We start from the raw sequence: 117,645 nt of genomic DNA, 5'->3' as shown, positions 1-117,645 counted from the left end.
ATGGATTCCCAAATCTATTATTTTAGCCCTATGTTGTTAGATTTCTTGAGATTTGATGAATGAGAATACATGATAATATGTTTATTGTGTGTTAATGATGTTATATGATTTATTCATGGTTGTCTAGAAGTGTTTTGTTGAGGTCTGAGATGTGAAAATGGAGATGGAGTCATCTGGTGCATCTCAGAGGAGCTCTCTGCCAGAGACTCCAATTTGGCCGTATGGCCCTAGCCAGCGGATCCAAGAGAGATCCGCTGGCCTGATCCGTGAACCAACGGACCAGAGTGACGGATCACTCCAGTCCTGTAACATCCCATTTTTCTAAAATCTAAAACCCGATATAATCAAGCTTACTTAAGATAAATAAGCATAACTTAGATAACTAAATAACCAACCATACGATAACTAAAAGGGTGTCGCCACAGTCACCACTCACGTTAACTGCACAGTCTACAAAACATCTAACAACACTAGAGTCAAAAACTCTACAAAACAGTAATATAGGGGACACAACCCCGGTGTCTATGCACCAACAAAAGGTAGTTTACTACAACCAGTTAAAAATACTACTAAACAAAAAGGGTATTGGTCTAGTAACTTCTACAACTAGAACTACACACTAACTAACACGTGCGCTCTCAAGAGCTGGGTCCACCTGAAAGGGGTTATAAAACAAGTGGGAATTAGGTTTTACTTAGAGCCTTCAATGTATTTAATCTTTAAAACATGCTAAAAATGCCCATTTACTGTAAGTTGGAAATACAGTGCTTCATGCCAATAAATTCAATAACTTAGCAAATCTTCTCAACAAGAGTTAACAGAGTATTAAGCATAACTACTCAACTATTCATATACTCAAATGCTAAAATTCCCTTCACAGACTCATGTTCACAGCTAAACAACACAGAGCATCATCTTTCATTTCTCTTATCTGCTAACATGCTTTTTAATCTAAAATCAAAAGAGAACAACTCAATCTAGCGCCCGAGTGTCCGAGCCTCAAGGGCCCACGAATCCCGATCCAAAACAACACATGGCTAAGCCACAGAGGGCCCGGCCTTCTCAACATTGGCCTGGCGGAGCTTGGTGATGGGGCTTGAGAAGCCCCGCCACTTGGCTTCGCCAACCAGCGGCCTTGGGTGACGGATCTTGCTATGATCCGTCCCCTTGGTCTGTTGCACCACGGTTCTAGCCAGGGGATCTTCCCTAAATCCGTTGGCTAGGGCCGTAAGGTATGTCTGGTGCACCAGAGGTTTCTTCTCCAAAACTTCAACACAGAGCTTCAAAAATATGCTTCCAGACCACAATAAATCAATCATAGAACATCAGCAACACACAAACAACTCATCAACAAGTATTTTCTAACATTTCTAAACATCTAATCTCAAGATTCTAGCATTTATCAGACCAAAAATCTTAGTTTTGGGAATCCATGGTTTATACCTTGAGCTTGGTCTTCTCTTGTGTGGATCCCCTTCCTTTCTTTCTCAGAGGTTACCACCTTCACCACCTATTTTCCTCAAGCAAACATAAACACACACAAAGCTTAAAGCAGTACTCAGAGATTGGGAGGCAAAGATGGATAGTCTAAGAGATGAGATGAATGAATAGAGAAGATGAAGGCAGATGCCACTTACTATAACTTCTTCTTTCTCTTAGCAGATTCCTAAGGTTTGGAGTGAAGAGGCAAATGGAGGGGATCAGGAGAAATGCAATGGAATAGTGTTGTATTTATAGGGGTCCAAAACCCTAGGTGGAAAAATCATTGGTAAGGAGGGCAAAAATGGTAAAATGGCTTGTTCAAAATATCAGACATTCTTTTTGGCTTTGTAGAAATCATCAGGCTTCATCTAAGGCTTTAAAAATAATTTTTACACAATTTTGGGGTCAAAATAGATTTTCTATAAGATAGTTTCTAATTAAAACATTTGCTTCAAGTTTCACAGGTTTCACTCAGATTGACTTTTTGGGTCAAAACTTGGTACATAAATATACCCGAAACTTAGGGGCCCGTTTACTAACAGAAAATTATTCTCCGTTTTCTATTTTCTGTTTTCAATTCTCTGTTTTCAATTTTCTGTTTTCAATTCTCCGTTTTTGATTAATTGCAATAATTCTCGGAGTTAGCTTTTTATTCTTCCCTAGCTTGATTTCTTTGGTACCTTATCACTGGGTTACCATCGTCGATAAGCTCGCGGTGAAGCAGAGACACCAGTGACTTAGAAACAACACAAGCCTTCAAAACATATGTATACGTAAACCTATCAGATGTGATGCCAACCTTAATCATCCGTCTATATAAGCCCAAGACCTCATCACCATGACCAGCGAAAGATAACACATGGAAGAGAACATTCTAGACATATCGTTCTGTTGCAAATTTTATCAAACACATGGCGTACGTCATTGATGCAGTCCAAACCTGAGTACATATTTATGAGTTTAGTCGCCAAAAAGGGCTCCTTCGAGAGTAGATGAAGGGCTTGTTTCAGTTGGCCTTTCTTGCATAGAGATTGTATCAAGGAGTTGTGGGCTTGTGGCTGTTAGCGCCGACGGCGGGGCTAGTGACGGCGGTGGTGGTGCGGTGTGAGTGAGAAGATGAGCGAATTGGATTGGTGAAGAGGAGAGGATGGAGACGTGAGGGTGGGTTTTCCGGCGTGGTAGCGAGAGGATGGCAGTGATCGTTTCTCCGGTAGAAGCAGGTGGGTAGCGATGTTGAGGAGGCAGCACCTCTCGTTGATGAAAAGCAGGTCGGCAGCGATGTTGAGGAGGAAGTAGCATATCAGAAAGAAAGAAGAAATAAGAAAAAAACGTCGCAAGCAGAGATCGAAAAGAAAGAAGAAATAAGAAAAAAAAGGGCTGGTGGAATCAATGGGTAGACCTACTTCACGCGTGTATTCTCAAATTTGGAAACAACTTTTTATTGTGTTCCAAATTTCTTTTAAAAAGGAAGAATAGTTTTCAATTTTGGAAATGGGAATAAAACATGGTAAACACCTAAACTGTTTTCAATTTTCAATTTCCGGAAATTCTTGAAAATTTCCTGTTAGTAAACGCCCCCTAGGATTTTCGAAATAGGCTACTTCTTGGTGTTGAATTGATTTAAAATCTCGATTTAAAATATTTAATTCATACACCGTTTTTAGAAAAATTTTTGAAAGAGTAAAAATAATTATTTTAGAATTTTATAAAATAGAATTTAGGAAAATAATTTTTTTGCTTGTCACAAGTCCGCTGCTTGGCGGAGCCAAGTGGCGGGCTCCGCCAGATCAAGTCGAGGAGAGGCTCGACCCCTTGAGGTTCAACTAGTGTGAATTGTATTTGTATGATTTTTGAGTAGAAGCATGATTAACATACAAGTATGAAATTGGTCTTTGAGTATTTGTTTGGCTTTTGAGTTAAGTCTGTGAAGTAATATGTTGGCATCTGTTTACAAGGTTATTTGAGTAGTTGTGCTAATTGCATTCCTTAGCTCTTGAGTATAAGGATTGATGAGACTATTGAGATTTCTTGCATAAGTCACTGCTCTCCAAATTTTGCATTGAAAAGGTTAATTCCACATTTAGGGTCCGTTTGGAAAGCAGGAAAATGACTTCTGGAAAATATTTTTTGGAAAATGAGTCATTTTCCGAAAAACATTTTCCTTTCCAGTGTTTGGTTGCATTTTGGAAAACTGTTTTTGTGTGTTTGGTTCATTTTCTGGAAAATGAGTAGAATTGTATAATTAAACATTTTAATTATTTTATTTCGAATATTACAACATGTATAATAATATAATAATAATTTTAAATATAATAAAAAATTAATAATATATCAAAAATATTATGGTGGTGGTGGTGGTGTAGTGGTAGTTGTGTTATTTGTTATATAATAATAATAGTAATAATAATAATAATAATAATAATAATAATAATAATAATAATAATAATAATAATAATAATAATAATAACAATAATAATAATAATAATAACAACTGGTGGTGGTATGACGGCAGTGGCAGTGGTGGTGTGGTGGCGGCGACGGTGGTTGCGGTGGTATGGTGATGGTGGTGGTGGTGGCGGCGACGGTGGTTGCGGTGGTATGGTGGTGGCGGCTACGGTGGTATGGTCGTGGTGGTGGTGGCGGCGGCGGCGGCGGCAGTGTGATGGTGGTGGTGTAGTGGTAGCGGTGGTATGGTGGTGGTGGCGGTGGTATGGTGGTGGTGGTGGCGGCGATGGTATGGTGGTGGTGGCAGCGGTGGTGGTGGTAGTGGTGGTGTGATGGTGGTGGTGGTGGCGGCGACAGTGGTTGTGATTGTATAGTGGTGGTGGTGGCGGCGATGGTGGTGGTAGTGGTGGTGGCGGTGGTGGTATGATGGTGGTGGTGGCGGCGACAATGGTTGCGGTGGTATGGTGGTGGTTGCGGTGGTGGTATGGTGTTGATGGTGTTGGTAGTGGTAGTGGTTGCGGTGGTATGGTGTTGATGATGTTGGTGGTGGTGTGATGTTGGTGTAAAAGTTGCAAAATGACTTCCCCTCAAAAAAAGGGGAAGTCATTTTCCTCCAAAATGAGCCTATTTTCCAAAGTCAACGGAAAATGATTTCCATTGACTTGATTTTCCAGGCACATCCAAACAATGGAAACTTGGAAAATGATTTCCAGAACTCATTTTCCAGGTTTCCAAACACACCCTTAAAGATTAAGTACAGTATAAGGTTCAAAGTGAAACCTTAGGCTATTTTCAAACCCTATATCTATTTTGAAAAATCTATATCTATATGCATAGAGAAGCTTGCATGATAATTTGATTTTCAAAATGAGAAAAGGGAAGTACACGAGATTGATAAATGCATTGAGAAGCTTGCATCCAGACTATTAGCATGAGAAAGAAAAGTTGCATGTGATATAATTGGGAGAAAAGGGTCAAATAGGCCCCTGAACTTTCTTCAAAAGGGCAATTAGGCCCTTGAACTTCAAAAATGTGCAATTAAACCCTTAAACTTATCATTTTAGTGCATCCAAACCCAACAACCGATAATTTTACCTGAAATTGCCGGTCATCAAATTTTCGGCGAAAATTCCAACGAAATTTCGGCGATCCTTTGAATGAAAAAAAAAATTCGGCGAAGGTCGTCGAACTCCGGCCGTCTTCCACTGGAGAAGACGATCGGACGGCCGCCTTCGATATTGGAGAAGACGACCGATCTGGTCGTCTTCTCCAGTGGAGAAGGCGGCCGTCTGATCGTCTTCTCCAGTGGAAGACGGGGACGGCCGGAATCTGACGACCTTCGCCGATTTTTTTTTTTTTTTTTTTTTTTTTTTTAATTCAAAGGATCGCCAAAATTTCGTCGAAATTGTCACCGAAAAATTTGATGACCGGCTATTTTAGTAAAATTACCGAGTGTTGGGTTTAAATTCACTAAAATGATAAATTTAATAATTTAATTGCACCTTTTTAAGTTTAAAGGCCTAATTGCCCTTTTGAAAAAAATTCAGGGACTTATTTGATCCTTTTCTCTCAAATTGGTGGGTTGAAGTAGATAAGTTTCTAATAAAAAAGTTGAAAAAATTTCAAATAAAAATGGAGAGAGGTGAATTAAGAGAATAAATTGAAAAAATTAATTACAGAAATCCTCCAGTGCCCATGTCCTGCTAGGAAAGTCTATAATCACGTCTCTCCAAACAAAAAGTGTAAAATAAACTCTCACAAATCCCTTCTGATAACCTCTCTCTCTCTCTCTATATTTCTCTCTCTAGAGCTACTCTCTGTCTCTCTCTAGAAAAAATTTTCCGAGATTTTCAATTTCGTCGAACCTGGACCGGGTAAATCCGCTCACCTCTGCTCCGATTACCGATCGTTATCCTTAACTCCGGCGTAGGTTAGGAATCCCGGCAACACTCAAATTCGTCAAAAAACCAAGCGGAAACGACACCGTTTTGTCCCCCCAACCCGCACACCCCTATCTTCCCGCCGCCGGCCGATCCTGTTACCGGATACGTTAGTCTCCTAGGTGCGCGCGATTGTTAGCCTGCGCACTCCTCTAGTCTCAGCCTATCTGTCTAGCCTGATATAGATTTGTGCCCATCTTCTTTCGTATACGCGAAGGTGAGGCTTTTGAAATGTGCTTGCCTCATCTGGCTCTCTGTTTGTCTAGTTTGGTCCATTTAACTGCGGCCTCCCACCGGGATTAGGGTTTTTTTCGCTCTAAATTGTCCGTCCCGACGTGTTTTAGGGTTCAGGAAATGGATTTGTGAAGTTATTCACATGATTTTGCTCGATGTTGAGTGTGGGGTGACCGATCCATTGGTTCCACTGTAGAATCTGTTTATTTGCATCATTTTGCTTGAACTTGGTTTGCTTTTATCTGGGTCCGATGAATTTTAATCAATCTTAGTGTTTGAAATCCGGTTCTGGAGAATAGAGGTTTATGTGATGCCCTGTTTCCATAGCAGTCATTTGGACTATATGAATGGGCTTCGCAGTTTATCAATTTGAAGTCCGGGGTCTTTTTCTTTGAATGAAATGAATTTAGGGTTGCAATACTTTTCAATTATCCACAATTTTTGAATATTTAGTAGCTCAGAAATGCTAATTTACTGATCACATTTAAATATGTTTTGCTTCAGGGGTTTTGGAGGGAAGATAACAGGCATTAATAAGCTGCTGTTCTATTTACATCCACTTACCATTCAAAGCATTTACCTCATTTAGTAAGAGTACCTCATTTAGTAAGAGCAGGGCAAGCAAAGTTTCCATGTAATAGAGGATATGGCCTTTTACAGGAATTATTCAAATGAAACAGTTGAATTTGAGGAGAAAAGGCAGGGACAAGGCCACAGAGATCCTGGAATTGCTGGAAATGAGGAGGTGGAGGCTACTTCAAGCGACAATGATGATGCCAGTAGGCTGCAGGATGGTGCTTCTGAAGATGCTCAGAGGATAAGGGACGAACAGCAATCTACAAGAATAGTGGGTGTGGCTGGAAAATGGGGCTCAAGCTGTTGGAAGGACTCTCAACCTATGCACAACAATGGCAGGTCTGAGTCAAGAGAGGAGTCAAAGAGTGGTTCAGATTATAAAAATGAGGAAGAATCTGAAGATGTGTCATCTGATGGTAGTAGGGAGGATAGATTAGAGTCTGAAGATGATGGTCAACAGAAAGAAGCAGGCAAGGGTGGGAGTGTTCCAGCTGACGAGATGCTGTCTGATGAGTATTATGAACAGGATGGTGATGATCAGAGTGACTCCTTACATCACCGTGCTGCCAACCGTAGTAGTGGCTATACTACCAAATTGCCGGCCAGGCCAGTTGTTGCCAGCAGTTATACATCAAGAAAGCCAAAACCTTCCAAAGCTTGCCAGTATGATGATGATGCTGATTATGGTGATGAAGAAGAAGATGGTAATTGCAGACTTCACCTATTATCAGAATCTGCATTTGAATAGTATACTGTATTACCTAACTGCTTAATTTTAATTGTATTTCCCATTATGTGCTAACTATTTTTTCTTAACCTATTATGCCAGTGCACATAATCTGGTTTCTTTAGTTGTGCAATTATACAGTATATTTAACATTTGTTGCTTATTTCTTATTGCCTACAGAAGATGATCCAGATGATGCGGATTTTGATCCTGATTTTGGTACTACAAGTGATCGCAGGGGAACTAAGGTGTTTTTGTATGATAATAATTAATGCTTTCATAAACTCTTCCCGTTGTAGTTATTGGTGTTGTTGAAAATCTTGTCTCTTTTATTTATGTTGTTTAGGGATGCCATTTGATCCTCCATAAAACAACTGCATCCATAATTCCATATTTCTTCTTATATACCTTCCTCAGGAATCTTCTCTTTATATTACAAAGTTTGCATCTAAAAATTTGGACTAATTGAAACCTGACCAAATTGAAAAGTCTTGAAAAAAGAGATTAGGAAAATTTCAATTTTTTTTCAATAAATAATATGATTTCAAGTTTTTTACAAAGCATTTGGCTTTTCCACGATTCTTGTTGTTGGAATGCAATGCAATAGGAAATTAGAGATGTGACCATACAACATCAATCAATTTGGTAAAACAATAGGTATTTATTTGAAGTCAAATGGAAACCTGCTGGTTATTTGACCAAGGACGGAGAAATTGGTCTCAGGATAGAGCATCCTTTATTTCCATTAGTAGCAGTAATATGTATGAGGAGGCAGCAATTCTTTCTTTTGGGTGCAAGTTAGTATCTGGTGGTGTATGAGTAAATAGGTAATATGAGTGGCTGCAAAACTAGGGATATGAAGTAGTTCCCTAAAATTTTGGAGCTTCAATTGCTGCTGTCTTATTGGTTTGGATTGAAGTATTGAACTTTCTTTGGGTAATACATTAATATTTTGCTTGCATATGCAGGAGAAGGATGAAGACTGGGAGGGTGAAGATTCTGATGAAGAGAATAATAGTGAAGATGATGATGATCTGGATATCTTAGATGAAGCTGATGACTATTATAAAAAACCAAGGGGCAAGCAACAAACTAGGGGTGGTCGTAATGTGAAATCTACCAGAGAACTTAAGAATGTTGCACCTTCTGCTCGACGTAAAAGAGGCAGAGCATCTTTTGAAGATGAAGAATCTTCTGAACAGGATTCTGAAGGTGATAGTGATGAAGATTTTCAGAGTATGTCTAGAAGAGGTGGGAATTTGCGCAGGAAGAATAGTGGTCGATCTATGACTGCTAGTGTTTCTGGTAGGGTCAGTGAACAGCGAACATCAGGTCGTCGATCAGTTCGAAAAGTATCATATGCTGAGAGTGAAGAAAGTGAAGAGCTTGATGAATGCAAGAAAAAGAAGAACCAAAAGGTGTGTCGTCTTGCTAATTGCTATATATGTGTCTAATGTATCTTTCTTGCTCTTTAATCTTGTTGCAAGCTTAAAAACAATTGTGCAGTGGTTCTTAAGATGCTATCACTGATTAGATATGACAGGCTTCTCACTCTATAGTATCTTTCAGATCATGTACTGGAAAGCGAACATGGTAGCAATTGGAAAGTGCTAGTTCCACTGTTACTATTGTTGTTATTATTCTTACTCTCTTGGGCTATGTATTTATTGCATAGTCCTGAGCCCTTTTCCCCCATTTGCTAACATAACCTATTTGTAATTGGATATCTAAAGCAATGTTGAAAGTTTCATTGTGGCCATCCATTTTCTGATTTTTTTTTTTTTAAATTTAAAAATTCAAATAGGAGGAGCTGGAAGAGGAAGATGCCGATTCAATTGAAAAGGTATTATGGCATCAACCAAAGGGCATGGCAGAAGAAGCCATGAGGAGTAATAAATCAACACATCCTATGTTGTTAAGTCACTTATTTGACTCTGAACCCGACTGGAATGAAATGGAATATCTGATAAAGTGGAAAGGCCAGTCGCATTTGCATTGTCAGTGGAAGCCATATTCTGAGCTACAGAATGTGAGCATTTTAATTTTTGTGATTACAACCAGTTCTATTTTGGTGTTAAATGTTTATGGTATTTGCAAGAAATACAGTTTCATTCTTTGTTGTCAATATCGTTTGTTTATCTATGCTTTTGCAGCTTAGTGGGTTTAAAAAGGTTCTGAATTACATTAAAAAAGTGACAGAGGATGTGCGGTATCGAAAGACAGTATCTCGCGAGGAGGTAAGAGTTTACTTATTTAGTCAGTAATGATATTACAGTTTTTGTATGTGGATGTTTCAGTAGCTTTTTTGGCATCTTTATCTGTTTATTTTTAATAACATGAATCTGCTAAAAATCAATTCAAAATAATGAGAGCATGCAGTACTGAGAAAGAAGTAGTAGGACATTTGTTTAGATTAGAAGGTAGAATAAGTTTACAAGTCTTGAGAATCCTGAAAGAAGTAATTGTCTATTTAGTGTTTACAGTTGCTAGTAATGATTTTTGCTAACAAAGACAAAGCAGTACTATCTTTACTATTTTGCTAAAGACAAGCTTTTCTCATTCCCATAAAGATGCTTTTTTTTTTTTTTTTTTTTTTTAAAGATTCTAGGATGAATAAACCAGTTTCTAAGATATGCATTACCTGCCGAACACATTGAATCGTGTTGTAATGTAATGGAGAGAAGTTATGTGACTAAAATAACAATTATAAGTGTTATGTTGAACATCAATGAGTTCCGCCTATTTTCCTCTGACCTATTTTTTTGGAGTGTGGGGTATGCATATGAAGTTGGATTTTTTCTATTCTATTTTTTTCAGTAAGAATAGTCCAATATACTTTAGATCCATTTTGTTGGGGGACCAAATACTTCAATTAACATAGTTGTATGAAAGTCTTTGACTGTGATGTGATTGTGGGTGCACAGTGTGTTGGTGGATATTTTCATAAAGATAATTGTATGTTTGTATAAAAAAGTCTTGTGTGGTAATAAACACATTCTTCTTTGCATCCATTGTGAATAAAGGAATGACTGTTGTTAGAGCTCCATGAATAGAAATTTCTTCTTCTTTGTTATTGTAGCTTAAATAATACTTCATACTAATGTTCTATTCTGTTGGTTTACTAATAGTGCAGCATTGAGATAATTCGTTGGTGTTTCATGTCCTTAATTGTGTATGATGTGTTGATAGATCAAGTTCTGCCATAGAGATAATAGTATGTAAAGGTCTTTGATAGTGAACCATTTGCCTATTTGTGTACATTGTGGATGAAGGAAATCTGAACTGTTAAGAGGTCCATTTGACCTAACTGAACAGTTTCTTTTTTTTTTGCCAAAATAGCTCTTAGAAGTATAGCATATGCCTTTTTAAACTGCTGTATATATGGCAATCAACTATGTTTTAGATATTATGAAAAAGCAATTCCTTCCCTCCTTTGATTATATGGAAACAAGAATAAAACCTAGCTTGTTTTCTCCATTAAGTTACATATATATGATGAATATGCTTGGGCATACTTTGGATAGACCTAGGAGTTCTTCAAAAGCATTTTTATGTTCATTTGGCACATACTGTTTCATGGAGCTTATCATAATAAGCTGAAAACAACTTTTTCATGGCTAGTTAAATAAGCCCTTATTAGATGTTTTGAGCTTATTTAAAGTGCTTATATTAAAAGCACTTAGTTTATGCTGTTTATTCAAACTGGGTTTTAATAATAATCATAATAGTGAAGCTGCCTATAGTTTGTTTTCATGTATCAGTGGTTTGTCCTCTAATCTCTATGACATTCTGTTTTTTCTGTTAGATTGAGGTTAATGATGTGAGCAAGGAAATGGACTTGGACATAATTAAACAAAATAGTCAGGTTTGATTTTTGTAAATTGTTTTACAGATCATCTTTTGTCAACACCTTCTCCATTCATATTTAAACACTTCGTGTAATCATGATTGGCATGTACTCAGGTTGAGAGGGTCATTGCAGACCGAATTGGAAAAGACAGCTTAGATAATGTGGTGCCAGAGTATTTAATCAAATGGCAAGGACTTTCTTATGCAGAAGCGACATGGTATATCATGTGGTTTCTTTAGATTTACTGGCTAAGTGTGTCTATAAGAAAATTGTTTCTTGGATATTGCATAGGAATGATAGGATTCATTATGTTCATACATGTCTTGGTTTGTATATACCCACAATTGAGGTTTGAATGCCTTTTCTAATTCTAATCTCAGGGAGAAGGATACTGATATTGCTTTTGCTCAAGATGCCATTGATGAATACAAGGTAGTTCCTCTATCTTATACTTTTGTGTCACACGGCATTTGTGTGTGATGTAATCATGTGCATGTATGTGAAAGTAAATACATACATTTTGTTTATGTACATTTGCATTGTATAAGTTTTCATGTATATTTGGAGTCTGCATGTTCATTGGCATACATTCCCATACTGGGTGCAACAAATTTGCTTTTTGCCAACAATTTTTAATTAGAGATAACAGTAGAAACTAGAATAAAAAAAATTGCATCTCGCAAATGCAAAAAAGGTGAAGAGAACTCAGTTTAATTCAAATCTTCAGGTGGACTGGTTTTGCTACATGCCTTAAAAATTAAGAGTTTGATTGAAGCTGCAATGTATGCATTTCCGGATTGTTGTAAACCCTTTGCTTCTTATGTGAAGATCATTTGGGGAAAGGGTGTTGTTGATCTTCTGAACCAATAGGGAAGATGTAGTAAAATGGTTTTTTTTTGGGGGCATTATATATCATTCGTTGTCTTGTTGTCTAAATGCTCAAGACATTCGAATTTCTGTGAGAAGTTGCCCCTGCATTAAGGTTCTGCTGCATGATATTAACAATAATTTATGCCAAAATTAGTACTTGAATAGGTAAAAAAACCTGTTAATATTAATGGAATGAATACACTGTTTTTTTCCCTCTCCCCACTGGTATACGGTATGCTATACGCATAATTTTAGTGTAATGGGCATATTCTAGATATTTCATTTGTCAAAACAGTTATTCGGTGTTTGAGGATCGAATTATTTGCAGGATTATTTGTATTCTTTTGGTAAGTAAAAGCTGATCTTGAGGTGTAAGGGAGAATTAAAGCATGTTTGACCAGAATGAAACTTCTCTAATTACATCCATTTTTATAAGAGCTTATAAAATGAAGTTGCAAAAGTCCTCTTAGATTAGAAAATTCCTTTTTGTTATGTCTTTTTGATCCGAGGGATTAAAGGAATTGAAAACATATTTGGCTCAGGAATGTGAATGCTATGGCATTGAATCTTAATATTGTTAAAACATTTTTATCTCGTTTTGCATGCTTTCTGAAGTGCTATGTCTTTTTGAAGAAATAGATAACAACTCAATGTGTGCTCTATTTAATCTGTGTCTTAGCTTTTGTTTACATATCTTTCTAAAATTAATGAGTAAAATAGGGCTTTTGGTTTTGATCCATACACTTTATGCAGGCTCGTGAGGCTGCAATGATGATTCAAGGGAAAACAGTAGATTTCCAGCGGAAAAAGAGCAAAGGTTTTTTGGGATAATATAAATCCCTCTCATTATCAAAGCTTCTTTCCATGCATTCTACATCGTTTCACCTACTAAAATCCTCTTTTCCTTAAATGTTCTAGTACTATGGAATGACATTTCCTCTTGATGAAATTACTTTCTAGGTAGTTTAAGAAGACTTGATGAACAACCTGAGTGGTTGAAGGGGGGAAAGCTTCGAGATTATCAGCTTGAAGGTTTGAATTTTCTTGTTAACAGGTATGAAAAGAGCTCTGATTAGTGTGATTTTTGTGGGAAGTTTCTTCTCTGTACTACTTTTTTCTTCTGATCACTGTCATTTTTGTCGTTTAGTTGGAGAAATGATACAAATGTTATATTAGCTGATGAAATGGGTCTTGGTAAAACTGTTCAGTCAGTTTCAATGCTAGGTTTTCTTCAGGTATTGAGTCATGTATCTTTTTTTGATTGTCTATTGCGTGTTTTTGTTGTGTCATATTTAGTATATGTGATGTGGTTATTATCCTTTCTGCAGAATGCACAACACATTCATGGTCCATTTCTTGTTGTTGTACCATTATCGACTTTGTCCAATTGGGCAAAAGAATTCAAGAAATGGCTACCTAATATGAATGTTATTATATATGTTGGGACTCGTGCAAGCCGTGAGGTAAGTATTGATGTGTGCGGCATGCCTTTGATTTTGAATTGAATGTTGTATATTATGGGCTTCATTTGGAGTCATCTTTTGTGTGTGGGGTGGCTTGAGTTATATATTTTCTGTTTGTTAAATGTGTTCTAATTCTGTTGGAATTTGATTCTATTTGGCACTGGTATTTCTTATGCTGATCTAGGATCAATCTCATCACTCTTGCCTATTCTTGGTCCCTCAAAAGTCAAAATGATTTATCCCTACAATATGTAATTTTATAGACCAATTAAAGTTTCAATTATGTTGGATTTTTTTGATCTCCATGCTAAATTTGTTTTTGCGTGCTATGTTATTATAGATGTCAATCTGGCTATCCCACTTGGTTTTGGGCTAGCTCACATGGGCCATTAGGCTTATTAGGTAAATTTTTTTTGGCCATAACCCTAAAACCTCGGGCCATTGAGCTTTTCAGTCGGACTCAATTAAAACTTTTCACATTTTAAACTTTCAATTTTGACAAACTAGCTCATTTACATTAATAAAGATTAACTTAAACATCATTTAATCAATCTAACTTGCCTATTTAAAATTCCAACTAAAAAACATAATATAACAGTTATGAACATTTGTATAAAGTGTATAAATAATTTTTTTTTTTTTATATTAATGAATTTGTTTTTATTTAAAAAAATTAACTAATGAAAAAATTAATTTATTTACATTTACAATATAAATAATTATAATAAGTTGTTAGGGAAAATTGCACTTTTTGTTCCTAAGTTATAGGGTAATTGTAGGATTTGTCTCTACTTGTTGGTCATGCTCACTTCTTGTCCCTAAGCTATAATTGACGTTGCAAATTTCGTCCTTTTTCTAACAAACACTAGGGATGGAATATGCAATGTTAGTTATAGCTTAGGGATGGGAAGTAAGCGTGACCTATTAGAAAAAGGACAAAATTTGCAATGTCAGTTATAACTTAGGGACAAGAAGTGAGCACGACCAACAAGTAGGGACGAATTTTACACGAAAAGTGCAAATTTCTCAAGTTTTTATTTTTTATTATTTATTTTTATAAGCAATAATTTATTTTGTAATAGATTTTATTAATATATTAAATATATATATTTATATATTTATTTATTTATTAAATTTTTGTTTAAAAGCTTAATAATAATAAAAACCACGACAACAGAGAAGCCTACATACTGATTCCCCTATATATTTTGTTCTGCATCACTTGTAAAACTCAGCTTTGAGTGGCTTGGCCCAGCCCATTAAGTTGTGTTATTCTACGGGGTCATTGGGTTTGTTGATTTTGGTTTATCGGGCTGGTGTTCTTATTGGGTTAAGTATACTTTTTTGGCCCTATCTCATTAATTTTTCAGCCTTTTTAGGCCCGCCTATCAGTTTTGGGTTAAGATTGACATCCCTGCTCCTTACTTTTTATACCGTTTTCAAAAATGTATTCAAGCTCATGTTGATATAGGACATGGTTAATCAAGTGCAGAGGGATTTACTATTGTTATTATTACAACAATTTTCTGATTTGTTTCTAATTCTTATTCTGCTACAGGTCTGCCAACAATATGAGTTCTACAATGACAAGAAGGCTGGTAGTAGCACAAGATTTGATGCTCTTTTAACTACCTATGAGGTGTTGTTAAAGGACAAGGCAGTTCTGTCCAAAATAAGGTGGAACTACCTTATGGTTGATGAAGCCCATAGGCTAAAAAACAGTGAGGCTTCTCTGTATACGACACTATTGGTATGGTGATGATTTTGACTTTCTTTTGGGCAGTGTTATAAAGGTGGTTTTGGGGCACATTTTGAAATGATCAAAGGGATAATGCCTTGGGACAGTGAAATATGAATCAAACTTTTTTGCTCAAACTCCTTAGCCTGGAAGAATTAAGTGGATGCCTTGGGGTTCAAAGCATTCCTTTTTGCACGTTAATTTTATCTGAAACAAGTAAATCATGATGAATATTTAGGTTAAAGATGGATTCGCAATGTTCAGTTGCAATATATCCTTTTTCCAAAATAAGACCTTTTCATGAATTCATCTGTCTTGTCATATTTACACCCATGCAGTTGGAAGTAAGAAAGGAGAGCCTAGAAAAGAAACAATAACCTTCTTTCTATTGTTTTAACATATAACAAACATATAAAGCAGTAATAAGCACGTTGTATGAAAGAGGAAGACTCACTGTGGATGTAAAATAATGAAGGAGAACAAATTAAATTGTCAGAGGCTGATTTAGATTTTTCATGCACTGTTATAAAGCTCTCTCTTCCACTTTAGAATTGAAGCTGCGATTGATGCATGAAAGTACATGATGATAAAGAATTCACTGGCCAATTCTGTTTAAAATGATCTGTTTGGCTTGGTTATTGCCACCCTTATGCCCTATGCCTTGGGGCTTATGCCTAAACCTTTGGGAAGTAAAACACATTACTTCATTTCGCCACCTTTTAAAACACTGCCTTTTGTCTCGGATATTATGCTGTTTCACTTCTAAGATGCTAGTTATTTGCTATGACTGCAGGAATTTAGCACCAAAAACAAGTTGCTCATCACTGGTACTCCTTTGCAAAATAGCGTTGAAGAGCTATGGTATTATTTCATACTTCCATTTATTTCTCATTTTTTATTTTTGATTTTGTAATTAGTTCTAGTATGTGATTCTGATTCTAATTAAGATTTGAACTCCATCTTAGATGCATGTTTGTATCATTTTCAATGCCTTCATAAAAAAATTTCAATAGTATGCTTGCTTACTTTCACCCTAATTTGTAAGCTCTTGTCAAAGGTATTTTGTTTTGAATATCTTTGGTGACATAGCAATCCCATCCTTTAGGGGTAGTTTTCAATCCATTTGATTAGTAGTGTCTGACAACTGGGTGACTGACTAACCAATCTGAATTTTCAATCCATTTGATTTGTGTGTATAATTGACCTGAAATTGGTATTTGTTCTGAACTGCTTCCTGTGAGAAAATTTGGAATGCTTATTTTCTAACAATGGTTGAATTTAGTAGGTCCATTTCATATTTGTTATATGAACAGTATATAATATGCATATTCACTATGACCTCAACAGGGCTTTGCTTCACTTTCTTGATCATGATAAGTTTAAGAGCAAGGATGACTTCATTCAGAACTACAAGAATCTTAGTTCGTTCAATGAAAATGAGGTACAAGTCACAATATTATTCTTTTTTCCTTCCATTGGTTTTTCTATCAAGCACCTTTCCTCTACATCTTTCATTTTTGTGGCATATGATATTGGAGTTATTAGATTTTGTCTAATTTTTACTTGGGTGTTATATTATTCTTCTAGCTTGCTAATCTTCACAAGGAATTGAGGCCTCATATTCTCCGAAGGGTCATCAAGGACGTTGAGAAGTCTTTGCCTCCTAAGATTGAGCGAATTCTTAGGGTTGAGATGTCACCACTGCAGAAACAGTAATTATTTTAATGATCTATTCTGTTTTTATGTGATACCTCTTTTTAACTAATGGTGGTTTTATATTTTTGTTTCCTCATGTTAGAATTCCCCTTTCACTGTTGGCAGGTACTATAAGTGGATCTTGGAGCGCAACTTCCACGACTTGAATAAAGGAGTGCGTGGCAATCAGGTTAGTTGGATAGTTTACTGTGTATACAAGTCTTGTATGGATTATGTTGCCTTTAGTGCTTTTCTAGATGCTGTTTGTTTCCATATGGTGAAGCTCTTCCCAAGTTTGTTTGAAATTGAAGATTATTGTTTGGCTTGCCACAAGGAAATGAAGGAAAAATGTTGTTGCAGTCGGTTACTTTAATTGTTGCTTGCAGCTTTTGGCTAGAAAAATACATATACCAAAAGTGCCCGTGGAGAGGCATTGTTTTCTTAGTTTCTTTATATCATTGGTAGATAAACTGGGAGTGTAATATGAACCATTTATTCTTGGAAATTCTTTGAGCTTGATTAGTTATTGGAGAATTTTCCTGTTTCATGGAAATATGGAAAATAGAGTTTTCTGTTCACAATCAACTGTTTTCCAAAAACAAAAACAAAAAAAAAAAATACTGGAGATTCCTTTAATTTTCGAACTGAACAGAGTAATATGAAAAACAATAAAAGTTTTCCAAATTCTCCAAATACAAAAACATCGATAATTTCCCTGATCATCACCATATCTATTACTTATATGATATGAAGTTGAGAATGCAAGCCTTATGCCACATTTTGATTTTGTTTAATATGAGGAACTCTCAATGCATCTGACCTTGAAAACTGTGTAGGTGTCGCTTCTGAACATTGTTGTGGAATTGAAAAAGTGCTGCAATCATCCATTTCTGTTTGAAAGTGCTGACCATGGTTATGGTGGGGATGCCAACTTTTTTGGTAGCACTAAACTGGAAAGAGTAATCCTGAGCAGTGGGAAACTAGTTATACTTGACAAACTGCTTGACAGATTACATGAAACAAAGCACCGTGTATTAATATTTTCTCAGGTTTGTAATATCACTACTAGCGAAAGCTCCAATGATATTGAGAAATTTTAGTTGCAGATTCTCTTGAATTGTGTCTGTAAAACGCAATAGAAAGTATTGTTTCGATTAAAAAAAATATTCTTATGCTCTAAACTAGTTTGGGCAGTGAAAGGATAGTGTGGCAAAATTTTCCACTTTCTTTTAACTCCATTTTTCCATTCCCTTTCCAACTTATTCTTTAAATGGTGAACTACGAGTAGGAATGTTGGAAAAATAAACTTTTTTACATGTGGTAAAGCTGTTCTATGCTTATTGTCTTAGGATAAACTTCTATTGTTGTATTGTGAGTTCAAATTTGTTTCTATAAGTCATCATGCCTTTGAACTTTCATTTCCATGTGTGTGCCATGGACTGCATTGATATGTTTTCCAAGAACCTGGAATAGTAAAGCAGTTATCTTCTTAGATTTTAAAGCATTCTTGGCTTTTCATCTGTTCTCTTAAAAAGTTGGTTTCTGATTCTTGTTTCAGATGGTTAGGATGTTGGATATATTGGCAGAGTATCTGTCACTCAAGGGTTTCCAATTTCAGAGACTTGATGGTAGTACAAAGGCTGAGTTGCGTCAGCAAGCAATGGACCATTTTAATGCTCTGGGTAGTGAAGATTTTTGTTTTCTTCTTTCGACTCGTGCGGGTGGCTTGGGTATAAATCTTGCGACAGCGGACACAGTTATTATATTTGATTCTGACTGGAATCCTCAAAATGATTTACAGGTACACTGAATTTTTACTCTTGACAATTTTAGTATTGGCATCTGGGCTAATGAAATTCTAAAGATGATTTATTGTCATATTTTTTTAAAGAATAACTTCTATAATTATTAAATATGGTCTTTTGTTTATATGCCATTTTATTCATCAGGCTATGAGTAGAGCTCATAGGATAGGACAACAAGAAGTTGTCAACATTTACCGGTTTGTTACAAGCAAAAGTGTAGAGGAAGATATCTTGGAGCGTGCCAAAAAGAAGATGGTATGACATTTATATCCATCATTTTACAATTGGTGCTCTTTATTTGATGCTGTAAGATAACCACAATATGTTTTTCTGTATGTGCTCAACTGTTTCTTATATACTTGTACTTTCCTGCTGATTCTGAGCATTGATGACATAATATTGCATGTCTTATGAATTTTCAGTTTTGTTTATTATTTGTTAGGTTCTTGACCATCTAGTGATACAAAAGCTGAATGCTGAAGGCAGATTAGAGAAAAAGGAATCCAAGAAAGGAGGTCTCTTTGATAAAGTAAGGATGGAAGCAGCTGAATAACTTGCTTCATTATGTTTAAAGTTCAATTGATTGATATTGCTCTTGTAACCCTCTGGTTCTCTTGGCTCTGACTCTTTGCCTTCTATGACACAGAATGAGCTCTCTGCAATCTTACGGTTTGGAGCTGAAGAACTATTTAAGGAGGATAAAAATGATGAAGAGAGCAAGAAGAGGCTTCTTAGTATGGATATCGATGAGATTCTTGAACGAGCAGAGAAAGTTGAAGAGAAGGGTGCTGATGAAGAGCAAGGAAACGAGTTGCTCGGTGCTTTTAAGGCAAGGAAACGAGTTGCTCCGTTTTATCCATGAGATGATTTGATTAAAACTTTTTAATCTTTTTCTCAGTTGCTTTTCTGTTTTGAATATTCAAACTAGAGTTGAGGTTCATTTTTTTTTTGCTCCCTCATTTCTTCATTTGTTATCCTGCTAGGTGTTGAAGGAATGGTTTTAATTAGGTTTAATATATTGTCTTAATATATTCCGTGTAATTTATGTCTTTTTCCTTCTCTCTATAGGTTGCTAATTTCTGTGGTGCTGAAGATGATGCTACATTTTGGAGTAGGTGGATAAAACCTGAAGCCATTGCAGAAGCTGAAGTATGTAAAATTCAGATTTACTGATAGGCAACTCTTCAATAGTGCTGGACTGATAGTTTTCTTTTTCCTTGTGTCTCAGGAAGCCTTGGCTCCTCGAGCTGCTCGAAATATTAAGAGTTATGCAGAAACTAACCCTCTGGTTGAAACTAATAAAAGAAAGAAAAGGGGCACTGAGGCCCAGGAAAGATTCCCAAAACGTCGCAAGGCAGATACTGGTTACTCAGCTCCAGCAATTGAGGGTGCTGCTGCTCAAGTAAGAGGATGGTCTTATGGGAACTTGTCAAAGAGAGATGCCACACGTTTTTCTCGTGTGGTATGGCCAACCTATGATGCTTTTCATGCACTTAAACAATTTGTTGGTTTAATCTCTTATTTTGTGTGTTGACTAAACTATTCTTTTGACTTATGCTTTACTTCAATTAGGTCAAGAAGTTTGGTAATGATAGCCAAATTACCTTAATAGCTGCAGAAGTTGGTGGGGCTGTTGAAGCGGCTCCAACTGAAGCCCAGATTGAACTTTTTGATTCTTTGATTGATGGCAGTAGAGAAGCAGTAAAGGGAGAAATTATGGATCCAAAGGTCTGGTTGTTACTTTTGATTATTTTAGGAGGAAAATAAGAATTGCTTGTTCTGTGTGACTAACACTTGATGCACCTTTTACCTTTAGGGGCCTCTGTTAGATTTTTTTGGTATCCCTGTAAAAGCTGATGAACTACTAAGCCGTGTCGAAGAGCTTCAGCTTCTAGCAAAGCGCATTAGTAGGTATGATGACCCCATCTCACAATTTCGAGCACTTGCTTATCTGAAACCTGCTACCTGGTCTAAAGGTTGTGGCTGGAACCAGAGTAAGTACTGTTCTGTGCTGGTTTAGTTTTTGTTTTTTTTTTTGTTTTCCTCTAGTTTGGTGAATACTTGATTCACAACTGGGTGTTAAAACTTATCCCTCTTTCTAGAGGATGATGCAAGATTGCTTTTGGGAATTCATTATCATGGATTTGGAAACTGGGAGAAGATACGGTTGGATGAGAAGCTTGGTCTTACAAAGAAGATTGCTCCTGCTGAACTTCAACATCATGAGACTTTCTTACCTCGAGCTCCCCAGCTGAAGGAACGAGCTTCTCAACTCTTAGAGATGGTAAAATTTTCATTTTTGAATAAAGAAAATTAATTGGATTCTACTTATTCCTGCAGTCCAAACCTCGGATTCTTCATTATGCCTGCTGTCAGAACTTGAAAATGATAATGCTTAGCCAACTATTTCCAAAATCTTGTACCATGAAATCTGTCATCGTTACTATTTTGAAGATGCATCATTTGTTCTTGTTAACAGAATTCTGTTGCAAAATTCTACATTTCTACTAAACTAAAAAAGAGTTTCGATTATCATAAATATTGAAGATTTCATTTGGAATGTTTTTGATTGGTGGTGGTATGCATGAATTTCTGCTGTGATTTGGCAATTATTACTCCGTATATGTTTCTGTCATGCTTTAAAGGTGTAACAGATCACTGAACTCCCTATTATTTTTAATTTCATCTTAGAGAATGAAGATTGCATTGCAAAGTTACTAGGACCTAGGTCTGCACTGCTGCCCAGGGTATAGCTGACTAGGTTGTTTGACATGCCTTTGGTTTAATGTGGATAATATGTTAGTTACAACAATCCCAAAATCATAATTATTATCTTTGGACACATTTGTTGTATTCAGTCCATTGTTTTCACATTACAGTCCAGTCCTTTCTGTAATTCCTTGATTACTAAGTTTGAGATCTTACTCGCCCCCTTCTATGTGTTTGGAGATGGATGTGAAATGCCTGCTTATGTTTTTTTAAATTACTATCTCGACACCAGGAAGTTGCTGCTGTTGGTGGCAAGAATCCTAATGTCAAAGCGGGCCGCAAGGGTAACAAGAAGCAGAAGGACAGTCTTCCCAACATCACAGCACCTCACTCAAAAGCTAAACATGGGAAACCCAGTAACAGAGGTTTGGCTCAAAAGCCCCAGAAGACTGAGCAGTTGGTTAAAGAGGAGGGTGAAATGTCAGACAATGAAGAAGTGTACAAACAATTTAAGGAAGGAAAATGGATGGAATGGTGTGAAGATGTGATGATTGAGGAGGAGAAGACACTCAAGCGTCTTCAGAAACTGCAGACCACCAGTGCAGATCTTCCAAAGGAGAAGGTAAACATTAATTGGTATTGCTATCCATGTTTTCTTATAATTTTGCATTTTAGTTTGTGAGCTGAACTGCTCTTAACATATATCTCACATCAGGTGCTATCCAAAATTCGGAATTACCTTCAGCTTCTTGGCCGGAGGATTGATCAAATAGTTTTTGAATATGCACAGGAATCATATAAACAAGAAAGTAAGGCCTTCTCATCTGTCTAGCATTTGTTTAACTTGTACATTTAATGACCACCGGTTTGCATATTGAAGTTTTTATCTTTTTGCTTTTACACATGATTTCTCTGTCCTGTTTACAATATTTTGATGGACAATTTATTTTATAGGGATGACCACGCGATTATGGAATTATGTGTCAACATTTTCAAATTTATCCGGCGAGAGACTTCAGCAGATTTATTCTAAACTCAAACAGGAGCAACAAGTATCAGGAGTTGGACCTTCACAAATGAATGGTTCTGCATCTGGGTTCATAAATAAGGGTTTTGACACAGAGAAATTTGAGGCATGGAAAAGAAGGAAAAGGGCAGAAAGTGATGCCCATTCCCAATTTCAGCCACATTATCAAAGGCCTACTAACGGTGTTAGAGTACCTGAACCAAACTCATCTTCTGGGATTTTGGGTGCTGCGCCTAACAATGGAAGGCCTTTCAGGATGCATCAATCTGGCTTTTCACAAAGACAAGGTTTTTCATCTGGTATCAAATAACCCTTTTTACTGGACATGGGAGCATTCATGAATGATCCATCTTAAGGAAACATGCAGCCTTGTTTGTGGTGCTAGTTGCTTTGTACTTCAATGATCTTTGGAGTTATGTTGGCTTATGGAACACATTTTTTTTGCCGATTCCTTGGCCAAGATTTCCTCTATTTTAAAGCTGATCAAACTAAGGGGGCTGTTTCATTTTCAAGGTGGAAGCAGGAATTTGAAAGCCCTTCAACATCTGCAGAGATAGTGAATGAAATAGATGGAACTTGGAGCTTCGTTGACATAAAGGCTTTTTTTTTTGTTTTAATCATCATAGATAAATGCAAAATCACAATTTTTTTTTGACGTATATAGTCACTAGGCTAAGGATTTCCCTAGTTCATTTAATAGACCTATTGGGAAAGATAATGCATGTACTATGCTTTGCACGAACAGGCAAGAAACTGTATATCATGCAATTTTGTTTATTAAATGTTGACATTATTCTTTCCCATTCAATAGTCCTAAATAATGCTGAGTTTTCTCAAATTTTCTTGTGCTTTCATTCCTTTCAGAGATGCTGATCATATGTATCTAGTCATTTGGGCTGTCTAAATATCTAAATTATTATTGAATGTGATTTCTACGTCTGGTTTTGTATATGCACTGAGCAGTGTACTTAGTTGAAAGTAAGGTCGTTGGCTCAGATGTCCAGCTCCATGGTTTGTATATTTATTGACATTTGCAGTAAGACTATCAGATAGGTAGATGATTATTTTTGCTGATTGGTTTACTGTCCTTTCATGTGTTATTGGTAAGCAGTTCTACTTCTACAGTGTAACGCGGAGGATGATTGTTCCACACAGATTGTAATCAATCCAATGCAAATTTTTAGTGTTCTACATCCAGAAAGCCTCCTCAAATCAGGTACGTTTATAAGATCTTTCTGACATAAAATGTGATAATTGCTATGATAGGTTGCTTATCACTATATTTATTCCCAAGAAATCCTTGCATGCTATTGGACCAAATGAGTGGCATTCAGATTGAAGTGCTCAAATGCATGCAAGAATTTTCCCCAGTTCTCTTGTTCTCAAATCCTAGTCTGTTTACACTGCTGCTAAATTTTGAAATTGGTCCTTTATTTGGTCTTAATCTGAGCATGTCTATTTTATTGGTAGAGATAAATCCTAGATTTATAAGTACTATCATTCCGCTTTTAGTCTTTTTTCAGAACATCCCCGTTGATCTTAGTATTATTGTGGCATGACCATTTTTGGTCTTCCGTTGACGTTAAATACAAGAGTATTTCGGTCAATTGTAAATCTATGATTGAAATGGAATTAAGTAGCTCCTTATGATATTAGGAGTTTGGTATGTACTTTTGTGGCCTGCAGTTTATTTGATTCAAAAGCCACAAGTTGGTCCAAATAGAGCCTTTTGTGAAGTTCTTTTTATTAAAATAGATTAGAGTCTCCTTTTTGTAAAATTCATTAGAAACACTTCTCTTTTCTCCTTTTATTTATTTATTTATTTTTGGGAAAGAAGAGGGCGATTGATGTGGAATTTCCCATTCACATTTTAAAATAGTTTACTTATTAAAATAAGATTGTTTTCCTTTTGTTGTATACTCTAATTTTACCTGTTTGATTTACTATTTATTTGTTAAATTAACTCTTGTTTGTTTATTTTCTTTAATGTTTTCTTATAATATTTAAATTCAATTTTTTGGGTGCTTTTAATGTACTCCATAGTTATTAAATATTTAAATTTTATATACTAATACTAAATTAAATGATACATAAAATTGAATTGTGAATAAGTAAAAAGACATACATACAGTGGGTGAGGAGTATTTTGAATCTTTGATTCCTTCCTTCATACGAATCATATTCCCTTCCATATGGGGAGGGGAATATATGTGTATAATAATTTACATAAGTTTTAGTTTGTTAATTACTCCGTATTACACAAAATTGTGGATTCTCTCCGGCTTGTTTTTATACCTTTAAATTATTTTATAATTTTGGAGAGATGATGATTCCAATATTGATGCCATATCGATAAGCTTTTCTGCTACTGAATCATTTGCAGGCATGGGTATGGGTTCAAGTAATCAAACCATGTACCTAATTTTCAAGAGCTTCATATATCTGCATCCAACATGCGATTCTTCACTACCGTGAAACTAATTTTATTTGACTCGAATCTGTTTGTGAAATATGGTCATCTTTAAATTAAATATTTGTATGTAATTCTATTGATATTAATTATACTTTTAAGTATAGTTATATTTTCATATTCAGTATTTAGTCTTTAATTTAGTCATATTTAATTAATCTTTCATTTCATTTCATTTTGTTGTTATAAGAACCTAAGTGTCACCATACTATAACCACGAAGGCTGTTTTGAATTTGGTGAGGAATTGATAAATTAGATCTTCCCCCTTTGATTGGAAAGAAATCTGTGGGCAAATTTTGACATTTAATTATAATCAAGACTAAATTGGAGAATTAACTTTTAAAAAGTCAATGCTATATATAATGTTGTCACCTCATTGAGTGTAAACATGAATAATATTATTCTTTGGGGTTCAGTCTTCTGGAATAATGAATAATATTATTCTCATTATTTTCTTAGTAACGAAACATACTTTAATTGATTCAAAGAAAAATAAAGCATGTTTCGATTGATCCAAAGAAAAAAAAAAGGCTTGGATTTGGGTGGCAGTCAGCGAGAAGAGAGGAAGAAGCAGTCCGCGCAACATATTACTATAATACGGACGGAGTAATAAATAAAAACTAATTTGAATATTAGGGATGGGATCCATTCCCATCCACTCGAATATTTATTCTATTTTTTTTTTTAATGTTATTGCCTCTATTAGTATTTCATTGGACATTTTTTTTTCTGAATACTATTGACTCTATTACATTATAGTATCTGTTCAAACATACTTTCTCAACTTAATAAAGCACACAAAAAAGCTTCCACCGAGGCACCTCTCACTTGAAAGAGACCATTACATGTCATCTAAGCACATTGTGTGAAAACTTTCTGCTAACAGCTCACTGTTCCTCACACCTAAAAAAAAAAATTCCAAATCCAGTTCCTCCACGACCGCGTGCGCAACTTGACTTCAACTTTTCTTAACTTAACTCCCCCCGGCCCGCCGCCTTCTAGAAAACGAAAACGAAAACCACCATTCAATTCCGATGCCAGACCGCTACTATAAAGTATTAACATTCATCTTCCACCGATATGAAAATGTGGGATCCGACTGGTGATTCGCCGTTTGATAGGTTGCCTGACGACGTCGTGTTGCAAATCTTCGAAACATTGCGCGATGCCAAATCCCTGTCGGTGTGCACCGCCATTTGCAAGCGTTTCCATTCTCTTGCCCCTCAAACGCATTCCCTTCTCCTGTCCATTCCTCCCGCTTCTGCTTCCCATTCCGGCAGGGCCAGGCAGACGCAGGCTAATTCGCTTCTTGCGTTTGCTACTAAATTCCTCATTCGTCCGTTTCGTTCTCTTATATCCAAGTCCCCTTTCTCTTCCGCCACCCGATGTACCTGTAGGGAAACCCTACTCACCGCTTACGATTACTATTCGCCGGCTTATATTCTGCGGAATTTCAGTGAAATTCGGGGACTGGAGCTCAGGCTACCGAGACATGAATCCTGCGTCAGAGACGGATCCGCGCTCAAATGGACAGCACAGTTCGGGAGTGAATTGCAGAGCTGCGTCATCGTAGGAGGGACGTCGATTTCTCCTATTCCCAGGAATTGCACTAGTGTAGCCTTAGAAGAAGAAGAAGAAGAAGAAGAAGAATTGCGAGTTCCTGAGAACGAAGACCTGAAACTGAGGATTTTCTGGACGATCTCGTGCCTGATCGCTGCCACTGCGCGGCACAGCTTGTTACTGGAGGCGGTGAACGATCACCGGACCGTTCGGAGTGTGACGGTTACGGACGAGTTGGGCCAGGGGAGACTCACCATGAACGCGAAGCAAATCGAAGAACTGAGGAGGTATAAGGAGAAGACAAAGGACGAGGTGATGGCGGATGATCGGAGGAGAGTGCCGGCGCTGAAGATAAAGATGTGGATTGCGGCGGAGATGGAGGTGGCGGAGGCAGGGTGCGTGATGAAAGGGGCTACGCTGGTGGTGATACGTCCGGCGGAGCAGGAGGACAGTGGCCAAGTTACTCAACTGGTGAGGAAGGCGGAACAAGAACTAGGACTAGAAGTAGATGGAAGAAGGCGGCTATTTGCGGAAGCTGCAAACAAATTGGTGAAATTGAAAAGGAGTTACACGCTTGAGATGAACTCGTTTTAGATTTCAAATTCTGACTGCTCCATCAAATAAAACATTTTCATTTCTGTAAATAGACTACAGTAACAAAATTTATTTTTAATGTAATTACTACAAGTAATATTCATTACTCACTCCTCCCAAATGTTGCTTTTCTATCTTTTATTACAACAAGTTGTGGAGTCACCCAATTCTAGTTGACACTTTGGACATGTTTGGTTCATGAAAAATGTTTTTTAATGGAAAATATTTTCCTTTGTTTGGTGCATGGAAAATATTTTTCATGGTCTCCCTTGGGTATTTTGTTTTGAATGAAAAATATTTTCTTTAAAAATAAGTAGGACAATTATGCCTTCACTAACTTTTCGTAATTATTATTATTGTTGTTATTACTCCGTATTATGTAGGGATATAATTGTCTTTATACCTATTATTTCTTACAATTTTAAACTCAACCAAAAATCGATATTTCTAGTAATTTATTTTCTACCAACCAAACAATGTAATTAATCTTCTCGATAATTTCTTTTCCATGTAATTTCAATTCCATTTCCCCTCAAATATTTTCCGCGAACTAAACAGGGCCTCAATGATATAAATTAGAGAAAAATATTCTCAATGAATGGTGATGAATACCGAGTATAGGAACCGGGTCAAACCGCCTAAAACCCCTCATAACCCCCAAAATAAATACCCTATTAAGCTACCTTTATTACACACAAAACTCAAATTAGCTAATCCATTAGCGAGATAACCTATCATCACTTGTCACCTCATTGAGTAAAAATGAGAGAGTAAGATAGAAAGTTCATAGAGTAGAACATGATGGTTGTGAGAAGTGGATCTGAGTACCTGACATGTCGCGACTCCATTAGCGAGGTTAGTTGCACAACTGTCCTTTTTACAACATTAGTCCTAAGGGAATCTCCAGCCATGAATTTAAGAGGAGGAGAAAGAATGAGAAAGGGAGAACCTGATTGGAGGGGAAGAGAGCATTAGAATTGTAAGACAATGCGCACGGTTGGTTTTATGACCACTAGAGCAATCAGTCCGCGGTCCAACACTACCGGAAAAGTTAATTGTTTTGCCGGAAAACTACTTTCGCTCAACTCCCTCGTGTATATTCAGATTATCAACCCCCTTTTCTAAGCTTTCATAGGCTTTTATACATGTAAAAGAAGAGTGTAACGCCCATCCTATCATAGATATCATAAATGAGGCGATAAATGCCTTAATCATGAGAGTACTCCGTCTGTTTCCCGCTTTTCATGCGTCAAACCGTCTTCTCCAACGACTGGCCTCCTCATTTTTATTAACTCCTCATTGACTGCTCTCATTACTCCACCCACTGCCGAGTGTTGGAGTTATTCTCGTCCTCTGAGTGTTGGAGTTATTCTCGTCCTCCGACTTCTCTAACTAACTGCCTCATTTTACTAGTCGATTCACCTTCCTCTTGGGCAGACTGGATGCCTCAAACATCCGACTGCTCTTAATCGACCTAGTTTCCACAGTCGGTCAACTTTCCTACACAATGACTGGCACTCTCCGCCATCTGGTTCTTCGGCTCCTCAACCGACTCTCTCAGCCATCCGGCTCTTCTCGTAAAAGCCGAGTGCACACCCATTCATCCTTTACTAGATCGACTACTCTAGTCAGGCCGCCTTTTTTGTCCGCCCGTCTTCTCCAATATGCTAGCTTCCTCTATCTGACTGATTCTTTCATTCGTCTGAACTCGTTCGCCCAAGATGACTCCTTCTGGTAGTCCGCTCCGTCTTAGTTTGATTCACTCTGTCACTCCTCTTGCCGTCTTCGGCCCGACTGTCGTTTCGTTTTTCCCTCGTCTGGTCTTGTTACTCGCTCTTCGTTAAACACCGACTTACCTCTTTATCTGTCCTTCCTTAGCTGTGTTATCTGCCATGCCCACTCTTCCAGGTCCATATCCTTATCTCCATCGTCTAGTCCCTCACTTTTCTATAGCTCGCAAAACACAATGCGGAAAAGTATATATCGATTATTTCACTTTAATCAACATTTTAGACCCTCGATTTTGACACATTTTGCCGCCTCCTTTTACCAGGAGGCACTATTGGCCAAGTGCCGACTGCAAATCCCTATCCCTCGATCTTTTCTGATTGATCACCTTTCTGTTGGTCCAACTTCATTATTGAGCCATTCATTGCTTTCTCATACCTCTTCTTCGGCCCTTCATCCTTTTGCCTCTTCTTGATCATGTTTAGATTACACTAACCATCCTTCTCCTTGGTCTTCATTCCTTACTGTAGCTTTAGCTCAACCACTTAATTTAGGTTCCCTACTGAGCGCCGACTCCTTTTACAAGGAGACGATGTTGACCAACGTCGACTCCTTTTACAAACCTCTAATGAAATTATTAAATTTATAGGCGTAGGGTCTTAAAATTACACTACAAATTGAGAAATTATAAACTGAAAATACAATAATTAGATGTGCGCAAGGAAATTCGTATCGGAGCTGGCTTAGAAAATGTGTTATTTACGAAAATACCAATTTTACTCTCAACTCTTACTCTCACTCAAAATTTTGGTGTTAGACATTATTTTTTGAAACTTGTAGGATGAAGATAACTTATCATCACTTACCACCTTATTGTGTAAAAATGAGAGAGTAAAGATAGAAAGTTCATTGAGTAGAACATGATGGTTGTGAGAAGTGGGTATGAGTACCTGATATGTTGCGACTCCATTAGCGAGGTTAGCTGCACAATTGTCCTTTTCGACAACATTAGTCCTAAAGGAATCTCCAGCAACGAATTTAAGAGGAGGAGAAAGAATGAGAAATGGAGAACATGATTGAAGGGGGAGGAAAGCATAGAATTGTCTCTTCGGAAATAATGCGCATAGTAAGTTTTATGACCACCGGAGCAATCAGTCAGCAGTCCAACATTACCGGAAAAGTTAATTGTTTTGTCGAAAAACTACTTTCTCTCAACTCTCGTGTATATTCAGATTTTCAACCCCTTTTTTCTAAGCATTCATAGGGTTTTTATACATGTACAAGAAGAGTGAAATGCTTAGCCTACTATAAATATCATAAATGAGGCGATAAATCCCTTAATCATGAGAGTACTCCGCCTTTTTCCCGCTTTTCCTGCGCCAAACCGTCTTCTCCAACAGCTGGTCTTACCACTTGGCGATGCCCCATTTCGATTTGTCCTCGGCACTTATAAAAATTAAAGTAAGTATTGGTTGTTTGTCAACTCGATTTCAAATATCTATAGAATCGATTCGATTGTTACTAGGCTTTTGAGATGCGTAGTTTAATATGTGTAGATATTGAATTCAATTGAATTGATTGATCATTGCATATTGATCATTACATAGAATTCAATTAAGATATTGTATAAAAGTATGATTTTTGCGATTCTCCTTGAGAATTTTTTATTATGGGGGTTCAAACAAAAAGAGCAAAAAGAGGAAGAAGTAGTTTTTGCCTACCGTACTTACTCCCCCTTTCCTTATATCAATAAATTAATCAAAAGGCAAATCTCTCCAAGAACAAAAAATGTATGTTATGCTTAAGATCTTTAGTTTGATCTGTCTTAATCCTGCCCTTTATTCGAGTAGTCTTTTCTTCGGCAAATTGCCCGAAGCCTATGATTTTTTGAATCCAATCGTAGATTTTATGCCAGTCATACTTGTGCTCTTTTTTCTCTTAGCTTTTGTTTGGCAGACTGCTGTAAGTTTTCGATGAGATCCTTAATAATATCAATATCTTAGAAAATTCATGATTTTACCAATAAAAATTCTAATTATAAAAAAAATTCATCATTGCTATTAACTCCTCATTGATTGCTCTCATTACTCCACTCACTGCTGAGTATTGGAGTTATTCTCGTCATCTGACTTCTCCAACTAAATGCCTCCTTTTACCAGTCGATTCCCCCTCCTCTTGGGCAGAATGGATGCCTCAATCATCCAACTGCTCTTAATTGGGCTAATTTCCATAGTCGGTCAGCTATCCTACTCAATGACTGGCTCTCTCCGCCATCCAACTCTCCGGATCCTCAACCAACTCTCTCAGCCATCCGGCTCTTCTCGTAAAAACTGAGTGCACACCCATTCATCCTTTACTAGATCGACTACTCTAGTCATGCCGCCTTTTTTGTTCGACTGTCTTCCTCAATATACTAGATTCCTCTATCCGACAGATTCCTTCACTTGTCTGGACAGGTTCGCCCGAGATGACTCCTTCTAGTAGTGTGTTCCTTTAGAGTTCGATTCACTCCGTCACTCCTCTTGCCGCCATCGGCCCGACTGTCGTTTCATTCTTCCCTCGTCTAGTCTTGTTACTCGCTCTTCACTAAACGCCGACTCACCTCTTTATTCGTCCTTCCTTAGCTGTGTTGTCTGCCATGCCCACTCTTCTAGGTCCATGTCCTTATCCCCATCATCTAGTCCCTCACTTTTCCGTAGCTCGCAAAGCACAGTTTAGAAAAGTATATATCGATTATTTCACTTAAATCAACATTTTAGGCCCTTGATTTTGATTTTGCCAACTCCTTTTACCAGGAGGAATGGTTGGCGAAGCGCCGACTGCAAATCCCCTATTCCTCGACATTTTTTGATTGGTCACCTTTCCAACACGGACTTGGTCCAACTTCATTATTGTGCCATTCATTGCTTTCTCCTACCTCTTCTCCGATCCTTCATCCTTTTGCCTCTTCCTGATCGTGTTTAGATTACACTAACCATCCTTCACCTTGGTCTTTCTTCCTTACTGTAGCTTTAGCTCAACCACTAAATTTAGGTTTCCTACTAAAAGCCGACTCCTTTTACAAGCCTCTAATAAAATTATTAAATTTATAGGCGTAGGGTCTTAGAATCACACCACAAATTGAGAAATTATAAAATGCAAATACAATAATTAGATGCGCGCAAGGCGTTTCATACCGGAGCTAGCTTAGAGAAGGTGTTACTTACTGAAATACCAGTTTTACTCTCAACGCTTACTCTCTCACTCAAAATTTTGGTGTTAGACATTATTTTTTAGAACTTGTAGGATGAAGATAAGTTGTTGGTCCCGGTTGGGTTGGCGAATAGTCTAGAGGGGGGGTGAATAGACTTTTCAAACTTTTTAAACTTTTACAAACAAAATAACAGTTTGGTAATTTCAACTCCAAGTAACAAGGAAATAACAAGATATTCAACTTGGAGTGCACGCGGAATAAATAAACGGCAAAGTGTTTGTACAGTGCTCGTGATGAATTTAACACATGCAATACATTAAAAAGACTTGCTATAGCTCAAATATGATGTACACAAAGTTTGGTTCGCATTCAAACGTGGGAACTAACAAACCTAGACAATTAAAGATAAGCGATGAATAGTAATTGGGTTAGTTCACAGTTAATAAGCATGCACAAAAAAAAAATTGAGCAGTAAGTATAGTAGAGAGAGAGAGAGAGAGCGATTTATAGTGGTTTGGAGGTGGTGTAATCCTCCTACTCCACACTTCTCCTTCAATGAGGAAATTCACTATCTTCGATCACCCATATACAATAGTGAACCAGTGTCAACCGACACTTCCCACGTGCTACGCACAAAGCTACACTCCACAAGGTTTTTCACAAGCTTCCCTTGTTACTCTGCTTTCACTCGAGTACTTCGCACAAAGCTGTACTCCTAAACCACGAGTGCTACGTACAAAACTACACTCTATCAGGGTTTTCACAAGCTCCTCTTGTTACTATGCCCTTATAAGTACAAAGAAATAAAATTACTCTCTCATACTTGAATTCTAACATGTATAGCTCAATATTGCACTTTCTAGATATTTCTTGATATGCTTCGTATATTCATTGTCGTGCTTCCGTGCTTGTTTTCAAGTTTGCTTGGACAATTTATAGGTCATAAAAGCTATTTGCCCGTTGATCAACTTTCAATCTCAATCGTCTATCTCGTATGTAGTTGATCTGATAAGTGTGTCAACTTGATCTGCAACTCTAGATAATAGCCTTTTGTGCTGTTGTCAGATAATTTTGAATATTTCGTCCATTGCTCCCTTTATTCAGACAACTTTAGTCTTAGAGAACTTTCCTTGATCTGTCATTATTTTCCATTAGAAAATGTAGTCTCCAAAATTTGAGTAATATCTCCATGTAAAAGTTTGACTATCCATGTTGCATTAAATGTACAGATGAATCAAGTTGACCTTCCAAATATCATGTCTGTTGATTCTTGCTTGAACATAAAATAAATTTTCTCCAATCTGTTAATTCTTGCTTGAGCTCAAACAATGTATCGGGAATCAACCTTTATCCGTGTATCTCCAATTCCATCGTGTTCATGTAGTCCATAAATATCAAATTATTTAGCATCCTCTCTTTCTCTGTATAAAGATCAATCCATCGAGTATAACCGTATGTGATTGTGAATCTGTGTATGGTAGATTGAAAATAGGAATATAAATACAAAATACTATCCCTAACTATTAGGCTAATAGACTAATCTAATTATACTAATTGACTAGGCTATTTAATGATTACCTAATATAACAAATTGTACCAAGAATACAAATATATCTTAATACACCCCCTCAAGCTAAAGGTTGGAGGGCTACAACATTAAGCTTGTCACGAAGAGCCGCAAAATGTGGAGCTGGGAGCGGCTTGGTGAATATGTCGGCGAGCTGGTCTTTTGTGGACACAAAGTTGACTAGAAAATCCCCTGCAGCAACTTTGTCCCGAACAAAGTGAAAATCAATTTCCACGTGCTTCGTCCTGGCGTGGAAAACAGGATTAGCGCAAAGATAAGTAGCACCGAGATTGTCACACCAAAGTGTTGGTGGAGTGACTGGATGCAACTGTAGTTCACGAAGAAGAGAGACAATCCAGGTAACTTCACTGCGACATCAGCAAGCCCTTTATACTCGGCCTCAGTGGATGAGCGAGCAACGGTGCGTTGCTTGCGGGAGACCCAGGAAACTAGATTATCACCGAGAAAGACGGCATAGCCACTAGTGGACTTGCGATCAATAGGACACCCCGCCCAGTCTGAGTCTGAGTAGGCATGAATGGCAGAAGAGGACGAATGTGAAAAACGCAGTCCATAATGTAAGGTGCCTTTAACGTAGCGTAATACACGTTTCAAAAGTCCCCAATGTTCGAGTGTAGGAGCATGCATGAACTGACACAGTTTGTTGCCCGCATAGGAAAGATCAGGGCGTGTAATAGTGAGATATCGCAAAGCACCCGCCAAACGCCGATATTGGGTAGGATTGTCATATACCTCATCAGATGGAGTAACAGGCTTGGTCGTAAAAGCCGGAGTGGAAAGAGGCTTACAATCAGCCATACCTGCACGATTAAGGAGATCACTCATGTACCGGCGTTGAGAAAGTAATAGAGTCCCGTCCACAAATAGAGTCTCAATGCCAAGAAAGAAAGTCGGTTGGCCCAGATCCCGGATTTTGAATACAGCTGCAAGGCGGTGGAGAATAGAGTCAATTAGAGCAGGATCATTCCCCATCATAAGGATGTCGTCGACATAGACAAGAAGAAAGACCATGGCCGTGCCAGCAGAGTAGTAAAAGAGCGATACATCAGTCCGTGATGCTGAGAATCCTGCACTAAGCAAAAAATCATGAAGACGCTTGAACCAGGCACGTGGTGCCTGTTTCAATCCTTATAAAGAACGGCGGAGGTGACAGACATGATCAGGTTGAGCAGGCTCTTCATACCCAGGTGGCTGCCGCATGTAGACAGTTTCAGCCAAGTGCCCATTCAAGAAGGCATTGTGGACATCTAATTGGCGCACAGTCCAGTCACGGGATACCGCATAAGAAAATAGAAGGCGAACAGTTGTCGGCTTCACAACGGGACTGAAGGTATCAAAAAAATCTTCACCTGGCACCTGATTGAAGCCTTTAGCAACTAGACGGGCTTTATAGCGGTCAATGGACCCATCAGCCTTTCGCTTGGTGCGGTATACCCACTTACAGCCAATAACATTCATGCCGGGCTTAGCAGGAACAAGATCCCAAGTTTTGTTGTGGAGCAAAGCATTGAACTCTTGGTCCATAGCATCCCGCCACTGAGGATGAACCACAACTTGAGTATAACAGGTAGGATCAGTAGTGGTAAGCGTGTGGAGAGCATGGAATTGCTCATCAGTCCCGCGCGTCATACGGCGTAGACGCATGACATGACCTTGGGTCGTGGAAGTTATCACCCTGCGCCGTTTATGTGCCGAAGCACGTGGAATAGGTTGTGGCGCAACAATAGGGACGGATGGCAAAGAAGGGACATGCTCAATTTGTGGCACTATTGGACCGGACCCCCATGGTTTGTCCAATATAGAATCTTGCACGTGCGTCTGCGAACCTGATTCTGTAGAAAAAGGAAAAACAGTTTCGTCAAACCGCACATGGCGACAGATAAAAGTCTTTCCAGTAGAAAGGTTTAAACAACGATACCCCCTGAAAGACGCAGGATAACCTAAGAATACACAAGGAGCAGACCGGTACTCAATTTTGTGGCGATTATATGGACGAAGGTAAGGAAAACATAGACACCCAAAAATTCGAAGAAACGTGTATGTGGGCGGCTTTTTGTAGACCATGGAATAGGGAGTGTAAAATTGAATGGCGGATGAAGGGAGACGATTTATAAGGTAAGTGGCCGTTTCAAAAGCGGAATCCCAGTGCTTTAAGGGAACGGACCCTTTGGCTAATAGTGCAAGGCCAGTCTCGACAATGTGTCGATGACGACGCTCCACACGACCATTTTGCTTGTGGGTATAAGCACAGGATTGCATGTGGACAATCCCGAGAGTGTCAAATAAAGTATGCAACCGACGATACTCGCCCCCTAAGTCAGACTGAATGGCCTTGATAGAACGGGAAAACAACCGCTCTACCATGGCCCGAAAAACATCAAACACTATATATATCAGTTTTTACACGAAGAGGATAAAACCAACAGAAACGACTATAATCATCTACGAACAATACGAAATAGCAAAAACCATCAGCAGAAATAACGGGGGCAGGACCCCAAATGTCTGAGTACACTAGATCTAAAACAGCATGACTAGTGTAATTTATTCGAGCCAAAGGAAGGCGACTGGATTTGCCCAACTGACACGCCGAACAAAGACTTGGTGGACCAGATTTGTGGGATGAAACCGGACATGACTTGAGCACATGTTGGAGGACACGAGCATGCGGGTGGCCTAGACGACAATGCCAAATAGTAGACGTGGTCCGGGCTGACAGAAACGCCAAGTGAGACCGCGGCACAGATAGGGAATACAGACCACCCACACTGGGACCCTTAAGCAACACCTCCTTGGTTATGCAGTCCTTCACAACAAAGTAAGTTGGATGAAACTCAAAAAAGATATTATTGTTAGTGGCAAACCGATTAACAGACAATAAAGGAACCGATAAACTAGGCACATGCAATACATTTGACATTTTTAGAGATTTAGAAACTGATGGAATCGTTGCACAACCCACACTAGAAATACTTAAACCTGTACCGTTACCAACACGGAGGACATCATTGCCGGAGTAATCCTCGGAGTGTGACATCATGGTGGGATCGGGAGTTGCATGGGAACTCGCGCCAGTGTCGGGAAACCAAGAGGCAGCGTCCGGCGGTGGAGCGGCGTCCTGGCTCACGGCCAGATTGGCCTGCGGCGGTGGGGGTTGATCAGTGTAACGCCGGAAGCAAAAAAATGGCGGTATGCCCGTGCGAACGACAAATCTGACAGCGAGGGGAGCCACCACGTCCGCGACCATTTCCACCACGGCCACGACCCTGCCACTGTCCTCCACGGTTGCCGCCACGAGTCTGCCGGCCCCCACTTTGCCGATTTGCGACCATCGCCGTCGGATGTCCAGCAGCCATACTCGGCGAGAAATCATCCGAATGGATGAAGGCTTGCGCTTGAAGATAATCAGAAAGTTGAGGCAGAGTTACGGGATTACCGGAAACCGCCAAGGTGGATGCCATCGCCCGGAATTCCTGCCGGAGGCCCCGAAACACGTACAAGTTCTGTTCATCAAGCGACATAGGCCGGCCGGCTTGTGCAAGATCCTCAACAAGCAACTGGGCACGGCCAAGATATTCGGCCGGAGTTTGATCACCTTGCCTAAGTGACTGGAATTGAGCGAGGATATTTAGACAGCGCACGCGGGTTGCCGAGCCAAGCGCCGTTTCAATGGAACACCAAACTTCCCTTGCGGTGGAGCGACCAACGGCTAGGTACATGACCTCCTCGGAGAGAGAGGAGATCAAAAGGGATAAGATCGACTGATCTTGTTGAACCCAGGCAGAGAAGGCGGGGTTGACTGCCATGGATGCTGTTTCGTCGGAGGAACCGGCAGCGGCGGCAGGCACGACGGCAAGCATTGCCGGTGGACATGGCGTTCCTCCATCGACGTAGCTAAGCAATCCTTGACCCCGGAGGAATGGAACGAGCTGCGTTCGCCAAAAGAGATAGTTCCGCGTTGTCAACTTTATTGACACAAAATGATGTGCGGAGGTGAGATGGTTGGGCGTGGTGGTGGTAGGCGAAGCAGTGGTAGCAGCACTCATGGTGTGCTCAGATGAGTTCGTAGCCATGGATGAACTGGAAGAAACGAATGAGAAGAGAAAGCGCAAATGATTGATCGTAATTCCCTAACGCGTTACTGATACCATGTGATTGTGAATCTGTGTATGGTAGATTGATAATAGGAATATAAATACAAAATACTATCCCTAACTATTAGGCTAATAGACTAATCTAATTATACTAATTGACTAGGCTATTTAATGATTACCTAATATAACAAATTGTACCAAGAATACAAATATATCTTAATACCGTAGTAGAGCTGTTGATGCTTTGGACTTAATTTTGGAACCTCTGTAGTATAACTATGTCTAGCATCATGTCTCGTCTCTGTGCCTAGCATCATGTCTCGTCTAGTGCTTGTGTCTAGCATCGTGTCTGGTAACGCATCTAGTTCTTCGTCTAGTGTCTGCGTCTAGTCCTTCGTCTAGTGTCTGCGTCTAACCATGGCGGAACTCCAAAAAATGTTCCAAGAAAAATTCAAACCATGGATTATTTAGCTTATGTGTTAACAAGTTTTCATCTAACTCTGCTAACTTAACCTTTGGTATAACTTGTGCTCCAAATTAATTTAAACTCACTTCCCTCTTTCTTATTGAGCAAATTAATTCCCATAATTCCTCTCTTCTTTACTGTACTTTAATTCTTCACCTTTACCTTTAGCCATGTAATAAAAATTAATTACTGGGTTCAAACAAAGGACCTCATGTAAGGTGTCACTATGCCTTATCCGTTGCTCCATTCATATCTTTTAGTAACATAGCTGCAAATAATTACTAAGTAGCAATATTCTGAAGTGTTCTACTTTCTTTAGAATTTCAGAAGATTTTTGGCTCAATACTATTTTGAAGATGGTAAACTAGACTCAAAATAAAATATAGAAATTCTAAAAATACAATTTTGACTCATCAAAACTATATTACAATTATTCCTAACATAACTTATCATCACTTGCCACCTCAATGAGTAAAAATAAGAGAGTAAAGATAGAAAGTTCATAGAGTAGAACATGATGGTTGTGAGAAGTGGGTCTGAGTACCTAACATGTCGCAACTCCATTAGCGAGGTTAGTTTGCACAACTGTCCTTTTGGACAACATTAGTCCTAAGGGAATCTCCAGCCATGAATTTAAGAGGAGGAGAAAGAATGAGAAAGGGAGAACATGATTGGAGGGAAGGAGAGCATTAGAATTGTCCATTTTGAGATATTGCGCACTGTTGGTTTTATGACCACCGAAGCAATCAGTCGACGGTCAACACTACAAGAAAAGTTAATTATTTCACCGGAAAACTACTTTCTCTCAACTCTCGTGTATATTCAGATTATCAACCCATTTTTCTAATCCTTCACAGGCTTTTTATACATGTACAAGACGAGTGAAACGCTAATCCTATCATAAATATCATAAATGAGGCGATAAATGCGTTAATCATGAGAGTACTCTACCTTTTTCTCACTTTTCCTGCGTCGAACGGTTGGTCTCCTCATTGTTATAAACTACTCATTGATTGCTCTCATTACTCCACCCACTACCGAGTATTGGAGTTATTCTCGTCCTCTAACTTCTCCAATTGACTACCTCCTTTTACCAGTCGATTCTCCCTCCTCTTGGGCAGACTGGATGCCTCAATCATCCGACTGCTCTTAATCAGACTAGTTTCCATAGTCGGTCAGTTTTCCTGTTGAATGACTGGCTCTCTCTGCCATCCAGCTCTCCAGCTCCTCAATCGACTCTCTCAGCAATCCGGTATTCTCGTAAAAATTGGTAGGCACACCCATTCATCCTTTACTAGATCGACTACTCTAGTTAGACTGCCTTTTTTGTTTGCCCGTCTTCCCCAATATACTAGCTTCCTCTATCTGACAAATTCCTTCACTCATCTGAACTGGTTCGCCTAAGATGACTCTTTCTAGTAGTCTACTCCTTCTTAGTTTGATTCACTCCGTCGCTCCTCTTGCCGTCCTTGGCCCGATTGTCGTTTCGTTTTTCCCTCGTCTGGTCTTGTTACTCGCTCTTCATTAAACGGCGACTCACCTCTTTATCAGTCCTTCTTTAGCTGTGCTGTCTTCCATGCCCACTCTTCCAGGTCCATATCCTTATCTCCATCATCTAGTCCCTCACTTTTCCCTAGCTCGCAAAACACTGTGCGAAAAAGTATATATCGATTGTTTCACTTTAATCAACATTTTAGGCCCTCGATTTTGACACATTTTGCTGTCTCCTTTTACCAGGAGACACGGTTGGCCAAACACCGACTGCAAATCTCTATCCCTCAATCTCTGATTGATCACCTTTCCAACACAAACTTGGTCCAACTTCATTATTGAGTCATTCATTGCTTTCTCCTGCTTCTTCTCCGACCCTTCATCCTATTGCCTCTTCCTGATCGTGTTTAGATTATACTAACCATCATTCACCTTGGTCTTCCTTCCTTATTGTAGCTTTAGCTCAACCACAAATTTTAGGTTGCCTACTGAGCGCTGACTCCTTTTACAAGGAGGTGTTGTTGACCGAGAGCCGACTCCTTTTACAAGGAGGCGCTGTTGACCGAGCGCCGACTCCTTTTACAAGCCTGTAATGAAATTATTAAATTTATAGGCGTAGGGTCTTAGAATTACACTACAAATTGAGAAATTATAAAATGAAAATACAATAATTAGATGTGTGCAAGGCGATTCGTAGCGGAGCTGGCTTAGAGAAGTTGTTATTTACGGAAATACCACTTTTACTCTCAACTCTTACTCTCTCACTCAAAATTTTGGTGTTAGACATTATTTTTTGGAACTTGTAAGATGAAGATAACTTTTCATCACTTGCCACCTCATTAAGTAAAAATGAGAGAGTAAAGATAGAAAGTTCATAGACTAGAACATGATGGTTGTGAGAAGTGGGTCTGAGTACTTGACATGCCACGACTCCATTAGCGAGGTTAGTTTGCACAACTGTCCTTTTAGACAACATTAGTCTTAAGGAAATCTCCAACTATGAATTTAAGAGGAGTGGAAAGAATGAGAAATGGAAAACATGATTGAAGGGGAGGAGAGCATTAGAATTGTCTCTTCGGAGATAATGCGCACTGTTAGTTTTATGACCATCGGAGTTAATAGAAACCAACTGATCAACTAATTTAACAAAACAAACAATTTTTGGTTAGCTAAATATAATCAAAATTTCTTTGTTTTTAAGGGCTAAATTTATTTATTTTTATTTGACTATAATGCTAAACAATTAAATTGTTGAAGGAAATATACAATATCTTAATATTTACTGTCCATTAAATTATTGTCCTCAAGTACAGTAATAGTTTAGTAAAACTGTAAAACGTAAACAAACAATCCACACTTTATATGGTTCACAAATGCAATGCCGTCCAATAATCCATTAAAATTAATGTGATGATTTGAGGTTTGAGTTGAATTAAACTTTATAATTTTTTCGGTTGACTTTTAGTTCTCTTAAAAAACTGATAACCAACCAAAAAAATTAAAATGATCGAAATTTTTAACTGAGTCCTTAGATAACCAAAACCAAATCAAAAGCCAAAATATTTGAACGGTTGAATTTTCAGTAGTCAGTTTTTCAATCCGTCCGATACTCCGATTTGTTTGCACACCCTAAAATGGACCACTATAATGCCCCTCTTTCCAATTTTTTTTTTTTCCAATGCCTATTCTTCTCTCGTTTTCTGACTGGTTTTAATTGGAAAAATAACTAATAAACAATATCTACGTGCCCACATCAATTAACATGCATTCATGCTTCGAATATGATCTTATAAAAAAAAAAAAAAAAAAAAATAGATATACAAATTTTTTTTTAAAAAAAAAATGCCAAACTTTAAAATCAGACTCCTCTACCTTACAAAATACAGAGAGAGAATTAGAGAATATGCTCTACTTAACATGAAGAATGGATCACCAAAGTGGCAAACCATAAAAGGCTCTTTGTCATTAACGAATCTACCTTACAAACTCTTGCTGCTGCTATGGACAACGGTTTTACCCTAACTGTACAGAGTCAATGAGCCTTTGATCCATAAACAAAACCAATAATTAAAGTGGCAGGCACTGTACAAATTTAAAGGATATACACTGCCTCGGGAGCCATTGAAGCATCATTCCTCCTCTCACCTGCCAGTCTCTCATTCCTCGGAGGAACTAGTCTCGGTAGTCACATCATCTTCACTAAAACTAGATGGCATCTCTGCAGCAGACCTGAAGTGATTGTACGTAGAGTGTAAGCCCAACAGAGAACTGATGCCATTCTTTTCTCAAAACTTACAATTTTTTTCAATAGCAAACGGGAATACCGTTATCAAGTGGAAATGTGATAGCTGTGCAAGAACAGCATCAGACACATGGAGATACAAATGCACCATATTATACTAGAAACTGTAATTATAAATCTAATATAGTCAATTTCTGTGGTAAAATGTTTCCTAGTTTCCTACATCTGACTATTTGCACACTTTTCCCAAACTGCGTATTGAAAAGAACATTTGCCTGCATAAATGTGATGAATCTACCGACTCCTATGGCGTGCCCAAAGAGTAGTGAAATGCAAAAATACAAAATTCGTCTCCAATGCATGACACACCATGTAATTATCTAAATCTTCAATCACATTTGACATGCCATTGTTATTTTTATGTGACATAGGCACACAGTTAGGTCAGAGAGAGACAAACTTAAGCACAAAATAAAAGTTCCAACTCAAACCTTATTCCTTGATTTGTTTGTAATGGCATTCCAGTCAGTGATGCATTCCTTGCAAACTCTCGACTGTTAGACATGTGGTTGCTTGTCCTCTTACCATCCTGAATTTCAGAGTAACATCATTAAGAAGCATATCCAAGGTTATCAAGGCGGACTTTCTAGGCGAGATGCCACCGACTGCCTAGTCGACTAGTCGACTAGGCGACCGCCTAGGCGATGACTAGGCGATGAGTATTAAATAAATAAAAAGTATATATATATTGAAAATATCTTGTCTTGGGCAGCCTTTTAGCTGGCATATTTACTTCAAGTAGATGAATAGTTTTTCCTAGAATAGTGAAAAGTCTTAGTATTTATTGTATATTGAAAATATCTTGTCTTGGGCAGCCTTTTCACAACCCTATTTACTTAAAGTTGTCTTGAGAAGATGAATAGTTTTTCCTAAGGTGGTGAGAAGTCTAGTATATATTGATAACATGCCAGAGTGAGGGAGTAGGTTTTGCTCGGAACAGGAGGACGACGCCGGAGCTTGAACCGCGCCGCCATCAGAGCCACCACGCGCCGCCGCTGTGCCGCTGCTCCGACACCACGCGCCGGCGCGTGAGGCAGATTCCGGCGACCTCTCCGGCTGAAAATTACACCGGTCAACTCACCTTAGTGTGTAGGTTCTGCCCATGTATGTTTTGTGGAGTTTTGGGTTGTATTCTATACTTAGGCGAGGCGAGCACATTAGGCGTTCGGTCTTGACCGACCGGACGCCTAGGCGTCGACTAGGCGTCGCCTAGGCGACGCCTAGATAACCCTGAGCATATCTAAAGCAAAAGATTACTAAACAATCGCTAACAGCCATACCGTAGTTTCATATTTCCTAGGAATCTTCAGTTGACCTTGATTACAGCTTTCATCAAGTATTGCTCCATCTCCACAGAATAAATCATCCTACAAATAATTTGCAAGGCAACATGTATTATTAGAAAGTTGGACTGAACAAGGAATAATCGCATACACAAGGATAGGACTATACCTTTTTAAGACTTTTAGAGATGCCTTTCTCCCTGACATCATGATAGATGCCGACCCTATTACGTATAGTTGAAGGCTTGCATTCAAAATGCTCCACCTGTGAAACCTTAAGGTTTGCTTCATAGTTTCTTTTCAACCGTGGCTCGGCTTGCTCATTAGTCATCCTTCCACTATTGGGGCTTAGAAGACCTTGGTTAGCTACAGAGTCCATCCTCATTTCTCCACCATATTTGGCCATAAGCTGATGATTGTCTCTACTGTTAAATAACATTTCTCTTGCTGGAACCTCATCCTTATCTCCTGGTGAGTTCCGTACAGAAGCAGAATATTCAGGAACTGGCAGAAAACTCTTCTGCCTAAGCTTTTGGTTAAAACATTTTTCTGAGTGATCAGTTCCATGTGGCCTTTTAAGTTTTTCAGAGAGCATATCAAGGTTATGAGAGCTTATCTTTGAATAGTATCCATATCCCTGTTGGGGGAATGTAAAAGATGAATCAGCAGAATATATATATTTTTTCTTTTCATAGCAATGAATCAGCAAAATTTTACATTTTCATGTATTTGAGAATTGACAAGCAAGAGATTAAAAGATAACCATGGATGCAGTGTCAACATTACATTACTAGGTATACTGACAACTAATCTAGCCTTGACTCCCACCTACCCAAGGAGAGGGGAGGAGGGAGGAGAAGTAAATAGGCTTTGGCTCAGGCTACTTGTGAGTTGGTTTGATAAAGAGAGAGAAAAAATAAAAATAAAATAAAAAAATAAAAAATAAAAACACATTTGACCTATATAGACTGGTTATTTGGTAACCAAATCTACTATCAGCATGCTTATAATCCTAAGCTCTGAAAGAATAAACATATCTAGATCATGAGATATCTATTCCTGACTTTGGCATGTCAAGCAGGATGAGTGATCAGAAGGAGAGAGAGAGAGAGAGAGAGAGAGAGAGAGAGAGAGCAGCTAGATGGCCCTTGATCAACCAAAAAATTAAAAAAATAAAAAATAAAAAATAAAAAAAATAAGTGTTCTTGATACCGTATACATTGAAATGTTGTAAGAGAAAGCTTCTTAATTGTGTTGGAACTTACACGTAAAACCTATTCATCGATGCAAATCCATCCACAACCTTTTGAGGATTGATGATGCAAATGGAATTATTTACGTGATAAAGAAATTGATGCCTCAACTCCAAAATAAATGAGAGATAAGATATGAAAAAAAAAAGTGGAATCTGCAAAGCTGACACAGCAAGCAGTTGCCATTAATCCATTATAGTCCCAAATTCAATTCACTGGACACAATGCAACTATGATGACAGAAATTGCCAAGGAGGAAGTAGTTAAACAGATTGCTTTCTCAGACTGAAAACTTACTATGGTTTAATTCATGAGAGCCTGATCAAATGACTAAGGTTGATAGGCAAATGTTAACAAATATCTACAGGGTATGAAAGTTCAGGGTCCAAATTTCAGCAATTACCATCATTGGAATCCAAGTTCAAATATCAGTAATTATCATCACCACGGAAATGAAGTAATCTCATCTTACAGAATATGTTGATTATTAAGATTATCAAATCATAAAGTTTGCTGCACAAGAGGCTTACTAACCGTGCTAGAATTAGATTGCTTATGAGCTTTCGGAAAATCCTCTGAGCGAGCAACATCACGTTCTCCAGCACGGTAAGAATCTGCACCCATTATGAAATTAATGATGTCAGCACCTAATTGTCTGATAATAGAAATAGAAGTTTCAGGATCAAAATAGATAAGCAAAATGAAACAAGCCACTTATGTAAGAAAAAACGAGCATTTTAAGCACAACCAAACTCAATGATATCTTTTAAACACTAACATGGGACTTCGCTGAATCAAAGTTAAAGAATCCTCAAGTTCTTCTCATATCAAAATGACATTCAAGTAGCATTTGATATTTAAATCAAAAAAGGCAAGCCAAAATCAAAGACATCTTTGAAATAAACCAGAGTACCAAGATCTTATTACCAATTAAAATAAGAAAAACAACTATATAAGCGTATACATAAGCCAAAGTAAAGTCATCAGTGTTAGAAGATGTTGAGGGAGGTTGAGCGAATAGCTCTCAACTACTCATTTTGAATTTGAAATGAGTGGTTGAGAGCTTGGCTAATCCTACTACTAGCTAGTATAAATAGTATACTTGTATAGTTCCTTTTCGTCAGTTAAATACAGACAGTCACATTCTGATTCTACATGGTATCAGAGCAGAGTGAAGGAGTGTGAGGCTGTGGACATCAATCGGAACAAGACAATGCTGACGGCGAAGTCACAGCACTGCTGGAGTTCCCACACGTCATCGCTGTTCCGCTGCTCCGACAACACGCGCCAGCGTGTGAGACGTTTGGAAGGTGCGCGAACTGAAGAAATCTCTTTATGGTTTGAAAGAGTCACCACGTGCATGGTTTGGGAGATTTAGCAGTGCAGTCATCAAGTTTGGGATGCAGAGAAGTGCGTGAGATCATACTATTTTTTATAAACGTAGTAACTATGGATGTGTTTTGTTGATAGTGCATGTGGATGACATAGTAATCACAGGTGATGATGCGAGTAGAATTGATGCCCTTAAATCCTTCCTTGGAACCGAAGGTTTCATACTAAACATCTAGGAGTTCTAAAATATTTCCTAGGCATTAAGGTTGCTCGCTCCAATAGAGGCATATTTCTTTCACAAAGGAAATATGTGTTAGACCCACTTGAGGACACTGGGTTGCTGGGATCGAAGCTGTGTGAGACTCCCATGGATCAAGGGGTCAAACTTGTGGCTGGGGATGGGGACGCCTTCGAAATCCATAGAGGTATACGAGGTTGGTAGGAAAGCTTAATTACCTCGCGATTACCCGTTCGGATATTACATTTCCCATGAGCGTGGTGAGTCAGTTTATGAAGCACCTAAGCATACTCATCGGGAAGCGGCTATTCGGATCATGAAGTATCTAAAGAGTGCTCCTGGAAAAGGAATTGTATACTGATCATGGACACACAGACGTTGAGGCGTTTTCTAATGCTGACTGGGCTGGATCACCTAGTGACAAGAGGTCTATGACGAGGTATTGTGTGTTTGTAGGAAGCAATCTCATTTCATGGAAAGCAATAAGTAGAATATTGTGGCACAATCTAGTGCAGAGTCAAAGTACAGGGCTATAACTCATGTGACGAGTGAAATAGTCTGGGTGCACAATATCCTTAGAGAAGTTGGCATGGAGATGAAGTTGCCAGTGAAGTTGTGGTGTGATAACCGTGCTGCAATACACATTATGAATAACCATGTCTTCCACAAATGGACTAAGCATATTGAAGTTTATTGTCACTTTATATATATGGGAGAAGGTGCAACAAGGGTTGATATCTGTCGTACATGTTCGTAGTGGTGATCAGCTGGTTGACCTATTTACGAAGGGGCTTGGTAGGAGTCTGGTTATTTATCTATGTAACAAGCTGAGCATGGTTGATATATATGCTTCAGCTTGAGGGGAAGTGTTAGAAGATGTTGAGGGTGGTTGAGAGAATAGCTCTCAACCACTCATTTTGAATTTAAAATGAGTGGCTGAGAATTTGGCTAATCCTACTACTAGCTTGAATAAATAGTATACTTGTACATTTCCTTTTCATCAGTTAAATACACACAATTCACATTCTACAATCAGTTAAACTAGTTTAAAGCAACTTCAAAATGGTAATTCCTTAAGATCACCTACCAGCTTTTGTATTAAAAAAATCAGCTCAAGCCAATCAAATGCTTGTTTTACTTCCAATAGGAAAAGAAAATTTGTATCATGGAAAATGTGGAGGCCATGATTTTGGACATTAGTACACTTCTAACTCAGAGAAAAACCATCCTCTCTAAAACAGATGATGAAGACAAGTGGTTCAAGTATTACTTCTGAAAGCATTTTGTTCGAGGAGAATGTGTATGGGTCTTTTCAAAAGCAACCATGCTAACATTGATTATCTTTGATGACATACACCACAACTTTAAGAAAATGATGCAAAGTTCGGGTTTATTGAGACAGACCAACTATATTAAAATGAAGTGACTGCACAATCATGCCAAAAAGACAGCATTTAAATGCAATGAGAAAAGCTTCTTGCAATCACAATATAGAAAAGAGGCCACAAGAAACATAGAAAAGAAGATATAGGTTAACAGCTACACTTACTGTTAGTGTGATTCTGCATTGGGGATTCAAAAGCACCAGGGGGGAGTGGTTCAAATTCAACACCAAGTGGAGGGCCATCTTCATGGTACTGCCTCCCCAACTGCCTCTTAACAGCAGTAATGGCAGAATTTTCAACATGCCCCTTGACTTTTAAATATCCTGATGGACCAGTCCTAGGTTTTACAGTTTTCTGATCTGTTGGACAACTATTTGTTAGATATCTTGAAGTACCCTCATCAAAAGAGTCTGCATTATGGGGGAAATATGTATTCCGCAAAGAAGAGGTACTTCCCAGAGATGTATCATCCATGCAATTATAATTTCTAGTAGAGTGACCACCAAACTCATGAGTGAGGTCTGGAGTGGAGAACTCCACACCAGTTAACCTTCTACTTTCAACTTCTCTGGGATCTGAAGTCCTGTCATCACCTTGTTTAGTGCTGCCGCAAGAATCCTGTCTGAGTCCACTGCCACGATCCTGAATAACACCACTTGAACGATCTTGTTTTCCATTCAAATATACTTCCCCATTAAACAATCTCTTATCCTTTAACCGGCGATGGCAAAACCATCCAGAAATTTGCTTTTCTGTCAATCCTAGTGACTCTGCTAGTTGTGATTTCATTAACTCTGTAGGATATTTGTGTTCTGAAAAAGTAGAACATTTTTGTTTATATTTATTTGTAAAGCAATGAGCATAGCATAGTAAAATACTCATAATACATAGCATGATTAGTAAGAACAATTTACCATCATAAAATTTTTCCAGAGCTTCAACTTGAGCACGTGTCTTGATTGTTCTTTTCTTGTTTTTATCAGAAAGAGTATTGTCATCTCCAGAATTCATTTCCCCAGAATCTAAAGCAAAGACAAATATGTTAAGGATGACCATGACAGGTAGAGGAAAACATGCAAGTAAGCGGGGGTGAATAAATAATTTAAACTCGAGAACTTCTATACAGATAAGGAATTTTTATCCTTTAATTTTCTCTCCTTGATCAAAGTCATGGAAATATATAAATATATATATATATATATATATATATATATATATATATATATATATATTTGCGTAAGAGTTAAAGATTTCTGTATGTTGAATGGGCAAGAGATGGTTTTGATGATTTATTCCTTCCAGATTGTCTAAAGCCAACTTATTAGTTGTACAGTTCTTCATAAGACCTTATCAAGATAGATATTGCATTTCTCCTAACATTTTTCCATAGAGACAAATAGCAATTGTCACTATACTGTTGAAAAATAATAACTTTGGAACAGCTCACTACATACAAAGCACCAAACACAGCAGGGCTCCCACATAAAGCAGGATTTATGAAGGATGTTGTTCAGGGTCACTAACCAAGCCCAATCTCCACCAACTTGGCTATACTAATTAAACAAAAACATGCAATGCAAATGTTACCAAAAGCATACACATGCTAAAATGGTGTCATTGAATCCCCCAGAAAACATACTACCCCAAGGAGACTTAAAGCTGGCTTTAGAATGCATCTTGCAAGTTCGTTTTCTCCTATTCAACCACAAATGCTACCCATTTTACTTGCTATTAATAATGATCATATAGTCAACCACACATGGTAGAATCAACCCACTTCTGTTTAGCCAAGACACATATTTTCCTTTTATTTTTATTTTTCTCAATTTCCTGGTTCACCAACAACATTCCCCATAGACTAACCCACCAGTGTCACTATGATTTGATTCTTCCCATTTCCAATTACACAAATGAACAGTCTGGACAATGGATTCAGCAATGCTAGCACATTAAAATTCATGTTTCCAAAAGCTGCGAGAAACAAATAGAATACCCCCATTTGCACATAAACCCTCAACCTCCCTAAAAGCTCTGACAAATTGCACAGCATCAAATATTAAAACCCAGCATATTATCGAACAAAACACATTAGTCGATCCCAACTCCAAAAAATTATGTAAATAGCCAATAAATTATAAGAAATCCACAAAACCAGAGTGTGGAATCAAGAAAAGAATAAAAACCTCTCTAGAAAATGAACAGTTCATATCTGCAATCACAGTGGACAACGATCCCCAAAACACATAATTATAATAAATAAATAAATAAATAAAAAGATGGAAAACCAAAAAAAAAAGGGAAAAGTAGAACAGGAAGAAACCTTCCATGAATTCAACACCGGTGTCGTCGAATCGAGTCCAACTAGACAGCAGCGGAGAAAACGAGAAACGGAAGCACAGAACACTTGGTGAAATTTGTGCAGAGACACGCAGATTTTGCTTTATTTATGCAATATATGTCTTTTGTCCTTGGGTAAAATACACGTGAGAAGAAGGATTTAGCTATTTCTTAAGTATCATTAATTGAATTTTAATTACTCTTTAAACGTTTAGAGAGAAGATGAAGCAAATGGCCAATGAGGGAGAATGGCTTCCTTGGCAATTTCAACCCATTTTCTAAGCCCTTAGGTTCCGTTTGGCAGCACGTTTTCTTACGTGTATTGGCTCGGTGGCTCCAACAATGATAGCTCAACTATATACTAAGGGATACATTAGCATATTGAGTTTTTCGCACTTTTAAGGGTGTTTGGTTGGCATGAATTGCATTGGAATTGAATTGCAATTCAATGAAATGATAAACTACATTGTTCTTGAATGTTATTCAATGAATTGCAATTCAATGAATTCCCCTACAGGTCCCCCTATGAATTGCAATTCAATGAATTCATCTAAAGGGAAAGGGTAGGAAATGACATATTTGTCCTTGAATGTTATTATTAATAATACCAGTAATTTACCCGTACGCTGCATGGTATATAAATTGAAAAGTATTAAGTTTATGGATGTTATATTATAAATTGTGTGCAATAATGAGGTTATAATTTATAATATATAAATTAATTGTGTTTGGAAATTGAACCAAAAAAAAATATGTAAATGGTGTATTATAAATAGTTGAAATTAATGTTATGGTATTAAATAAAAAAAAATTACAAAATTACAAATTATTGAAAATTTCATGATATACAACGTTAGTGGTTGATGTAGTAGTTGTACTTGAGTCTTTTACTATTAATATTTTCAGACCATCTGGATTGTTAACCCGGGATGCAGTCACGTACAACTGGTCATGTACAAAAATCGATTTCTTTAGTATTAATCTGACATGAGACAATGTTTGTTCTTAATTTTTGTTTATGGCCATTGCATACCATTAATGTATACTATTGTTAAGCACCATATACCATAAAGTTTTAACACTTTAATATTCTAATTATTAACAATTAACAATAACAATAATACTAATAATATAATACTATAATAATATAATATCTAATATCTATCTAATATAATAATAATAATAATAATAATAATAATAATAATAATAATAATAATAATAATAATAATAATAATAATAATAATAATATTAGTAAAACCAAATTTCATTTTGTTTCCATGTCCGGTCACTCTCATTTCATCAGTTCTCTCTCTCTCTCTTTCTAAAAATGGCCGACTCTCCATCAGCTTCTCATTTCATAAGTTCTCTGTCTCTATCCTATGGTTCACGATGAAGATGATCTTTTTTCTCTCTAAAAATCGCCGATCGTTATAGACAATCTTCGTGTTAAATTCATATTTCCTTCGCTGGAAGACAGCCGGAAGAGAGATCGGAGCTTAACTGCGATTATACAGGTCAGGTGAAGTGCATGTTCAATTTGTGCGAATCTACACGGTTGCTTACAGATTAGTTGACAATTTCCACCTCATTCGATGAGGATTTCTAACCCTAACACCTTTACTGTTTCAGATCTAAGTATGCTATATTTAGGATTATCTATCTATGTTGTTTAACTGATACGGTTAACCCTAACTGTTAAGGATTTGTTTAACTACTAAGTCCAATTAAAGTGTAGATCTGATTTACTCATTCATTGGAAATCACATGCATTTGGATTTTGAAAAAAAAAATTGTATTCTAATGTTAGTATCTGCATTAGCTTGGTAGATTCGTATTTTCGAAGTTTCTTTTTCTTTTTCTTTTTTTTTTTTAAAAAAAAATTCTTTCATTTGTTATTTGCATATTTCTTTTAGAAGCAGACTTTCTATTTAATAACCACGTATAATATTGTGTTAATATTTGTCAGGACTATGTTGGGATCCAGAAAAAGTGATTCGATTTGCTACAGAGATAAGTTTTTCCATTCTTATTTCTCTGATTTCTGGAAAATATTGAAATTGTTCTAAATCTAGACTGTTTTTTCATGCTAATATGGCTATATATCTAAGACTGATTTCAAGCATCATTGGTGTAATAAACAGATTAGTAGATAGATTTACCTTTGTTTTGGCTGAGATGCTTCCTCTTAGACCCAATAGTGATTGAAGATGTAATTTTCCCCATGCTGTCTTCAGAAAATGCTTATAGTAACTATATGTGTGGATAGCTGGTGCTGAAAATGTTTTCTTAACATCTATGTAGTCCTTTTTATAGATGTTAAATAATAATTTCAGATTGAAAGATAAAGGTCTATCATTTCTTGAAAACTGGTCATTATTATGCATATTGGAATACTATGAGTTTTATGTGTGCTATTTAATGCAAAATTTGGGAAAAAGCTTATTTTGTGTTCACATTATCATAATTCCTGATTCCTTCCAATTTGATTTTACATAATTATAAGCATTAGGCTAAAATAAGATATATATTTTTATGTTTTTTTCCCAATTTCTGATTCCTTCCAATTTGATTTACATAACATACATTTTGATGGATTCCTATTACTATGCATGTCACTATCTGATGTAAGAATATAAGAGAGTTGAAATATTATGAACTTAGCATTGCAATAGAGGAATTCTCCTTGGGTTATGAGATAAGCACATCCCTGTACACCAAAGTGTTGTTTCTATCATTTTTAAACTAAGTGAAAATTACATATGAGCTTTAGTTACTAACGCTCAAACTTGTGAAAAACGGTCGCTTTTGCGCTTAAAGCGCAAAAGCGACGCGTGCGAGCCCTTGTCGCCTCGCGTTGGTGAGGCGTGGCTTCGTGAGAATGCGCGCGCCTAACTGCGCTTTTTTGCGGAGCGATGAAGCGCACAAAAGGCGAGGCTTTTTCATGAAAAGCGGTAGTCAACGGTCCAAGTTAAAAAAAAAAAAATTAAAATAAGCTAAGCTAATAACGAGTGGAGGAGAAGATTCGCATTTCGCACTTCGTAGAGAATAGAAAACCCTCGTCGCCGCTAAGCTGCTCTACGGCTCTATGCCGCTTCTCTTCTCGCCGAGTCGCAGACTGCCGCTTCCTGAGTCCCTGCTCGCCGCCGACCGGTCGCCGTCCTCCTCCACTCCTCCTCGCCCGCTCGCCGTTCACAGTTCACACCGGTGAGTGGTGACTGTACTGCAGTTTACTCTTTTTTTTCTATCTCTTCTACCGTAAAGATGGAAGATAATATATATACATTTATATATGAGTTGAAGGCTTGAAGCTTTAATTTATTGTTGATTGTTGAACTGTTGAAGGCAATGGCAGTCCGTAGGCAGTAGCATACTAGCATTGAACCATTGACTAGCATATTAGCTCATTTAATAATTTATTTTGATTAAATGAATAAATGATAATAACTAATAAGAATATAAGATTAAGATTTAAGAGTTAATAAACTTATAAAAGTTTAATAATTTTTTAAAATTACAATTTACATTCTTGAATCTTGAATACTTTATAATTTTGTAGGTGAATATTATCATTTATAATAATGTCTAATCCAAGAAATCAAGATCCGGGATGGGAGTATGGCACACCGGTTTTGGATAAAGACACTACACATGTGAGGAAATAGAAATGTGGTCACATGTGTAGTGCCTTTATCCAAAACCGGTGTGCCATGCTCCCATCCCGGATCTTGATTTCTTGGATTAGACATTATTATAAATGATAATATTCACCTACAAAATTATAAAGTATTCAAGATTCAAGAATGTAAATTGTAATTTTCAAAAATTATTAAACTTTTATAAGTTTATTAACTCTTAAATCTTAATCTTATATTCTTATTAGTTATTATCATTTATTCATTTAATCAAAATAAATTATTAAATGAGCTAATATGCTAGTCAATGGCTCAATGCTAGTATGATACTGCCTATGGACTGCCACTGCCTTCAACAATCAACAATAAATTAAAGCTTCAAGCCTTCAACTCATATATATATATATATATATATATATATATATATATATATATATATATATTATCTTCCATCTTTACGGAAGAAGAGATAGAAAAAAAAAAGAGTATACTGCAGTACAGTCACAACTCACCAGTGTGAACTGTGAACGGCGAGGAGGAGTGGAGGAGGACGGCGACCATTCGGCAGCGAGCAGGGACTCAGGAAGCGGCAGTCGACGACTCGGGGAGAAGAGAAGCGGCGTAGAGCAGCTTAGCGGCGACGAGGGTTTTCTATTCTCTGCGAAATGCGAATCTTCTCCTCCACTCGTTATTAGCTTAGTTTTTTTTTTAACTTGGACCATTGACCAGCGCTTTTCATGAAAAAACATCGCCTTTTGTGCGCTTCATTGCTCCGCAAAAAAGCGCAGTTAGGCTCGCACATTCTCACGAAGCCGCGCCTCACCAACGCGAGGCGACAAGGGCTCGTACGCGTCGCTTTTGCGCTTTAAGCACAAAAGCGACCGCTTTTCACAAATTTGGTTTCCAGTGATTAACATTTTTATGAGAGAACACACTGATTTGTAATCTATTAATTGTCAGCTATTATTGTTAATTTATTGATTAATTCCTTCCTTATGATTTGATTGGTCACAGAAATGACTTCGTTAAATTCCCAGAAATCTTTTGCCCACCAGTCCATTTGCAACAATTTTATTTTATCTGATGGGAATGAGATTATTATTTGATTGATTGGTCACAAAAATGACTTTGTTAAATTCCAAGAAATCATTTACCTCCCAGTCCAGTACTTACAGTCTGAGTAGTTGTGTTTGGAATGTGATTTGTAGTTGTGTTGCCTACTGATATTGTTGTTTTATTGCCTACTGATATTGTTGTTTTATTGTAGATGATTACTAATTTAAAATTGGTCAGAGAATATATGCCTGGAACAGTGAGATGCTAAACACCAATCTGATCATTATTTCTGGGCCTTATCTTGTGTACATCATCAGTATACTTTGTTTATCACTTTGTTTCATATAATGTAAACTTAATACATCCGTATTCTGGTCCTCTTTATTTAGCAGTCACATTGTTTTGGGTGCAGTTTAAGTACAATGGCAGAAGATAGTGTAAGACTGAATGTACCACTTGAAATCTAAGAGATTCTGAAGAGTACAATTCTTGTAGCAAAGGTATTACTTAACTATGTCTTCCTATTACATTTTCCACATTTAAGTTGGGAGGTATTTGACATGGCCTATTACACAATCACTACAAATTGTAGTAGACAATCTTCTAGTCATCCCTTTAGAACTTCATCTTCTGTGTTTGCCATAGGAATCTGCTCCACTACCTAAAAAAAGAAGAAAACAGTATATGCAAAACAGGGTATGGATGTAAAGCATGTTGTAATGAGTTAGTTAAAGCTCTAGGGTCCTATATAGAAATAATGCAATATGCCCATTATCATTGACGCATGAATGGCATTAATGATGTTGTCCGTAATATTTTTCATTGTCTTTCACCATTAAAAACCTATTTTAAAATGTTTTACAGCCTTCATTGTTTCAAAATAGAAATACCCAGGCCACCAAAAAAAAGGACAATTAAACAATAATAAGTCCAATAGTCCAATTCTTCACTCATTCACTCATTACACATCTGCTTCTTTCTCAATCTTGACCACCGTTCCTTACTTTTTTTTCGAACTCTGGGTACTTGAAAATTCATTTATTAGAGACATCTTTACTGTTCCGTTGTCCCCTCTGTGCAATGCAACAACTTGCAGAGGACTTTCTTCATTTGTTTGGTCATTGTCCTAAAAAAAACCATAGTTAGGTACAAGTCATTAAATATATTAAATATATGATATAACAACATTTTGAGAATACTGCTTCTTCTTGCCTCCTATCATTTTTGATTCAATTAATTTCCTCACTATGTTCCATGTGAGTATTTTAATTTCTTCAAATTTGAACACATATTGTTCAGAAAATGAAAAGTAGTTAATATGGATGGCTGCTCTTTATATTTTTAAAGACTACACTTTGGACATAAAAACTTATACTAACTTTTTTATAATTAATTCATCCTCACTATGTTCCATGTGAGTATTTTAATTTCTTCAAATTTGAACACATATTGTTCAGAAAATGAAAAGTAGTTAATATGGATGGCTGCTCTTTATATTTTTAAAGACTACACTTTGGACATAAAAACTTATACTAACTTTTTTATAATTAATTCATTTTCATGAAATAGGGTTTAAAAGGTTTTAAAAAACAAAAGAATGAATAATCACCTCTTGTTTCTTGATCTTTATCTTTGCATCCAATGTAAATGTTGTATATCTTCACTTCAGTTGTAAACGTGGTATTTCTCCTTGCATCAAATGTAAATCTGTGTTTCATTACAGAACATCTATATTGTGAGTATTCCAGCCTGCCAGCCTGCATCTTGCACAAAATCTTCACAAAATCTTCAGTAGTAGCAAAGAAAGTAAAATCTAACAAAACAATAAAACTTACCTGACCAAGATATTCTTAACCCCATAAACTCTCCTTTCTGTAAAAGGGTTGAAGAACTTTTCAACATGTTCTTTAAGGACATGAGCGTGAAGGAATGTTCCCTACAAATGTTGGATTTAAATACTGATTAGAAGTATTATACTCTGATTATATGCACTATTTTGAAATCGTATTGAACTGCATACCTTCTTATCATGAAAGACTAACTCTTTGGTTTTGATTGATGAAGAACCTTTTTGTTCAGTAGCATCTGAGTCAGGCAAGATTTCACGTACAATGATGTATATTGGATACATTGTCTGACTTTGTATATGAACAGGAGAGAACAGAGTTTTTCATATGAACTGTAACCCTGGGTAGTGTTTGAATTGAAGACAAACTTATGTATTTATAAGCGTTTAGATGAGATTTGAAATCACACGGTAGTGAACGAAAAGGCAGCAACCCATTCGTTGCAATCAATTACTTTGGGAATTAAATCCGGTTATTTAATTATTAATTACTCCGTATAAATTAGTAATAATAATCAGTTGTTTGCTTGTGAATGAACACTCACGTGCTGGCTGCAACTGGAGCCAAATTTGTGATTCTGCTTTATTATAGTAGAAGAGAAGATTACACAAAGGATATTTTAGTCTTTATATCACTTCTCCCATTTTCATTATTCCTCCCTATCAAACAATGTAATTGTAATTCCTACTTTATTCCCACCTTATTCTTTTCCCACCGAATTACAATTCCTTTCCCCCTTAATTCCTTCCTTCCAACCAAACGCCTTGTTAGTCCCACGGGTATTGTGGTACTAATAGTATTGTTCCATGACTTTCAGATTTTACAAAATTGGTCCACCACTATCACCTCCAAATGGTCCTTTCGGCTCAACTTCTGTCCATTTTGTGACCGAGAAAACAAAATTCCCCTTTATAGCAGGGTTGAGTTGTGGACGAAGATTTAGCCGGAAGAACCATTTGTGTTATAAAAAAATGATAGTCGTGGATCAAGTTTGCAAGGTTTGAAAGTCGTGGAGCAATTATGTTAGTGACACAATACTCGTGGGACCAAAAGCGCAAAAAACTCTTACTATATTTAAACAAGACTTTTAAGGATTTAAAAAATTTGGTGATATTCGATTTTGTTGTAAAGTGGGATGCCCATTGGCCCGTTAGCTCCTAATCGGTGATTTGAGTATAGTATTCAAAGTATAAGCTAAAACAAGAAATAGCAACATCAAGAGTAGAGAGATAGGGAGAAGAGTCAAGTTTTCATTCAACTAGCATCATCTTTACATCTTACAAGAGGTTATATATAGAGTTAAATACCGAAATTACCGATTTGGTCCTCGACTACTATCCTTATCAAATTAAGTCCTCAACTTTGAAAAAGTTACTCGATTTCGTCCTCCGTCTAATTCAACCGTGAAGTCGAAGGGTAAAATCGGTACTTCAGTAAGGTCCCGCCATTCCCACCTGCCTATATAGAACAGAACCCTAATTAGCTTATTAGTTTTCCTCCATCCGCCATTTTTATAAGCTTCACTCTTGTGCCTTTTATCTTCAAGCTTGAAGACTTCACTCCGCCATCCAATGTATACAAGCAGTGAGGGGAGTTGTAACACCCCGTGTTACGGCCTCCAAACCCGGATTAATTATGGAATTAGTTCCGTTAATATATAATTAAAAAGAATTTAATTGGGCTAGAATTCTCTTAATTAATTAGTATGGTCCACAATGGACCATGGACCCTTATCCCTAGCAAAGCCTTTAATCCCGTTGGGAATATGGAAAGTGGGCCCTTACTATTCAGATTCTAGTTAGGATTTCTGAATCTATATATAAGGGATTAGAAAGAATTTAGAAACCCTACCACGAATAGCTCTGCCACCTGAAATATTCTCTCAGGTAATCTAGCAAAAGAATTCCCTCTACCGAGCCTAGGGAGAATCAATTGGACGGAGATCTTAGAGAAGAACCTTAGTAGCCAAGGGAATTTGATTAAGGGCTAAGAGGTAACCCATGTCTTACAAAACCTATTTTCCTTGCTATCTTTTATTGATTGGCTCCGATTGAATGATTGGTTGTGTGATTTTGTATGTATATTTTGTTAGAGCTTGTTTTTAGGTCTATGCGATGAATTCTTGTTATTCTTGATGTTGTCCCTAAGGTTTATATCGTGAATCTCGTGTTGTGATGTTCTTGGTGTTCTTGGATGGGTTTATGCATGCTCGGGTGTTGATTCTAGTTTAGGACTTGTCTTTAGGGCTTTGCATATAGATTTCTTGATGTTCTTGAGGTTCTGGATGCTCCTGAACCGTTATGTGATTGATATAGAGTCTTGGCATGTTTAGGAATCGTGTTAGAATGTAATTGGAATGATTCTTGGTTCAATCTTTGTTAATTGAATCCGTGTTGTTGTTGATACATGTTGGAATGTGTTGGGTTCCACGAACGAACACCGAACCAAATATTACTTTCGTACCAGTGGGGGATAGGTGGGGGGAGTGAACCCCCGCCACCTACCCGCGGCCTGACTGCTCGATTCCAGTGGGCAGTCGACTGCCAGCCGGGCACCCGCTGGAATGTGACCTGTAACACCCCAAAATTTTGAAAATTTTAAAACATATATAATAAAGGTAAACTCTCATTAAATCCCAAAACGGAGTATCACTAAACATAAGAGTGCGGGGTGCTATGCCACATCTGAGCTGGAGAACTCAGATGCACAGGCTAAACTAACTAAATATCCTCAATACATCATCATGGCACGCAGGCCGAAAGAAAAAACTATCTAACAAATCCAAGTTCTTCTAGCGCGCTCTGGAAGCTAATCCTCTGTGCCTGAAAGCCAAATATATCTGTTCAGCGAATGATGCTGGTAACCCACTCCAACGCGTTGAAATACAATATAGGTAAAGATATATATAGATATATGAAAACCATTTTGAAGCAGGAAGATATATACTTAGGAAACTCTAGCTTTAAAACTGGGAATAGACTCGACAGGTAGGGATAAGCACATTAAACAATGATAATCAGTTATATAGAGACAATATCATAAAGAACACATATCTAAGGTCACAGTTCACTTTCAAATTATTCACATCAATATTCAATCAACATTCATGTCACACAAGCACATTTTGGTGGCGCCACGGGACCAATCGCATGCCCCGAACATGAGGGTTAGTACATATAGAACTAACATGGTCCCGCAGCACCCTACCTCATACCGCAGCATGAAGGGGTTGATCGCAACCAACCGTATAGACCGTCGACGATTTCAACGGCGGATCATAGTCCTACACACCGCTGATGCGCTCAGTCGGTGGACTGTGATCCTTTTTAGGGGACTGCGACCCTACACACCGCTTGACGAACTCAGTCGGTGGGTTGTAGTAGATCAAAGCCCTACACACCGCCTGAGGGACTCATTCGGTGGGCGATGATCTTCGGAGACTACAACCCTACGCACCGCTGGCCCATACACTTGGTGGATCACAGCCGACCATAGCCCTACGCACCGCCTGATCACTCATTCGGTGGGCTATGGCCTTCCTCGGGCTAGTGGCCCTACACACCGCCTGACGCGTCCAGTCGGTGGACCATAGCACACGAGGCCCATGTAGACCGCAACCCAAGAAGTGAATCACTGACCGCAGCCAGGAGAGTGAACCGTAGCTCATAAGTAACCAATTTGACCGCAGCCAACTTCTGAACCGCAGCTCAGGAATACCCAATTTGATCGCAACCAAATTGGGGTATCATGCATCACATAACACATAGTAGCACGTATTAGCACATTGGGAAGGGGGAGACGTATAAATAAACTTATGTGTGATCATTCACATACTAAAAATAGTCCTAAGGTGTTCATGCATCCTCCACCTAGGCCAATGGGTTACCGATTCAACTAGCATGCAATACCTAAGACTCTTCTATCCTATGAATGGCACCCGAAACATCAAACTAGATTCATGCACGACAAAAGGGGTCCGTTGGGACACCACGGGGATTGGGAAACATCAAACGGGGTGGCCAAAGTCCCGAAGTGGGCAATGTCCAGCGGGTAGCCGGTGGGTGGAGGGTCACCCGCCGGCGACAGAGTTCCGGGCAGCGGGTGCCCGGCGGGCAGTCGCCTGCCCGCTGCCGGCGGTACTTCTTTGGGCAGCGGGTAGGTGGCGGGTCCCCCTACCCCCACCTACCCCCCACTGACTCTTTATCAAAATAAACGTCCCGGGATCCTTCGTGGAACCCGAAACCATGCTTAGACACCTTTAAACGCAAATAACGACACCACGTAGACAATTAATGGATCAAAAACAAGGATCACATAGGACATATCCTATCATGACTTCTAAACATAATCAACACCCGAACATGTGAATTTCCACTCAAATATACCAAGAAAATCCCAATACGAAATTCATGAATCAACCTAGGGCTCTAATCATATTTAAATCAACAAGATCATACTTCATCTTCAATATCAAGAAACGTAAAGACTTATCAAGAATATCACATAATCATCAAGATCCTCTTATCATCATCAAGATTATCAAGATCACACATACAATCATCTCATCAATCATCAAGATTATATCACAATTATCATATCAAGACACAAGCATATAGAGGAAGCCAAAGAAGAAGATTATAGCAAAGAAAATAGGTTTTGTTGAGACATGGGTTACCTCTTAGCCTTAATTAATCATCCCTTGGCTATTAAAGTTCTTCCCTAAAATTTCCATCCGATTGATCCCCCTAAGCTTGGTGGTGGGGAACCCCTTGGGAATACTTTTGTGTAATATAACTATGATGGTAAGGGTTCTAATGCTTTTTAATCCCCTATTTATAGCATCAGGAATCCTAATCATGATCTGAAGAGTAAAGGCCTACTTTCTTTATTTCTAATAGATAATTAGGTCTAAGACTCCTAATTAGAATCTGATTAGTAAAAAGGTTTACTCTCTTTATTCCTAATAGGCTTAAGACTCTAGTTTAGGCAAGGGTCCACGATCCATGGTGGACCACATTAATTAATTAGAGGGAATCCTAGCCAAATTAAATCCTTTTTAGTTATTATTAACGGAATTAATTAAATAATTAATCCGGGATTGAAGGCCGTAACACGAGGTGTTACATGACCGCCCACAGGCGGGTAGCCAGTGGGTGGTCCTCCACCCGCCGCCCACCCGCTGGAACGGGGTTGTAACACCCCGTGTTACGACATTCAATCCTGGATTAATTATTTAATTAATTCCGTTAATAATAATTAAAAAGGGATTTAATTTGGCTAGGATTCCCTTTAATTAATTAATGTGGTCCACCATGGATCGTGGACCCTTGCCTAGACTAGAGTCTTAAGCCTATTAGGAATAAAGAGAGTAAACCTTTTTACTAATCAGATTCTAATTAGGAGTCTTAGACCTAATTATCTATTAGAAATAAAGAAAGTAGGTCTTTACTCTTCAGATCATGATTAGGATTCCCTTTAATTAATTAATATGGTCAACCATGGACCCTAATTAGGACTCCTATATATATATATATATATATATACATATATATATATATATATATATATATATATATATATATATATATATATAAGGACATATGAGGCACCTAGAAGTCACACCACAATAATCTCTCACCACACAAGAAGTTCCAAGAACTCCCCTAGGAGAAATTAAGAAAGGAGGAATCTTAAAGAAAGACCCTTCATAGCCAAGGAAAATAATTAAGGCTAAGAGGTAACCCATGTCTCAACAAAACCTATTTTCTTCGCTATAATCTCCTTCATTGGCCTCCTTCTATATGCTTGTGTCTTGGTTAATTCCTCTATGCTATTTGTGATATGTTCTTGATGATTGATAAGATGATTTATGTGTATTCTTAATAATCTTGATGATCTTGATATTTAAAAGAGGTCCTTGATATTGATATGATGATTCTTGACAAATCTTGATATTTCTTGATGTTAAAGATAAATTGTGATTTTGAGGATTTGAGAAGGATTAGACCCCTAGGGTGGATTGGGAATTTGCGTTGTAATGTTTTTGATATATATTTGGGTGGGAATTCGCATGTTCGGGTGTTGTTTATGTTTAGAAGTCATGATGGGATGAGTTATACGTGATTCTTGCTTTTGACCCGTTAATTGACTACGTGGTGTCGTTAATTGCGTTTAAAAGTGTCTAAGCATGGTTTCGGGTTCTACAAAGGATCCCGGGACGAATTTGTGATGAACGAGTCAGTGGGGGGTAGGTGGGGGTAGGGGTACCCGCCACCTACCCGCTGCCCGAAGATCACCGCCGGGCAGCGGGCAGGCGTTCGCCTGCCGGCGGGTGATCCCTCACCCACCGGCTACCCGCTGGACCGTTACCCACCCCGGGTCCCCGGCTTCCCCGTTTGATGTTCCCCCGTTCCCCGTGGTGTCCCAACGGACCCCGTTTGTTGTGCCTGAGTCTAGTTTGATATTTCGGGTACCGTTCGTAGGATAAGAGAATCTTAGGAATTGCATGCTAGCTGACTCGGGAACCCGTTGACCTAGGTGGAAGTCGTATGAACCCCTTAGGACGATTCCTAGTATGTGAATGATCACACGTAAGATTAATTAAATGCCTTCCCCTCCCCAATGTGCTATTATGTGTCATTATGTGCTATTATGTGTTATGTGATGCATGATCCCCCAAATTGGTTAAGATCAAGTGGGCTATACGGGCAGTTGAATGGGCTGAGAACCATCCCAACTGTTAACCAGGCCGGTTAAGATCGGTCAGGTATATAAATATTATATAGGACTGAGGTCCACTATACGGGCAGTTGAATGGGTTGAGAACCATCCCAACTGTTAACCAGGCTGGTAGAGACCGATCAGGTATATAAAGATTATATAGGACTAAAGGTCCACATGGGCCTCGGTGATATGACCCACCGACCTGGACGCGCCAGGCGGTGTGTAGGGCCAACAAGCCGAGGAAGGCTGTAGTCCACCGACCTGAGTAATCAGGCGGTGCGTAGGGCTACGGCTGGCTGCGATCCACCGAGTGATTGGACATTGGTATGTAGGGCCGTAGTCTCCGAGGATCTTCGCCCACCGACTGAGTTTAGCTCAGCGGTGTGTCAGGCTTGATCCGCTACGGTCCACCGATTGTGCGCATCAAGGTGTGTAGGGTCGTAAGTCCCCCCTTGTAAAGGGGATTGCGGTCCACCGACTGTGCGCGTCAGCGGTGTGTCGGATCGTGGTCCGACGTTGAGTTCGTTAGCGGTTCTCAAAGGGTTGGTTGCGATCAACTCCCCTAGTACCACGGTACTGAGGTAGGGTGCTGCGGGGCCGTGTTAATGCTATAAGCATTAACCCTCATGTTCAGGGCATCCGATTGGTCCCGTGGCGCCATCATTGATTATGTGATATGAATGATGATTGGATGATGATGTGGTTGGGAATTGAAAAGTGATTTGTGACCGTAAATGCGTATCCCTTATGATGTTATCTCTATTCAACTGTTTATTGTTGTCTGATGTGCTTATCCCTATTTGCTGAGTCTATTCCCGATTTTAAAGCTAGAGTCTCTTAAGTATATATCTCCATGCTTCAAAATGATTTTCGTATATATATATATATATATATATATATATATATATATATATATATATATATATATATATATATATATATATATATATATATATATATAATGTATTTCAACGCGTTGGAGTGTGTTACCGGCATCATTCGCTGAACAGATATATTTGGCTTTCAGGCACAGATGATTAGCTCCCAGAGCGCGCTAGAAGAGCTTGGAGTAGATAGATAGTTTTACTTTTTGGCCTGCGTGCCACGATGATGTATTGAGGATAATTAGTTAGTTTAGCCTGTGCATCTGAGTTCTCCAGCTCAGATGTGGCATAGCACCCCGCACCCTTATGTTTAGTAATACTATGTTTTGGGATTTAATGAGAATTTACCTTTATTATATAAGTTTTAAAAGTTTCAAAATTTCAGGATGTTACAGGGGTGGCGCAGCGGGTTGTTTTCCCCCTGTTTGTTGTTTCCCCGTGTCTCGTTGTGCCCCGTTGCACCTCGTTCGATGTTTATGAGTCTCATATGATGTTTTGAGTACCGCTCTAGGAATTTATGTGTAGTAGGTTTCGTTGCTATTATACCTTGATTGTTATTGTTGATTATATGTTGTTTGATTGAATGATGATGGGTATTGTGATCATTGCGCAATGATGGTTGAGATTGATGATAATGAGATTGTGATTGGTGGAAATGAATTGTTGGCGGATAGCACATCGAGTGCTCGGTTATCGTGCTAAAGGCACGGACCACCCCTTAGACTTGCTGGCTAAAGGCTTGGGTCAGGGTATAAGCGCCGCGGTGCCATGTCAGAGTTATATGTGCTGACCCCTTGGTTGTGGTGCTAGAGGCACGGATCATGCGAATGACACTTCTGTGCTACCATGTTGGTGGACTTGTTGGTGGTATGTCGGTGGGGGCATGTAGTTGCCCGGAGGGATAAGGGAGGCGATATAAGGGTGGCCTGGAGGTACATGTTGGAACTGATATAAGGATGAAGATGAGTAAAGGTTGGAACTTGGTATAAGGTTGGAAGATGGATTGTGTGCTTTGATGATTACTTGCTAATTGATTGTCATTGGATCTCATTGTTGCCTTTATTTGCTATTTATGAGCTTACTTGTCTATTATGCCTTGCAAACGTAGGATGCATGCTAGTATCTCTATAATATTCGTAATGTTGCCTTATTGATGGTGTCTCGAGTCTTGATCCTGGTTTTAAAGCTAGAGTTTGTTTAGGACTATATATGTATTCCAGTTTCAAAATGATTTCCTATATTTATATTTAATGTACTTAACGTGTGGGAGTGGGTTACTCAGCATTATTCGCTGACGGTTGCTATACCATATGTTTTATAGGTGTTGATCATTAGCTACGGAGCGCGCTAGTCGGACTCGTGGGCTTAGCTTAGTTAGTCCTAGCTTTAGTAGATGGCCCGCATGCCGTGGATTGTATTTGAATATTGACTTATGGATTACACATGTTTGGATAGTTTTAGCCTGTGCATCTAGGTTCTCAAACCTAGGTGTGGCATAGCACCCCGACTCTTATGGATAATTTATGCTCTGTTTGGATGATTATTGTTAGATTTCCTTTATTATATAAGTTTTTAAAAGTTTTAAAATTAGGGGTGTTACAGGAGCAATGGTGATTCAAGAGTTCAGAATGGTGAGGCAAGATCCGAATGTAATTGTCACTATGGTTATAGTTTGAAGATGCAAACTTCATGAACGAATGAAAATCCCGGAAGAAGATATTGGGATTATGCATATGATCATCAAGTCATGGTTTAATTGTTAGTTAATTGATTTTTTAGAGATTTTTATTTGTTGGAAAAAATAGCTTAAAATGACATATTAAGTGGTTATTTTGTGGTACAATTATTAGTGGGGTCCACTTCCGATTTGAGTCGGGTCAAAGTGGATTCGGGTTCTGAGCTGATAGACTTGGACAAAGGTTGTGAAGAGGCTGAATGGCTACGCCATTTTCTAGAGGACATTCCTAATTGGGAAATACCTGTTGTAACACCCCACTTTTCTTAAACTTATTTAACAAACTATTACTTGAAAGATAAACTAAAGCAACAGATTAAAGCTTACTAAACAACTAAGTAAAGGTGTCACCGCCACAATTACCATTCACGGTGACTGCACAAGCTAAGGATAAAACAAATTAAACCTTTAAGTCTCGCTAACATTCAAACAACTAGGAGAATTTATTATAAGCCTAGGTTTCTTTTTCCCTTTATTTTTATGTCTGCCGTATGGATTATACACATATATGTACCTAAACGTAAGTTATTGTCCACATACTGACTAAACATATATATATATATATAACAAACTTAATCTAATAAAAACACACACACACACATACTAAAACTTAATTTTAACAAAGTTAGCCATACTGGATGAACATACATATATATACTATAACTTAAGTTTATTTATATAATATAAACATATTAGTTTTAGGATTTAATAATATAATTACGGACTATATAATAAAAATAATTTATTTAGAGTAATATCTATTTAGTAAAATAATTTAATAAAATATTAATATTAATATTTATAACAAAATACTCAAATAACCGGGGTGTCACACGCTACACCCCTTAAAGGATGCTTCGTCCCCGAAGCATAACCATAGAAAAATACTGGGTATTACAGATTTGATTCTCAAAGTAGACCCATTTGAGTTGGAAAAGTGAAGGGAAAAAGGGAAGCTTTTGTCCCACATTGGTTTGGGAAGAAAATTTGCACCGCTATTTATACAAGAGTCTTTCTAAGGCTTATTGAATTGTATAGCATAGAGACTCTCCTTCACGCGCAGGGGGTGGGGGTGAAGGTGCAAATCAAATTCCAAAATGAGACTGAAAAGGCTTGATTCAGGGTAGGCCTGGACTCGTGTACGCCGGCACCTGCGGGCACACAACTGGAGCCACGGCCTACTAGAATCATTCTTGACTGTTGTGTGAGATTAAACTCATTTGTTACAGAATTAATTTTTGCATTAATTCCAATTTTTAACACAAAAAATCATAGTTTTCAGCTCCAAAATCTCTGCTTCTACTTTTTTATTTAGCCTACTGTGTTCTAAGTCTTACTCTTGTTCGCCGGGTTCAAAGTTTGGGTGCTCAAACGTTGAACCTAACATGTTTTATCCTGGGAAACCTAGGCTACAACGCTCCTAGCACTTGTGGGGTAGCAAATAGGGTTTTAAGGAAAGAGTAATTCGCTCGACTCGTGCTAACAACTTACACCAAACCCGAGCCATATCTCTTCACCCTTTCCTTCCCAATTTTTTAATAAAATAATAATCTTTTTGTAGGATTATTATTTGGCATTTTACCAACGAAATATCCAACATTATTTGGTATACTGAGTACATTTGTGTACATGGAAGGGGTGCTAGTGGGTGTGGATTCATGAGATGGTATGACCTTCCAATGTGTTCAAGATCAAAGGCAATTTTTCCTGGGTTATTGAGGAGAATAAATCGAAATGAACAAGAAATTGAAAGACTTAAATCAGAGCTAAGAGATAGTCCTACTGCAATGGTTCATAATTCTAATCAGAGCTAAGGGTTGTTTTAGAATCTTGAGTATGTTGTTTGTTTTGGTGGCGGTTATGTTCTATAATTTTAAGGTTCAATGTCTTGTGGTTGGAAGAATTCCTCTAACTTAGGATTGTTGAGTAAAATATAATTATCGTTGTAAGGCTTCCTCTGTTATTACCAATCTTTTGTAATGGTTGACTGATCTGATTAAGCCCTTTGTAATCTTCTAGTTGATTTAATGGAAGTCATTGTTTTTAGCAGTGTTGAATTGCTTCCACACTGAAATCATCTTTGTTTTAAGGTTACAATTACAATAGTATGTCTATAATGCAAAACTAGTAGTTGCCCCCGTGCGATGCACGGCCATGATATTATAGTGTGATATATAAAAGATTGTTATATTGAAATTATAGGACCAATAAGGTTTTAGTTGTAATAAATAGACAAAATATAATTTATTGGCGTTCCATAAATAAAACAATTACACATTATTATTAGAGATTTCTTTGTAAACTACATTTTGAGTATTGTTGACTTTAAGACGATCAGGATTACTCATCCTAGAAACTGCTACACATAATTGGCCATACTGCTACACATAATTGGCCATGATCCCTCTAACTTATGGTAATCTAACCTTATTGCTCTTTTGGTGTGCAGTGGAGTGAGTGGACTGATCTCCTCAACAGATACATAGGAGAAGGCATATTTTTGGTTCAGAGTATTACTTATTCTCAGAGTCTCAGATTGTACTTCTGCAAGTCGTTCGACCTCTTTATATAGTGGTAGAATTGAATCAAAATCAAGACTGTTATAGAAAAACGAAGAGGCAAGCTTTGGAACAATGACAAAGAATAACTATGTTATTTAAACTTAACATCCTTTCAGAAAGGATATCTTCAAGTTGTAATTTAACATCGTTTTCCCGTTTGATGCACGGTCTTATTATTAGGGCTCAAGATATAACATTTTGATAAATTCAAGAAATATTACCGATAAAATTAAAGATATAGTAAATTGATAAAATATAATTGATCCACCTTCCCTAAATAAAAATAATTGCACATTATTAAAAATTTATTTGTAAACTACATTTTGAGTAGTGTTCAGAAGACGTCCAGATTCACCACAAATTAAGACTTGACCATCAGGATTACTAACCCTAAAAACTGCTACATACAATTGACCATGGTTCAAAACATATTTCATAAGTAACAAACCAACATGATAGCATAACTGGAAACTACTTCCTTTGAAATTTAAACGGTAGTCTTGGATCTGACGGAGTACGCCAACCTTGGTATCAGTCTAAATTTACATAATTGCCATAATAAAATTTTATTATGATATTTATTTATATTATAAAATAATACATTTTTAGTAAATTTTAAACTATAGTCCACATAACATAACTAATTAGACCAATATACAACTTAAATTTGTAAGTAAAAAAAAAAAAAAAAAAAAAAAAAAAAAACAGTCCAACAATATATATTTACAATCAGGCTTATATATATTAGATTAAAGCCCAAAAAACAACAACAGATTCAGGCCCAAAATCGCGACCCAATAGCCTGACCCAAATGAAAAGCTGCGACCCGACCCAAATATTAGGAGTATAAAAGCCGTAGTCGTCAGACCGTTCACCTTATTCCCTTCTCTCTGTACTCCAGCCTTGAAGAGATCTGTCCGAATCTGTACACTCCAATCTGTAATCATCGACGACGGTTAGCATTCTTCTCCTCCCTCTCGCTCTATAATCCCGTTATCAAGATCTTTGTCCGAAACTCTAAAATCCAACCTCTAATCACAGATTGTTTACCAATTTTTTTTGTTCTAGAAGGCTCTAAATATGTTTATCGCGTGTTAGAGATAAGTAATTTACTTATCTCAACATCATCAACATCACTCTCCGACACTCTCCAACATTCTACACTAAATTCGCAAATTTCATTCGCGATATTAGTACCAAACCCTAGAAGAAAACCTAACAGATAAGTACATTGCTTCTTTTTTTTTTTTCTTTTTTCTTTCTGTTTACTATTTTTTGGTCATTTCATTGCATATTTTGTGATGCATGTTTGTTTAACTTTAGATCAGTGTTGAAAATGAACTAACAGTTTTGCAGTAGAATGCAGTCGGACAGTTTGTTAAGTTTCTGATGGCAACTTTGATTTATTAGTTTCCAACTCTTATACTCTGATGTATTTGATTTGTTTCAGTCATCTTTAGCACTTGATTCCAATTTTTGCAATCAAACTGAATTCCTTTTTGAACAATAGTGGCAATTTGGCTTAACAATTTATTTAACTCTAAACTTCACTGCAATTGCATAATCTTCTCATTTCAACATTATTGATGAGACTATTATTATTAATAAAAAAAATTTGATCTCAAACGTATAATCCATCCGTGTAGTACAACTCAAGTATAGCTTCTAAAAGTGAATATTAGCTGGATTAATATGTTTATCATTACAGGTATATCTTAAACCATTCAGTGGGGCAAAAACATTTAAAACTCAGCATATATGTACTCAACAGTAACACACTCTAAAAAGAAATTCAATTTCCAGGTATGTCTCCAATACATATAAACTAAGCATATAATCTAGGCATTAGGTACAGATCTTACATATGTTCTTTGGTTGCAATTTGTAACTTAGTTGTATTAGTATGTTTTCATTTATTTTTGTGATCAAACATGCAAATTAGTTGGATATGTTTTCACAAAAAACTAATATTTATACTGGAATTAAAAAAAAAAAAACCATGGATACAGGAATTTAGAAGGTTCTGGTATATGCAATGTCTTCTTTTAATAGAACTAAGCCTAAATAGATTAGACAACAGATAATAGAGAATTTGAGTAAAAATCATAACCACGGTAGGTCCAAACTGTGAGTGAACTAATGGCAAGAAGCTTGAATACTCTATAAACCTGCTTCTTGTAGAATGTTTTACACCACATAGTTCTGTGCTCCTTAAGACTATACACAGTAAAAGAAAAAAACAAATTTTGAAGTTATTTAATGCAGAGTTGATATTTGTAAGTGGTAATAACTTGCCATAATATTTGGTGCTAGGCAGTTCCAGTATTATCATATCCCTTGCCTAATTGCACTCTGGAATTCCTGACTGATGTTGTTCACTGCCTCATGTTTCCATCCTGAGTCCCAATGTGTGTGTAGTATCCCTTCTGCAAAAATTTAAATAGCAATAAAAATAGAAACTACAAAGTAGGCATTTAGTAAAACATTTAACAAATCTAACATAGCTAATTAATCATCCAAAAAATGGTGATATAAGTCCAATCCAATGTGAGGGCATCATAATGTTGATGTCCATAGTACACTAATAATTCTTAAAAAAAAAAGGTTGATTTCCTTCACCATCTTAAGTTAGTTGGTTGGAGAAAATTGGTCCATAAGGCATCTTTTCACAATATTTGAGTCTTCAGTGTCAGTATCATTCCTTCTTTTTCGGCATTTATTGGGTTGTTTACCTCATCACCTTTTGAAGCTTCCTGGAAATTTAAAAATAGAAAGTTATATCAATATCAGTTTTTTTATTTTGTGTATTTAAAATAATTACCTGAACTGATAAGTCATCCTCTTTTTCTTGGTTGTCTTTCAATTTTGGGTTGTTTACCTCATCATCCTTAGAAGGGTCCTGGAAATTTAAAAATAGAAACTTTTATCAAAAACATTTTTTTAAGATGAGTATATGTTCCCTGTTTTTAAAAGTAGTCAGAAAACTAAAATATTAGGCAGTGAAAGATTGGTTTAAAGCTTAAACAGTGAACAATGTGCAAAAAAATGGAAGCAATATTGACAAAAGTTTGTCTTTAACAGTGTACATTTGTTTTTCTTCAAAACATATTTCATATAAAGTTTTAGATAAAAAGGTATAAGAAATAATACAATTGAAATATGCATAAGAAATTTTACACATGTAGAGGTATAATTATAGTATTACCATGTTTGATTCATGAATGAAATAAATTGAAGAATTTATAAACAACATCAATATGGTAGGATTATAGTATTACCATGTCTGAATCATTATCTTCACATTCTTCTATCATTTTTGAAATAGTATTACCATGTCTGAATCATCATCTTCACATTCTTCTATCATTTTTGAAATAGGATTCTTTTCTTGATCAACTCCAGGTGCAAAATGACTTCACTCATTCACTGAACATGGTTGGTGCTTCCTTTCCATCTATTCAACATGGTTGTTGCTTCCGTTCCATCTATTCAAAGTTCCTGCATTGCAGTGAACTAACTGGATAAACATGATAAAATCCAAAAGAAAAACAAAAACAAAGAAATAACATACCAAATCAGAGTCAGTATGTTAACGGCCAATATCTTTTAACAGATATGTACTGCGATGGCATGTTATTTCGAACAAATTTTTTATTGTTGCTTTGTGTATTTGCAGGTTGTTTGAACTGGATAGATGGTGAATTTGGGAGTGCAGATTGCTATCAATGGAGGTTTATATAGATGCTGAATAGTGTCTTTCAAAATTGAAGACTTTCTTGGAATTATGAAGGCTGCACCAAACGGTTCAACATCCAAGATTAATTTGAATTTACAGTGATGTATTTATTAATGCAAATGGCGGAACAACTTCCCACAAATTTGGGAAACGAAAAAGGTGGTTGATAATAGATTTAGTATTTAATTCAAATACAAACACATTTATTTTAAAGATAAAGCTCATCTGAATTCTTTGAGCGCAATATTGTATAGTCCAAAACGGCACAGTTTAGTTTGGGCGGGAATTTGAAGCCATTTGATTGGCTGCAATCTTATGGCTTTAATATATAGTAAGACTGGCATCAACAAGGTGAATTGTTTCCATACCGAAACCATCTTTGTTTCCTTACAAAACCAATTGTTTCCTTACAAAAGTCAATTGTTTCCATATATCAAAGAGACCAGTTGACATCCATACATCCAAAAGAGACACTAAGATTGTCATCCATACATCTAAAAGACACCAAGTTTGTCACCACTCACCATATATCCAAAACACACACACACACACACACACACACACACACACACACACACACACACACAAGCTTAGCATATGAAATTTAGTCTAAATCAATTGGTGTAGACTTGTTTCCAGAATATTTGCCATTAACCATCATTCTTGACCTTGTCATGTACTTCCTTCTTTGGGTCAGTCCCAATGATTTCTTCCCCTTTGATCTTGGCACAGAATGAAGTAATTCTTTTCTTTTGCTAGTTGAAAGTTTTTTTTTTTCTCCATGTGAAGTCATATTCATTCCATCATGTTGCCTATCATCCTGTCTGTTATCAACAACCATACCACCAAGTCCTGCAATTATGAATATAAGTTAACTATTGCATATATAGTTCATTGACCTAATAACAAAATGTGCATGATTATCTAGCATGTTGAAAGTAGCATCACCAAATACAGGGTCTATACTGTCTCCAACAGAATTCAAAGGATCAACTATATAAGAAAAAACACATGTTAGGAATGAGAAAAGGAATTAGAAGTTAACATTTTAACTAAAATCACAAGTTAGAACCTGGAATTTGCCATTCAACTGGTTGTTGGGAGTCATCATCAACAAGTTGCAATTCTATAGGAATTGATCCTAATTCACCTAGTGGGATTTCATCTGGATTGTCAGCTTCTGAAGGAACTTGAACTTGAGGTTGTGTCTCTTCCCTTTGCACTTCTGCTTCTACATCTACTATTTGCACTTATGCTTGTACATCTGCCATTACCCCCACTTGAGCTTGTTTCTCAACACATTTTCTCTAATAATGTTTCATTGAAATGCAAACAATAAGTTAGATAAACAGTATACACAATAAAATACTACTAAGTGAAAATAAATTTTACTTGAGGACACCTTCTAATGTTATGGCCTCTCTGTTTGCAAATTGAACAATGTAGGTTAATATTACTTCTAGACATATGAATTCCATTATTTGTCAATTCACCTACAGATTTTTTCCTCATCTTTATAGGTCTACCAACCTTTGCAGTGAATAGAGGTGGTAATGGCTATCTATCTCTGGCCACTCATGAGGCGCTGACATTGGGTGGATAGCACATGAGTATGCCTTCAAATAATTGTCAATTTTATAGCATGAATCCACAAAGTCATGTAGTGGAGCCTTTCCATATAACATGTATGCATGGTATTCCAATCAGATCCTACTTCTTACATGAACATGTCTTTGCTCCAATTTCCACTTGGTGTTGGTCATAAGCCCCCCTAACTTCAAATAAATCTTCAGTACTTTGGTATCCCCAATACCCCAGCTTATTTCTAAAAAAACAGACAGTTTCTTAGCAATATTTGGACAAATTTTTCCTGTTCATTTCTTTGCTTATTGCCTACATTCAAATAACCTCATCACTATCTGTTTTCTCACAATCTCTAGGCAGTGTATAAGTGGGGAGTCCCTTGCATCCAAAATCATGGCATTGAAACATTCACATATATTATTCACAAGTACATCACATTTAACATCTGTGGAGAAGTGAGACCTAGACCACTCAGATGGATGTTAATTGTAACACCCCGAAATTTTGAAACTTTTAAAACTTATATAATAAAGGTGAATTCTCATTAAGCCCCAAAATCAAACATAAGAGTGCGGGGTGCTATGCCACATCTGAGCTGGAGAACTCAGATGCACAGGCTAAACTAACTAAATATCCTCGAAGCGATGTCAATACATAATCATGGCACGCAGGCCGAAAGAGAAACTAACTAATCTACACTTCGGATCTCTAGCGCGCTTCGGGGTCTACTCATTTGTGCCTGAAAGCCAAATATATCTGTTCAGCGAATGATGCTGGTAACTCCACTCCAACGCGTTGAAATACAATATAGGTAAATATATATATATATATATATATATATATATATATATATATATATATATATATATATATATATATATATATATATATATATATACGAAAACCATTTTGAAGCAGGAAGATATATACTTAGGAAACTCTAGCTTTAAAACCAGAAATAAACTCGACAGGTAGGGATAAGCACATTCAACAATGTTAAACAATTATATAGAGACAATATCATAAAATCATGTATCTAAGGTCACAGTTCACTTTCAAATCATTCACATCATCATTCAATTAACATTCAAATCACACAAGCATACTTTGATGGCGTCACGGGACCAATCGCATACCCCGAACATGAGCGTTAGTGCATATAGCACTAACACGGCCCGCAGCACCCTACCTCATACCGCAGCATGAAGGGAGTTGATCGCAACCAACCCTATAGACCGCTAACGAACTCAACGGCGGACCAACGCCCTACACCCCGCTGACGCGCTCAGTCGGTGTACTGTGATCCTCTTTACAAGGGGGAACTACGATCATACACACCGCTTGACAAACTCAGTCGGTGGGTCGTAGTAGATCAAGCCCTACACACCGCCTGAGGGACTCATTCGGTGGGCGTTGATCCTCGGAGACTACGACCCTACACACCGCTGGCCCATACACTCGGTGGATCGCAGCAAGCCGTAGCCCTACACACCGCCTGATTGCTCATTCGGTGGACTACAGCCTTCCTCGGGCTTATTGGCCCTACACACCGCCTGGCGCGTCCAGTCGGTGGGTCATAGCACACGAGGCCCATGTGGACCGCAGCCCAAGAGGTGAATCACTGACCGCAGCCAGGAGGATAAACCGCAGCTCATGAGTAACCAATTTGACCGCAGCCAACTTCTGAACCGCAGCTCAGGAACACCCAATTTTATCGCAACCAAATTGGGAAATCATGCATCACATAACACATTATAGCACATAATAGCACATTGGGGAGGGGGGACACATAAATAAGCTTACGTGTGATCATTCACATACTAAGAATAGTCCTAAGGGGTTCATACAACTTCCACCTAGGTCAACGGGTTACCGATTCAACTAGCATGCAATTCCTAAGATTCTTCTACCCTACGAATGGTACCCGAAACATCAAACTAGACTCAAGCACGACAAACGGGGTCCGTTGGGACACCACGGGGAGTAGGGAACATCAAACGGGGAAGCCAAAGACCCGGGGTGGGTAACAAACCAGCGGGTAGCCGGTGGGTGGAGGGCCATCCGCCGGCAACGATCTCCCGGGCAGCGGGTGGCCGGCGGGCAGACGCCTGCCCGCTGCCTGGCGGTGTCTTTTCGGGCAGCGGGTAGGTGGCGGGTCCCCCTACCCCCCAGTGACTCTTTAACTCAATAAACGTTCCGGGATCCTTTGTGGAACCCGAAACCATGCTTAGACACTTTTAAACGCAAATAACGACACCTTGTAGGCAATTAATGGATCAAAAGCAAGAATCATATTGAACACATCCTATCATGACTTCTAGACATAAATAATACCCGAACATGCGAATTCCCATTCAAATATAATCAAGAACATCACAATACAAATTCCCAATCCAACCTAGGGCTCTAATCCCATCCAAATCATCAAGATCATATTTTATCTCTATTATCAAGAAACATCAAGATCTATCAAGAATCATCACATAAATATCAAGAACCTCTTTTTAACATCAAGATCACAAATATCACATCAATTAACAGGATTATATTACAAACAACATAAAGGAATTTATCAAGACGCAAGCATATAAAGGGAGCCAAAGAAGGAGATTATAGCAAGGAAAATAGGTTTTGTTGAGACATGTGTTACCTCTTAGCCTTAATTAATCCTCCCTTGGCTATTAAGGTTCTTCCCTAAGATTTCCATCCGTTTGATCTCCCTAGGCTTGGTGGTGGGAAGTCCCTTGGGAATTCTTGTGTGGTGATATCTATTGTGGTGTGACTTCTAGGTGCCTCCTATGTCCTTATATATATATATATATATATATATATATATATATATATATATATATATATATATATATATATATATATATATATATATATATATATATATATATATATATATATAGGAGTCCTAATTAGGGTCTGAATGATATGGGTTTACTAATTCTATTCCTTATAGGACTAAGGGTTTGGTTTAGGGATAAGGGTCCATGGTTCATGGTGGACCATATTAATTAATTAAAGGGAATCCTAACCAAATTAAATCCTTTTTAATTATTATTAACGAGATTAATTAAATAATTAATTCGGGATTAAAGGCCGTAACACGGGATGTTACACTAATCATCTAGCCATGCAAAAGATTTAGCATCTATTGCTCTTAATTCCCTCATGGCATGTTAAAATGTGGTTACAGTTGCGGCCTAGCTGCTTTCCATAGTGCATCTTTAATAGGCATTCCTCCAAACCTAGCTACTTTCATGCTAGCACGTAAATGCCTAACACAAAACCTATGACTAACCATTGGTAGAACCATTGGTAGTACTTGTTCAAAAGCTGGAATAAGCCCATTTTGCTTATCAGACATGAATGTGTACTTCTATTGAGACACATAATCAATTTGAAGGTCCCTACTCAAATGTTTTAAAAACCAACACCAAGGGGGCGTTTACTAACAGGGAATTTTCAAAAATTTTTGGAAATTGAAAATTGAAAATTGAAAACAGTTCAAGGTATTTACTATGCTCTTTTCCCATATCCAAAGTTGAGAACTATTCTCAATTTAAGAGGAAATCAGAGACACACTGAAAATGTGTTCTCTGGTTAGAGAACAGACAGATGAACAGTAACGCTTGGGGCATCATTCATGGCCGCATCAAATTATTTATTCAATTTTCTTCTTTCTTCGTGAGTCTTCAACATCGTCTTACTCTTCTTCCCATCTCACTGCCTCTAGGCTCCAGCCAGATGGTCAGTGCGTCGTTCTTAAGTTGGACTTCTGTGCGTTACAACACGGTTCATCTCCAACTAGTAACGAGCCTTCTTTTCCCACTGGAAAAATGAACAGCGATGAACCCTTCATCACCGGCTGCAATAGCGTTGCCTGAACCGCCCTGTCTCGTCTCCTGCCATCAGCCAATTCTCTCTTCCTTCTTCAGTCTTCTCCAGCCTCTTTTTGTTCTTCTCATCTCACTACTTCAATTATCCTTACTCTCCAGTTTATCACTCTCCCTTGCTCAGCCTTCGGATCGGACCTCTATACTCGGAGACGTAGAAAATAGAGCTGAATTGGCGACGCAGAGAATGAAGGTGGGTTGGCTAGTTCAAACGTCGGGCTACCTCACCGTCGGTGATAAGTGTTAAAATGTGTCACTTTTATGGAATATTTAGGAGTAATATTTTGCTTAATTAGAATCCTTTAGGCCTATTATAGGCTTAGAATAGATTAATTTGATTAAAGTTAGGCACAAGGACTAATTTTGGTTAGATTTGTTGAAAACAACAAAATATTGACAATTCTAGGACATTTCGGTGACAATTCGGAAATTTAATCATATCTCGAGCTAGGGATGTCCAAATGAGGTGATTCAAGTGGCATTGGATCGGCATTTAAAATAGCTACAACTTTCATGAAGACCACAAGTCCAATTCGGACATCAAGGCAGTCAAAATTGGAAACAACCGCAACAGATTCCCAGTCACGGCGTGACGCCTGAGTAAATGGAAAATAATAGGCTTTTTGGCAAGTTTTTATGCTGAAATTTCAGATCTAGATATATTATTCTTCATTGTTCATCTTACAATATTTCTCTCTCTAGATTTTTAGGTTAGATTATGTAACACCCCCGAATTTACCAACAATTTAAAACTTAATTTAAAAGATTATCAGTTTAAACATCAAACATAAGAAAGGCGGAAACTAATATAATTCGGGAAGGGTGTTATGCGACACCCATAAAACTACGGGTGCACATGCTAAGTCTACAAATCCAACAAAACATAATAATTGTCTAAGGCACACAGGCCGCAAACTAAGGCATACAGGCCACATCTAACTAAGGCTCACAGGCCAATCATCTAAACAGAAAGGAAGGCAAGGCTACGCTAACTAGATCCACTAGCGCGCTCTCTGGTCTAATCAAAACCTGTAAAGACAAGGGATAACACCCGGTCAACGAATAAAGCTGGTAACCCACCAATATGCGTTAAGTATCAATATACGTACATAGATATAGTCAAAGCATTTGGAACTGAGGAGTACAGTATATAGCATTTGAAAACTAAGAGATGAGACAACATTAGACATATCACACACTCAATAAAGATCAAGACCAACAACCTCAATAAAGCAATAGAGACCACAAACAACAAGCGACAACTACAACTCTAGATGCAACCTACCATTCACAAGGTAGAGTTCATCATAGACATGCTCATAAGCAAGGAATACAACAATCACATAATAACAAGACACACATTTCAAGTTCCAACCTTATGCCCTGTTCCAACCTTATGGCTACCCCCGGCCTTATAACTAGTTCCAACCATTACCTCCGAGTACCACCCTGTACTTCCGAGTCCAACCTTTTCCCGGTCTGGGACCGTCGTCCCCCACCAATCACACCACCAATCAATATACCACCGATCACTCAGTACACGAGGGTACCATTAAATTCATAGTAACAAACCACCGATCTCGTGAGCAAAGCTCAAGTAACAAAACCACCAATCTCAATCATATATATTCACACATAGTCATTATCAAGAGGATTAAGGCTCATCAATAGCCCAATCAAGTATCAACAAAGGGTACAACGATTTGTACAATATCACATCATAAGAATCAACCAAGAGATTTCAATAAGGACATGAAGCAATACTCAACAACAATGGACTACTGTAACACCCCACTTTTCTAACTCTTAATTATAACTCTAACCAGTCATTATCAATACTAAGCAGCGGAAAAACTAAAAGATATATAGTGGGAGTGTCACCGCCACAACCACCACTCTTTGGTGATTGCACAGGCTAAAAGGGGTAGAACTAGAAATAAGATTAAGTCTGGGAACTAAATGTAAATACTGAAAACGTAAGGGGGGAAAACGTCACCCCAAATAGTCTACATCAAAACTCAAACATAAAGTCAAAAGTCTAAAATCCATACATAACACCAATGGTACTAGAGTTTAGATATGTCTATCAACGAGACTAATCTAACTCGACTTCTTCACACTGCTGGGCCCACCTGAAAGGGGTTTTGCAAGCAACACGTAGACAAATAGGAAAACACCACTTAGCACGAAGCTAAGTATAACCACACTCAACCCTGTAAAGCATTCTAGCATATACTTTGAAAGCATTTGATTTCTTTATAACAATAAGCTAATCTCAAATCATCTTAAGATTATCACATTCTTTCTAGATGCTTGCACCCTATAGTATCAGTTGGCATGCTCATATATGTATAAGACTGATCGCATAGATTCATCAACACTCAAACTTCTCAAATAACTTAACAAGCAATTCATGCTTACCAATTGGATCATGTTAAAAGACCAAATAACAGGTGTTTACATGTTTTCGCCTTCTAATTACATAACTTGATAAGTAGAGCTTCTAGTACTACACGATAATAATGCTCAAAGGAAATATCTTAAGTCAAACTCCTCGTTATACAATCTCTTACGATGCTCTATTCGCATGCAATCACGTATAACATTATGATCATACTTCTTATGCAATCTAATGCAATAATATATTCATATTCATATGCAATCTCGTGCAATAATATAATCATACTCTTATGCAATCTAGTGCAATAATATAATCATATTCTTATGCAATCTAGTGGAACAATTTACTCATACTCATATGCAATCTAGTGCAATAATATACTCATACTCATATGCAATCTCGTGCAACAATATAATCATACTCTTATGCAATCTAGTGCAACAATATACTCATATATCATATGCATTCTAGTGTAATAATATAATCATACTCTTATGCAATCTAGTGCAACAATATACTCATACTCATATGCAATCTAGTGCAATAATATACTCATACTCATATGCAATCTAGTGCAATAATATACTCATACTCATATGCAATCTAGTGCAGTAATATACTCATACTTATATGCAATCTAGAGCAATAATATACTCATACACTCTTTTATAAATTAGAATACTTTCTGCAGAGGTCTCTTTGTTACTTTCTCGAGTCTCTGTTGACTCTCTTTCTTTCTATCGAGTCTGTATTGACTCTCTTTCTTGAGTCTCTGTTGACTCTCTTTCTTGAGTGTCTGTTGACTCTCTTTCTTTTTCTTATACTCGTAGACAGCTTAGGGTTTCAGAGAAGTGTGAATTACCCCATCGGGAACAGCATAATTCCGACCCAATATCTCCTACCGTCTGCGGAACCAATCTCGTGGTTCAAACTCTGTGGAATCGGGTATCGAATTATTAGTGTGCACACCCCCTAACCAGGATTCCAAGCCTGGCGGGAAGTTTCCAACCTCGTAACGTGGGAATACGCCGCGTTACATATACTGGGACCGCAATGTCCATAAATATCTCCCGAGAAGAACATAGTCCAAACGGTATCCTCCAAAACCTCACCGATATAGATGATACATAAATATATCTCTCATGCATCAAGCTCATGCATGCAACAATTCTACTACTTCTCAATGCATCAAAGAATGATATACCACATGCTTATGGTTTTTGAAATTATTCTTGGGCTCACGTTGTCCCCTTATGCATTTTTGAAATATGACTCATGTGAAATGTCAAAATGCTCTATAACATGCTTCTAAATCATGTATAAACTAACATGAAGTATTCAAAAATATATCATCATGCTCGGTTTGCAACATAGCAATTTCTATATAATTCACTCAACAAATTATGCTTCGTTTCTCATTGACCAAATATCACAATTTTGTCATGCTTTCATAATAAATCATATTCTCAAATGATCACGCTTCTTTACTCAATAAAATATCATCAGATCACAATAATCAAATAATTCTTCATACACAGTGAACTAGCAAATATACACTGTGTAGCAATTCTTCACAAATTCCTTCATAACATACTCGTTTTTAATCCAAATTCAACGAAATCAAAGCCACAACGTGCGTCGAGACGATCCCGAAGAGCCGAGCCACAAGGGCCCATAACACTCGATTCGAAACGACACGTAGCTGAGCCTCAAGGGCCCGGCCACTGCACAAAATCCTTCACAGAATAAACTCAGGGACCTGGGGCGGAACTCCTCATGGTCCGCCCCATGAGCCCCGTTAAAGCACCGGGACTAGGCAACGACCCTCCTCTAGGGTCTTGCCCTAGTCCCGTGCCACCACAGCTCTAGCCCACGGCCCTCCTGATGTGCCGCGGCTATGGCCGTCCCTCTGATCTGGTGCACACTGTGTTGTGCACCAGATGATGTTTCTCCTGCAAAACTCATCCAAACAAGTCCAAAACAATCTCAAAAACTCACAAACACATACTAAATCACTTCTAAGCATGAACACATCAAAAACTCATAGTTTCTACTCATTTCTAATCATAACTAAGGCTTCACAGAGCCAAAATTTAAAGAGAAATCCATGGGGTTATACCTCTTGTAGTCTAATCTTCTTGCTTGGATTTCAGCCCCACTTCACTCAAGGATCTCTACTTCTTTCACCACCTAAACATCTCAAACAACCACACAAGGCCTAAGTCTTAAACATTAAGAAGATATGATATGCATAGAAACTTAGAGAAGGAGGAAATGAATGGAGATGAAGCTTACTACTATGGTGTTGGCAGCCAAGGAAGAGATCATGAGAAAATGAGGCCAACACCATTCTATTTATAAGGGTTCAAAACCCTAGGATGATTCACAATGATTGGTTTAGGGCAAATGGGTAATTCCACAAGATAAAAGATGAATCAAGAAGGGATTTTGGATGTCTTGTGGTCCACCATGCAACATGAACCATAGGCTAGAAATGCTATCTTTTATTACTTTGGGGTTGAAACTGAATTTTCCCAAAAGTTATTTGGATGAACACTTGTTTAAAATCATTTTTTGAATACTCCGGTCTCACTCAGATAAAATTATTGATTTAAATCTTGGTACGCGAAATACCCGATAACTTAGAAGTTTTCGAATAGAATCCATTTCTTCGGTATCGAATTAATTTTAAAATGCGACGAAATTATTTTATTCAACCACCGATTGATCGCAAAAAAATTTTTAATGGAGTGAAAATGCTATTTTGGGATTTCTTAATACCGGATTTATAAAATGAAATTTTGGGTTGTTACAACTACAATCCAATATCAAAGTGATTGGCAACACGAGTTGTAAATCCTCAACAAGAAGGAACAAACCATACATACTAGCATAACAACATCAAACTAGCATGCTCATCAAACGGTTAAACCAAAATGGTTCTAACGAACCTTCAAGACTCATATTAGTCCAACGAATCACAAGGTTGGACCCTTAGCACGATTCAAGACACCAAATCATAACATGGATTCCTAACACATCGTTCTAGGCATACGAAACATCAAGAAGACTCACAAAAGCTCGATAATCCAACAACAGGAGGTCAAAACATCAAATACCAAAAGGAAAGAACCACGGGAAAACAATTCCCCTCAACCACCACAACGTTTCCCCGCGGGTGGGGCGGTGGGTAGGCCACTACCCGCCGTTCCGCCCGCGGGGTACACCCTGTACACCAAAAATTCCCTTCGGGGAAATTCATCTCCAAGGTCAAGTTCAAATCCAAAACACCCAAAACCTCACAAACAAAAAAGATATGACTTGAACCCAAGAATAGCTCAAAGAAAGGTATTCAGGAACCCTAAATACAAGCTCTAAACATGCATTATCACAAGATCATGTCTCAAATCACTCACAACATCAAGAATCATCAAATAGAAGCCAATAATCATCAATATCAAGTATAAAATAGGTTTTGTAGAGCATGGGTTACCTTTGTAGACCAAAAACTACTTTCTTCTTACACTCATAAGCCTCTCCTTGAAGCTCTTTCTCACCCAAGACTTCTTACACAACCATATCACAAAGAAAACACCAAAATAAGATAAAGATACCTTAAAGCTAACTAAAAACACTAAACAACTTAAGATCTTACCCTTTCCTATGCTAGGGAGGTAGAAAGGTGGAATCTTTAGGTGGAACTTTGCAAGGATAGAGAACCCTTCTTCTAGTTTGGAGAGAAAGCTAAGGTTTCTTTTAGAGAGAAGGTGGAGGGTTTAAGATTTGGCTAGCATGGGAAATGAATGAAATGTCTTGCTAGGGAAAACTTGAGCATCAAACATGTGTGGAAGGTCAACTTTACCCTTACTAAAGTTGGGAAGACAAAAGGGTTGAGGTACAAAGCATAAGGCACATGGTACACTTGGTTGACTAAGGAGACTAGTCAAATTCTAGTCCCTCGACTATTAAATTTCAGGATTTTTAGAAAGAAATTATCAAAGGAAAGCTAGGATTAATTCCTCAATTAATCATTAAGGGTTAAATTTACTGGGTGTCACAGATTAGGTTAGAATTCTCTCCAACTTCTTTCTAGAAATTAGCTCTCAATACTCTTGATTTGTAAGAAGAAGAAGGGGATCCAAGCATATCTTTGTGGGATCTACATCTTCAACTTGGATTGCTTAGTAATCTAGACACTACAAAGTGGGTAATCTCTTTAGATCTAATCTTTTGTGCTTAAATTGTTGATAATGCCTATTTTTGTATTTGTTGGGATATTTGAGCATGAATATGAGTAGCTAGATTTATATGAGTGGATTGGATATTCCTTTGTGATTGTTGATGTATTGATTAATATTATTTGGTTATATGTTTGATCCTTGTTGGAAGTTTTGATACACTCTAGCCTCCCTATTTGCAATTCCCGCCTTGCGATCCGAGAGGGCCAAGTCTGGAAGCAACCACGTAGGCAATATATTCAATGAAATGTCTTAGGCATGGAATTTGTCTATGAGGCTAAGCACGTAGTGGCTAGCATTAGCAAACCGTGTGCCAATGATCAAACCCCCGCATAGCCTAATTCTCTCTAATGTCTATACATTGCAATCCTCGGAATTCCAATTCACTACACTTCTTTTTATTTTATAGTTTCTTTTATTTCTTTGCTTATTTTTCTTTGTTGCATTCTTCACTCTTGCACACATGCCCTCACCTACACTCTTTGCACCTAGTTTTCTCTTGTAATGAACTGTGACACGTGATTGTCTTGCACTCTATTTACTCCGACTTGCCATCCTTGAGTTCGACACTCGGGGATTCCACATCTCTGTTTACACTCTCCATCAGTCGGTCTCCTTCTTCTGCTAGTTTAAACGTCGGTGTTGCCTCGCCGCCAGTCGCCTTCTTCTACTAGTTCGAACGCCGGTGCTACCTCGTCGTCGATCTCCTTGAGCTTTTGATTTTGCAATCTGGAGGTCACCCATGCTTGAATCTCCAGATCTGTTATACTCTCCCTCGTCACCGGTCTCCTTCTTTTGTTTGTTTGAAAGTTCTATGTCTTTGTTATACTGATCTAAATTGTCATTGAAATTTGGGCAAATTAAATTATAATTAAATTTAATTCTACATAATGTTAAAGTGTTATTAATAACATATATATATATATATATATATATATATATATATATATATATATATATATATATATTATGTATTTAATTTAGTAACGTATATAGTACGTATTTAATTTAGAATGTGGAGAATAAATTTCAAAAATAAGTACTAGTAAATAAGTTTTCAATTTTAATTTTCGAAAAAAAAATAGAAAACAGGAAATAAAAAACTAAGAATTGAAAATAGAGAATAGAAAACAAAGAACGAAAGTAAATATGAAGATTGGTTTTAGGACTTTTAGAAAGCCCACGGAGGTCCAACACAACCGGAAGATTGGTGGATTCACCGGGAAATGTGAAAAGATTGATAAACGGTCCGGAAAATATAAAGTAAAAATAGATAAGAATAAGAATGGACGCAATGATTTTTACGTGGAAACCGAAAGAAAAACCACAGGCCCTTTTGGGCGGTGCCAAGCCTAAATTCACTATATATTTTGTAAATGTTTTTACACGTCGATATAGCTATGTTGTACATTGAGATATGGCTTTTGTTGAGAGAGGAATGGAGTTTTCTTGTTGAGAGGAAGAGTGATATGGGAAGAGTGACATGGTAAGAGTGATGTGGAAAGAGTCCTTCCATGTGTGGAGATGCATAATGTGGTCCCCCTTTGCTCTTCATCCTTCTTTTTTTTTTTTCTTTTTTTTTAGCTACAGATTATAGACGTTGGGGGAGAAATAATGATTATTAATACTATTTGGCATTAACATAATAACATGTAGTAAGTGGGTGGTTAATTGAAATGGGAGGGGTGTGTTTATGAAGAAACGGAAGAGGGATGAAAGGTTTTAATATGAGGCTTTATTATGGGTAATTAATAGGATAGTTATTAGGATTAAATAGGGAAATAATGGCTGATTTATTTGGTTTTTTAGTGGGTATTTATTTTGGGGGGTTACGGAGAGGTTGAAATGTTTGATCGGGTTTGAGTGGTCCAACTGGGGCTAGGCGGTTCAACCGGGTTCTCATATTGGGTTATCCATCACCCCTTATTTAACAACTCACCAATCATCTTATATTCAAAGTTTCATTTTCAGCGGGACTCATGCAGTAGTGTGGAAGGTTGGGCAAACTTGAACTTGGGACCAAATCTATTTGGTGGATATCCCGTAGAGGTAGTAAGCCATCAGAAAGGTCCTCAAGAACAACATCAGAAAATTCTTTTAACAAGGAGCGAAGCTCACAAGGTATGACATTATGTCGTTCGTGATAAGTTGCATTAACTTCAAATTGCCAAGGCCTACCAAGAAGAATATTGCAGTCATCCATGTCTATAACTTCACACATAATTGTATCTTCTATAGCGCTTCCCAATTGAGGTAGCGACATGGCAAATTTCTGTAACTAAGACCGATGGGCCCTCCTTGATCCAACATAACTTATAAAGCTTTGGGTGTGGCTCAGTGAGAAGGTTGAGGTGTCGCACAAGAGACCGAGAAACAATATTATCACAACTCCCATTGTCGACGATGAGTTTGCACACCTTTCCCATGATACTACAATATGGCCGAAAAATATTATTGCGTTGGACTAGTACGTCCTTTTTCTTCAGTTGTGTATAAGATCCTCTTGATGATAAAACTTACATGCTCACCATCTTCTTCTGCAATTTCAATGTTCTCATTAGTATTCTTGGCAACCAAGTCAACTGATCGTCGAGCCCTACATTCATTTGAACGGTGCCCTAACTCCCCACATTTGAAACACTTACCCGTCATGGGCTTGTCATAAGGATTCAGTATTGCACTCCGTGTGGGTTGCTCATTATTTTGTTTTTTTGTGAAAGATTCATTAATGAAACTACTTCATTGGATATTGTCGGGTGGGGTGAGATAAGAATAGGTCGGTTGGAGGTGTTACCTTGCATGGGTGGTATGGAAGGTCCACGGGGAATAGTAGGGGTGAGCATCGGTCGGTTACGATTAATAACCGACCGATAACCGAATAACCGATGGCATTTTTTAAATCTCCATAACCGACCGAAACCGACCGAACATACACTATTAACCGACCGAAACCGATTATGTCAGTTTCGGTCGGTTATTCGGTTAACCGAATAACCGAGCATCCATAAGTAATATAAATAAATAAATATATATATATATATATATATATATATATATATATATATATATATATATATACATATGTTACTGTATATATTAATATACAGTATATATTACTGTATATATTGTCGGGTGGGGTGAGATAAGAATAGGTCGGTTGGAGGTGTTACCTTGCATGGGTGGTATGGAAGGTCCACGGGAAATAGTAGGGGTGAGCATCGGTCGGTTACGGTTAATAACTGACCGATAACCGAATAACCGATGGCATTTTTTAAATCTCCATAACCGATCGAAACCGACCGAACATACACTATTAACCGACCGAAACCGATTATGTCGGTTTCGGTCAGTTATTCGGTTAACCGAATAACCGAGCATCCATAAGTAATATAAATAAATAAATAAATAAATAAATAAATAAATATATATATATATATATATATATATATATATATATATATATATATATATATATATATATATATATATATATATAATAGTGTCGGTTATTCGGTGACCGCGGTTATTACACTTTCATAATCGATAAATAACCGAATAGTCGAATAACCGAAATTTTTTTTTTGCCTTATAACCGATAACCGACCGATAACCGAAATTATCGGTCAGTTCGGTTATCGGTTATCGGTTTTGTCAGTTTTTCGGTAATTATGCTCACCCCTAGGGAATAGAGTTGGCATACTGCCTTCATTGGTCCCAATACCAAACTGATGTAGGACGAAACAAGAAAAGAATAACAACTAAAGCAGAGATAACAAAACTTAGGATAGTTTTTTTTTGTTTTTTTTTTTTTAAATAAAATATTCAATGTCCCATTAGAAGCTTACAAAATAGATTTTATAGATAGGCTTACTAGTAAAAGCAAGAGAAATAACTGCTAGGAAGTTGGGAATGGTAAACATCACATAGAAAATAACAGGTCATGGGAAAAAACAAATAAACAATAAATACAAAATACATGCATCCAAATTGTGGCCATCATAATGAAGATATAAATGTGTTATGCACGCCATCAGTCCACTTTTATTCTTTATTATTTTTTTTATTAGAACATCCTCATTTGGTCTTAGTATTATTGTGACATGATATTTTTAGTCATCCATCAACAAAATCGTCAAAATGTTATTAAATACAAAGACATTTCAATCTTCTTTTTTTTTTTTTTATATATAGAAAATAGGTTGAACCGCTATATTTTTTTTATATATATTTTAAAAAAAATCCATAATTGAAGGCCAAAATGCTCTTGTATTCAATGATATTTAAACTGTTTTGTTGATAAATATAAAAAATGATCATGTCACGATAATATTATGATCAAAAATGAATATTCTGATATATAAAAAAAAAATAAAAAAAAAAATAAAAAAAAAACCTTAAAATGAATTGTCACTTATAAATCTAGATTAGACTATAACAAAAAAAATTGAATTAACTCTAAAAAAAAAAAAACGTAGCAGCTTATGCATAAATTGGGCTATTATATCATGGACCAGGGTCCATAGTGCACATAATGTATAGAATAGCTGTGGTCATCCGACTTACCATAAGACCTAGCTAGCCCAAAAGAAATCGTCACCTGTGGAAATCAAACTCGGGTTATTATCCCATAATTCTCCCCACAAAGAAAGCTCATTTTCTACTTGAGCTAACCTGTTGGGTTAGATTAAATCTCTCTTTGAGGGTATTGATTTCTACTCCACCATTACACGTGCCAGATTTGAAGAGTTGAACTTGGATCTTTTTAGCAAGTGTATGGAACCAGTTAAGAAGTGTTTGAGAGATGCCAAGATGGAAAAGAGCAATGTTCATGATGTCGTCGTTGGTGGCTCCACTAGAATTCCCAAGGTTTAGCAACTGTTGCAGGACTTCTTCAACGATAAAGAGCTCTGCAAGAACACCAATCTTGATGAAGTCGTTGCCTATGGTACTACTGTGCAAGCTGCTATTTTGAGTGGCGAGGGTAACGAGAAAGTCCTGGACCAACGCCGTTGCTGCTCTGCTTCGCTAGTGAAAACAGATATCGTTGTTGCTTCATCGGACTCTCACCGAAACCGCCGACGACGAGAGAAGGGAGGCCGGAAAAAGGGTCGCCAATGCTGTCTCTCGTTGCCGGAAGACCGCTACACGTCCCGTCATCGCCGAAGCCTTCTAGAACCGCGCACCACCACCTCATGCTGGTACCCTTCGTCGGAAGAGGAAACCCACGCCGGAGGAGCTCGCCGGCCCATATTGTTTCACCGAAACTAGGAACGTCGCTGGAGACTGCTCAGCCCTGCTGTTAGGGGTGTTCAATCGGTTAACCGTTCGGTTAACCGAACCGTTTTAACCGAACCGAATTAACCGAAGTTTTTTTTCCTTTAACCGTTAACCGAACCGAAATTTGCTCTACCGAATTCACCGAACCGAAATTTTTTTCGGTTAATCGGTTGGTTAACCGATTAACCGAACTTTTTAAAGCTAAAATTTAAAATTCTAAAAATAACACTTAAAATAATAAATCGCATTAAAATAAAATACATATCATAATACATTCATAACAAAATATAAATAACATGAATTATAAACTCCAAACATCCATAATTTCAAATTAGTATTTATATTTATATTATTATTTTTATATATATATTAAAAACTTCGGTTAACCGTTCGGTTAATTCGGTTAACCGACCTTTCGAACCGAATTAACCGTTAACCGAAATTTTAAAATTCCTTTAACCATTAACCGAACCGAAAAAGTTCGGTTCGAAAACGGTTAACCGAACTTTGTCAGTTCGGTCGGTTAACCGAAAATTATCCGAAGTTTGCACACCCCTACCTGCTGTGCGACGTTGGAAGATAGTTGAAGAAAAACGGAGGTCCAAGAATCGCAACGCTGCTACGCCGCAAAACCAAACCACCACCGTCGCTGTTGCTTCTTGTCTTCACCGATGGCCAAGAGGGGGGGGGGGGGGGGGGGGGGGAGTTGAGAGCGTGAGGAAGGTGATGGAGGAGATATATGTGAAATGACAGCTTTACCTTCAAACTTAACGACCATTTGACAGCAAACTTAACGGGAGGACCACATGTGGTTATTTTTAAAAACTTGGAGGACGTCTCGTGGTCGTTTAAAAATCGAATGACCACAGCTGGTATATAGCTAATACTTGGAGGACCATTGGAGGTTTATATCATATATTATGTATATGTGTATTATGAACATAAATTATGTATATTATGAACATGAATTTAGAGTAAATACCCAAAATGGTCCCTCGACTATAGCTAAATTCACAAATTAGTCCTCGACTTTCAATTTCAACCAATTAAGTCCTTAACTTTGTAATTTTGACACGATTTGGTCCTCCATCTATTTGACTGTTTGTTGACCGCGATCTTTGAGGATATATATGTAGTTTCACGTGCAAAGCTCAAGAGAACGCTCTTGGAGGTGACATCGTTGTTTCGGAGGGGGAAGTGCTTCTCCGCTTGCTGCTTGGGGATCACGAGCCGGTTCAGCTTAGAGAACGCTCTTAGAGGTGACAGCGCCGTTTCAGAGGGGGGAAGTGCTTCTCCGCTTGCTGCTTGGGGATCCTGAGCCGGTTCAGCTTGCCTACATCGCTTGGAGTCACGGCTTTCTCGAGGAGCCACTCCAGGGATTTCGGCGATCTATCTATCAAAAGCTATAATCTCTCCGGCATGGGGTGCAACGCCAACAGTGGATTCTAATGTAACAGTGCGGTCTAGAAATGCAACCGGAACCTTAAAAACCCGACGATGAACCATGAAATTACATATATATCCTAAAAAAGCGCAGTCAACAAACGGTCAAATAGACAAATGACCAAACTGTGTTAAAATTGCAAAGTTAAGGACTTAATTGGTTGAAATTAAAAATTGAGGATCAATTTGTAAATTTAGCTATAGTCGAGGGACTATTTACTCATGAATTTATATACATTATGGAGTCAAATTATTTGTATTGGCATTGTGGACCTCGTCCACGATATAACGGTCCCACCCATAATAGTGTGCTGACTCATGAAATCCACGTCAGGTACATCCTCGAAAGATATTTTCCCAACGTGACATGTCAATATCCCATTGGCCACAGTGACGATCCCTACGTGTCCTCTACGGTTTTGACTATTAACTGAAGCCGAATTAAATCTCTTGCTTTCACTGTTTTACTCTCTCTTTCCTTCTCTCTCTCTTAGTTAAAACCCCGGAGGGCGTTCCAAATCTGTCTACGCTGTCGTTTCTCCGATCTGTACATCCAATTCTCCGGAGAGAGAAGACTCACGCGCATCACTTCTTTTAGGTGAAGCCTTTATTTTTGGGGATTTTCATTTCCAGAAGATCACTATTTGTTTGTTTTTGTTTTATTAATTCAATTTGTTTTTTTTTTTTCTTGAGTTACATTTCTAATTGAAGAAATTGTTGCCGTTCTTTAATAATTCGATCTTGATTTGGTTATCACTATCTGCGTAATGTGATTTTATTTTATTTTTTTTGACAAAAAGAAAAGATTGTCGTTGCAGACTTTCACTGTCTGGGTAAAGATTGTATATTTTCCACAATCGAATAATAAAACTATGGATAATGGATTTTTATTTATCTAATTTTTCACTGATTTTGTGACATGGCGGCTCTTCTACTTCAAAATTCTCATTTTAATTATGAAATGTAATGTTTGCTATGTGCTAGAGCTTCTTCCTTAGACGGTGAAGCAGAAAAGGACAAGGGCAAGTGTGCGCGATCCTGAACATTGTAAGGATGAAGAATAACGAGCGTCTGGCAAATATACTTTTAACAGGTCTATTTCTCACTCAGAATGAGTTTGATTCTTGCAATTGTGCTTGTGGAAGAATTTGGATCAATTATTAAAATCTTTTGGCAGTTCTACCATCTTGCTACTAACAAATGTTTGAAAAATTAGCCTGCCTTGTTTTCAGGGTCTGATTTCTATTTTTGAGTAATTAACTATAGTGGTATAGTTCTTTTCAAAAAAAAAACTATAGTGGTATAGCCAAACTTAGTAAATTACCATTTATCTTTAAAATAATCCAAGATTCAAAGTTAAAAAAATTTAAACGATATACTCTGAAACCAAAGGATCAAATAGAATTTCCAAATGTGCCTCAATCTGAGGTGACATTAAGTAGCCAGTTATGTAATTTCTCAAGGGGCTACTCTGGCATCATGTTAGCCATGGATTCCACAGTGGGAGACTGGGAGTTGCATACTTTCCTGCATGAATGGAACTATGTTCCTTGGAGTATGGAATCCATGTCATAAATGGTAGAGAGTTGGTTTAGAAGGGATAGCTGATGGGAATTTGTTATATCCTCCTGAAAACAACAAATTTGCTGATTGCTTGGCCAGTTTGGGCCAGATCACTCTGAAAGAAAAATGAATCCTGAAAATGCACCAGATAGTTTGGATGAATTACTAGAGCATCACAGATAAGCTTTATGGGCGCAGTGATAGTTTTGAACTATGATGTGCCAAAATATTCTGGAGTTTTCCTTTGTCAAATCTGCCTTTTTCTTGAGCTTGTAATGTTGCATTGGGTAGAATGAGCTTTCTTTTGGATTTATATCCATATGCTAGACATTACCCCTTTTGTTTCTTTTCTAGTCTATGTCATTTCTGGTCCTTCATGTTTCTGATTTTGACAGTCTCAACCTAAGTTCAAAACTGTCAAACCATCATTCCCATTTCCCAATGTTCACTTAGTTTCCCATCATTAGTCCCTCCATCACTCATGTTGCCGAAGGCCAAAGGAGAGCCACACATATTGATGTGTCTCATCTAAGGGTGGAACATAAAAAACACCATACCCAATGGCCCATATTCTCATCACATTGCCCAACATGTGTGGATATTAGTTAAAATGTAAAAATTACCATTCCTGTGATTGGTTCCTACAGTTTTAAAAGTGCCCAGTCAATGTCCTTATTGTGTATGAAGTTTTCCTTGTTAGTCCACTTTTGATGATTAGTGTCAAAGACTAACAATGGGAAACTTTGGGAACAGATGGAATGTTAACTGAACAATGTTGAATATGAGGGGTATGACCATCAAAGTCAGAAACATGAGGGACAAAAAATGGCAAAATCTCCTTTCTTTTGTATGAAAATGACAGTGACCATCATGAGAGATTGGAAGTTATTTCTTCATCTGTAAAATTTTGATTGGGCTTAGATAGAGAAAGTGCTACTTGTGTTTAGGGGCTTAGGGCTTGTAACCTATTAAGATCCTTACTTCTTAAGACCAAGTGCTCAAGGTGTTTGCTCAATGTTCTGTCAAAATTTGTCTAACATGGGTAAAATCACATAAACCCTCTTATCTAAGGTGTTTAAGTGCAAGTTTTTTTTCCCCATAGAAAAGCTAACAGCGCCAGCCACCTTGCCATCAGTGGCCAGACAATGGAAAACAAAAGGAAACACATTAACACTTCCATACTCACACTGACCACCCCACCCCGGTGACCCGGTCTCTATCATGAGAAGCAAGAAAAAGAAATGAAGGACTAACAGTGGGTTCATGGCCTAAGTTGGGGGGATGAATTGGATGACATGAAAAGTAGAGGTCTTAACAAGCTGACGGGCCTTAAAGTCAAGTGTCTAAAACATACATTTTTTGTCATTCAAATTCAAAATGTTTTCCCATTGGAATTAGTGAAATGAGTATTTTAATAATTTGAGTAATAATTCTATATTTGCTAAAATCTAGTTATCTTTAATTGCTTGTTGAGATCATCACAGCAAACAGTGTTGAGGAAATTAATATTTTAGAGTGAAGTGCAAGGCCTTTTGCTTTGCTTTAAAAATAATGAACAAGTGTATGCATATACAATTCTGGATTTTTTTTCTCCTTTTCAAAGAGGCCATGGAAGCTTGTAATAGTGAATGCATGTTCAGTCAATCAGGAAAAAATTTCCAAGTTAGTTATTTTAAAACTTTTAGGCCAGAATACCAGATGTCAACTTGATGGTATAATCATTATTTGTGCTAATAATAGAAAGCTAGTTATGATCATTATGCTTTCACTGATTTCTGGATCTGTTTCAGGTTTAACTTTGGCTCCACTTGTGGTAAAGATAGATCCAAATCTGAATGTCATTTTGACAGCCTGCCTCACAGTTTATGTTGGATGCTACCGATCTGTTAAACCAACTCCACCTTCGGTATGTTTGGCTGGCCCCCATGTTGTGGCCTTTGTTTAAAAAAAAAAATTAATTAATTATTATTTTTAAACTAAGATTTACGATAGCTTTATAAATGATGATGATGATGATGCCTAAACATTTGCTATTTTTATTTGCAGGAGACAATGTCTAATGAACATGCCATGCGATTTCCCTTAGTTGGAAGTGCAATGTTGTTGTCATTGTTCTTGCTTTTTAAGTTCCTGTCTAAAGACCTGGTTAATGCTGTCCTGACATGTTACTTCTTTGTACTCGGCATCGCAGCCCTTTCGTATGTTCTTTTAGTATGGATCAATTTACTAATGCTTAATATTTCATTTTATTGACATGAATAATATCAAACACAATTCTTGTCTTTTGCACTCTGCAGAGCAACATTGTTACCTGCAATTAAGCGTTTCTTGCCAACAAAGTGGAATGAAGATCCCATTGTATGGCGTTTTCCATATGTTCGCTGTAAGATTTCTTGTGGTTAAGCTTATATTCTTTCTGAAAAGTTTAGCTGTCTTATAGACTTAGGATCTTGTATTCTTCTTTGATGTCCAGGTAGTTTTCTTAATGGAACATATTTCATACAGCCTTACTGGCTGCTTATTTTAAACACCACTGCTGATTTATCCTGCCTTCTGTGGTAGCTTAACTACTTGTCAATTAAAACACTGTATATGCTAGTGTAGGCTGAAGCTAAGGGGTGTCACTTTTCTGGGGAATCTATTGTTACAATCCCGCATTTGATACATATGCCAGCCTACAAAGTAATGCCAAAATTTCTTAGTTGCTGATTTGCAGGCATGTGAAGTCCAAAGAAACAAGCCTACTTCATCTTTGATGTAGGCTTACATAATATTTCTTTGATATGTATATGAATGTACACATTTCTCTTTCTATAAGATGGTAAATATAATTCAAACTTTCTTCCTAATTTTATTTGTAAATCAGAAATTTTCTTTATGATCTGTAGCTTTAAAGATTTTTCCTACTTGCAAACCTCATTGCAAGCTCTACAGTTTGATTTGGATATTGTGGTTTCCACTGACATCAAAGTAAATCACTTTTACTGGCTTTCCACTTTAATAGTGCATAGAAGAGATGTGGAGAAGTTTGAGGGAAAAGAATAGAGCAAATTCTAAATAGAACAAAGGAATTGTTGCTACAAATGAAGGCTAATGCCTCATTTGTGGTTATTGACATGGATTGGCTATAAAAGAGACACATGAAATATAGTTGTTAAATATGATATTGTTCTATTGAAGAGTGGTGTTTTTTTGGGTTCTGTTTAAAGATTGTTAAGTTGGAGGGAGAGATGAGATATTGGAGCTTTCTGTGTGGTGATACTTGCTTCTATAGTCAAATGTGTTTCCAACTTTAGATTGTGCTTGTTTTATCTTCAGTGATGATCTCATGAATCATGAGTTCGATAGTTCAAAATTGTCAATGACACTTTTGATCCTGTCTTCATGACATCATTATATATCAAACCCAACCTAGTTTGGTTAACACCCCCCTGAAATGCTACATCCATAAATTTCTTTTGATCTGTTTGACATTATCAACATGATTTTTTTATTTTTATTTTTTTTTTTCCTTTGAAGCTTTTAGATGTAGAGTTGACAGAGATCTCAGATTGTTGCTGACATTTTTGCAACATGATTTTATTTTTATTTTTTTGCTTTTCTTTTGCAGCTTTAGATGTAGAGTTGACGAGATCTCAGATTGTCGCTGCAATTCCTGGAACCATTTTCTGTGCATGGTATGCAAAGCAAAAGCATTGGCTAGCAAACAACATTTTGGGGCTTGCATTCTGCATCCAGGTTGGTTAGTGTGCATCTGAAGTGCCATTTGGTTGGTCTGTATACTTCATAGAGTATTATCTATGCATCCACTGGAGTAGGATGTTTTTGTAAATTACCTGATGAAAAAATATCTATCTCCTTTTTAGTTTTATGTATGTCCGGCAATAAAGTAACTTTGCATGTTTGTCTGTACTCTAATATTCGGATGACCTCATGGTTGATCTAGTTGTCTATCTGAAGAAGTTTACATGTCTAGATGTCAATGGTGTGGATCTATGATATTGATATCTTAGCTTTCAAAGTGTGATTGTGGCACCCTTCAATGGATAAATAACAATCCTCTGCCGTAGCCTTTTCTTTTCCATCATTATATTTTTTGACTAGCTTATTTGCTTGATGTGTTTTCTTTTTCTATTTTGTTTTCAGGGAATAGAAATGCTTTCACTTGGCTCATTTAAGACTGGTGCCATTCTTTTGGTGAGAATTAATCTTGAATTCTATCTTTAGGATCATGTAATTTTGAGCTGTACATTTTTTTAAGGTGTCAGTTTTTACACCCCCCCCCCCCCCCCCCCCCACCATTAAGTGAACTATCTGGTTCCATAATTGCTTTGCTTTATTTTGGATTCTAGGCTATGCAGTTGCGACTGACCTGATGTTTTGTCATGCTTCCTAATTGCAGGCGGGACTATTTATATATGATATTTTCTGGGTCTTTTTTACCCCGGTGATGGTTAGTGTTGCAAAGTCATTTGATGCTCCCATAAAGGTTTGTAATATTTATTGTTTTTACCTACTTCTAGTTGATTATTGTGATGTGTTCAATACAAATGTGCTAACTGTTTGATGTTTCAAATCATGCAGCTTTTGTTCCCAACAGCAGATTCTCAACGTCCATTTTCAATGCTCGGCCTTGGGGATATTGTAATACCTGGTATAACCTCCATTCTACTGTGGAAGCTTGAAGCTTTCATTCATCTATAATTTCTCGTTTGTCAGATTGCAATAAAGCCATTCCATAAATTTTCGTAAAACCATTTTTACTAGTAGATTTCCAAGTCATCTCATCACTGCGCTTCCTTTAGTCTTTGTTTGTCATTTTTATGCAGCAGATGAATACAGTTGTAGCTTTGTTTTGCAATGAGTTCATTTGCTGCAATAGTTTTGAGCCTATTCACAATTCTTTTGTTCATTGCTCCTACTATGCAGGAATTTTTGTGGCATTGGCACTCCGATTTGATGTCTCTAGAGGGAAGCGGAGCCAGTACTTCACAAGCTCATTTGTTGGGTACACAGTCGGTTTGGGTCTGACCATCTTTGTCATGAACTGGTTCCAAGCTGCACAGGTGAGTGTTCAAAAAGAGCCTTTACAGTTCCACATTCCCGTGTTAATAGACATGCAATAATGCTTCTAACCTTTTCTAACTTCTTAAGTCTCTAATTGGTTGACTTCCACTTTTATTCTTTTTACAGCCAGCACTGTTATACATTGTTCCAGCTGTTATTGGATTTTTGGCTGTTCATTGCCTTTGGAACGGGGATGTTAAACCTGTACGTGTATATCCATCTTTTCTTTCTATATTACTTTTTGCTTTCTATCATTTTGGTACCTCACTTCCATTGAGGGAGGGTTTAGCCTGGTGGTCGACTAAGCCCTTAGCCCTGCTGTTATGCCCATATTCAAATCCCATCTCCCCTATCTTTTGACACCCGCCAGATAAACTGGAAAAGAAAAAAGTAAAAACTTTTGTGAACTTAATTCTTTCTCGCTTTCTCCCCCAACCCATATACACTAACATGCACTTCTTTTTTATGGGGTAAGATTTTTATGGAAATTAGAAAGAGATTATGATGCATTTTGATCCTTTCTTAAGTCTTGTTTGGTTACTTGAGCTCAAAACTGTTTGGGGTGATTTTGTTTGTGCAGTTGCTGGAGTTTGATGAGTCGAAAAAAGTTGCCGAAGAAGGCGAAGAAGCTATAGAAAACAAGAAAACAGAGTAAAATTAGGAGATACAGTAGAAAAGACCTTCTGACTCAGTTACAAAGGGGAGTCGCTGAGGATATTTTGTTTGCTGAGGCCCAGATTGTTGTATTAGATTTTTTTTTTTTGTTTTAAACCAGTAAATATTTTCTGGCCTCTAATCATCCGTCCGTCTTAACTAAGATTTTTCAAGCATCATTTTAATTATTGTTTAACAGTAATGGCCCCTTTTTGGATAATCAATCCTTAATTACTCCCCCCAAATCCTTGCTTATATAATTTATGATTTACCTGCTAGAATCAGGACCAGGACACCAGTATAGAAAATTGGTAGATAGAAAATTATAGAAAATAATTTTATTTTTTATTTAATTTAATTTTTTTGGTTGGGGTGTGTATAGCTTATTTATTCGTCGAATAATTTTAATAGTTAAATGGATAAATTATAGTCTAACAACTTTTTGTAGAAATGCAATTGAGCTTTCAAAATTTAAAAAGCTTTTGGGATGAATGATGATTTCCATAATTTATTATATTAATAAATAAACTTGTAATATAAATATTTTTCCAATTAATTAAAATTTTAAAAATAAAACAAAACAAACTTGAGCTAATTCGGAATTCTTCTATTCTAGTTGGATTTGGAATCAGCAAATGAATCCAAATCGGACACAAAAACTGATTTAGAATTTAGTTATGAAATTTCAGTTATCAAAATGTTACTTTCTTGAAACACATTAGGTATCAATTTTTATAAAGAACAGAAAATGTACTTCATAGTTGGGCATCAAAATGAAACCTTTGGCAAACTCCCGTAAAATTAGGTAAGTATTATGTTGCGAAAGCAATACAAAATTGAAGAGCTATGATCACCACCATGACATCAAAACTGCTATTTGATTACAATGAAATCAAATTCGAACATAAACAAGATCTCTACAAAAAAAAAAAAAAAAAAAAAAAAAAAAAAAAAAAAAAAAGTGCTTTTGGTATTGGACTAGATAAAAAAAAAAAAAAGAAGAGGCAAGTGAAATGTGTAAAATGAAGATTATACTATTCTGGAAAAACCAATATATTTTTCATAGATTTATGTTAACTTCATGTACCACCCCCCACCCTTCCACACTCACAGTAGATGCAGATACAGACCAATGAATGCCTGAAGACTTAACCAGGCGGCGTGGAAACGTGTACAGACAGGTAGTGAACAGTTCTCACAGTTAAGAGGAGGCATGCATTCTTAGTCACTATCCCATCCAGGAATGTTTGAAGTTGCTTCATTCACCATCTTCACTAGCCTCACCTGCAACAATCAACATCATGCATGTTTGTTTAACAGTGCTCTTGAGACAATGTCTCCTTTTCTTGTTTCCAAGTGGGGTGGGTGGGTGTTTGCATGTTTCAAACATCGCTGGACTTCAAATAATGCTGCAGGATTCATTCATCTCCCAACTCCCAACTACCCATCATAATGCCATACCCTCGTGACAAGAGGAGGTCAGCATATATCTAGGTAGGTGTGATATAATTCTAGCTTTAAACTCAAAAGGAAGGATTCTATTCTTTAGGCTCCTCCAACTTTTTATTTTTAATGCTCTCTTTCTAACAGAAATATTTTGAGAGAGAGAGCACAAAGTAATTTAGGCAGTATTTGAGGATCATCATCATGAAAGGTCTAGACGATAGATAGTCTCAATGAAAAATATCCACTACCACTGCCACTATGCTTTTACAACAGATAAAGCTAAAGGACATTTATTTATTTTTTATTGGGTGAGCGTGATATGGCAATGCAAGTTACTTAATTTTTTAAGTGTCAATAAAACGTACTGGATTTCAATTATGCAGCTTTCGGGTTAATTTTGTTCAGTTCCATGGTTCTCTAAACATATTCTGGGTGGTGAACAAGAAGAAGAAGGGTTTACATACCACGCTTTCAGGAACCCCTGGAGGAGGCAAAGGGTGGTTCCTTGGTATAGGACCTTGGAGATGAGATCTTTTATCAAACCTCCATTCTCCAATCTTTCCATATGTCAATTGTCCCTGTTAAATCATCGCCACGAATAAAATGACCCAGGTGAGAAAAACTGTTAGAAGGACATGTATATTTATTCCATCAAGCTAAGTGAACGCAAGCTGAACAGATGATGGAACAGGTAGTATCATGAGGATAATCAAAACTCTGTTACCTTCATATTGTAATCACAACCATATGTATAGTGAATGATGAATTTTTTGCCGACTTCAAGGTCCCAGGGAGGCTGAAATATATATATCAATTTTTTTTCAGTAAGCAAATGATTGAGGATAACAATAAAAGGAAAATGTTGTTATTCTTCAAAAACCTGTAGCATGAAGTCTTTATGGAGAGTATGCCTCACGCCATGCAAAGCGGATGCCACCGCATAAGCATACCTGAGAAACAGACAAATTACAGCCAAATAAAAAAGCTGCCAGGATAAGTTGGCATTTAATAGTGGAAAAAACCCGAGTATGAATATAGCGCACATTTCTAGAACCCAACCAAAAGCCTTGTCAGTTTCAGTATCATCTTTCATCCTCAAAGAAACATTCATCCATGTTGGAGCAATTTTCTCCAGAGTTGACTGCAGCAATCCGAGAGGCCAGCAGATTATGGAAGGAAATAACATAAATTTGGAACAAATGACTAAGATAACAATGCACATAATAATGAGTCATAAAATGTATTTCATAGTCTACGAAATCAGTAAAGCCACAGCCTGAAGATCAAAGGTTCATAAAACGGTGAATTAGCTTTGCCTGCATAATATTTGGATTAAAATTATTGCTCTTGCAAGAGTCAGCTCCTTCCCTTGCAAGTCTGCACTGGGGATGTTTATCTTTTTATAATCTTCTGAGTATTTAGTAAATCACTGCATATAGTAATTTTAGATACCATGTTGTGGCCTTCACATATTATTCCATGTTCTTTTGATGAGTAGCCTTACCTTCTTGATTATTGCTGGAGAATTGCCAATAGGATCAACATTAGTTATAGGGCCCTTCTCCACTGGATAATATTTTCTTATGATTTTCTCATTCTCTACAGGTTTGATGTAGAAAAAAGGGAATGCAACCGCCTGCCCTTCAACAGCCAAATTCGGCAAAGGATTCACAAATATGTGATCAGGTTCTGCCATTAGAATGTATCTGCATCAGTCAGCATGTACTACCATTAAGATCAAACATGTGAGATAAAAATAATTTTGCAGTTCAGAGCACAAGTGACATACTCTTCCTCAATCACAGCTTTCTCCAGCCACTGAACAAAAGCCCATGGTCGGTTCAGGACAATGTAACCCTGCACAAAACATTCAATTGTGTAAACAAACCTAAGGGAAGTATTGCTACTTAGAGCAAGAAAAGAATTCAAACTTAAAGATGTCTTCAAGTAAATAGGAAGCCAGAACCAACTAGAACTTAAGAAGAAACCAAACACATATTTCTTCACTCAAAACTTACAGGTGTTCAAGATGCCAAAAGATAAGAAAAGGAAAAGAATAAGGGTGTGTTTGGTTCGCACATGGTAATTGGAATCGGAATGGGTATCAAATACTTGGTAGGGGATGAGAAGGAATAAGGGAATGAAAGGGGATGATACCCTTATTTTATTTGGGTAGAGTTTTTCAATTAAGGAGGTATTTGAAACCCATAGTAGTGTTCTAAAAACCTATCAACCAAACAATATCAATCACTTTGATACTCATTCCTTAAGAGCTAAATCTGTCAACCAACCACACCTAAGAAGGAACACACATGTCTTGATTGCTATTGAAATAAGTTTTTGTGGCAATATCCAGGGTAACAGAGATGTAGAATAGAACAAGCAATTCACAGAAAATAATAAGGGCCTGACACTCCTGCATGATGCAAATTGCAAGTTTGCAACATGAAATCTTGGAAATCAATGAATTCTATCTGGACTGCATAAAAGCAACTTCCTTGAAGTGACATTCATTTCCTTACTTCATCCCCAAACACATCCCCCCCACTCCCACAACATCAAATTCTGTCTTGGCATGAATATAGATAGCAATGCTTGTGCATTTCCTACTTGTCATTGATGAAAGAATGAGTCTCAAGCCATGTTGTAATTCTCATGGATTTTAACATGCAACATTATTGTTGGGATAGTGATTAGTGAACAAATAGTTTTTAAAGAAAACTGTACAGTGTTGACCATGACACAAACAAGCATTTTTATAATGAATCCAGCATAGCATAATTTACTAGCAGTATAGTCATCATTGTTTAAAAACAAGAACAATGTAAGCACTTAGTAGAACTGATTAAAATACTGTGATTCTCGTATATACTGCATTATTCATAAAGTAGAACTGATTAAATTGCATTTAATTCTCACCCGATCGATGCCCTCGGGAAGCGGATCGACGACGAAAGTAGGGATCTCTTCCATGAGGTTATCGGGGCGGCCCGAATGCAATACGCGGGTGAAACCGCCCATATCTGATCCAGGCGACTCCTTCATCTTCTTGTACCAATAGTACATGATCCGGCATTGCCACTTGCTGTAGGGAGCATCGGTGGCAGTGAGAGCGACGTGGAATTTCGGATTATCGCCGAGCCGCCATCTGGTAGACAAGTCGGAAGCACCTGCTGCAGCGCCGGCGCCGGCGGCGGTACGTCGTTGGTGGATGAGGAGCGTGACTAAATTGTAAGTGGCGAAGAAGAATCCCAGTGAAATAAGTACCAGCAGAAATGGCGACACTGCTCGACCGCCGGCGTTCTTCCTCCCTCCGCCAATCATATTGTCTCTATCTCCCTGCTACCGATATAGAATATCTTACAGATGCAGTGCTATATATATATGTGCGTGAATTGTGATGGGGCAAAGAAAGTGACAGCGAGCTGTAACAGCGAAGAGAAGAGAGAGAGATCTGTTGGAATTTGCAGACAATAGTTTTGATTGAAATTGGAAAGGCAACTCCAAGTTTTTGGAGGTTTATACGTTTCTTCTAAATATTTCCAATCTCTATGTTCCCAAGACATTAATGGCCCGTTTAGTTCACGGAATAGGCTGGGAATGGCATAGCATTCTCAGTAATAGATCTACTCATGTGTTTGGTAACCGTTTCTATTACCGGGAATAATATTTTCGGTAATACCCTATTCCTCCAGATAAGGTAATAGCTATTACCAGGCCCCCCTTGGTATTAGGCTATTACTGAGTCCTCAGGAATAGCCTAAAATTTCTACTTCCTATTTTACCCCCGTCACCAGCACCCCCACCGCCACCAGCACCCCACCACCACCAGCACCGCCGCCGCCACCACCACCATCATTGCTACCAGCATTGCCGCCGCCACCAGCACCACCACCCCACCAACACCACCACCAGCACTGCCACCACCGCCACTACCACCACCACCGCCGCCACCATTGCTGCCACCGCCACTACCACCGCCACCACCACCACCACCACCACCCCACCAACACCAACACCAACACCAGCACCACTATTACCTCAAAATTCATTCCGTGAACCAAACGTGCTGTAAGAAACATTTCGTTCAATGAATGTTTTTATGCAATTCGAAAATGGAAGATAATGTGATTCTCGTAGGGGGGCGTTTGGTTCACGGAATCTTGAATTATCTCGGATAATAATGGAAGATAATGTGATTCTCGTAGGGGGGCGTTTGGTTCACGGAATCTTGAATTATCTCGGGTAATAAGATTATCTCTGTGAATGTAATATGAGATTTTGAGAATGTAACATTACCTTATGTGTTTAGTTAAAGTTGTAAAAATGTAATATTAACTTGTTTGGTTGAAGGTTATATTTTAGGTTATATTACATCAATTACTTAAATGCTCTCTTATGAAATTGAAATGTGTAAATTATAAGTTTTTTTTTTCATAATTCAAAATTTAACAAGATGTTTCTATTACTACCACCACTAATAATAATAATAATAATAATAATAATAATAAAAAAAAGGAATGCGCACAAGTATTGTAAAGATGCAAAATGAGGATATGGAGTTTCGCAGGGAATGCAGCTGGTGGAATCCTTTGCGCAATGTACCGTCCGTCATGTATAATTGAGCACAATTTTGAAATATTGAAAAGTAATCTCAGATTATCTAAACAAAACTTGGTAATCAGATTACCTCCGATCTCAAATTACCTAAATCAAATATGGTAATCTAACATTACCTTTTTCAGAGTACCAAGGTAATCTCAGATCCCTTGAACCAAAAGCCCCCTAGATGTCATAAAAAAAATTACAAGGGCAAAGCAGACACTGAACTTTATTTATATACTAGTTTTATACACGCATTGCGTGAATGAGTTAATGCCTAATATTTATAATTAAATAAATATTTGAGAAGTTAACATAAGTAATTTAATGTCGAATTTGTTTATTTAAATATGTAATTCATAGTATATGAAATTATGAATACAAGATAATATATGAGATTCATTATAATTGTCACTAAACTTTTTTTTAGATAGTAACCAAGTATTTTGTTACAAATGGTTCTAATATATTTAATGAATACACATACAAGATCAATTAATGATTCAATGGTACTAGTCCTTTTCAGTCTTTTAGGTGTTTTGCTCAGTTGTCATTTAGTTCAACCCAATTCAAAGTCCTTTAGGTGTTTTGCTCGGTGGTCATTTAGTTCAACCCAAAGATATCCAAAGATAATGTAACCCAAAGATATTGGACGGTTGGTAAATATGATATAACCCAAAGATCAAAATGCTAAAGTGTTTGGTTATTCAATAGTTTGGAGCAACAATTTGTTCCAAATCACTGAAAATACAAACACTACAATTTACAATATTTTCACTTAGCACTTTGAAAAATGATTTTCCCAAAACACCACAGTATTAAAAAAAAAAAAAATTTACTGTAGAGTCGTTTAGACTCTTTGGATAACAAGAGCGAGTTTAGCTGGCTCACTGCTTGCCCATCAACGAATGGGCAAGCTTAATTATTTTTAATTGGAACCTTGAAGCTTCTTTTATAGGAGCCTCAAGGCTCCCATGCCACTTTTCCCACCGATGTGAGAAAAGTGACAAAACTAAGAAGAGCTGAATGTTCGGTTTCCCATATATTTATTTTATTTTTATTTTTTTAATTTTATTTCTTTTATTAAATTATTATTATTATTATTATTATTATTATTATTATTATTATTATTATTATTCACCCGCGCGATGCAAGGAAAAAAATTATGTTATTATAAATATAAATATATAAAAAATAGAAAAACTAAAATATTTTAAATTGTTTAATATAATAATATTTTTGAGCTTCTATTGGTCAAGTATTTATTATTTTTATAGAATACAAAATTACAATTAAAATTAAAATTAAAATTTTATATGGTTAATATAATCTCTAATTATGTGTATATTCAAATAAACTTATAGAGAGAATTTACATAATTACATTGATTTATTCTTAATTGTATTTCATCTATATTATAATTTTCACAATACGAATAATAACTAAGATTATTACATTTGGAAAGCAAATTTTAAATTTTGTATGAGTAAATTTAAACTCTAATTGAACACATTTTTTATATGATTATATAATATATAGCTATTTTATTTTTCAAAAGTACATTTTTATATGATTATATAATATATAGCTATTTTATTTTTCAAATGTTGTGTGTGTTTTTTTTTTTTAATAATAAAGAATGTTGTGGCATTAATTGTAATATTAATTACTTCCCAAACCATATAGCTTTATTATAGTTAAGATTAAGATTATTATTATTATTATTATTATTATTATTATTATTATTATTATTATTATTATTATTATTATTATTATTATTATTATTATTATATGTTAATCTAAACAGCTAATTTTTGTAAATATCTTTTTACCAAGCGTTGATATAATTCACTGGTCGAACCCGCTACTAAACTATTCTAAATTAAAGAAATGCATATGTATTTTTTTTTATTGTAGCTACTAAATTATTTTTAATTTAATAAGAGTAAAATAGAGTACTAATTATGTTAACTTTGATTGGGATGAGGTTGTCACCTAAGACATTTCTTATTGAAATCATATAATTAAGGATAAATTTGGAAATCTCAAGGAAAAATCAAAATCTGAACCATTCATTTAATTTAATAATTTGACGGACATTTTTTCTACTCATTATAAGCCTAACTTCTTTTGGCTTTAGTATATATATATATATATATATATATATATATATATATATATATATATATATATATATATAGTTGAGTTCAAATGAGGACCACTATATTATAGAGGATCGTGAGAATTGATGTAGTCGTGTGCCATTAGTTTGTATGTCGTGTGCATGGACAAATGTAGTCGTGTGCATAGGTTTATTAATTAATAGAGTCTGGGTTCGAAACCTGATGTTTACATGAATTCTTGTGTGGCATTGTGTATTAAGTTGTGTGCTTGATACTAATTTATCTTGTGTTTGTAATTAGTCCGCACAGTCCTCTATATATTGTGGTCCTCATGTGAACTCAACTATATATATATATATATATATATATATATATATATATATATATATATATATATATATATATATATATATATATATATATATATATATATATATAGGGGCGCGATCTCGTGCGAATGGCCGCCCAGGTGCGAAATGCGAACCAATCATTGCGCGTCACGTGTCAACATTCATTGATCGGGTGCCCCTACTTTCACCTACAAGTGCATGTAATTTTGTTTCTACTTTCACCTACAAGTGCACCTACTTTTACCTACAAGTGCTTGTAATTTTACCTTCTTAACATTCATTGATCAGGTGCACCTACTTTCACCTAGGTGCACATATAGTAATAACTATGTGCACCTAGATCTAGACACGTGGCGCGTGCTAATTGGTTCACATATTTGCTCCTAGGCAACCATTCGCACCAGAACGCGACTCTCTCTCTCTCTCTCTCTCTCTATATATATATATATATATATATATATATATATATATATATATATATATATATATATATATATATATATATATATATATATATATATATATAGTAAGGATAAGGTGCAAAAATAACTTCTTGTGCGATTGTACGGGTAATACAAAAAGACGTACCTTAAGTATAAAATTGACGCACCTAACCTTAAGCATTAAAATGTTGTACCTTAAGTACACAAACAAAGGACCTTAAGAACACAAACCACACACTTAATGTTATAAAATGGCACACTTAAGTTTCAACAACTGATGCACCTTAAGCATACAAATCACGCACCTTAAGAAGGAAAATAACGCACCTTAAAAATAAAAATCACGCACCTAAAGCTTTAAGCTGATGCACATTAAGTTTCAACAACTGACTCACCTTAAGCATACAAACCACGGACCATAAGAAGGAAAACTGCGCACCTTTAGTAGGAAAACTACACACCTAAAGCTTTAGATCGAAACAGTTATGTTTTCAACAACTGACACACCTTAAGCCACATAGTACAAAAACCACGCACCTTAAGTTTGACCTAGATGCAAAATATCAAATTGCCACCGCATTTTTTTAATCATTGTTAATCATGGACGTTGATTTAGGCAAGATCAATAGTTTGAATTTAACTGTACAAACGCACGGAACACACCCAATCGCACGGGAACTGAATTTTATATATATATATATATATATATATATATATATATATATATATATATATATATATATAAGCAATACGGTAAATAGAGTTAATATGCACGCAAGGGGGTAAAAAAGTAAAAGGGCAGCGATGGTGCAAGGGGTTACGAAAGAAACCTCTGTGATTCTCAACCCCTTCACCTTCAGTTTCCTTCGCCAAATCCAACCGCAATTTTCGAACCATACTCCTCCATATTCCTTTGTTATTGAAGTTGACTACCTTAGTGTAGACTCTAGACAAAGAGGCGAAATATAGAATAAAGATTACATAGTTCTAGGTGCCGATTTTACGAGCAATCCATGGCCGACGAAACTAATCGACGGAGAAAGAGGCGAGCTTCCTTAGAAGCGGCGAGAAGAATAGATACGTTTATTACTTTTTTTTTTTTTAAAAAAAAAAGTTCCCCTGATTCTGAACACTTAACATTGTGCTTCTAGGGGGATTTTGGGAAGATTAGGGTTCTGTATTGGAGGGCTAAAAATCGAAAGTAAAAAAGTCGGCCATAATTTTTGCAGAAACGGCGACACACAAACGAGAAGGGGGGGGGGGGGGGGGGGGGGTTACGGGAAAAAGCAAGAGGAAAAAAAGAAGAAGATGGCACTATCCTAGCAATTTCGCCTCTTCTGGGGGCACGCTTTAATGCGAACGACTGCCCAGGAGAGAAATAAGAACCATTTATAACTGTGTTTAGATCAACGAATCAGATGTAATTTTTAAAAAGTGTTGCAGTAGCATTTTCGTAAATAATTCAAATTTTGGTGCAAGTAAGTGTGTTATAAGTACAAATAGCTGGTACATCTTTACAAGTAAAAAGTGCAAGTAAAATCACTTACAAGTGCAAGTAATTGACCTTGTTAACATTCATGTACCTAGGTGCAACTAATTATAATGCTAGGTGTAACTAGTTATAGGCCTTGGTTGGCAATCAGCGGTTAGCGGTTAGCAAATAGCAGATTGTGTTAGCGGGTTTGACTAGCGGATTGTGTTAGCGGTTTGTAAAAAAGATATTTGATAAAATTAGCTGTTTTAGATAACGATTAACATGTAAAATGACATATAAGGACATTAGTGTATTGTTCTTTTTATTATTATAGGTAATTGTGACAACCCAAAATTTAATTTTATAAATTCGGTTTTTAGAAATTCCAAAATAGTCATTTTTCACTCTACCAAAATTTTTGTGACGAAAACGGTGTTGGAATTAATTATTTTGAATTATATTTTAAATGAATTCAACACTGGGACTTATTTTAATTCTAAAATCCTAAAGTCTCGGGTACATTGTGTACCAAGTTTTTGATCCAAAAGTCAATCTGAGTGAAATCGGGAGAAATCTGAGAAACCTAAGCTAAGTGGTTATCTAGAAAGTATTTTTGGAAAAATGTATTTTGACCCCAAAACTATTTAAAACCATAATTCTAAACCTTGGTCCATGTAGCTTGATGAACCACAAGATTCCACCCTTGTCTGATATTCTTATAACACCCACCAAATTACCATTTTGCCCTCCACCAATCATTGTTGATTCTCCTAGGGTTTTGAGCCCCTATAAAATGAATAGTTATCAGACTTTGCCTCTTGATTCCATCCTTGTTTTCCCCACCAAGAGCTCTGTAAGAAAACCAAAGAAAACACAGTAAGTTCTAGGCTAAATCTCAGCCATTCTTCTTCTAGCTTCTATTTCTTAGCTTTCATCTCTGAGATTCTAGTCCTTAAGGGTTGTTGTGTGGCTTGTTTGAGGTGTATAGGTGGTGAAGGGGGTAGTGGCTGACTTGGGAAGAAAGAGGAATCCCAACAAGAAGAAGAGACAACAAAGGTATAACTCATGGACTCCCACCTCTTTATATATGACTCTATGAAGTCAAGATGCTTGTGAAAATGCTTAGAAATGCTAGATTATTAATGTTGTTGAGCTACTAGTGATCTATTGTTGATCTATGATTGTGTTGTTGAGGATTTGAGAGTGTTGGATTGCTCAAAAAATTGTTACAGGTGGAGAAAAAATCCCTCTGGTGCACACTGTATGTGCACCAAACTAGCTCACGGAGCTAGCCAACGGCCCTAGGCAGGGATCATTGGCTAGTCCCGTGGAGGAACGGCCCTAGGGCACGGTTCTCAGCTAGAACCCTGGCCCAAGGCCGCTGCTTGGCGGATCCAAGTAAGCTCCTCAAGCCCCCGCCGCAAGCTCCGCCAGGCCAATCCAGTGTAGTGGCCGGGTCCTCTGTGGCTCAGCTACATGTCGTTCGGTCCGGGACTCGCGGGCCCTTAAGACTCGGACGCTCGGGTTCGTTACGACGCACTAGTATAATTTGACTTCATTGAATTTGGAATTGAAATAAGTAAATTACAGTAGAATTTGTGTTAATAAATGCTATTGAAGTAATCTGTGTATTACTTACAGAGAAGGAAAATGTGAAGTATTTGGGCTTAGCTATAGAATGAGAAGCATGATCATTATTTGATTGTTGGATTAAAAAGCATGATCATTATTTGCTAAGTTTGCTTGAGTATCATGTTTAAATAACCATTGTGAGTTATTGAGAATTTTGTCAAGAATATGAATATTTGGTTTGTACAGTACATGAGATTATTTGATTACAGTGAAGTGAATTACTAAAGCATGAAATATAAGTTGAGTTTATGAAGTGTATTTCAATTTTTTCAAGTTTAAAGAGCATGATCAATATTTGCTATGTGTTTGCTAAGAGGATTTATTGAGAATTGAGTTATGAGCATGAGTTAATACATTGGAAAATCATTATCTAGTTGCACTGAGAAGTTGCATGATATTTGATTTCCAATTTGTGAGTAAAGAGAAGTTGTTGAGAAGCTATGTGCATAAGTTTGCATAAGTAAAGTTGTTGCATGAGAGTGAAATGCATGAGTTATGTCTATATGTATCTAGTGTGAGTAATCTGAGATTTTGGAGGCCCGTTAGGACTATGTCCTTTCGGAAGAAAAGAGAAAGTAAAGAAAGAAACGGACATTGCGATCCGATGTGAAGTAACGAGGTCTATATTCCCGAGTTACTAGGTAGGATACTACCCATCGGGCTTGGAATCCCGGTTAGGGGGTGTGCACAATGACAAGTACGATACTTGATTCCACAGAGTTTGAGAAAAGAACCAAGAGAGTGGTTCTGTGGGCGAGATGAGTATTAGGCCGGCTAGATGCCGAGCCCAGATAGGTCCGTTCACATTATGGTGATGTTCCTACCTCGCCCTGTCGCCCACGAGTAAACAGTAAAGCAAGAAAGCAAGTCATTGTGACTCTTGAGAAAGAAGAGGAAAGCGAGTCTGTGTGACTCAAGTGAAAGATGAGAAAAGGGAGTCATTGTGACTCTAAGAAACCTCCTCCGAACAAGTGTTCCTTGTTACCAAAGAAAGAGTGTATATGTATATCTATCTATACTTATACTAAAGAGGTTCATCTTATTGCATGATTATAAGGGTTGCATGTTTTACATGAAAACATGATAAGAAACATGACTTTATACTGTCGTTTATTCTTCATATGATAATATGAGATTGTTTGTCGAGATATATGAAAATATGAGATTGCTTGTTGAGTATTTAGTATCTCTTTATCCATTCGTTGAGCTTAAGTAATGTATTTCGCCATGATAGTCATATCTGTGAAAGCTTGAGATTGTTGACGAGTTAAATGATTGAAAAAGTATGCCTATTTGATAATTAGGTTGCAAACATATAGAAATACTGTTGAGTATATTTGAATGTTGTTTTAAGTGATTGAGAATACTTGATCTAAGTGTGTGGAACAAATGTTTTCCAAAAGTATATGCTATAGTATTTTACAGGATTGAGTGACGTTATACTTAGATTCGTGCTAACGGGTTATTTTCTACTTGTTTGTTTGTTAACCCCTTTCAGGTGGGCCTAATTCTTGAGAGCGATCAAGTTAGACTAGCTTAGCTTAGAGTGCTAGTTGTAGTCTAAACTCTTATCAGTTATATTTATTTTTGAGATTTGGTTGTAGACCTATTTAGATGTTTTTTATGGTGTTGGACACCGGAGTTATTCCCCAAGTTTCTTTAAAGTTAGTAAGCTTGACTTTGTTTAGATCCTTTCCTTGCATGTGCAATCACTGTGTATGGTGATTGTGGCAGTGACATCTCTTGAAGATTTGACTATTAAGCTTTTAACGCTATTTACTTATTTGATTAGTTTCTCTTTTTAAGTTGAGTCTTTTCAATAAGGTTTAAGAAAAGTGGGGTGTTACAGTAATAATCTTATAATAATTATATTTATTTAGAAACTATAAATTATCCATATATTTAATATTTTAAAAAGTAAATAAATAACAATATAACACAAAATATGAATCCAAATGAACAATACGTTAAAAATTTGAAGAACAAGTCTATATCATAATAAATAATTATGATATAAAATAAGTCTAAGAAGAATGTCTAGCTGCCATCAAACTTGAAGCAATGTCATTGCGAATACCTGCCATCTGTTGAGTTCTCATTTCTTCTTCACCTTGAGCAAAATTAACTTCAACATCTTGAAAAATATCCAGAGGTATGAATTCAGGATCTTCGTCAATGACTCTAAAAGCTGGGTCTCCAATCGTAATTTTTCTAATATAGTTGTGTAGTGCAAAACATGAACAAATTATCCTATTTTGATCTATTAATGAATATCTTGGAATTTTTTGTAATATCTTCCACCGAGATTTAAGAACACCAAAAGCCCTTTCAATACAACTTCTTAACGATGAATGAGTTCGATTAAATACTTCTCTAGATCCCCTTGGATTTGCCCCACGGAACTACGATTGATGGTACATTTGTCTTGGGGTAGGGTGTCAAATACCTTTCTCTTTCTGGATAGCCTTTGTCGACCAAATAATACTTGCCTAAATGTATACAATATATATATATATATATATATATATATATATATATATATATATATATATATATATATATATAAAGCAATATGAGTACATAATCATATCATATAAAATTACCTGGTGGGGACTTTATTAAGACTTGAATCATTGATCGTGTCAAGGAAAATGAGAATCATGAGCCGATCCCTCCCATCCTGTTAAAACGTACGTGAATAGCAAATCAAAGTCACATGCGGCTAAGACATTTGTAGTTGGTATCCATTTCTATCATCTATAACGCATTTGATCCTCCTCAGGTACAGTTATTGCAATATGTGTATCATCTATAGCTCCAATGCAATTCTAGTATAATACAATAAATATCAAATTTAGTCCATCTTCATAAAAAAAAATAATAATAATACCAAAATGGGGTAAGCAACATACTCAAATACCTTAAAATGTGGCATATATCTACTATCATTGATAACTTGTGGTGGAATTTTCTTGAACTCGGGATCTTTTGGTACAAGTATATCTCTTGAAAAGCTATCCATAGCATTTAGAACTTCTTTAAAAATTCTACTCACAGTTTCACCGGAATGTTGAACACGCTCTTCAGTATCCCTATTAGGAGCACCCTTACTAAGTACATATACAAATAAACCCACTTTCTCCAATATCGACATCCTAGTTGACATCAAACCATACTTGTTTTCTAAAACAATACACAGTTGACGAAATATATTTTGATTCATTCTAAAGGTGTTAAAACACCGCTTTTCATGACCATTTAATAATTCATCCATCCATCTTTCTCCCGTTAAATAAGAAGTCATACACGGTTCTTTGTATATATGATTCAAAAAATAGAAACACATGTAACCAGTTGCACATGTCACAAAATTCCAAAATTCGTCATCATTTTTCAAATACTCTTTATATTGGAGATATTGTTGATTATATAGGAGAAGTTGTCTAAGTTGCATATCATTATTATTATCCATACCTGCATAGAAACAAATAAAATTTACTCTATAAAACTTATAAACACAACAAAACAATTTCATAAATTTGATAGCAAAAATTAATAGGATAACATAGTTTAAAAGTTAAATATTCATAAACTTTTTTTACAAAAAAAGCTACACAATCCATCATGAACATCTTCATAAGTTTGATGGCAAAAAAGTAGCATAACATAGTTAAAAAGTTAAATGTTCATAAACTTTCTTTACAAAAAAAGCTACACCACCCATCATAAACATCTACATATGTTTGATGGCAAAAATACTAGCATAACATAATTAGAAAGTTAAATGTTCATAAACTTTCTTTACAAAAAAAAGCTACACCACCCATCATAAACATCTACATATGTTTGACGGCAAAAATACTAGCATAACATAGTTAGAAAGTTAAATGTTCATAAACTTTCTACACAAAAAACTACACCACCCATCATGATTAAAAGCTAAACAAGTTTAGCTTTTTGGATGCTTCTCATAATCATGCAAGTACTTAATGTATCCAAGCCTACTCTCATCATCCGGCAATCCAAAATATATATATATGTATATATATATATATATATATATATATATATATATATATATATATATATATATATATATATATATATTAGGATCTTCAATCATTGTGCAAGCAAAGAAGAACTTGAAGGCATGGGGCTCCAAACCAGACAAACTACACACTTTTGCCAAAGCATCTTCAACATCATACTTTGTTGTACTAGCATTCATTGAATTTATCACATTCATGTTGCTATTCATCATGTTCATCATTGAAGTATTCATTTCTTGTGTTGAAGTATTCCTCTCATTAATTTGTTGCATCAAGTCACCAAGCATTTGTTGGATTGTGGCAGCCCTTCTTTTTTAGTAGAAGTCTTTGCAATCTTATTACTTTGTGATGGATGAATCACTCTCAAAAGCCCTCTTACCTCTTCTTATGTCATCCCTCTCAACATGTGTCACTTGAGTGATATTAGTAGATGTAGGAGTAGGGGTAGGAATAGACTCTCTCCATACATCATCCCATGATGTTCCCCCATAGTAATTGTCATCACCATTATTAAGATTCATGTCATCAAGAGAAACATGCTCATCATTCCTATGAGGTGGGGAGGAATATATACTTATTGTTTATGTGGAGAATTAGCTACCAGACTAAACTTGTATTTTTCTTGGGCATAAATCCAAAAATTTGATCCATTTTATTTTCAAGCTCAGGCTCAATCCATTCATCTTGAAATGAATCAAATTTGAAATTTTCCTATAAAACAAAACACAAAATTTTTAATAGATATATCTAACTATTTAAAACTAAAGTAAGTCAACTTAAAAGATAACTAACCTTCATTTTCATAGCCCACCATTCATCGTTAGCACTTATAGTCCATTTCACATGATCCCATCCTAGTCCCGTCTCTTTTGCTTTCAATTGTTTCCATAAGCTCCATCTATTTCTCATCCAATCCACCTTATTTTTGAGTTTATTTTTATCCCATGCCAAGTTACTTTGGTTGTTGAACTCTAATTCAATCTTTTTCCATATCAACCTTTGAGAGGTAACTTCACCTTTTTTCCCCTTACTCTTTTCAACATATTGAATACAAAGGTCACAAAGTATGTAAAGTAATTCTTTTAACCAATTAACTCTACCTCCTTGATTTTCATCTTTGTTGTCATTTCTACTTCCTTGACTTGTATCTATATTTCTCTTTTGAATTGCTGACATCTAAATATGAATGCAAAGTAACATTTTAGATGAATAGAATGAACCAACTAGCATCTGCAGTATGTAATAAGAAAATAAATTGACACAAGAGCTTTTTTATTTGCATTTTTTACTGTGTTAGAGCTGATTTTCTTATATTCCTAGGCATAGACAGGGTTGTAAAAATCGGTCTAGGCGCCCGCCTAGGCCCCGCCTAGGCGCTAGGCGCCTCTAGACCGTGGCGATTTCCCCCCTAGGAGCCCGCGTAGGTTACCGTCCGCCTAAGCGTCCGCCTAGCGCCTAACTCGGCCGATTTGGCCGCCTAGCATCTATGTTAGTCGAGTTAACTTGTCCATTTCGGTCGAGTTAACACGATCGGCTTGGCCTATTTTTTTATTATATATATATGTGTGTGTGTGCGCGCGCGCATACATATATATAATATGACATATATACACTCGTAGACTAGTTTGATACTTTGAATCTTTGGATGATTGAAGTATTTGAGTATTTCATATTTGAATATTTTCAATTTTTAATATTGTTTTAATATTTTTTTTTGAAAACCATTGTTTTGATGTTATAACTTATGAATTATCATTAATTCATTTATTTGGATGTGTTATTTGATTAAATGTTGAAAACAACCTCATCAAAATTGTCAAACTGCATGTCTACCACTATTTTTTTGGCGCCCGCCTAGATTCCACCTACACCGCCTAGGCGCTAGGCGCTGTCCGGGCGTCCGACTAGCGCCCAGCGCCTACTGCAACCATGGGCATAGATCATCTCCCTGCAATTTTTACCATTCATCAATGTATTCTTTTATTTCTTCATCATGTTAAAACAAGAAATGCTCTCTGCGCTGCACCTAATTTGATAAATACCATATTTTAAGCTAAAATTAGGGAATGAGCCACTGACTAAAAAGTATTTAAGGAAATGTACTCCTTGTATGGTTATTATCATTGCAGAATAAGAACATTTGATTTCTCTTCATATTGGAGTTTTGATTGTGACTCAAATATCAAGTATACCTTCAACTCAGATGCACAGAGAATTCAGATGCCACAAAGAGCATCCATTGCTAACTCCATTATATTTACCAAAGTATTGGGAGTTTTCAATTCTGTGAGAGTTTTCAATTTTGTAATCTCTCCCCTATTCATTAATTTGTTTCGTTTTTTTTTTCCTTCTTATCAACTTAAACTAACAGTAGGTATAAAATGGATTAAGAGTGCCTAGTTAAACTCAATACAAACACATAACACCCGGTCTGGTTGACTGGAGCAGACTGGTTTTCACCAGAAACAAACCAGTCTATAGATGAAGAAGGTAGGCTGCATTTCTGTTTTCATTCTTTTGTATCCTTCGGTGGTGGAAATCACTTAGGAATTTACAAATGAGTATACAACAAAGTCGCAGGATTCAAAGCATAAAAATGTCAACAAACGAATATACTAGTGAATCTCAAAGCACCGTAAATATATAACAAAGTCACAGGATTCAAAGCACAAAATTTTCATATTCATGTAGGAAAACACCTGAAAAAAAAAATCAAAAATCGCACCTCAGAAAACAAGGGATGTGTAACTCACAAAAACCCTAGGTTGAATATACAATCCACCAACCTTTGCCGGAAAGCTTGCCGGAGATAGAGGTATGATGAGTAGCATGTGAGTAGTTTGTGGCGTGGGAGTAATATGAGATTGAGAGAAGCAGATTTGAGATGGAGCGAAGCAGATTTGCGATGGAGAGAAGCAGATCCGAGAATGAGCCAGCTTGAGATAAGGAGATGTGATGAGAGAAATAAGGGCAAATTAGAACTTTGAAAATAAAAAAAAGTGAAACGCTATGCTTAAACGCTGCTCTTAGTAGCGTGTCAAATTTGGAGGGTTCGGATGGCGATTCACTAAGTGAAAAAATTATTAACCAAACATCTTCTTAAGTCAAACCGCTAAAGATGGTCAAAAATTTGCTAAAAATCAGCGGATCAGCTCCTAACCAAACATGCCCATAGCGTTAGGTGCACTTAGTATTGATGCTAAGTGTAAATTTACTTACAACTGTAATACATTTTACTTGCACTTCGGTGCACTATATGAAACTGCTACTTGCACTTGTAATAATTTTACTTGTACTTGTAATACATTTTACTTGCACTTCGATGTTCAATTATTTACAAAAATGCC

The 117,645-nt window shown here is 37.0% G+C and overlaps 5 protein-coding genes and 2 long non-coding RNA genes across 10 annotated transcripts; 5 read left to right on the top strand and 2 right to left on the bottom strand.

Moving 5' to 3' along the window:
• Window positions 1-5,668: 5,668 nt before the first annotated feature.
• LOC109160103 (protein CHROMATIN REMODELING 5) lies at window positions 5,669-23,466 on the top strand. Of its 4 annotated transcripts, none has more exons than XM_019308262.1 (31): window positions 5,669-5,801; window positions 6,606-7,381; window positions 7,585-7,652; window positions 8,373-8,822; window positions 9,209-9,433; window positions 9,558-9,641; window positions 11,210-11,269; window positions 11,368-11,471; window positions 11,635-11,686; window positions 12,878-12,941; window positions 13,085-13,178; window positions 13,272-13,359; window positions 13,453-13,587; window positions 15,146-15,337; window positions 16,119-16,186; window positions 16,673-16,766; window positions 16,913-17,037; window positions 17,147-17,210; window positions 17,857-18,069; window positions 18,579-18,821; window positions 18,970-19,080; window positions 19,268-19,354; window positions 19,472-19,654; window positions 19,894-19,974; window positions 20,054-20,287; window positions 20,398-20,553; window positions 20,642-20,819; window positions 20,928-21,109; window positions 21,827-22,156; window positions 22,250-22,343; window positions 22,489-23,466. In XM_019308262.1, exons 2-31 carry the CDS (start codon window positions 6,748-6,750, stop codon window positions 22,869-22,871), a joined length of 5,076 nt encoding a protein of 1,691 aa, XP_019163807.1. In that variant the 5' UTR covers window positions 5,669-5,801; window positions 6,606-6,747; the 3' UTR covers window positions 22,872-23,466. The 4 variants fall into 4 exon arrangements, with proteins under 4 accessions (XP_019163807.1, XP_019163806.1, XP_019163808.1 ...); XM_019308261.1 differs by having other exon boundaries at window positions 5,669-5,989; XM_019308263.1 differs by having other exon boundaries at window positions 5,669-6,084; window positions 7,588-7,652.
• A 2,652-nt stretch (window positions 23,467-26,118) lies between these two features.
• On the top strand, window positions 26,119-27,186 carry LOC109159801 (F-box protein At4g18380-like). Its single transcript, XM_019307913.1, has one exon. The coding sequence runs from the start codon at window positions 26,119-26,121 to the stop codon at window positions 27,184-27,186; it is 1,068 nt and encodes a 355-aa protein (XP_019163458.1).
• Window positions 27,187-41,597: 14,411 nt separating this feature from the next.
• LOC109160224 lies at window positions 41,598-50,124 on the bottom strand. The gene is made up of 8 exons (XM_019308464.1): window positions 49,860-50,124; window positions 48,454-48,561; window positions 47,704-48,351; window positions 45,119-45,198; window positions 43,501-43,968; window positions 43,329-43,415; window positions 42,480-42,577; window positions 41,598-41,975 (listed from the first exon to the last, which is right to left on the bottom strand). Exons 1-8 carry the CDS (start codon window positions 49,864-49,866, stop codon window positions 41,903-41,905), a joined length of 1,569 nt encoding a protein of 522 aa, XP_019164009.1. The 5' UTR covers window positions 49,867-50,124; the 3' UTR covers window positions 41,598-41,902.
• A 4,327-nt stretch (window positions 50,125-54,451) lies between these two features.
• LOC109159765 lies at window positions 54,452-56,894 on the top strand. Its single transcript, XR_002050646.1, has 3 exons — window positions 54,452-54,869; window positions 54,977-55,064; window positions 56,629-56,894. It is a non-coding gene; the product is annotated as an uncharacterized LOC109159765 (long non-coding RNA).
• Window positions 56,895-71,648: 14,754 nt separating this feature from the next.
• Window positions 71,649-72,238, top strand: LOC109160200. The gene is made up of 2 exons (XR_002050709.1): window positions 71,649-71,749; window positions 71,991-72,238. It is a non-coding gene; the product is annotated as an uncharacterized LOC109160200 (long non-coding RNA).
• Window positions 72,239-91,342: 19,104 nt separating this feature from the next.
• Window positions 91,343-98,399, top strand: LOC109160199 (signal peptide peptidase). The gene is made up of 12 exons (XM_019308423.1): window positions 91,343-91,493; window positions 91,880-91,988; window positions 94,249-94,364; window positions 94,505-94,656; window positions 94,756-94,841; window positions 96,069-96,196; window positions 96,605-96,655; window positions 96,861-96,947; window positions 97,043-97,112; window positions 97,388-97,524; window positions 97,652-97,729; window positions 98,106-98,399. The coding sequence occupies exons 2-12, from the start codon at window positions 91,949-91,951 to the stop codon at window positions 98,178-98,180; spliced, it is 1,020 nt and encodes a 339-aa protein (XP_019163968.1). The 5' UTR covers window positions 91,343-91,493; window positions 91,880-91,948; the 3' UTR covers window positions 98,181-98,399.
• A 556-nt stretch (window positions 98,400-98,955) lies between these two features.
• On the bottom strand, window positions 98,956-103,188 carry LOC109160198 (hydroxyproline O-arabinosyltransferase 3-like). The gene is made up of 8 exons (XM_019308422.1): window positions 102,545-103,188; window positions 101,415-101,482; window positions 101,130-101,331; window positions 100,669-100,766; window positions 100,506-100,575; window positions 100,350-100,421; window positions 100,090-100,203; window positions 98,956-99,463 (listed from the first exon to the last, which is right to left on the bottom strand). The coding sequence occupies exons 1-8, from the start codon at window positions 102,947-102,949 to the stop codon at window positions 99,401-99,403; spliced, it is 1,092 nt and encodes a 363-aa protein (XP_019163967.1). The 5' UTR covers window positions 102,950-103,188; the 3' UTR covers window positions 98,956-99,400.
• Between the last annotated feature and the right edge of the window lie 14,457 nt (window positions 103,189-117,645).

This window comes from Ipomoea nil, unplaced genomic scaffold (genome assembly GCF_001879475.1).
Source record: "Ipomoea nil cultivar Tokyo-kokei standard unplaced genomic scaffold, Asagao_1.1 scaffold2845, whole genome shotgun sequence".
Taxonomy (NCBI): Eukaryota; Viridiplantae; Streptophyta; class Magnoliopsida; order Solanales; family Convolvulaceae; genus Ipomoea; species Ipomoea nil.
Note: the sequence above shows the minus strand (reverse complement) of the source record. Positions and strands in the feature narration are given on the sequence as shown.

What these genes read in the sequence shown, in the direction of transcription:
- LOC109160103 (XM_019308262.1), top strand. Translation starts at nt 6,748, where the DNA reads ATGGCCTTTTACAGGAATTATTCAAATGAAACAGTTGAATTTGAGGAG. An exon ending in TAATTAAACAAAATAGTCAG is followed by an intron (nt 11,270 to 11,367) that starts GTTTGATTTTTG and finishes GCATGTACTCAG; the next exon opens with GTTGAGAGGGTCATTGCAGA. An exon ending in GGAATCATATAAACAAGAAA is followed by an intron (nt 22,344 to 22,488) that starts GTAAGGCCTTCT and finishes TTTATTTTATAG; the next exon opens with GGATGACCACGCGATTATGG.
- LOC109159801 (XM_019307913.1), top strand. Translation starts at nt 26,119, where the DNA reads ATGTGGGATCCGACTGGTGATTCGCCGTTTGATAGGTTGCCTGACGAC.
- LOC109160224 (XM_019308464.1), bottom strand. An exon ending in TCTGGAAAAATTTTATGATG is followed by an intron (nt 48,352 to 48,453) that starts GTAAATTGTTCT and finishes CTACTTTTTCAG; the next exon opens with AACACAAATATCCTACAGAG. An exon ending in TCTCTAAAAGTCTTAAAAAG is followed by an intron (nt 43,416 to 43,500) that starts GTATAGTCCTAT and finishes AATTATTTGTAG; the next exon opens with GATGATTTATTCTGTGGAGA.
- LOC109160199 (XM_019308423.1), top strand. Translation starts at nt 91,949, where the DNA reads ATGAAGAATAACGAGCGTCTGGCAAATATACTTTTAACAG. An exon ending in ACTGGTTCCAAGCTGCACAG is followed by an intron (nt 97,525 to 97,651) that starts GTGAGTGTTCAA and finishes TTCTTTTTACAG; the next exon opens with CCAGCACTGTTATACATTGT. An exon ending in GGAACGGGGATGTTAAACCT is followed by an intron (nt 97,730 to 98,105) that starts GTACGTGTATAT and finishes TTGTTTGTGCAG; the next exon opens with TTGCTGGAGTTTGATGAGTC.
- LOC109160198 (XM_019308422.1), bottom strand. Translation starts at nt 102,949, where the DNA reads ATGATTGGCGGAGGGAGGAAGAACGCCGGCGGTCGAGCAGTGTCGCCA. An exon ending in AAAGCTGTGATTGAGGAAGA is followed by an intron (nt 101,332 to 101,414) that starts GTATGTCACTTG and finishes TGACTGATGCAG; the next exon opens with ATACATTCTAATGGCAGAAC. An exon ending in CAGGGGTTCCTGAAAGCGTG is followed by an intron (nt 99,464 to 100,089) that starts GTATGTAAACCC and finishes TGATTGTTGCAG; the next exon opens with GTGAGGCTAGTGAAGATGGT.